Here is a 144,179-nt window from a genome sequence, read left to right as displayed (position 1 = left end):
GACAGTGTTGTGTTTCTTGTTTAACCCAGGAAATGCTACAGAACAGGTAAACTGCAGCATTTCTCAATTTATACGAGACCACACAGTCACTTATTTTAGAGGATGCTGCGCAAGCTATGATCTTAGAGACTCACCTAAGAGCTTTCCAAGTTCCAACACTATTGAAAGAAAAATGGTAGACAGAGAAGACTGGTGAGAACAAAATAGCTAAATTTCTGGGAGGCAGATATTGTTAAAAGGATAAAATACTGAGTCCACTGAAGTCAGTGTTAATAAAAGAGATGGTACAGCATCTAATCACATCTGTAATTAGGAGGTTACTTCTCCTACCTCTAAGAATCCTGGAATGGGTTGTTAACAAAGAACGTATTGGATCCAAATTAACTTTAAAACTCCACTAACTTTCCTGAGGCTAACCTCAGGCCTTTCTGTTTCTGTTATGTCACACAGCTTGCTTTGGCTAATCTCAGTTCTGTGGGATTAATCAGAAATAGGCATTTCCTGCCATGTTTTTGTTTGTTTTGCTTTTCCTGCAGGTGATTAGAGTATCTTTGTAACTGCTTGCATTATGGATTAAAACCCACCTGCGGGAGGGCTGAAGTAATCACTTTCTGCTGAATGTTTATTAAAGCAGTAATTGCTTTCATTTCCCCATATACACAGTGCACACGCTATCTACTGCATAAAGTTTGGTTAAAATAAGAAAGAAATAAAACCATAAACTTTTATAGGCACAGAAAGCCTCACTTAGTCTTGAGTTCAATTCTACATGGCAGCTGTACATGGAAAACTTGCTATTGAAGTGGCTTATATCACTGAATAAGTGTAAGTCCTTTCAATATCTTTTCCCAGTACTTTACTTCAGTGTCATTTGGGATGCCGAGGGAGCTGCATTTGCACCAATGTTGGATTCATCTGATTAAATATTGTCCTTAGGCAAGAACCTGTATTAAGCCGCAAACTTGCCATGTTTGGGAAAAATACCCTTTGGGAAAAAAAAAAAAAAGTGAGTGAAAGTCTCCCTTCTGTATGTTGATGCAAAACTTTCTGATTGATGAAACCTGTCCAGAGCTCCGTAGTGCCTGCACTTCATCTCCCTCTGTCCAAGTGATCCTGCATCTCAAATAGCCACTTTTACTGCAGCCTGCTGCCCTCCGTGTCAGAGATGTTATCTGGCTTTCAGAGGAATGCCAAATTCTTTGAGTGCGTGTAGATCTATACTCCCACAAAATCCTATGCTGATCAGAGCAAGTACATCACGTTGTGCAGTTTGTGCCACTAGAAGTTAGATGCATTACAACAGCCAAGTACTAAACAGCCTGCTCCATTCCCCTGGTCTGATTACGCCCCTCAATGCTGAATGTTTTTATGCACTGAGCTCCCTCATTCAATCAGTGGTAATATAACTGCCAATGCTCCTGGCTGGTTTTAACAATGTAACAGGTTTGTAGTCACACCATTAACTAAACTGTACTAGATTTACCTTGAAATAGATTTTAAATCACTGGAGCACTCACGAGTCAACATGAGAGGTAACGTAGAAATATCCTCCCCAGAAAATAGAGGGAGAACGAAAGAGACAGTTACTGAAAGCTAAGGATTTCTAATCTATCTTTAAACTAAAAAGTGCATTAGTCTCATTAGTCTCAAATAGAAATATGCACATTCTTGACTTACACAACAATATCCCCTCCAGAGAATTGCTCACACAGTGTGTGCGTGTCTGTATACGAGTAAATGTAGTAGCTCTACAACAGTAGCTACAAATTAAGGAAGTGATGATAAGCGATGACTACAGTAGTATTTAAGCTAAATGGCATATTTGGAAACCACTCAAACCAGGCATATTCATTAAATCCAACTTCATTGTCCATTAGAAATACTTAAGTCTCAATCGAGTGATTTTAAGTGGTTTAAAAAAAAATGATAGCTGTCAATGTCTGAAATAACTGGGTTTTTGTACAGTCCTCAATGGTATGGTTACAGGCAGTAAATACCTGCAAGTTAGATTACAAAACATCTGGTCCCAACTCAGGGAGAGCTGTCAAAAGGAAGTAAGTGCAGTAGACACTTGTTTCAGTAGACAAACAATCAAGTTATTGCCTGCCTTTGTTTCAGATGTTATTGCTTTTTCTGATCAGCTTCTTGCCCTTATATCCAGGTATCACTAAGGAGTTGTCTTATGTTTTTTACCATTGACTGGTCTTTCTCTAGAGAAAGACTTAGCCACCAACCACTAGAGAGGACTGGGGATTATGCTCTGGATCCTACTTACCATTCCACACAAGTTGGGGAAGAACCCCCCAAAAAAACCCTGCTTGTGATGCAGCCAGCTCCCCAGCCCATCTGGAGTTGCCATTCACAACACCCGTGGTTAACGCTGCCTTCCCAAGCATCTTGAAAATTACTCAAATTAAATTAAACTGTAAAGCTCAGATACAACATTTTGATTTGATTTGCCAAATTAGTCTTTCTAATGAGGCAATTAAATTTCTTGCTCATGCTTATTCTTGAAGAGCCAAGAACCACTGTTTCCCAAAATAGGTTTAGGAAAAATTGGAATTCATCTTGCTTTTTTGGAAATGAACGTGGCTGGCATGGCATTGGCATCATCATTCTAAAAATGCAGTCTGTACATAAGCAGCTAACCAAGACATTTTCTCCCACATGAAATACCAATGTTTGGTTTGGAATCAATTTCACAACATGCTTGTGAATGCAGACCATACATCGATGCCAACGCATAGCATGAATTCATCTCTGTGTGCTATTAGGAAAGCAGAGTATAATTTTACACAAAAGGTGTCTACATCTGGTACTGTTCATATGCATTTTCTCCCTTTCCCATTCAAAATAAGAATAGCAACACAAAGATTTGGGAAGCTTTCAAGAATTGCTTTGAATTACGCAAGAAGGAAAGTTTCAGCAAATCTGGAGATTTGCCATGGACATTTGCACACTGATTCCATCAAATTTATATTGGTTTCATAGCAATTTACCAACATGTTACATGCACCAATTGAAAGCCTGCTCTGTTTTTAGGAGCAGACCCATGGTCCCTGAACAAACCTGATGAGGACAAAACCTCCCAGGGACAACCTAGAGATGCCCTCTGAGAGGTGTCAAGGGCCCTCTGCTTCCCCAGATTCCTTACACAACAGGAACTGTTTTTGGCCATACACAGTAGAGAAGTGGCGGACCTTTTGCTAAAATCATCCTTTTCTTTCCCAGTGGAGGGCAACACTTCCCTAGTGATTTCGTCAGTACAACTGTAAGGAGCACAAAACTAACTTGAGGGAACTCCTTGAAGAGAGACACCATTCTAAGAAAGAAATGTTACTATCAGTTTCCTGGTAGTTTGCAATATAAATCGTCCTCTGTCTGGGGGAGTGTAAGGGGACGTAATTATGAAAAAGACAAAAATAAACAGTCACTCTGCCTAGTATACATTTGTGTGCACACATACCTGCAAAATATTAACTGTGTTTTAGCCAAACTATTCATTCAGACTTTCCCTTGCATTTACAAAAGGGTGACTCTTCCTTGCCTCTAAGCAACAAGTGTTGCTTCTGACTCTACTTCCTTCAAACTACTAGATTTTTTCTGAAGCCCAGTTATGTGAAAGCAGCATTCCAGAAGTGGACTCAGCAGTCACCAAAAAAAATAAAATAAATAAAAAAAATCTCTCTTGATCCCGTATTAAAACAAATGAAATGCATGTCAGTATTTTCCCCAGAATGCTATATTCTTCTGTTTGGTACTAACATTCTCATTTCTACAACTACTTTTTGTTCACGATGCCAAGCAGCTTAAATAATTTGGCTAAATTTTCAGCTAATATTTCCTGATGTCATAAATGTTTACCTCAAATGCAAATGCTCCTTACTCATTCCTTGGCACACTGATAGACTTCCCTGAGCACTTTTTCACTTAGGGAAATTTTATGGATTGTCCCACCGTGACATACTCAAAAATAAAATAAAATAAAATAAATCAGGTTCTAGTACTTCTTAATGGAAATAAATTTTATTTTTAAGTATGTGTTTTACACTAACAAAAAAAATACCACAAAAAACAAAATGTGAGGGACCCACTATTACAGCCCTATTTTCCTCAGTTGAGCTATTCCCAATTTACGGGGTACCATGAGACGAATACCAAAATTAGCCCCAACAATCCTGAAGAGCCTTTGAACTTTCTGTTTTCAAAATCGGCTTGAATAGATACTTCCTTAAAAATGTCTGGAAGCGCTACAGCACTTCGTGCTGGCTTGGCGCAAAGCCAAGCAGCAACCTTGCCTTCTATTTAGGTTGTATGCCTAAGAGCAATGTTATTTTTCACAACCAACAATTTCACAGGCGCCCATCACTGGAGAGCTGGAGCAAAGTGGCTCTCTAGAAAGAGGACTCACCCAGCCTGCGCGGGGTTTGTGGCCGTCGATTCGTCGGAGGCAAGGAGCTGAGTTTTGTGCGAGTCCAAGCTTAGCAGAAGCCTTCCATTTATTTAGTTTGCTGTTAGCAGGAAAAAGAAAAAAAAAAAAAAGGTGAGGAGGGAGTAAAAGCCAGGCAATGTTACTACTACCAGTACAATAATAGAAAAAAGAAATCGATAGCATTACAGCGTATACAATCTATATTTGTTCTATTGAATGGCAATATAAAAAATAAATATAAATAATATGTTTATTTATATAAACTTATATGAATAGAAATAGAAATAATAAATAGAAATAATAAACTAGTGACTGCAAAGCTTTTCAGAAAGCTGAATTTGACATTCCCAGTCATGCTGTTCATAAAGTGGCCTGTTGTCACCATTTTTAGTTGTATGCATGGACAGAATTGAGCTAAAATATAATGGTGTAACCTCACTGACTTCAAGAACCTATGCTTACATGTACTAAGAATGTGACCCAATGTTTATTTGTTTTTCAGACCACAAAAGCAGTACTTCGTGATCTACCAATGTATTTCAGTAAAACTAACCAGTGGAGGCTCCTTTTGCTCTAACACACATATTTTCATGTTTCCCATAGATCTGATGCTTTTTCAGGCTTTCACTAAACCAAAAACACATCTGAATTTCCAAACATCCCCTGACTTCGTTGAGTTTGTTCCCATTACTTCATTTTTTCTGTTGCACATACATCAGCTAATGTTAAACAATGAAGACAACCAAAGCAAAGTCTTGCTCTCAGGTTATTAAATGACCATTTATCTTTTCCTCTCATTTTGAAGTTCTTCACATAGCTACGGAGTTGGCTTAAATCTGGACATTACACAGTTCGAAATACAGATGTGAAAGCTGGAACAGAAAACATGGCCGAAATGGTAACCAAGATGGTGTAGCAAATGAAAAGACTTGTTTGCATAATATCATGGCAGCCTCTCTGAAAGGCAAGCCATGTAACTTGCCAGAGCAAACAGATGGTTACACAGCATGTGAAAATATATTTCTTTTGCACAAATTCAGCTGAAGGAACATAAAATAATGAGCTCAGAGTTAAAGAACAGATAATGAATGAAAGGTAAACAATGAACAGGAAAATAGGATTAGTCATCTTTAATTTATTTCACTTGCTCCAATATTTTTGTTACCTAAATTGATGACAAAAAATACTCTTAACTGTAGGCGAGAGACACTTGAATCCACTGTGTGTGCCTGCCTCTGTTGTGGTAAGCTTTTAGCTGCACCTCCCAACACATGCTTTTAAGCACTTGAGCAATTCTTACAGTGCTATCAGTTTTTCTGCAGTAAAACCATGGGTTTGAAGAAAGAGCACATGCAAAGACAGTGTGTTGTAATTTTAATGTCAAAATATGTTTTAATAATATTTTATACGGTCAAAAACAAAGTTTTATGGCCACCTATGATATTTGATACCCCATTCTGCATTTCTCTCCATTTGTTTATGTAACACGGCTGCAAGTTGCTGAACAGGAATAGCTGCATTTCAGTGATGGATGGAGTAAGCCTATAAGCACAGATTGGGGAATTTGGGGTGAGAGAGAAAGGGAGAGGGCATATGTGAAGGACAGAAAGAGCAAGAGGGCTTAAAGACCTTAAGTGAGGATGAATTCTTGTCTCCACTGAAGATTACAGGAGTTTAATCAATTATTTCAGGAGGACTGGTAAGGTAATTTTGGCTAAAGTGGACTTGGATCTTGTGTAATGAATCTCACATGAATGAATTCATATACACATATTACTTCACATACTGTTAATGAGCAGTATTTTCGTGAAATTTCCTTTGTACTTGGACGTCTTTATCAAATCGCACAGATTATTGAATTATACAGCCTATTCCCATAAAAAAGCAGGTAAATCATGATCTTAATCTCTTGCACAATTCACTAGTTATAGCACGCAAACGGTGGTAGACAACTGAAGGAAATAATGAGCTTTTGTGATAAAAGCAAAATAACTTACTCCTTCCTTCATTAAAAGTTTAGATGACCATTCCAGAAACAAATTGTTGTGATTGAATAGTTAGCTCTTCAAATGATTTCCACAATATCAATGAAATTACAATAAAATGGTTAATTCTTTTATATGTATGTCTGTATGGTTCAAGAATGAAAGATACACTAACACAGAGGGTCTGAGAATACGGAGCAAGACTCAGGTTAGTTAGTTATAAAGACTATGAAGCTCCTTTTAACTAAAAAACACCAAAATTCTCTATATTGTTTACAGGGAATAACTGTATACATGTAATGGTCATAGAAGGTCTGGGCATAATGCTAAGTTTAATCATGCAGAGTCACTGGTCACACAGTGAATGTCTTAACACCTTCCCCTTCAACTGCACAACACATATGGACAGTAAACTTCTTTAAATGGCTTCCTTATAATACTCAATTCACAAACCTATCCAAAGACAGTCATTCAGAAGCTATAAACTTGATCTCTGGGATAAAGAAGATATATTATTCTAGCTTTTCATGTAAAGGAAGAACAAATAAAATATTGAGGTTTTTCCTGAAGATAAATTTACCAGACAGAATACTTGTACATGTTCAAATCTTTTCTTTGGACTACTTTCCATTGAGCTCTTGCAGCACCTCCTGAAGTCTGCCTGAATCCCATTTCTGTACTCTGTGCCAAATATCTCCACAGCCTACACTTTACATTATGATAGGATTTCTGTGATGCAAACTGCATGTCGAGTGACTAAAATGTGACATGAAAGATGTGCTTCTTCCAGTGAACCCAGCCCCTGCAGCAGGAGTGAAATGAGGCACTGTGAAGGTATCATAACTGAGACTAACACAGATTAATGAGAAGCAGATCTAAAAAGAAAGAATTGGCTTAGTCTGACAAACTAGAGTTTATAGAGCTAGCCTAACAGAAAGTAAGTGCTGTAATCTATTTCCAGTAGCAAATCCAAAATTTCACCTAAATAATTTTTAACACCTCCCCTCCAGCCCCATTTCATTTTCCACGAGAAAGGCAATAGCCCCCAGCTCACTCCAAACGGCAAAGTTGTTCCCACTTGGAAATTCAGCTCGAGGGTTTCTCCAAGCACAGAAAGTGTCTGACATAAAGCTGTCAGCATCTGTTTGAGTTGATGAACTGAGCTGTCACAGTGTTTAGACAGAAAGCTGAAAAGGAACAAGGCAGGATGTGGTAGTGGTTATTCACTAGGTGGCACTTTGCTCTATGAGGTTCCAGTCTGGCAAGAAGCCCCAGATCAGTCAGACCCCAGACAATAGATATATTGTCCAAAGGTTCAAAAATGAAAAAGTGTTATTTTTCTGATGGCTCTTCACTTGCAGAACATAAACATATGGTTGAGTTCAGCTGGACAAAAATAGAGAAGCAAGTAGGCCATCTGCATAGAGCAGCCTGCACGACTGACCCAGTCGCTGCCAATGTGCTGCTGTCAAAGAAAAAGAGGCCCTGTGCCTCCCTTCACCCTAAGGTACAGGCTGGCGCTGGAATCCAGCAAACATCGTAGTGAGGCCTTGTGCTGAGTGTTTTGACCAATTCGGGTCTCGTCAACTTCCCTCTACTTAACCAAAATTATCTTCAGTGTTTAATTTGGATGAAGAACTCTTCGCTGCATGCTTCATGCACACCTCTTCTGTCAGCTGCTATTTCTGCGAGAGCAGACACTTTCCAGGAATGGAGAAATAGATTTCTGAATGCATTTAAAAGATGGAGAAAGAGAAAATCCAACTGAGTTACTGTTCATCTGACACTGTTGTTAGAAACAACAAAGAATACACGGTAGGAAACCATGGCCTCCTGAAAACAGTTTATCAGGAATTAGACAACACAATAGTTACCTTGCTTTAAAGGAAATTTCTCCAAAGGGTTAATTGTGGACCCAGAAAAAGACTAACAAAACAAAACAAACATGTGGAAGGCATCAAGCTTAAATTTTCAACATGAGCAACACTAATAGACCTTTTCTGTAGCCAGGCACAACCCCTGTAATTCTACAAATTAGACTGAGCCCCTGGGAACTATGTGCCTGCAGCTGCTACACAGATGTGCAGATAGAAAATGAAGCAGAATCTTCCAAATAAGTCTGAATGGTTCTGAAGCTAATAAAATTACCACTTGATCCAGTGTTAACTGATTACTTATAAAAAAGCCATACATTTCATCTTACAGCAAAATACATTCAGAGCTGAAAAGTATCCTCCCATGGATGGGTGGAAAAATTATTTCTCTCACTTTGGAGTGATTCCCATCTTGTAAATATTAATTTACTGTCAAACCTCTCTTTGGGCAGTAAGAGAAGTTGTTCTTGGTGCCTGTTTGGAAGTAAGAGTTCTCCCTCAAGATGCTGGTTAGTATTTGTGAAAAACAACGAATACACATATTCCCCTGAAAATATTTATCCAAAATTCAAACACAAACCTAGCTTCTTCTTGTGAAAGATGAAAAAATAGCCCCAGAAAACTTATATTGCTGGCTGACTGTCAAGATCATCTAAGAACCAAATGGCACACACTGACTTCCTGCTTTCCTTTCCTGATTCTTATCTGGTTTTCTTAGTTACTGGCCTCCCCATTAATGCATGATGAAGCTTGGATTCTGCAACATGTGCAGAAGCAGAGCTTTGAAAAGAAAAGCTAGCTGTCCAAACTCAACTGCACTGCAACAAGCACTGAGGGTCAACCCCCACTTCAGGGATGGTTAAATGACTAAATGAACTTTCAAAAATCTGGCCTTGAGCACTTGTTTTTTGGCACTTTTGATAACCACAGCTCTAAGATGTAAAGAATGTGAGTGTGGCAAGTTTGCTTGGCATGGAGCCCACATGGATCCAAGAAAACGCTCTAACAAAATGACTTCACAGTGTTATATGAACTTGACCGATTGAAAACCACACATAAGTCACAAATGTTCAGGCACAGATGTGACCTTCAACAATCTTTAAAAAAAAAAAAATAAAAAAACAATTAACAGGAATAGTAACAGCACACCCAACACTTCAGAACGCCACTTCTTCATGTGGGCATCCCCATTCATAGGTGGGTTCAAAACAGCCAAAGAGGACAGAATTCCCCTGCACTCAGGAAGAAGGAATCAAAAATGAACAAAGTGAGGATGAATACAGAGAGTGACATGAGAAAGGACAAGAAACAGAGGAGGGGGAAAAAAAAAAAAGGCTGAGAATGGTGGAAAACAGATGACAGTTGAGCATGGATGTCACTGATGTGACGAGTTCACAGGCAGGTGGCAGGGGGGGACGACAGAGATTTTTTACTCATTGGAAACCACAGGAAAATGGGCAGATCAAAAAGGTACCAGCGATAGCTGACAGAGAAATGACTTCACTAAGCATTTCCCCCACCTCTCACCTTACTGCAGAACTGAAACTCATTTTAATCAAAACGGCTTTTTATATGCTCTTCTTGGCACCTGATCAAAGTGTTGCCTCCTTAGTCAATATGTTTCTTAAAGTCCCCAAATGTGTCTGAAACATGTCCTTTTGCTATAACCCTAACGGCCTACAATCACTTCAAGCTGTGGTCTCTTCAACTAGGGTAAACAATGTTGTGCCAAAGTTTGGCTGATGAAAACCTCCAGAAACATACCAGGAGCTTAAAAGGGAGACATTGTAATTTTGTAGAGAGCGCTCCTCCCTGTGAATTACTGCTCTGCTTGTGTCCCACCATGCCATTAGGAGACACAAGTCTGATATCAGCGGTAGCTAACCTAGAGCTTGTTTATGACGTCCTGTATTTGCTAAGGCATCACCACACCAACATAACTACTCCCTTTCTACTCTTTAACTACTATAAATCTCTCAAAGATTTGCATAATGTACCACAAAGGTTTCAGAGACCACGGCAATCTTTCAGAGAAGTGAGCAGCTCATAGTGTCCTTGCCCAGCTCCCAGGACAGACATTGCTAACATCTTTTCTTAGGTTGAATTCTTCCTACATAGCTTCCTTGGAGTGCAGGGTATTTGCATTCACTTCCAGTCCAAAGTTGCTTATGTGGACTAGTGGGTCAGCTGCCATTTTCCACCCTCAAGGACAAGTGACTGAGAAGGCGTATCCAGAAAATGAAAAAAAAAAAAAAAAAAGAAGTCATTTTTAAGACTGTTTCTGGATAAATACGTGATGGTATTTTTAAGGCTGCTTTACCGAGGACTTCACATTACAGACTGACACCTACCTCATGGGACACGCACAGATGAAGCTCAAAGCAGCAATATCACAGGGAGACGATCCCTTTCCTAGCCCCAGCCTTGCAGACCACTCCCTGCAAGTAGCTGATGTGCACCCTCCACCAGAGACACAGGTCAGGATGGCCCTCCTGCCACATCTGTCAACACACACGGAAGGAAGAGACAGTCTGTGTCTGGGTGTCAGGCACGTTTGCTCTGTTTCCACCCTGCAGGGACCGTGCTCACTGGGGGAGTTCTGCATACACACGATACCAGAATGAGCAGAGTGGCTGCTACTTCTCTACATGCTACGTTAAAGAAGCGAAGGGAGGCAGCTACAGCTTTACTCGCCTTTTGGCACTGCCTGTTTTTTACATGAGAATAACTGGAAGGCTGGATGAACTAGGGAATTGGTAATAAGAGATAAAATACTTTTTAGACAGCCCATGTGCTTCTGATCAGACTGCCCTTGATAGCAATCCAGGGCTGTCACTGTTGCAGAACAAGACTGCCTGCTTTGCTTTTGTTTATTATTGGGAACAAGGAGGCAGCTAATGGCCCCAGCCAGAAGTCAGGACTGTACTGCGCTGTTGAGAATGGTTCAGTAAAACTCTAAGTAATAATGTCTGTTCTCGAATGCTTGCATGTGAGACAGGCAGTGGAAGAAAGGAAATGGTATCTTTGGTTTGCTATAGCAACTGATGCACTGGGATGTTTATGCAGGGTCACATAGGAAACCTGCAGCAAAGCCAGAATTTGAACCTACATCTTCTGCATGTAATTACAGCACTGGCCCAACAGGTCCTTCCTTCCTCTCAAACATTTGCTGTCTGACTTCTTGCTAAAGGCTTGAACCCAAGAAAATCAGCATGGAAAATAAGCTTTACACAGTTGCATGGAGAAAACAACTCCATCAACAGTCAGCAGACAAAAATTTCAACCAGGCCCACAGATCAGGACAGAGCAGTTGTTCCACTGGCAATTGCAGTCAAACACCACCTAGCTCTATTTATAAGGCTCCTCATTACATATTCTAGGTGGCAACTTTCTGAGCCAAGTTTGGAAGCCATCCATGGGACAAAATGGCAAAGCTTGTTTTCCTGCTGTGGAGGTGTGAACAGTGCCAGGAGATGCAAATCCAGACCTGCCGTACCAGCAGGAAGAGCTGGACATATCTTAGCATATTGTTCAGCACCTCTGCTGGTTCATTGCTTGCTGCTGATACCTCTGTTTTTGTCACGGAGCCCTAAATAAGGGCTTAGGACCCGAGTAATCAGAATGTGTTTCTTCTTTCCCAAATGCCATGACAATTGCATTCCTTTGGGGGAAGGTTTGCAGATGCAGCACTGTCAGAGCTCATGTCTTCAGGCTGATGTTGAGCCTGTACAGAGCAGATTGCACTTCACAGAACAAGCACAGTAACGGAAAAGACAAAGAGCAGAAGAGGAAAAGCAAGAAAAATGATAGCATCAGATACCGTGAAATCAATAGCCTTAATTCACTTCTCAGAAGTTATGGAAACAGAACACATCAATAAGAGTCCCTCTTACTTCATTTGTTCACAGATTTCAGTGAGGAGTAGTGTGCTGGCTGATTGATAGCACAAATCCTAGTACTAACCATGAAATAGCATAGCAAATTCTACTTCAGAAATTTAAGTGCATCGCACACTTTTTTCCCCTACTTAGTTATTGCTGTGTATCTCTAAAATTGAAGACTTTCAATTTACAAAAAAAAAAATCTATTTCAGAAAAAAATGACCTACTTCTGGATTGAGCCCAAAACATTTTTTCTTTTTTTCTTTCCTTTTCTTTGAAACTTCCCAGAAATCCGGTGAAGTACATGCATATTGTGAAGGAGCATTTATTTTCTGAAACAAAATCATTACTGTACATGCAGCTTTTTTGCCTGCAGGCCTAGAAAAATGGATGCTTTAATAAAATGGGATTTCAGAGCTGCTCAGTGACTTTTAGAGGTTCCCAAACCCCTTGTTCCTTTTCTGCTTCATCTCAAACCCTTGGCCCAGCCCAGGCCTTGGACTTTCACACTCTTGTCTTTCAGACAACCCTGGAGATACAGCTTCTACAGCTTGGAGAAGGGCACCCTTCAGAGTGACCTGGTACTGGAGAAGCCAGACATACAAAGGGAACCAAGCCAGAGTCCATTAGAAACCTGCCTGACAGGCAGAGTTTCACTGGAGTTGTGTAGCTGCTTTGACGTTAACTTGCCAAAGTCTTTTATTGTGGAAGAGCTGCTTTAAACGTAAGTATGGGTTCTAGGAGAAAACTAGGACTAGAAACAGAAGGATATACTTTAAGAGACTTTGAAAGAAACAATTTGTTCTAAGGAAATTAGCCTACTTCAAACAAACAAATAAACTTAATTTCCTCCAAAGCCTATCTTACTACAGAAAGTCACCAAACACACAGCAGTCCACACTCTTGTTTTCTCAACAGAGATTGTAAATAAGACAAATGATAAAAGGTGCTGTTGATCTGTTTTGGTGGCCTGCCCACTACCACAAATTTCAAAAGCTTTTACGTAAGGCCAAATCCCAAAAAAGATATGTGAGAAAGTCAGTGGATTCACTGGTTTTCTGAACAGTCTCCTGGAATTTTGTAAGGTGACTCAAGAAATCAAATGGTTAAAAGATGGCAGAAAGGTTTACTGGAAGAAAAAGCTGCGTTATACGACAAACTATGTAGACCTACCAGCTAGAAATTCATATAAAACAGGGGAATAATATAGTTAACCAAAATCAAAACTTATAAACGTAACGGTACTTGAGTTGGTGGACCCACCAGGTGTTATCAGGAAGGGAAAGCAGAGGGTGTTTGAGCACAGACAGATACATTCCTGTACTACTTGCAAAGTTTCACCTAAAATACTGAATCATTTAGGAGCTTTCAGATACCCTTTTAAAATGTCTTTTCTTCAGCTATTTTTGACTTACCATACTCATTAACTGAAGCTGGAAAAGCAGGCATATTAAAACAGACCCCTTAGGCTATAGTAAGGAATGTTCTCTTCACTTCCACCACTGGCTTAACTCCACCCACCACAAAAACTATAGTGGGAGAACTGGAGTAAAAAAAGCATCAATGATCTTGTGCATGTTAAAAGCACCTTAATCAAGGTATGTAGAGATCTGCTGCCTAAGGTTGGAGAGCCCAGTAGTGAAATGTTACTATTCAGAGAGTGATTTACCATTTACTCATGCAATAAGGCACCAATACTCAATGTGAGAAGGCAAAGCAAAACCTGTTGTTAAATTTCAGGGGTTAAAATGGGAGAAAAACTAAACAAGATTTTTCCATTACTACAAAACACTGATTTTATAACCTGTCCTCATAATTATAATGAGTTAGCTGATTGGCATAAAATCGTTATTAAGTCAAGTAAAGTTTGTAACTGTCCAAAACATTTGCCATAGTAATAATCAGAGTTTTATAGAACAGGCTGTATTACTACTCAGTAATTGTCCTCTTTATTGCAAATATAAAAGAAAAGTACCAGAACTACTATTAGAGCTGAGAAAAAGCCTGTTAAAACATGAACTTCTGGAACTACATGTTTCAAAGTCAAAAATACCAGCTGGGTGGCTATAAATATAGGACACAATCTAATTAAGTCTAATCCTTAGATCTAGTAAAAGTAGGCCCTAAAAAATCTGGAACCTCACCTGAATAATAAAGGAGATTAGGATTTGATCCCATGTCCCTGATGTTAATTTGTCAACCTATATTGCCTGGCAGTAAACAATTAAGGGCCAATCCTGAGAGGCTGCTAGAAGCTGAGGGAACTTAATGCCAGGCAAAGATAAAGAAAGAATATTGCCTCCTGTTTACACTGGGCATGAGCTTTATATAATTATCCTACCAGTTAGGATTAACTGGGCAATTATTCTAGCAAACAATAAGACATTGATGACAGTAAAACAAAAGCATCTCAGACCAGCTCCTTTGTTAGCACTGCTGCCAGCCGGAGCCCCACTGAATCGTGTCGGTCCTGGCTGCCGGCCCAGTGCTATCAGTCCACAAACAAGGGCTGCACAGTTATAGGGGCTGCAGCAAAGGAAACAGTTTTCCTAACCTGTCAGCATTTAAGAACTCAAATATTTTTCCTTACCACATAAGGAGCTGAAAATTTGGAGGGAAAAATGTCCACAGACTAATCATATCCAGCAGATGGGCTTGAGAGAACAGTTTTGCTTTCCACACTTTTGAAGTATTTTCCTTCAGATTTTGGACCTCCTTCCCGTGACTGAAAGCTGCATTTCAGCACTGAATTTGGGAAGGATAAAAAAAAAAAAAGAGAGAGAGAGGAGAGAGAGAGATAAAACATCAGGATGGGAATATCAAAGGGCTTTTTTTATTATTATTATTTTAAACCCCCAAAAAACTCTAAACAGGAGATTCAGCTAGCTCAATCTTTCTTGGCAACGATTCCAGTTCAGCAAAGAGACTCATTTAGTCAGAAGACTTCTGCCCAGCAGTAGTCAGTGGTACATAAAAGATAAAAGAATTCCCATAACTCTATTTCTAGTACAGAGGGCTCTGTTCAGGCCTGGAGTGGCAGGGACCATCCTCTGGTGTTATTTCCATGCTCCACGCCATAACAGGCCTAAACAAATTCCAAGACTCCAGAAGCTTAGACCTAATTGGTAATCTGGCCAATTATATCTAGCCATAATGTTTTCTCTCCCGTACAAAGCGAAAATTCTCTTCCCACTTCTGGGACACATCAGAAGATGATTGTGTCTGTGGAACACTTCAGCTCATGCTAAATCTTAAAAGAGCTACAATCTTAAATACTACAAAACCTGAATGTTTAGATGGATATTCAATACCTATGGCAAAACTGACCTTTAAAATCACTAGCATTCAAGTATTTCAACCATTCTGTCACTATAGCAATATTTAGCACCACCATCTTGAAGGAGACCACAGCTAAGAATATCCCTTAGTTATTCAAATTCCAGATTTTCCAAGATTTACCTTACCACTTTGTAAGAGCTGGTCCTCTGCACTTGTGACAGATTTATTTATTTATTTCATCCTGGATGCTCGCTACCTTACCAAGGCTTAGGTAAAAGCTCCAGACAAAATGCACCTCAACCATATTGAAAAAGGGACAAAGTCTGAGCCTAAGTAGTTCTTGGTCATGAACAAAGTCTAAAACTCTTAACTTCTTCTATGACTACTAGTAGCTTTTACTACTCATGTTTCATTATGGAGACCAATAGTCACAAAATCAGCTACAAATATGCACTAAATAAATAAAAGTTCCCTTCAGTTTAATCTATACATATAGACATTTTTCCAGAACTTGAAGGCTGTGGTATTTCTTTTCCCCTTTTGTCTTTTTTTTGTTCAAAGTTTGGTGGGGATTTATTAAGGTGAAAAAGAACCACGAGGAAAAATTATTTGCAAGCCAGGAAGCCATGCTGGTTAGCAAAAAACAGCAGGAAAAAAAAAAAAAAAAAAAGAGAGAGAGAGACGATCTCAATATTTTCATACTTTAAGCAGGAAAGAAGCAGGGGATAGATACTTTTTCATCAATGTGATGCTACATTTACATCCTTGTTCCCTCTGAAGACTTACACATGCTTTTTAGTTTTGACTGATAATAAATAATAGATTTCCTGCCATTAACTACAACGTTCCCCTCTCCCCTCCCAGGTTAACGGGTTCTGTCCAACAGATCTGGTCCTTCACAAACAATAGCTCCCTCACTGCTGAGGCCCTGCAGAGGCCTGTTGAAAGCACACAAAAATATTTCTTCTGCTCTCTTCCTGAACTTCTTAAACTCTAGGTGACCCAGAGTAAAATCCATTTTAATGGGGCCTCGGTTAAATTAGTCAACTGAGCCCTTGTTGAACTAGCCAACACTATTCAGAATTAAAAATAATTTTAAAAAATACATTCTAGTTTCTTTTTGGAGTCTTGGTTTTTACTTTACTTTCCTTAGAGGGAAAGAAATACTTATGTTCCCGGTCTTAATTCTCACTTCACTGTAGAATTAGCCAGCATTATTTAAACAGTACAGCCACAGTTCATTAAGTTGTGGTGCATTTAGTTTATGGAAGTTCTCCTTCAATGCCATAGCATATTAGGTCCTGTTAGCCTACTAAACTGTCTGACACAATTGTGCTTTTCACTGAATAATTTCTTCTGCTGGTGACACAAGTCCAGTGAGCTGTGAGTAGAACTGAGAGATTATGGAGGTCTCTTGTCATGCTCCTTGGACATGCATAATAAAACAGTGCCTTGGGACAACATTTTTCATTCAAAACGCACTTCAGACTGCTCAAGAGCCTGTTTCACAACATTAAAGAGTATCAGCAGAAGACGGAGAAAAACTTGTAATGCACATGATAAACATCAGAAGTTCATTTTCACTCAGAAATGGCTTAAAATCGAGCAACATCTTCCAGATTACAGGAACTTGCACACGTAGTGATGAGACACTGTCTATACTTGAAATGATTTACTTAAATAATTTTTTATACTGTGATAGCATACTGTAAATGGGTACTTGCACATATGTACCTTATGCTGATTTGACAATTAATACCAGGAAACTTCTAAGGATCTATATGATTTACAAATGCCTTTGTAGTTTATTCTCTCTACAATGATACAAGTAAAAGGGTAAACGTGTCCAAGATAGCAGGGCTGAGAAGTATCGTCTTAATCTGTAGCTCCTATCAAGGTTTTCTGGCATTTTATTGATCTCCTGTTAGGGCTACTGCCTCACATTTCCATTGACAGCGGATTGTTTGCAGAACCTGAAAAGATGAAATAAACCCTGCCACATTCACTAGTCTTTTAGAATTCCACATCCACAAGTTCCTTATAAAGTTATATGTTCTCTGGATTTACGTGTATATAATACTCTTCTTTATGATCGAAAAGACCTAAATACACATTCCTTCAGGTCTCCCTTGCCTTCTTGCATTTCTACACAAGCAGCTAGTCTCTACCAATCCACAGATACGCAAAATGCACTTCTTTCATGCTGGCATTGATTTATTTCATTCAACATTCAGAAGCATTCTTAGGAACGAATCTGAGGAAACATTTTCTAAAGTATTAAGCAGCTCCTGGGTTCAAAAATCTTACCACACCATTTAGATGGTGAGTCTATAAGTCCTGAGGCAAGTTTTCAGTATTGAGACAACAGAGGAGAGACACACTCCTTTTAATACTACTAGAATTTGGTCATTTCAACAGCCATGTACATTTTGAATCGTAGCCCTTGGAATTTTGACTCTACCCCCCAGGCACTCTTTAAACAAAGGGTGCCCACATTTGCTGTATGGGTCTTTACACAGAGGTTAAAAACAACATCTTACAGTAAAAACCACAGCAACAAGAAAAACACCAGTTTAAATGATGAGCCACAGCTGGAGATCAAAGGGTCAACATTTTGACCAGAAGGGAATCCCTTTTTGCCTCCTTGCATTATTTATCAAACTAATTATTCAACTGCAACAAACAGCACTGTTTCTCCACTTTTGCATCCATTTGCCTCTAAATTTAGAGAAATTAGCAATAATCGGTGTGAATTAGAAAGAAATTCACAGCTATTACAATACTAACTGCTTCTATTTTCTTTTTGCCTCTCCCCATCGCATAACCCTTAACAAATTTTGCTTTCTCCATTACCCATAACTTAGACTCGCTCTATTTAGGTTAAAAAGTCACAGTCCTTAAAATAAGATGCTTATCTTCTTTCAGCTGCTGAAGTCTAAAAGTGATCACAGTCCTCAGTCTTTGTGAACTTTACAACTTGTTGGATTTTTCTTGAAATGTGTCTATTCTTAAAAGCCAAACCCATGGAAAAATAACTGAAACCAAATGCCATGTGATCAGGGCCAACCATAACACATGAGAGCCCTAAAATAACAGGAGAGATACTGTGGTAATGCCTGACCTTCTGAACTGTGCATATGGGTTGAAGCAAAACAGCCCATATTCACGTCTTAAATGGTGCATACTAATAGTTTATTTGTAATGCAGAGGAACACAGTTTATAGAGCCATGATTTTAAAGCTTCAAGGACTTGCTTTAGATGCCAGAAATGACTTCACTTTTGGAATAAGCTTAAACAAGGTCACAGTTGAACTTTATTAGCTTATATGGTCAAAAACAGTTCAGCAGGCAGTTTCAATAACTGTGGACATTCCCTCTTTTTCTATCATGTTTCCACCTCAAAAAAGGCAGGTGCTCTACCACATTTTCTGCTCTAAATACAGGGTTATTCAGGGGGCCTGAATCTAGCATTTCTAAAATTTCAAATATAAGTTTACAGGCATACAACTGCAACAACAATTTTCTTATGAGGATGTTACCAGCCTGTTCAGACATGCAACTGGCCCTTAACTCCAGCGATACATCTATCAATTACACTTGGATCAGTCCCACAGAACCTGTGTGTGTGTGATCCCAGTCATCTAAAATGCAGATTGTGTTGCTGCTGAGAAAGATAACTGAGCCCTTTGTATGTATCTGAAGTGTTCAGACCGTAGTGCCATCAGGATACTTTCTGACAAGGAACAGTAACCTTGGCTAAGATAAAGAACCAATGATACTTCAGTGAACACTAACTTCAAACAACAAAACTATGACAGTGTCAGTATAATGGCCGCTCCTATCCAGTTTACACATATAATCAGTCAAGATGTTGAGTAAATGGTATTATTATGAGTTAAATATCCCTACAAACTATGAGTGGGAAATCTACCCTCTATCCAGCTTCAATGTGCAAGACAGACAGAAACTCAAAACCAAACCACAGACACGTCACTGACACACAAAGAAAGCATATACAGGCTTGCTCAGGAACAAACAAATGTTTCCTGGGTAATGTTCTGAAACAGAAGATGTGCAACTCTGACAGCAGGAAAAGAAAAAGTGAGGAGAAAAAGGACAAATGCATCAATGACTACATCTACACAGTTGCTGAAGCCTTGGCAGTGTAAATAAAAGGGAAAAAACTTTGAAAAAGTTGCAGGGTCTGGTGCTAGCTAAATGAGGCTTCCAGCTGAAAGCAAGGAAACTTTTTCTAATTATTCTTATATCCTGTTTTCAGGGAAAATGTTTATCCTGCTTTCTCTGTAGATGAACAGGATCAGTATTGAGGCTCCTCAGTCCACAGCCATGCTTTCCCTGCTGGAAAAACTTGTAGCGTTCATGGCCTTCCAGACAGCCATCCAGTCAGAAACGTAAACTGGTGCTACCCACAGCCCTTATGTTACACACATACAACGAAATCCTGATCCCACTCTAGTTGAAAGTCCTGCTTCTGCTCACAGGAACACAGATAAGACTTTCTTTTTATGCATATTTTTTCTTCATTAACAAACTTTCAAACAAATAAAGAGAAGAGTGCTAAAGAACCCTATAAGATAGTTTTAACTACCCTTCCTTCTAGGTCTTGAGTACACAAATATCTGCAAAACCATGCCTACAGATCTCTTGCAACAGAAGCTACCAAAAATCCTGGCAGAGGTGGGCGAGTCAATATGTAAAAGATAGTCAAACTATGCAAATTGCCATGCTCTAATTCGTAGGCAGCTGAATGAAAATTAGAAGCTCAGTTATCTGAACTGGTGAGATGTGACAGCCAGACCACAGAGGGAAAAAAGAGCAGTAAAATGTTTCTTAATGCACGAAGAACTGAAGAATAGAAATAGAATCATTCATCATACGCAAACAGATAGGGTAGCATGGCCAAAGGATGAACTGTTACAACAGTTGATTTTGGCACAGGATCATGCTTAGCTGTACTACTTCCTTCAGGTGAAGTCCTGCTGGACTGAAGTATTGCTGGACAGAAACCAACCTTTCGTCTGGCCAGAGACAAGCACCGAGACCTTACAAACTGAACTGCTAGAGACGGGGTAAAAAGTATAAACGACCACTTCCTATAGTCGTCAAAGAACAAGATCACCTTAGAGTTAAACCTTCATTAAAACGAACTTTTTAAACCTTATTTAAAATCCATGGAACTCAGTAAATTGGATGCTTCTAATCATTAACAGGGATACTTAGGCCCTTTTTTAGGGTTTTGGTATCTTCAGACAAGAACAATCATTTCTTTCTTCTCTGTTGGTTACAGCCTATAAGAGAAGATGAATACCCAGAGCTAATCGGGGCTCTGACAAGAAGGCCTAGGGCTTAAGGAGGCTGACTCTGGACAAGGACAGATAGTACTAACATATTTTTCCACCGTGATCTTGTACTGTATCATCTGCTGACAGCATTCATAACACCTTCAGGGTAACACCACAAATAGACACATGACTTTGCAGGGAGGGGAAAAAAAAAAAAAAAAAAAAAAAAAAAAAAGGAACAGTTAAAGGCTGCAATGTCTTTCTTCTAAAGTCAGTAATTATGATGAAAAGTCCAAATATTTAATATGATCAAGACAGAAATCCCTCAGCTCTGACATCTGCCCAGTCCTATGACATGGAGGATGATCCTGATCTTCAGAAAAACATCCCTTCATCTGCCTCCTCTCCCATTGCGCCAAACCACTGAGCTATTCTCAAACACTTGTACAAACAGGAAGAGGAAACTGAGCGGATACTAACATCCTAATCCTCAGAAATTAGGTAGCTCCCTTGTGTTGTATCATTTGCTCCTATTTGAATCCTAATGAGGTACAAAACATAACAACGTACAGAAACCCTACTTAATTCATAACAAGTTTAATTCTTAACATTAGGCCTTAATTTATAGCTTCATTCAAAGTAGCACAAGCCGAGGTCTTACTGCAGAACATTGAAACGTTATCTACGCAAGATTTGAAAAGTTTTGATTTCTGATTTCAGTGAAGTATCTCAGACCTTTTATATACTGTGCCCTCTTTTAAAAATAATCTTAGTTTCCTGTCTGATACATCTGTCTTTCTTCAGTCACAGAAAGCAGGATAGTTTTCAAACTTTTTTCTCAATTCATCTGATACTTTCACGAGTGCTAGAGGGCAACAACGAATATTGACACTTCATAATAATTTTGACTATATGTGTCCCATGAACAACAAAACCAACAACAAAAAACTAAGAATATTTTCAAAAGCTTCCATTATCCTGGGGTTTCTGGTCTTGAGCTTCACAACTGTGGAGCTCTTCTAGGTAGCTACAGTGTATAGCTACACTAGCAGAAAATGCTGCGGAGTGTTGGCTAACCCTAAAATGCTGAGTGGAGTAACAGTCTCCTGTCCTCCATTACCTTCACGTGCCAGAAGTTCAACACCTAACTCCACTGTCTGATGTTCATTGTGAGAGCCAGTGAGTATCCTTCCAAGTGATGCCATTGTGAGATGAGGATTTACATCTTTAAAAACAGGATGAACATATAAAGCCTGTGTTTACATCGTTGAGGTTTGACAAGCTGGAGCCAGAATATCTGTAATCTGACAGCAAATGTAAAAATTTAGACATGGAATTTGATATTTTATCTTCATCACATAGATCTAATACACACAATAACAAGTTCATATATTTCACATGTATACCCTATATGTGAGATACTCTTTGGCAGACCCAGCCAGCTCCCCTGCCAGATATTGAACTACCCTCAGCTGTTTTTAATTTTTGGAACCTCTTAAAAATGAAAAGACTCGCTGTTTTGTAAATACTTTAGCCAGTCACAAATATTCAGCAGTATAAAGAACGGCAATGTGAAACACTTGTTTTCCGTAAGTTCACTCTTTTTGCAATAATCAAGCATCTTACAATCAAATAACACCTCTTCGTCTGCTTTTTAGTATAACACTAAAATACTCAGACTGAGATTTATGCAAGCAATGAAAGGAAATTCATGCAATGTTGAACTGCTTCCTTAATCTGAAGAAATTTGGAAAAAGTTTTGTTGAAAGCACATAAACTGACACAAAACCTTGCATGTAACATCTCTGAGAAGCGAACTACCTTTCTGAATAAATGAAAATGAAATCCACGACTGTATTAGTTATGCAGGTAGTTAAGACCACAACAAACTAGTTTGTATCTCATGTTCAACTGTACATTATTGCTGTCCCCCTCCCTTATATTGGTCTAGAAGTTAAGTCTTTGTATCCCCTCACCTTCCTGTAACCTACTTGTGATACCACAACTAACTCAGAGGAGGAGAAGTTAGAGATAAAGAAAATGATTGGGGGTTAAGAAGTCAACTACACAAGAGAATGCCTGCAAGGCATGCAATGTGCTGCGTCCTGACGATGAAATATTTGTTCTTCAAAGCAATTGAGGATAAGCTTCCAACAACGGAAGAGAATCTAGAGATTCATTAGGACCTAGAATTCAACAAGATGAAAGAAAAGTCCCACTCATTTCTATCAACACTTCCATCTAAACAGAATATATTGAAAATTGCTTTAGAGGTGAACTCCTTGCCATTTGCCTACTGCACTGATTAAATCATACTTTCTTTGAATTATTTGCTTGCAATCTTTTTATTATTTAAATCAAGCTGAAAGATTCCATAGAAAAAACTAAAGCTCATGGGAACAGTAATATTGATTTTCATGTGGCTTAAAAACTGGACAAATGTTGCAAACCTCTCATGGATATGAGGATTGTTCGGTTTGATAGAAGTGTTTTCAGATTCAAAAAGTAACCATTCCTTCTTAAAAAGCAAAATTAGTTATGTCATATTGTGCAATCATTTTCTTACCACATAGCAGGCAATATAGAAATTACACTCTAGTTACTAAAATCCAGAAAAAGATTCTAAAATATGTAGGAGCATTTCTGTGCAAATAAATACAGCTCTGACAAATTCAAGAATCCAGTAAATAATGCCTTAGGTTCTTTTTGAAGACACAGTTTATTAAGAATCAAACCATATGTGGAAGCTTAGAGAGTACCAAAACTTCTAACGAGTGAAGCATATATTGCAAGTAAAACAACTTTTCATTATATAAATAAAACACTAATTTTTTAACTTTTTGGATATAAGAAGTGCATGGGCTCATTGGTAGGGGAGTTTGATTACTACACGATTTTTTCACAGTACACCTTACACTTCCTGCATTTCCCAGGAAAAGAAAACATGCATGCAAAGATACTCTATCAAAATACACCCATGTAAGATCTCTGACACCCAAGTGCATTCAAATTCTGAATTCCACTCTCAGTAACGAATGGAAAATCTCCAGTTCCACTAGGAAAGGCCTATCTCAGCTGGTATTTTTGCAACTGACTTTTCCCACTTTCCCTAAAATGGCTTTGACAAATCCCTTGATCTCTGTCTCTGGCTGACACTTAAAGTCTTTTAAACTCAGAGTAATAATGTTTAGTGTTTTTGTTGATAGTGCAAGTCTGGCATTAAGTCCTAAACATTAAACCAATACCTGGAATATTTATCACTACAGACCACATTTACTTAAAATTCAGAAATTGTGATGAAGCGTATCACACAAGACTTGAAGCCTCCTTTCTTTTCAAAGGAAACACAAGTTTTCCTCGACTGGATTATCATCAATAAGTATAACAAAACCTGCCATAACTTTGTTCCTCAATCAATGAAGAGATTCATCTAATTATTTGCCTTATGGGCCTACCAAATACACTTCAAACAATCTACGTTCATCAGCCTCAAATACATCAGAACTGCTTCTTGGGGCTCTTAAAATGATGAGCAAGCAAATCAGTTCAGAGAACAGAACCCCTGACATTCTGCCAGGAACCATGTGTGGAGAAGTACTTGAAAAAGATGTAATACTGAGAGACCTATCCTGCCAAGGTGAACTGTTCAATGGTGGTGTTGCAGCAGTCATTTTAATGATGGATAATGTATTTTCATTTCAGTCTCTTAGTTGCAAGATTACACACGAACCATATTCAAGAAAAAAGAAATGTACTCTTTCAAATTTAAGTTAAAATCTTCATACAACCACGTATACAACCAATTTTTAACAACCATAATCAAAAGCACGGGTTTAAAAATCAATATATTGCAACAGGTTCACTACAATTTGCAAGAGTTGATAATGATGAGAAACTTTCAGGTCCCTTGAAACTGGACGTTAGGTCATGTTCTCTTTACATAATAATAATTATTATTAAATATAAGCAAATTCCTATCCACTTTTATGATCAATAAATAGCACATGCTGGATAGACACTGCATCTATATTTGAATCTCTTTGTATCTCTCAGAGAGAAAAAAAAAAATCTTGGAAAAAGCAGCAGTATCACAGGATTTTTTTAGATTTTTTTCCCTCAAGGACTTGAAAAAAAAAATTCCAACCACACTACTACCATTCCTGTTATATTTGAGACTGGCTATGTTAGTAGGGCAGAAAAGACTTAACGGGAACTTCTTTTTGTCACAACTCCTTGAAATCAGACCCCCCAGTCTTTACACATATATATTACGCAGTGGTCTGCTGCGATGGAAATAGATAGGTCTTGTACTACCTACTGGCTATCCTTTTTGCTGGGTCAGATGTTGTTGGCCTACTAAACTGGGGGAACCAGTATCCTTTAGCACACAGGACAAGGACTTTTAATTGCTGAGGCTTGACCTAGTATTTTCAGATTTTTTGGTACACAAACTTTGCTTTTTGTGATGTTGTGAGGAAGTTATCTATGAGAGTTCCTTTTTCACAACTGATTATGATTCCATCATCAGTCATAGCTAGATATCAAATTACTTTTGGCATATATCTTGTATCACAATCTGGCCACAGAGTACTAAATCAGTGTCTCACAGAAATTTCTCATCATTTCACTAAATGCAGCATGGTTGTAATTTTAAGGGTTTCATTTCACCTCAAATGTAGTGTTCACACAGCTGCGGGAAAGCACTAGGAAATGGGTAGCGAGGCAAACTTGTGAATTACATTCCCAGTGATCATAAAGACATTATATACTGGATATTTTATTGCTCCTGTCAAATAAAATTTGTTAAAATGTAGGTTAATCAGGCTTGATAGAACCTCTTAGCTTTTTTTCCACACATCACAATTTTCAGTATCGTTACTAAATGGTATACTGAGTATCTAGGCATATCGTCAGCTAACTACCTCATCTTTGTAACCACTGTTCTCACCTGATATTTGGGAGGAATTGGAAGCCAAGCAAACAGAACTTTAATTTGGATTGACCGGCATGGTTGTGCACCCAAGAAGTGCAAAAAGCACGAGTCAATCCCCAGTAAGTTAACGGAACATTAGCTTACAAATCACAGCACTAAGATTCCTCTGTTTTCATAGTACTTGGAGGTGTTCTTTAATGAAAGTGAAATTATCATTCAAACTAGGATTACAATTAAAAAATATCCAAAATAAGTCTCAAAATAATGTTGTGATAGTAACAATAATGGTAGATCCAGTTTATATCAAGACACAGCAAATGCTGCAGAAGTTGTGAACACAAATAGCATATGGCAAACCCAACCTAACAGAGACCTGCACTCTAGATATCGTCATCACAGACAGTCAGTATATACAATGGAAAAAAGCTAGAAATTCTAGCATGCAAATTGTCTTTCTAAAAGATATGTAACTGCACCCTGAGCATGCCAAATTATGCTCATTGATATAAAGGAACATAGTGGGAATAGTTTTTAAGGTAGGTGTCTAAAGTTAGGTGAGATGAAACCCATGGCACTTGATTTTTGTTTTTCCTTTACCTCAAATTATTTGAGACAAATTTGAGGAAAGATTTTGATTTAAACAGATCAGCAGCTTCTCAAAATCCACCTTCTTTTGGGCACATCAAAAGTTGTTCACTTAAGAAAAAAAAGAAACACTTAAAACCAGTCTTGAAAGTATACAGTGACCAATTCTTCACATTGCAAATCATGTTGCATTTGAAATCCATGACACAGGCTCTCATCCCTCCACTCCCTTCTCCAGCAACTGGAAGAACTTGTCTTTCCAAAAAGCTGGATTCTGCACTATGCCTCAGGCTGCAGTGAGTCAAGCTTTCATATGGGATTGGCTGAATGGTTGTTTCTTGTTTGCCTTGTGGTTTTTGTTTTTTCTTCCCCTAAAAAACTACCAAGGGGACTTGGGGTGGACTTAGAGTGTAGAAAAGTTAACCTGTTTTTTAACTGCTAAGAGAGGAAAATGTTTACAAAGCAACAACTGCTCTGTACATGTATGAGAGCAGTATCGGATTTACAATTGGTTATTGTTTCCTCTATTGCCAAATTTTTTTTTATTTTTTTTTTTGGCAAGAACTTTTTGGTGTGCAATGTTAGTTCCAAACATTGTGTTTGGTTTATGCTCTACGGTAATCTTTTCTTATATTTTTTAGCTTTTTTAGCTGCCTGGCAGGGCATGCCTTTCAAACTCATAATCAAGAACAACAACGTGGCAGCAGAGATAGAAACAAAATTAAAACAAAGTGGTGGAAAACATAGTGATCTTGGTTCCAGATAATATTTAATTGCATGTGTGTGAGACACTGCCTCTTATAGCAGTGGATCATCAGTGCAGTAAAGGCAATACTGTCTATGCTAGCCATTACAAAAAAAGCCAGACAATGGCAGTCCTCCCTTATCACTCAGCTATTCAGTGTAACTGAGCCTGCTACGCCCTGTTTCATGTGTGTTTTTACATGGCAATCAAAAGTGCTTATTTATGAAAGCTACTAGCTCTCAGACATGCTCTAACATTGGCCAAGAGAACTTACTTAGCTTGTCCTAGATCTAACAAAGAGTCGGAGGCAGTTAGATATATAACTCAGGAGGTTTAAATCAAGTTCTTTGATTTCATCTCAAGACAGCATTCTTTACCCACTATACTGTCTCAGCGTTAATTACAGAGTATTCTTTGGAACTCCACAAGCTATACTGAGGTAGACAAGAATTATTTTTTGAGATCATGATTCAAAAGCTTATGATTATTCATTTTGCTTCCCTTTTGAGTTAAGAAACTGAAGTGACACTAAAACTTAGCCAAATGTTTTTCATAGATATAAAAATACACATATTATATATAATAAGACTCCGAAGAAGTGCATTTGAAATCCGTATGCAAATAAAAATATAATTTCATACATGTTTCTACTCTTAAAACAAGTCCCAAGATAAAACAGAACAAATGCTTCATAGCATTAGAAGAAAGAGGAAAACAAACCCCTGGATACGCTTTGTAGATCATATCATCAACTTGTGAGGCATGTCTTTTATTTACCAGTGATTTTGTCTAGAAAGTCTAGACTGCAAATCCTTTATATAGGACTTGGATATAACTTACCATTGAATATACACAAAATTAAAAGGAAAAAGTAGCACACTACTGCAATACCTGTATTACAAATAAAGTCAAAATGCTAAGTAAATCTATTTCTCTTCCCAGCTAGCCTCTTGGTTGATCACAATGGGAAATAAAATTTGTAGTGCACAACCATGAGTCGCCATCCATGCATATCTACTCTGCCAAAAAACTGTATGCAGCAAAACCTTACCTGTAACGTAGATGCTAAAGAACAGAATTGTAAGAATAATTAGGCTTTTAGCATCAGTTAAGGAACTACACTTTCCCTCTCCCCAAGGTATCATTCAAACTGTATCCAAACCCAAACTAAAACTGTCCTTACCAAGGTAAAAAGCCTAAAATATTGTTCGCTCAAAATCAAACTTGCGACATAAAACAGTTTGTGTCAGTTACTATAAACAGAATATAAGATAATTAAAAGATTTTTCACAAAACTTCTGAAAAAAAAAAATCAAAGCACATCATTTTCCAATAGTCAACACTTACCATGAGTATCAGTGATTTCTGTTCCTTTCTTTCCCATATATTCAGGTGAGTGACCTAGTGGAGCAAATGAGAATAGATTACCTGGAGACATTTAATTCCTTCTGTTGGAAGTATTTTGGTTTGCATATATAAGTGGAAGCTCGTGGATCGAAGACTTGAATCTCCTATATCTTATCTTCTAGGCCAGTGGCTCTAGAATCATTACTACTTGTAAGTTATCTTATAAAAACTAAAAATGAAAAATACAGATTTTGACAGCAAGGCCTGAGGGAGATCAAATACTGTAAATTTATTAGTAAGGAAAGTAAATTAACAATAAATCATCTTTCATATATAGAACTAGACATGAAATACATCAATATTTTAACTGACTAGATCAAATAACCATTATATGAGATTATGCTTTAAAAGTATCAGAGGTTTATGGGTAAGTTTAAAGGTATAAGTCCACTTTTCAAGAGTTTTAAAAGGCATAATGTTGAAGTTTAGTCACCTTACTCCCATCTAAACGGTTCAATCCTGAAACCTTATACCTCTGAAGCAGCCTTAGAAGAACCCTAACAATTCTATGATCAACACACCCAGGCCACCTGAAATAACAAAACAAAAAAAAAAGTAGGAAGGTATTTTTTCAAATGATTTGTTTGTTTTGGAATCTCTTGAAACACTACCAGCACATCCACTGCATTCAGGAGATCACATAAAAACTTACCAATTTTCAAAGCCATTCAACTTAACCAATACGGAAACAAGAGATCGTGGTCAGTGTTTAAGCATGGCCTTGATTAGTAGTTCAATAACAACTTCAGCCTAAAGAAAAACAAGGAAAGGAGAGGAAGAGTGGGGAGGGGAATCAGAGGCACCTGGATCCTAGACTTTCTCCAGACTCTGGTTCCTGTATCTTTTGCATTACTAGGAAATTAAACCAGTATGAGAATTCTTCCCTTGCTAAATTTGTCAGGGTTATATTGCTCACTTCCACTACACCAAGCATGTTAGTACTGTTAAACAGACTTACCCTACCATTTTCAGGCCTGAGGAGAGCAAGAAATATTGCTAAGATTTGAAGTTAAGTACACCCAAGAAAACTAGGAAGTTTTGTACAGTCTATGTCACCTGTGAAAGCCTGGAACATTATAGACAAGTGCTAGCCAAATACTTTCATGTTCAACCCTAGATCAATGCAGCAGCTTTGGCACCTCAGTTTAATACATATCCCACTGTTTAGATTCTACTGATGACCTTATCTAAACTGTTGTCATTCACACTTGGCTTGGAATAATTTTGATATAACCCTGACAAACCATATGTAGGGTGTTACAGAAACAATGCTGGACAAGCAGGGTAATTCCTGTGTTGCAGTTAGACACTAAGTATATGTCTATGCCATGTGAAACAAATAACGCAACATAGGCACCATATTCTGCCCATTCACAGCTGTAGCTGCAGCTGCTATCCATCTTCCATCTTTGTTTCCTGTATCCCTAGCAGTTACATCTAGTATGGAAACTGTTCTTGTGAACTTCATGTCCTCTTACACATTTGTCATGGCCTAACTCAACCTGCTGTGAGCTGTGCTTAACTGGAACAGACATCCTAACACTCAGAGAAATCCTTTCTGAACAATGGAAATAAAAGACCACAACACAGGAGTTTCCTGGGACCCAAAATCTGTAACTTGAACACAATTTTCTTAGTGAAGGCTGAAGCACGGATTTCTGTTGCTATCTTTGAAGGGCTCTTGGAACTCAGGAAGTACAGCCATCCTGCTTCCTTTCTGGGGACTGATCAATATGCTACATAGTTTTCAGTAACTTATTTAAAGATGGATGCACGTGGCAACATAAAGAGCAAACTGAAGAGGTTTCTTCATACCCTGACCAGCTTCTTAACTAAGGCATGAATTTCAGATCTGCACAACCATACAAGGTGGCACTGCATAATAGAAGTTCTGTTTTCATTTTTTTTTTTTTTTTAGCATGTTAATGTGCCATACTAATATTAGTACTGAATGCAGAGGTCAAGCAAAGCAGGAACAGCTATGAAAATAAAACCAACCCTGCTCAGCCAAAATCTCCTCTCAGCCAATTCTCCTGCCAACTTGCATATATAACCCACAGGTTAAGTCCAAATCTCACAGTCAAGTCCAAAACTAAGTACCTTCTCTACACCAGCCCACTCAAAACTCTGCAACTTAGTTCCACAAACTTACAGGAAAGGATGCCACACTAAGATCTCCTTATCTCCTTCCTGTTTTATTTTAAGGGAGCGCTGAGGGTTGGGAGCCTTTGCTAAGGTACAACAATATACCAAGAACATTGTGCCTCAGCAGCAGTACAGACAGAAAAGTGCAAAGGTGAGTCAGACTGAAGCGATGGAGAAAACATACTAGCAGCTTTTAACATTCTGACATTGCTGCTTTACTTATTTACAACTTGTTGCCTTAATCCCAAAACACATAACCCTGCATTGTTTAAGTAACACATGAAAGGCAAAGATGCATCTTCCACTGAACCTGTGCGCAAAAGCACCTATTAAAATATTCTTGTCTGTGTTAACCACTTACCATGTTTAGTACTAGCAATATTGAAACCACTGCACTTGTGACTTCAGTAAAAGAAATCAGTCTGAATTCTTTGTAACAATATCATTAACATAATCAAACCTACCAGCAAAGATAACCACCACATAGTTCAGTAGATTTTGACATCAAGAGCTACAAGTATCTCCATTTTTGAATCACCCATCCTGCCAATTTTCCATAAATGCAAATTCACCTTTGAATTATTTAGAATCCCTGCTTGATTCAGCAAGTTAGACCAAGCAAACAATTAAGTCCAGATACTAAGAAAAACTCCACTTTTGCAAAATTTTATGTACTTAACTACAGTTAGAAAAGACTGTCTAATAGGTCATTGTAAAATGAATTATTTGTGTAAAAACATGGGCATAACTTTATATACGAAATGGAGGCTATGCTAACTGAACAGGCCTTAAGCCCCTTGCCTCAAATCCAGGAAAGCATGACAGCTTTAGCCCTGCTTTATCAATGATCTCTCTAGCACATTACAAGCTAATCAAGTGTTTATAAGCTTTACTAGATCAGGGTGCTCAGATTTCCTTTTCATTACTGAGTTGAAACTTGGCTCATCATGTTTCCCAGAGGACAGCAGGCTGGAACACTTACCTTTTGACCACAACAATAACGGATGGAATCTTCCATAATTACTCACAAAAAATCTCACAGTGAAAACGACATCTGGACTACTGACAGCAAGTCAAGGAATTATTTTTACAATTTAACATTACACTGGCAAAGGTATTATTCAAATCTGATGCATTATTTGGTTCAGATGAAACTTTGGCTCCACACCAGAATTGGTAACAAAACAAAACTTCCATCAGTGAAGCTGTATTATGTTACATTAATAGGACTATTTCCTAAGAATGCAGTGCTGCCTACAATAATAGTGACCTCTTACCAACCATGTTTTCTTCTCTGATTTCTTTTGATCCACTTACTGCTTGTAGACTTCCATCTCTGAAATATCAGCGTGGATCTACTGACAATTATTGGAAAGTCGTGTTGTTTTATGGAGCAACTACACAGTAAAATTTTGAACAGCACAGGCTCATAGGAGATGCAATCCTTCACAGTAAGATTGAACGTGGCAGTGTATTTATGACTGACAGACAGAGAGGAGCAAAGGTTCTGCATACTAGAAGGATGCTGCAGCCAGGATTTGGAAATGGTCTGTGAATTCTTAGAACCAGAAGTCCCACAAAAACAAGGGGATGAAAATAAGCTGAGCTTCAGTCGTGTATTATTTTAGTAGCATAGGCATCAAGATGCAAGATCTTGGATTGTTTCTAAGGAGTAAGTCTAGATTCCACAACTTGATCTACTGTGAAATTTCATGAGCAGAGAAATCCAGGACAGAACTTGAGAGTACTGAATGCTGTTTAACCTTACAAAGCGTTAACATTTTATCTTTCTAACATCTGAGAAAGAATGGTGTAAATTAACTATCTGCCACAACAATATGAACTTATAGCTTTCCGTAGCATATAATCTTAAATTAGGCTATGATGCCAGGAAATTTTTATTTTGTGGTTGATATCCTGTTGGAAAAATTCCAAACATCTCTTCTCTTCTTTGCTCAGCAAAAACAGTGTGTTGATTGAATCAGAGCCAATATGTACACTCATGAGCTATCTTGACTTAACCGTATTTGTAAACTAGTTAGGACAGAACTATATGTATGATGCTATAGATAAGATACAGCAAGGGCCTCATTTCAGACTTCCTATTTAAGTCCACTTAAAGCTGTCTCTCCAAACAAAACGTTTTGATTCTGAAGACAAGATAAACCTTTCCACAGAAAATTTGGTGGAGGAAAAACAATACCATCTATGGTTGGAAGAGAAAAGGAAAAATAGCTTTAAACATTTATTACTATGTTCTAAAATCTCTAAATCAGAATTCCAGAGAGTACTCGGCCTAATTATTCTGGCTGGGGCATCTGAAAAAAATCTACTAGACTTCAACATTTACTGATATATCCCTATTCCTGAACCAGATATGCACTTAAGATTTATTTAGCCCTTCTGCCTGGGTACAGACATGAAATCATAAAGGATCACTCTATTTATTTCAGCGTAGGAACGTCTGTTAAGTTGCCATTTGTCACTATTCAAGCCAAGAGAAATCTTGTCAACTATGTGTTACAAAAGAATTGAGCCATGGATTCTTTCATACTCTGTTAATATAAATGCTGTCAATACCTATCTTTATGTGATAGGTCATTTTACCTCAAAATAAACACCGTAATGCTTATTTGTTAGAGCATTTACATTGTATAAATTCAAAGTCATAAATATGCACTCATGTAACTAAGTCAACACACCTTACTGGTGGCCACCTGCTATTGCAGAAAAACTATCCCAGAAAATATTAACGTAATAGCATAGGGCTCCTCTTCAATGACAGCAGAGTCCTAAAAAATCAATGTAGGTTAAGCCAAAATTCATCATTCATATTATGGTAAAATGCTGTGCCTTCATCTAAATTCTGATGAGCGTCTGGTAGCTTACACAATTGTCTAACTTCTTACTCACATAAGGTATCTCCACATGGGAACGTCAGCAGGAGAGATTGACAACTAATATGCTAATCCACTGGTTTCAAAGCCAATTCATCATGGACTCCTTACAACAGAAGGTGGACGCAGAGTTCTACGTTTTGATGATAATGTGCAGACTTCTTCTGTGAAGCCCATATACTCCTATTAAACAGAAACAGAGTTTGACACTCCACACAGTGGACTCCAAATTTCTTCTGCTTATAGTCAAATTAATAACAAATAAATACACAGAGTAGCGTACGAACAGTAAAACATGTTTTGTTTTGTTTTGTTTTAAAAAAAAGAAAAAAAGTAACTTGCAGTGAAACAAACGCTTTACATACTTCAGAACATCAAAATAACCTATAAACAACATTATGAGAACACTGTATTAAGTCATGGCAGTGACCTTGTTAGTTTTGTTATTGCTTTTCATGAGAACTGCATTAAGCATCTCTAATTCACTTACGTATTAGAATAAGTAGGTTAAGTTAGTAAGTAAGTACACTGTTGAGCACAGTGTACTTGTTGAGTACACTGTTGAGCACAGTGAGGACACTGTTGAGTGTAAGTATCTTACAAGACAGTAGAAGTGAAATGCATCAGATCAGCCTGCGCACTCCCAGTATGTGATAAACTGGTGTATATATTCATGTGTATGCATGTGTAAATACACAAAATAGTATTAAAAATATGTAGGTTCACATGGAAGCTGTTACACAGGTCTATTGAGCGTAGTCTGAGTTTTACTAGCAGTGAGTCAGACTTAGATCCCATTTCTGTACTACTGTCACTAAGAACTAGGACTGCTGGCAGGAAAACCTCCATCTCCTTCATGGTAAATAACATCTTGTTCTACGCAAGGAGAATTGCACTCTAAGCCACATCTCTGCTTGAAGCTTGCCTGCACCTTGATAAGCCATCTCTCAGAATTGCATCACTTAGTTATGCTACACGCTAACAGATTATTCTTCTTGGTCATACAGATGACTTAAGGCAGAGTCCAAGTTCAGAGACCCAGTAAGAAACACTTTTTAGAAGTACAGAGGCTCTCATTGCCTATTTAGATATGCTGTTATCAACACGGGTATGTCATGACCCATGTGCTTTTAAGTACATGCAACCTTTTCCAGGACAGTGACAGTTACACAGTTACTGAATGCTTAACCACTCAAGTAAAACTAGACAAGACCAAAAAAAAAAAAAAAAAAAAAGAAAGCACTCCTGTTTTATAAAAAAGATAAGGATAAAATGCTAATACTTAAGTACAAGAAGTTTGTTGTTCTTTTTTTTTTTTTTTTTTTTTTTTTTTCCCCTCAATGACAAGGAATGATAAGGGTAAAAACAACTTAATGGCTGAAACTGTAGTAGGTTCATCAGTCCCCATACTTCATTCTCTCCTTGTTGAATAGTAGTTTTCAGACCTTTAAGTCTAAGTACAATGCCATGTATCTATACCACATAAATAAATATCTCTACTAATGACCACATTTAAAAGTATATTTCTTCTGTTTCATATAAGGTTGCTCACAGGAGGCAGAAGACATCCTCTATATTACACACCATCAACAGTGACTTCAATGATATAGGATATCCTATCCCTATCCTTACCCCTATCATATATGGTCTGAAAGGTTTGCAAACCCCAAACAATGTTTTTCCTTTCTAAATTGATCTTTTACTTCCCTGCTAAATTTTACTAACCAGTTCTCCGAAGTGGATGCTATAAGTAAAAAACACGTAAGTTTTTGGTGCTTTTGGTGTTTCTTTCAGGTAGTCTGAAAAAATGCAATTAGTGCACAGATGTTCTGAGCTTACACATGAAAGCAACGAAGGGATTAAAAGACTTGATGCATCAATAGAACATGTTGACTCTGGACAGCTGTTGGCATAAATTCCTGTCACCTCTGACACAAAGCTAAATACATCAGAAAGATGGGGTTAAAAAACAATGAAGCATTCCAACCCTTGTGACATAGAGAAAAACCTATAGCATCAACACAAACCATAGAATCATAGAATATCCTGAGTTGGAAGGGACCCATAAAGATCATCGAGTCCAACTCCTGGCACCACACAGGTCTACCCAAAATTTCAGACCATGTGACGAAGTGCGAAGTCCAAACGGTTCTTAAACTCCAACAGGCTTGGTGCTGTGACTATGTTCCTGGGGAGCCTGTTCCAGTGTGCAACCACCCTCTCAGTGAAGAACCTCTTCCTGATGTCCAGCCTAAGCCTCCCCTGCCTCAGCTTGACACCATTCCCACAGGTCCTGTCACTGGTGACTAAAGAGAATAGATCGGCACCTGCCCCTCCACTCCCCCTTGCGAGGAAGTTGTAGGCCGCAACGAGGTCCCCCCTCAGCCTCCTCTTTTCCAGGCTGAGCAGGCCCCGTGCCCTCAGCTGCTCCTCATACGTCTTCCCCACCAGGCCCTTCACCACCTTTGTAGCCCTCCTCTGGACACTCTCCAGCAGTTTTACAACCTTTGTGTACTGTGGTGGCCAGAACTGCACACAGTACTTGAGGTGAAGTTGTACCAGCACAGACACTACAGTAATTCCTGCATTTTTGTCCTTCCCAATTGTTTCAGGTGTGGTAATTACAGATATGGGTAGTAACGTGAAGAACATTTAAAGAAACTGCATTTATTCAGCCTACATAAGAGAAGGCTCAGTGGGGAGTTAAACAGTCTTTGACCATCTAACAGTTAGCCATGGAGAAGACAGGTAGCCTCTTCATTACGATTCTTGCTGACAGAGACATGCATGGGCATGAGTTGCTCCAGAAGAAATTGCACCTGTATATAAGAAGAAAAATCACCATCATGAGAACACCTTCCTCACTAAAAACGTTCAAGATTCAGATTGACAGGACCCTTGATAATGCATTTGAAAGGTCTGGTTTTCTTTGCAACCTAGACTCTTCCAGAAGAGCCTCCGCTTGTCAGTTCCTCCATCAGCCGTGTCAGGAAGATCAAGAAGTTATCAATGCACTCCAGAAACTCCCTTGACTGCAGTACTCTGCTTTCTTGCCCTTCCAGCAGATTTCAGGGTCATTCAAGTCTTCCTGTGAGACAAGGGCCTGCAAGTATAAGGCTTCTTCCAATTGTCTTTGAGAAGTGTCACACTTAACTTCTTCCTGATCGAGTGGTCTGCAGGAGATGCCCATCGCAGCATCGCTCAGATTGGTCGCCCTTTAATACAAACTCTCATAAGGTCTCATCTGGCTAATCATCAGTCCTCAGGTAAAACTTCATGCATTGCTGCTGTGGTGTTCTCCCAGATTTTCGTTCCTAAAGGACCTGTATCCATCCACTGCAGTGTTCCAGCGATGTAAGCTATCCAGCTACATCTCTGTAATCCCAATGCCATCATAGTCCTGCAGCTGCACACAGGCCTCGAGTTTCTCCCCCATTAAGCCAAGAATTGTTTTAAAGTCTGTTACAACCACCATCTTTAAAATAATCCAATAATACTGGAACACAATCATATGCACAAAAGAACTCTTTCAACAACAAAAAAATGAAGAAAGCAACCAACAATACTGTAGATTTTATTTGTATTGAGGTACAATCCCATTATAATTAGCTAAAAACGACTTCTTAAAAAAAAATAATATATAAGAGCCACTAAATAATAAGGTTATTGGTCAGTTACCTATAAATACAAAACAGGTTCTCAAAAAAAAACCAAACACGTTTGTACATGTAACTTGACATTTATGCCCCAGTTTACTCAAGCTCGTAAGAATGATTTTGCTTTCCATACTACAACTGCTTTCTATGCAAGGAGCCAACACGAAGGTTGTTCTTGGGCTTACAAATTACTATAGATGAAGACTTATGGGATTGACAAGATACAGGTCTCTTACTATTCTTCATGGTAAGAACATTGTCTTCCTTTGGAGGAGGCACATACACTGGTTTCCAAGGAATGGGGTTGCAATATGCTGGAGCTGGATATGAATTTCCATCAGGGCGCCCTAAAACATTTAGAAAAAACACATAACTAAAAAGGAATATTTATGCTACAAGCTTTATAATGCCAGCAGTTATAAAAATTATTTGACTAACAAAGACACAACTGCATCTTAAAAGGTACATCACATAATTCAAATGATTCAGAGATAAATCTTCTACCTTTCTTTTACTGGCATATTTCTCATCTGTGTTAAAAAACAAACAAACAAACAAAAAAAAAAAACAGGTCGAATTCTATGCAACATTCAGAATGCTCAGTCTTCTGTAAACTTAAAAAACGTGAATGTAAAAAAACTGGCTACCTTGTATTATTTCAAAGCAGTTATAAATATGACTTCCTGTCACCACGTATGTAAAATTCACTTATTTTTCCATGTTTGCTGAACTACGACTTTTCATTTTACTGAGGAGAAAAATACGCTGGTTTTCCATAATTACATTAATAACCTGCAATTATTAACCTGGGGGCCCACAAAGCAGTATCAGAAAGCCTAAAATGTGACTGACAGAACATATTGCTCTATCAGTCACGCTTGTTTATAGTGAAATTCCAGTGCACTATCACGATGTTGGGTAAAACAAAGTCTATAACGTATTCTATTGTGTGAACACAACTGAGTATGGATTTTACTTTTTTTTTTTTTTTTTTAAATCAATTTAACAAATGATTGCAGCTGTCAGGAACTAATGAGGTTCCAAAACAAAACATGAAAGCAAAGTGTATCACAACCTATAAACAGATGTAAGCATAAGAACAACTGGTTGTTCATCTGCTACGTCCATTTCCTTAAGCATTCAAAGTCTGAATATTTTCTGTTATAAATTCAAGTAACAATGATTTTACTTCTAAGCAAAAAGAAAGATGAAAGCATAGATTTTTCTTGTGTTTGTTTGTTTTTAACGGAAATTTAATTAAGCACTCAAATGTAATGTGCAATACTATTTCTTACAGCACTTCACCTTTTGTACCATGTGGGATTGCAAAGAAGAGACAAAAATCAAGTGAGGCTCTCAAAACTCCATACCAACTATCAGCAGTAGTCTCTTTAACACTTCCCTTTAAAATAACAATAAAACAAGACCAAGACCACAGACCCAAGAAGGTGTGATACAATTGCAATGCTAAACGCAAAGTGTAGCTAAGAACAGAGGATGATTCTGTGTCTTCTTTTTCAGATAGGACTTCTGCCAGGCTTCTGTTAATTTTTGTATCTCAAAAATCTCCTCTTTTCAAACACAGATTGTGGTGCAATAAGAAGGCACACAGCTCCTCTAACACAAACATTGACTTTACAAGGATGCTAACATAGCTGATACGCTTTGCAGGAACCAGTAATTGGCTTTGGTGATTCTTATGCCTGATAAGGAACATAATGAGATCAAAATCAATTATAATTTGGTATGCAACATTATTGTCTTCTCAAGTAACATTCTTTTCCTCCAATAAATGGCTATGAAAAATGTACTAATGACTGACTGTAAAAGCTTCTCTAACTTATACCATATGGGATATTCATTCCTACATGTCAAAACTATGTATTAGATGAAATTCTTAAACAGGCTTCATTTTACATTGAAAGATTAGAGAGAAGGAACCACAAACCTAAGCCACTACATATGTGTAGCAGGAATACAAACCTGTAGATTTCCTATGTGGAAAGCCATAACCATTTAAAACAGGGCGTGGTTTATTTCTAGCATTATGTAGCCATTCCTGAAAGATCTTCTCTGATCTCTCTCTCTTCTCCTGCAGCTCTGCTTCCCTTTCTTTTTCTTTTTCCTGTAAGTACAAGAAATTAAAACAAAAAAACAAACAAAAAAAACCTAATATGTCTACTGACAAAGCCCTGTACAATATACAAAAACGGCAAACAAAATCTTTGCAGATTCCCAGGCTGCTGAATATATTTCAATTATGTTTTCATATATGAACACATTTTCCCAAAAATAGAAAAGTCACTTTTTTTTCTTTAAGTCTGAAAAAACACACAATCACATCCTCACCACCACCACCCCCTCTATATTAATTTGGGGGCAAGGGAGTGGGAAGCTTGTGGGAAGCATGTATTGGTCTTTTGGAAGACCAATACATGATACAGAGGAATTTTGGATGATTTCTGAAAATGCAGCTTTCTTATAATTTGTTGTAGGACCTCAAAGACGCTTACAACAAGTAAAAGGTCTTATGAAGCTCCTATAAAAATAAATAGCTGATTAATTATTAAATATGAAGTAACACTAAAATAAGGGCTCCTAGCATCAGATTGGTACAGACAGATAGAAGGGAAATTTTTTAGTTTGAAATACATGCAAGTATAATGACCAAGATAATAGCGGTACTGGGATAAAAATGCCCAGAATGCTGCTTATTTTCTGCCTCGGCTGAGTAATGAAGATATACTCTGTGGTTGGCATTTCTATTTCCCATATCACACATCATGACTGCAGTGGATTTGCTTGGCTTTGCAACAAAGACTACTAACAAACGTGTTTAATATGCATCATGCTTTGTTGGCCATACCACAACTACTTCACTGCACTAAAAAATATAACTTTTGAAACTATTCTTAACATACAACTCCAATTGATAAACTCCAATCAATTTAATCAACCAATATATTTAACATGTCAGGTAAACCTATCCAAATAAATAAATAATTAATACCTTCTCTCTCTTCTTCTTTTCTGACTCTTCAGCTCTCTTCTTCTTTAACCATTCCTTATACTTTACTTCAGCCTTTTCTTGTAGCTGCATTTTTTCTAGCTCCCTTGTGGCTTTTTCTGCCATTTCCTTGCTCTGCTTTCGCTCCCTTTCCCTTCTTTCCTACATGAAACAGATAAAAGAAACAGAATAAATTTTTTCAATATATTTCAATGGGCAATTATTTTGATGAATAGTTTATTATTAATTACAAATAAAAATATCATAAACCTTGAAAAAAATTTTATTGCAGTCTCTGAAGACAGAACCTATTCATCACTAGCTGCAGATAAAATAGTTTTAAACATATAAACTTGTCATAAAACATGATAAAAATTGACTTTCTGGACTCCCTATGCTGTTATGTTTTATTTCTTCAAACATCTTTTCAAAAACTTCAAACACTTCTCAGTATTTCTGGGAAAGAAATATATGTTGCAATTCTTGTCAAACATGTTTTCGTTTTAGATAAAGAAATCCACTTTTCAGTGAACCGAGAGCAAACTCCAGTACCAAGTGGAAGTCAAACTGCCCCCTTCTAAGAATAACAGATTATTAATGTGCAGATTTTCAGCACACTTAAGCATAAATGGATATGGAAAATAAGAAGTCCAAATGAGAATCCAGTTCATATATTATATTTTCTACATTTGTGATACTTTTTCATTTATTTGCGTATGAAATTCACCTGTTTGTCTACAGGATCCTCCTTTTTACCTGCTGAAATAGAAAATGAGAAAATACATTGGGTTGGTGAAAAATAACAGTGTGAAGTGAAATTGCTATCCTTATAATTTTTAAAATACAAAACACAGAAGTGTCATTACTTCTCTGTCTTTTCCAAGTGTGTGAATCTAATGGCATGCAATGTTTTGGGAACCATTCTCTAGGCTAACAAGCACATACTGAAGGGCTCTTCTTAATCTGGAGAGAAAGGCATTTTCAACTGAAGACTAACCATACCTCTCACTTCCCTTTCTGGCAACCTTTTTGAAATGCCTGGGATTCTGCTGGTTCAGTACTACTACTGCTGCTTAGCTTACCTAGCTCTGAAGAACCTGTGATACACACATAGGGGCAAAAATCTTTACTAGACAAGCTGTACACATGACTTGGAGGAGAGGCAGAAGACTCAATATGAAACATATTCCATTTTATAGAAAAGAACTGCCAAATAAAGATATTTTTCTCTAAGAAATCTTTTTCATGTAAGCTCCTTGCTAGTAAGAAGGAGAATCTGAACTATTTTGACATACTTCAACAATTTTTGACTATATAAAGGACATATGCAGCATAGTTGGAAATTACAACTTCTCGTAATTACTACAGTTGGCAGTATGGAAGTCTAATGCCTGGAAGTACAACTGCAAAGTAAAACAAACTGGATGTCTTCTTCAACGAAAAGAGGAAAAACATTTACCAAAATAAAAAACAAAAAAAGGGAAAGAAAAACATGCATATATACTTCCCTTCCTGTCTCACTTGTAAACACAAAAAGATCACAGAATCACAGAACTGTAGGGGTTGGAAGGGACCTCGAAAGATCATTGGGTCCAACCCCCCTGCCAAAGCAGGTTCCTTAAAGCAGGCTGTCCAGGTAGGTGTTCAGACAGGCCTTAAATATCTCCAGAGGAGACTCCACAACCTCCCTGAGCAGCCTGTCTTTCACACGTTGGTGCGGAACTTCCCATGCTCTATCTTGTGACCATTACTCCTCATCCTGTCCCCGAAAACCACTGAAAAGAGGTTGGCCAAATCCCTCTGTCTCGCACACCTCAGGTATTTATACACATCGATGAGATCCCCTCTCAGTCTTCTCTCCAGGCTGAACAGCCCCAGGTCTCTCAGCCTTTCCTCACAAAGAAGATGCTCCAGGCCCTGTAACATCTTTGTGGCCCTCCGCTGGACTCTTCCCAGGAGATCCCTGTCTTTTTTGTACCGGGGAGCCCAGAACTGGACACAGTACTCCAGGTGAGGCCTGCCCAGGGCAGAGTAGAGGGGGAGGATCACATCCCTTGACCTGCTGGCCACGCTCCTTTTAATGCATGCCAGGATCCCCATTGGCCTTCTTGGCCACCAGGGCATGCTGCTGGCTCATAGCCAACCTGTTGTCCACCAGGACCCCCAGGCCCTTAAAGATAGAAAGCTAGATCTCCCCTCTTCCCCTGCTTTTCTTCCAGAAAATTCTGTTTTCTTCTGGAAAATGCAGTTATGCATAGAGAAACAATAGACATAAAACTGGAGCTGGGGACCAGCACAATTCTCTTGGTCTGGTCTAAAGTGGGTATTTACTGGGTCAATCCTTGTCCTGAGCAACAAAACGTGTCAGTACTCCACTAAAGCAGCATTATACAAAAGAAAAGTTCAGCTTATATTGCCCTGCAGAACACTAACTCATTTCTGCCACTTACTGGATGAGGTGCAAACCCAAGGCCAATAACAATACATTTTCTCTCGAAAGTGTTTGCTATTTTTATTGTAAGAATATACTGGACAATAATATTTTCATATTTGAAGCTTCATCCACACTACATGAACTTGTCTTGATAAAGAAGTCCTTTCAAGCATAACCTTAGCTTACTCTCACCATTCATTTCCTTGTAAAGTGCCATGATGTTAAACTGCACTCTTCTTATCTAAATGAGCCAGATTACAGAATTACTTGCATTAGCATGCCCCTATCTGTGTTGGGCACTACTAGAAGCAATAGTACAATGTTAACAGCAGCAGCTAAAGTATGCATCAACTGGTTTTTTTTTTTCCTTTTACAAGATATGCCTTACTGACTATATTTGCCATAACCTCTGGGGTACATTTCTTCACTACAATGGTACATACAAGAGCCCTGTATGGGGTACTCTTGTTGTATGTTCTCATCTGACAAGAAACTGTTATTTGTGCATGCACTGCACTCAATTTCAAAATACGACTGGCTACAAAACTACATTTTCTCCTTGTATATTCTTTTTTTCCATTTCACTTCTAATAAATTCTGGTGAACATCAGCTGAATCTGTTCTGCAACACAAGGAAAACAGTCAGATCTGCATACACGCCGATTTCAATGCATATTCTGCAACATAAAACTCCACAGAACTACTAAATAATCAAAGTCTTAATAACATGACTTCACAGCAGGGTTTGTAGAAAAGGCCTGTACACGTGATAAAATTACTGATTACAACTAAGACCAATAAAAGAAGAACTTTGTTTGGGGGAAAAAAAAAGAAAAAAGAAAAAATTTTAAAAAAGCTGAGATTTTGAAACATTTCCGTACTAGTAAAGAATAGAAATGATTTTTCCTAATATGAAGAAAACTCTTTTTTGTTTAAATAGGTAAAAAAAAAAAAATCACCTGGTTTTGGTAAGTTATGTAGATCCTAAGTAACATCTACATGAAAAGCAAATAACCAAGATTTTCCTCCTTCTATAATGCATCTTATTCTCTTTTATTGAGAGCTGCTCCTCTGTCCCTTCATTACCAAATATTCCCCACTTGCATCTCTCAACAACTCCTATTTTGAGACAACGACAGTCTGAGACACACAGCAAGCATTATGCAGATAAGAGACACATGCTAAGACAGTGAGTTAAAGTCATTTGCAAAAAAAAAAAAAAAAAGGCTTACAAGGATTTCAAGTCTTTTGTTGTTTGCTAGCTTTTATTTATCAGCACTCTACATGAAATTTGAGCGCTTACTGTAACATTAGATTATAAAAGTAAGGATCTTTCAAAGCAGCAGCTTTTAGCTAAGGGCTATACAACAAGCAAAAAATAAATATAGGAGAAAATTTAAAAATGGGGCCCTTCCATACATAAGGGCTTTATACACTATCGACAATATCTAAGCAGAAAATAGGCTAAAAATCTTTCTGAAGGTTGTAATTAAAGGGGGGGGGGGGGAGCTTCTTAGATAACAAATCTTTAATCACAATACTTCAAATGAGTCCAGCAGTTTAGCAACAATCTAGGCTGTCCCAAAGTTAAATAAAGCCCTATGTAAACAATGATGTGCCATGCATACTTGCATATTACCATGAAAGCCACAGCTATTGCTAAGTTTTTCTTCCGATGAGACACCCTGAAGATTGGGAGACTCCCTATAGGATTGCAGACGTTGCAGCTGCCTAGAAATTATTCTGCAGGCAAACCAGAAGCGCTTCCTTTTTCTCTCTAGGACAGAACAGCTTCTCCTTCATACAGTCAGTGTACACCACATTCTCAGCTGCTTTAATAACCTGCTTCATGTCAAGCTCCTGTCACCCCAGCCTTGCCAGCTTCCCTCCAGCCTCATTACTTTCCCTTATGCAGGCTATCAAAAATGCCAGGAATGTGCATATTAATGTCTATGTTCTTCAATCCTCTCCCTTCACTCCCCTTCCACAGTTGGGGGGGTGTGAGGGGGATTTAATTTGTTTACGCTTGGTATTGTCAGATTGGATTTTAAAAATTCTCTTTGATCCTTTGTTCCAAACAGACATGATCTGTTCAGCAAACCACTAGGAAATTTACATGCACTTTAAAATATGATTACACATATTACATAAATTAAGGTATCGATTGTAAAACATCCAATTACTCACTGCAAGAAAGGCTTGTTCTCCCACCACCCCACCCAGGCACATTATTAAGGAGAAAGGATACAAATCTGGCCTGCAGGTTCACTGCTCTGGGCTGAGATCCTATTGAGCCTATGAACATAATAAAGACTGGGCTAGGTCACTACCTGGAAATGCGCCACCCAAAACAAACCCAGCCGTCACACAGAGCAGGACGGGTGACTCAGTGGGCAGCATGTGTCTCACCACGTCAGTACCAAACCAATGTCTCAGCGGCACAACTATCAAGCTCCTAAGAAAAATCACATCTGTGTATATGCTGAGAATTGTCAGAGGAATTTAAAATCTGAAGAAGCATCACACTTTATTTAGTATATCTGCCTTCTATCAGGAAGAATTTCCCAGGCAGAAAATAGCTCAATTAGCGCTGCAACAGAGACAACACATCCAGCTGGAAGACAATCAATAAAACATACAGTCCTGTACTTTTGTATTAACAATTAAATGAGAGGTTGAAGAGAGGGACAAGTGCAGAGCTGCTATGTGTTCTGCATTTTCCATGCAGTGTCACGACAGAAGAGTTGGAACTAGATGATCTTTCTAGGTCCCTTCCAACCCAAACCATTCTGTGATTCTACGAACAGAAATATTTCCAGAAATTAGTGTTTTGTTCTGTACGTCTAAGATACTTCTCACAGCAATCGTTTCCTGTTTCCCACTCTGAAGAATGTAACAGCATTTTTCTTTTTGGACATTTTTATTTTCTATTTCACAGCTGTTTGCTCTGACATCTTAGCTTCCATATTCTACCATAATTTTATGCTGACAGTGAAATATAGGAACCAACATCAGAACATACACCCAAATTCCCTCATTTATCCTCACAGCAATCCAGAACATCAGGCACATTTAACAATCTCGGAAACATCGTCATTCAGCCAACTGTTGTTATCTTTGTCATTTAGCACAGCTGAATTTTCCACAGCTCAGTTACCAACCCCGGCTCATAAAAATGCCTCTATAGCCTCTCTATAATCTGGTGGCCTTCTGTGATGGGGTTACAGCATGGTGGTGATAGGGAAGAACAACTGACGTAATCTACCTGGACACGTGCAAAGCATTTGACACTGTCCCAAACGATATCCTTGTCTCTGAATTGGAGAGGCATGAATTTGACGAAAGGGCCACTCCGTGGGTAAGAGATTGCCTGGATGGTTGCACTCAAAGAGTTCCACGAGTTCTACAGCTCAGTGTCCAGGTAGACACCAGTGATGAGTGGTGTTCCACAGGGTTGGTGTGGCCTGCCTCTTACTTAACAACTTTGTTGGCAACACGGACAGCAGGACTGAGTACACCCTCAGCAAGACTGCCGAAGACACCACGCTGTGTGCCACGGCAACACGCTGAAGGGAAGGGTTGCCATTCAGAGGGGCAGAACCTCATGTGAACCTCATGAAGTTCAACAAGACCAAGTGTAAGGTCCTGCAGCTGGACTGGGGCTATCCCAAGCACAAATACAGGCTGGGCAGACAATGGACTGAGAGCAGCTCTGACAAAAAGGACTCGGGAGTGTTGGTTGATGAGAAGCTCAACATGACTCGGCAACATGCACCTGCACCCCAGAAAGCCAACCGTAGCCTGGGCTCCATCAAAAGAAGCACGACGAGCAGGTTGAGGGAGGTGGTTCTCCACCAGGAGTACTGTGTTCAGCTCTGGAGACCCCAGTACAAGGACGTGGACCTATTATAGCAAGTCCAGAGGAAGACCATGAGGATGATCAAAGGGATGGAGCACATCTCCTCTGAAGACAGACACAGGGAGTTGGGCTTTTTCAGCCTGCAGAAGAAACAGCACTGAGGAAACCAAACAGAAGTCTTCCAGTACCAAAATGGGGGGAGACAAAGCCAGGACAGCTCACCCAAGCTGACCACAGGGTCATAACATATGATGTTATGTTCAGCAACAAAAGCTGAGGGAAACAAAGAGGAGGGGAAGAACATTTGGAGTTAGAGCATTTGTCTTCCAAAATACCTATTAGGCATGATGAAGCCATGCATTTCATGGCTAACTGTTTGCCTGACTGTGGGAATTAGTGAATCAACTCCTTATTTTGTTTTGCTTTATATGCGTCTTTTGCTTTACCTGTTAAATTGTCTTTACCTCAGTTCACAAGTTTTCTCAGTTTCACCCTCTTGGCAGGATGGTGACTCTTCCACATCCTGCCATTAGGAGGGTGGGTGAGTGGGTGGAGGGAAGAATTAAGTGAGAGAACAGCTGCGTGGTGCTTAGCCACTTACCAGAGCTAACCAACAACAATGTATCATGTATTTATATGTTCACTACGTATATACATTAATCAAATTCTCTAGATATTTCTAGGTTTAGATTCTATTGGTATTCCAAGAGTGAAGTCATGTAGTTAGTAAAGGTGGATATAACAGGACATGAAAATATTAAATAGAATGTAGAGGGTGAAGAGCACTGCATCGATGTTAATTTTTTAAATGTTTAATCAAAAAAATGTTGTCATCATCCCTTACTTTTAATCCTGATATTTTAATCAGCATTAATTCATTAGAGGTTCATCTATGAGAATGTTATAAAGAATTAAATGGTTATATCATTTCATAAACATTTCACAGTTTATGCATCCATAATGTATTTCTCAAAGCCTCTGGTACTTTGAGTTGATAGCAATTAATCAGTAAATCAGAAATCAAATGTAGCTAATTATGTAGCTAATTTAAGTGTTCAATCCCACAGTTGTTGAGAAGAACCATCAAACCACATCTGTGGATCACAAGTTATGTAAAACAGAAAAAAGAAATTAAAAGAAAAAAAAATTTCTACTGTCAACAACAAGCTTTCTATTCTGTGGCAAAACAATAGAGAGTAGCTCGTGTATAAAACTGGGGTTCTTCTGACAGTCTTGTTAAAACAGCACCCTTGACAAGTGGGCAAGTCTTAAACCCGGATTATCAAAAAACAAAGAGGTAGGGGCTGTGTCACTGTTTACATGAAGATAACATAATATCACATTGTGTGAGACATCTATAATTAAAACCATCCTCAGGTCTTTCCAGAAATACCAGGAAGAGGACATGGAGTAAGGAAGAAAGGGAGTCTGGAAGACAACGGGTTTTTAAACTCAAGAGTTCTGTGTACTGCTCCTCATTCATGGGAGATGAGGTTGGGGGAAAAAGGCTACGTACGTCTTGAATTCAGAAACTCCAGGGCAGATGAGGGAAAAGACAAAACAAAACAACAACAAAAAAGAACAAAACACTAAACTGGCATCAGACAGCAGCTTACGTATTTTCCAAAATAGAAGAGAAGCTTTTCACTAGCATCTCCAAACTTCCACTGAGTAGAATACAGGGAGTAATGAGGCAGTAGAACCAGTGTCTGGTCACACTGTGAAGGAACTTGGAATTGAACCATTTTGGACAAATTCTGAATAGTGGTGATCTTCAAAGGAAACACTACAAAAGAAAGCATGAATGAGTGATCAGCTCTGAACACCTATGACCCCACTCATGACATTATTGTTGCTCATTTTATACTCAGCCAGTTTTGTAATCACATGTTCATCCATCAAAATATAGATAAGAAAGCAAAACCCTTGGAAGGATCACAGATGGAAATCCCAAATATTTTGAAGACATTAAAGCAGTACTTTTTATCTCCCTCCTTCAACTGTTATTTACCCAAGTCTGCAAATCATTTGAGCATCACCTACAGTCACAAAACTATAGCTCTTGTTTGTCAAGCAAGAACGCATTTGACAAGATAGAAGTTACAAAGATGCTGTTATGGAGAGGAGATTTTCCAAACGTATCACACATGGAGGTCTCCCAGTCCCAACCCAGTCCCAATGATTCAGAGATACAGGCTTGCATTTTTAATCTTACTCAGTGGTAAACAATGATTGAAGTTAACTGATCTGTTCATCATCTACTGGGAGTCAGTCAGCATATAACCATGAACTGACAGACTTCAAGGGTCTCCATTTTTATTTTTTTAATTATAAGTTCTAGCAATTCTTTACCTCTTTCTTAATAATAATAACAATAAAATAATAAAAAAAAAGCCTTTAGCTTCATTCCACTAGGAAAGGGTCCTTTCTCGGCCCTCCAAAAACTTTTATCTTTCTGTTTGTCACTAGTACGGGAAACAGAGAGCTGAGTATTAGCTCAGAATGCTTCCACAAGCTGCTTGGATTTAGTGCTTACACATCGTATCAGCATGTTAAATGACATAGTATCAAGAAATATACCCAGCTTTTGCAAAAACGTTTAGCTACAAAAAGCAACGTAGACAACACAGACAAGGAAAACCTACATATAAATGGATTTTCAAAATTAGTCCAGTACTGAGTCTGCTGTTTCTAAGATTTTCAAAGGTTTACTTTTATATATTTTAAAAGTACTACTTCAGACCTCATTACTTCCACTTTTAAAATTCTTCAATTTGAACAGAAGAATCGCACATTTTCAAAGAATTTGGAAGAATGTGATCAACCAGTGAAATCAGGTAATTTTTCCCTCAAGGACTGAGAGATAATAAAGAACTATGAGAAGGACATTTACAGGGTTTCAAGATTGTACTGATAAAGTTGAAAATGACAGAGGAAAAACAGCTTTTCTATTAATGTAAAAAGTGGGCGAGTGAAATTCTCTACAGTTCTAGACTTATACACCTCTAGGAGTATACACAAAAGCAGTGACTGACTTTAAAATAGGACCATAAGCAAGTTGTTGGTACAGTCATCACAGATTTGAACTGCTTTAGTAGCTAATACAATTACATAAATATATACCTACCACATCGCAGCTTAAAATGAGCTGAAGTTTTAAATTACTTCACAAAAATACATCTTTGTACTCAAAACCTAATAAAATTTATGTATGGCACAAGGAATTACAAGCTTTGTAAGCGTGGCTGCACTGTTTCAATCCAAAATAAACTATGCATATATAGGTCAATTTTACCTCTTAACAACTTTATTCCACATAATGTTAACAGATTTACCCATCTGTGGTTATCAAAATGTAGAACAAAAATAGCAATAAAAAAATACAACAAAAAGTACCAGAACAAACACACATGGAGAAAATAAGCTTTCACGAGCGCTAATTCTAACCCGAAGAAATGAGACAGTAGGCAGTTTTCAATACCTATTCAAGATTTAGATCAGTGATGAGATGGGGGAAATCAAGGATGTAGATTTCTTTCTTTTTAAGCTACACAGTTCAACTATGAGTTGCCTACACAAAGCTCCTTACAAACTAGAGCCTAACTACAGCAATTAGCAATCAAGCAATCATTTTAACATGCCAAAAACATTAAGACAGACTCTAACGGCTTTGCTGATCTAAGTTCAGTTCCAAATACCACTCGAATTCCTGTCAAAATAAGGCTTCTTTAATAATGAAAACATGACATTGAACAACTTCACTTCATTTATAACCACGCATACCTCATTTTTATCCATAAATTTAACAGTAACGGAGAAAGAAGTTTCAGTAATACGTACAAAATCCTGTTGGTTTCATTCAAATTTTCTTCTGGATTCAGAAATATGTCTGTAGATACTTTTAGAGTTAAAATTTTTTGACCAGTATTCCTCTGACTTGTTAAAAGATAGAGCTCTATTACAGCTAAAACAGAACAAGTCAGACAGACAATTTACTGTCTGCCCACAAATGACTCAACCTTAGGAGACAGAGAATGTAAGACTATTTTTGTCCACCAGAGATCTAGTATCTTAATGAAAATTGAAAAGGCATTAGTAGAACCAGGATAACACCCGACAGCTTATTTTATTAAGCCTTTACTTCCTGGTAAACTGCAAAATTTTGTTATATTTGCATACGTATTTCACAGCTTAAGATGTTCTTTGATAGTTCATATTTCAAAATATCAGTTCTAGTTCACTTTCAACCTTTAAAATCACAACAGCTATTTACATAGAAGTTTATTAAATGCTGATGACACCTTTATTTTCAAAAATAATTTATGCAAAATGACTGGAAGCGTATGAAAACTTCACATCACATGTTTTTAAATAGATATTAAACAAACAAAACAAAACAAAAAACAGTGACTACCAGTAGATGAAATTGATCCTCAAGTGTTGCTTCCTAACCTGACATGACCTGAAAAGTCTGTCAGATCACAACTTACTTCGCCACATAACAAAGTGCAAGAAATCTGACTTGACAGACAGAAAAAGAGCAGAATGCTTCTATGCAATTCTAATTCTGGCATAAACATCCCTCACATTCACAGTACAAAGATTTTTCCAGCAGTATCCTGCAGCTCCCCCAAGATTTTGTGCTCAACATGAAGGAAAAAGTTTCATGTACGTTCAAACATCCCTTACTTCCTTCCTCAGTACAGTATTCAGCGATGGGGAAGGATGATAGATTTGCAGAGATCATAAAGGTAACATCCCTGAAAGGACTGCCTCCTGTAGAGTAAAGCATTTTCTGCAATTTACACAGAAGGGTAAGAGTCAGGGAGGTATGAAAAGGATGAGTGCTTAATGCCTATCTCAGTGAAGAATACCGTGAATTTTGCCCTCAAGAAGGAGCAGCTTTTCGTGCCTGTAGAAGGAAATAAAGAGAGCTTTCCCAAATAAAACATGCACACACATTCCTCAAGAAAATCATAGCAAGTATTCATGAATCCAACCTTAAACTTCACATGAAATCTTCATGCAATTTTAAATGCATTCTTAGCCACTGAATTGACATGCTTATCCTTCAGTCTGTGTTCAGATCCACAGGTAATTTTGCAGAAACCTGAAGTGGTGAGGACTATGTAACACACATGTTAATATTCTAAAGACAGCTAAGCCTTTAAGTTCAGTTTGTTCTTGATTTGAGTGCAGTTTACAGAAAAACTACCCAATGAATCATCTGATTTAAATGAAAATCAGATTACTTTTGGTAAGTGCTTGGGACATGGCCTAAGGATGACCTTATTCTTCCAAAACATAACATGTACAAGTCCAGACACAAATATGTTTGTTTGTTTTTTTCCACTGTCCCTTGGGCTGATGTACCATCAAAAAGATCTCCTACTCTCATGGACAACAGAAAAGAAGTTGTTCATCAGTAAACCCGAAGTTTCAAGGAGGACCCAAATATTTAGAGATTTACAGAAGTTGACTGAGATAGGCAGACTCAGAGAGAATTTTGACTGTTTTGAACTCTGAAGTGAAAAATTTTAAACGGGCAACCCAAGCTTGTTTAAGCCAATGAATAGTTACAGACAGCTGTAATTTGTGTTTTAGAAGAGGAAAATTGCATTGTTCTTGCTGAATAATACGTCCTTTACTTTTTGCTGTGTACTTCAACAAGGACGGATCCTTTCTACATCATATTGAACCATCTGAAGCAGAATTGTTCTGGTGCAGATTTATGCTAGTCAGCCAGTCAGCAAGGAGGCTAAAAGAAAATAGGTTTGATCCAAACACAGGTTATTTTAGTGGTTCTAGATTGAACCTGAAGGTCGAGAGACAAATGTATTAGGCCTGGATATCTAGCCCACGTAGTGCTATTGTGTTATTTTTGATCAATTTTCATCTGATTTTATTGAGAAACAGAAGTACCAAACAGTAAGTAACAGGTATTGCTACAGACCATAAGACAGTGAACAAGTATGTCCATGAATTACCAGGGGCTGAACAAGACCAAATCTCTCAAGCTTTTCCATTGTTGCCACTCAGAGCACACCCTGTTTGTGGCACACAGAGCTGTATATTGCCCTGTAGAGATCGGGATTCTGTCTGCTTCTGACACTGGACATGGACATCCTCTCTGGAGAACTGAAAAAGATTTCTTGATCCCACTCAGAAATGACTTTTTGCATGAAGGAACTCCCAATTGCTAGCTGTGGTCTACTGAGAATTTCCTGAATCTGGCCTCACACCTCAATTATCCCTCTAAACTCTACCATACTATTTGCCTGTCCACAACGGTACTTAACTAAACCCCTTTTCTGGCTCTACTTGGTGTACAAAACATTGCAGTTAAGTTGTACACTTCACCCAATGTGCTTGGACATTGAACCTAGGAAGTCAGAAAGACTAGGGTATACCCTAGACCAGAATCCCAGCTATCATTAGCAGAAGTCTACTGCACAAGATGTAAGCCAATTGTCAGTTATCTGGCTACTCAGAAAACAGATCTCTTTATACCTCATGGGAAAAAAAAAAAAAAAAAAAAAAAAGAAATCAGTCTTGGGAGAATGTTTAACTATGTTGGTGTGGTTTTGCAATTTTCAATTAAACAGTCATTCTTTCAGCAAATTAAAAACATGGCTGTCCAAACAGTCTAAGTAAATTTTACATAGGTTTACTTAAACATGGCATATGCTGGAACTCTTGCAAGCAAAGAGTATTTTACCTCTTCTCTTTTTTTTTGCATCCACTCCTTGTGCTTCTCTTCAGCTAGCCTTTTCCTTCTTTCACATTCTTCTTTTTGCTTCATCTTCTCAAGCTGTATGTTCATTTGCTAATTAAAGAAAAAGCAGACAACTTTAATATGTCACGGCCACCTATACAAATGCGCTCAGTATTGTCAATGGTGCTGCAGTTAAAACAATACAAGCATTAGATTTAGAAAATTTTCCTTCATTAAGATTTTGGAAAAGATGGATGACAGCCAACACTGAAACATTGAAACAACCAATGGAAATGTATAAGATTTTAGAAGATGAACCGGAAATATACTTTTTAGCTGGGCTTTGGAAATAATTCAACATAGTAAATCACCCCTCCTTCTAAATGTCCTTTCAGTTAATGGGATCTCAATATGTAGTACTACAAAGAGAGACAACTACTGAACTGGATTCTAAAGGGGAGAACATTAAACGTGTGGTGATCACTAACAGATCAGAAAATACTCCTCAAGATTAACAGATTATTTTGGTGTTATGCTGACCTCTAAAACAATGTTCTATAACCTTCCAGTGGTAGGTGTTTAATAACAGCACAAGGTAACCCACATAAAAAATATACGTTACTTTCACTTTACAGATAAAGGGAATCATAGAAAGGTTAGGACACTGCTCAAGGTCAAACGACAAATCAGTAACTAAAGTGAGAAATGATCTAACTTTGATGTAATTATTCTAAGCACTACCCAATATTTCCAACTTGATTGTAAACAATAGTATCGTTTAATCAACTGCAACTACCCATATATTAATCAAGAAAAGATATAGTGCGTTCACTTAATTCTGCCTCATCCCCAGTATTCAGGAACTGTTTGTATGCAAGGGGGCAAAAAATGGAAGGAAGGAAGAAAAACAGAGAGGCACAGCCTGGAAAATGACTCCAAACAGTTGTGTAATTACACACTAAGCAGGTAATAACACTGTGCCTCATATCTAACCAAGCAGTTTGGCATGCTTACGCCCAGCACACACCCTGTTGTGTTTTACTGCCTACATGCATTCGTATGTACCCATGATGAAAATGAAGGTACCAATTACAGAAATGTTTTATTCTTTTAAACTTGAACCATTACCTGACAGTAGAATAAGAAAAACATTATAGAGCACTACCAGTGATGTGCAATGTTTAGCAAAAGAGAATATGCAGAGCATGAATCACATAAGCATTGCCAAACATTATGGAGAGATAATGACCCTAAAATAATGGACAAAACTACTTGTTTTTTCACAACCAAAAGTAAAAGAACTCCTCTATTGGTTGATTGCTATTTTCTATTAGACTTGATATCAAGCTAATCAGATGTATTCACCTCTGCAGCTCTTGCCTGTAAGCGGGCACGTAGTTCCTTTTCTTTTTCAATGAACCATTCTTCCCACGGTGAAAGACTGTCTTTCAAAGGAGACTGTTCTTTTCCTTCTGTTATTTCTGAGTCTTCAGCAGCCTTCCTGATTTAAAAATGAGAAATGTAAAAGAATATTATCTGTAGTATGTTTAATTGGAAAGTTAACCAGTGCTGCTGCCCCCCAAAATGACATTTCTTTGTATTGTGATAACAAAATTATTTTTCTATTTGTTCAGTAATCTCCAGAATGGATAAACAGCATTTATTTTGTATTTCTGACCATCCTACTTACATTCTACTTATTAAATTATAGCTCGCTATTGATTTTTTTAGTTCCTGTTCCAAACTGTGAAACAGATTCAAACATTACCGTTTATAAACTAAAGAAAAACTAACACCAGAAACATCAAAGTGTCACCTTCCTTCTCACATACGGAGACCAGAGGAAATCAGAGGTTTTACATTAACATCCTATCCTTGGTCACTGAGATGCTCAAAGTATCAAGGGGCTTTTAGCACAAGCCAAGGATAATCAAGATTATTTTTCTTCTTTCAAGTCCTATGGAATTGGATTAATGATATCAAGCAACCTCTGCACTGAGAATCCATTCATTCCAACAGTTACAATTTTCCTTCTTAAAACACATTCATAGGGAAGATACACAAGAACTATGGCTTGCACACAATACTTGATATTATACAAGGTTAGACTTTTAGTAGGACACCTTGCATAACTCACTCGTAACTTCTTTACTCATGAATAATGCAGCCATCCTTGCCTTGGGCCAGAAATATCTTTTATAATATTCTGTGTGCTCCCTCCTAACAAAGAAATTATTATATTGGGCTCTAAGTCAACAAAAACTGATAACATGCCAGTAGATTTCTTTATAAACTTTCCTCTAACCTATAGATTTTTTTTTTTCATAACAACAAAACAATGAAATTAGACTTCACATTAGTATTTTATAGGAACGCATGTACTCTGGAAACACCTGCCTACACACTTTACTGCAGTGAGTAATTCTGCTTGGTTAATTCAAGCTATGAAAGAGCCATCCAAACAAGCGTATTATGTTAATGCTCCTGAAATGAACCTTTTAAGCATAACATATTTTTATAAACATGGAAATAACGCATATTCACAAGGTGCAGCAACAATCCATTGCAAAATATTTTGTCCCAGTAATCCTTAGAATATATTTCTATAATAGCAAGCACTTGGGGGCAATGCGAAGGAGTTTTGTCCTACCGTTCTCCGCTGCTGTTACCTACATGCGTGTGCCTACATAACCGTTCACTGGTCATGTTGTGGAATTCCAGGGAAACTGCTTCTTGTTGAAACTAACCCGAAAAAGGGTCACGTTCCCTGCCCAGAATCAGCCCGCAAACCCTCTTTATACTGTTTTGCCACTGAGACATGGTAGCACAATGGAAACGACAGGCCACACGCACACAACAAGAGGAGAAAAGCAGCGCAGGCCAAGCACCCCCAAGCACGGCGTTGTCCAACATCTGCTGCACCCTAGGTCTTGGATGTGAAAGCGGGAAGACCAAAAATTTAACAGAGGCAGTTTTGAAACAGGAAGATATAAGGGATACAACTTAGGAATGCATAATAATGCATTTTGTTGGAAAATAACTCTCTGAGAGTTTATTAAAGATAAGGATAAAGGTATTATGCATTCAAATTCAGCAAACCGATGCAACTCTGTCCAGACTTGACGTTTTGGGCAGGGATACTTCCTTAACACATTCCTTTGCTCGGCACAATTTGCATTAGGGTACTTTGTACCAAAATAACACTGACATACTAGGCTAACCTGGGAAAAAGCACTGACAGAAGGAATCCACTCAGAAAAACACTATTCGCTAAGTGTTTGCTTACGTCAATAGCTAAAAAGTCCAGGCTGTTAACTTTTCAAAAAAAAATATACATGTATATTCAGAGTAATGAACAAGACCCATGTTAAATGCAAGTAAGAAATAACAGAAAATTGAATTTTCCAGAGGACAACACACGCCGAATATGCAGAACTGGTAGGAGAAACGTGTTCCCTCTCCTGCGGTTCTCTGCCCAAAGCTCCCGGGTTGCACCAGAGCAAGGACTGGACCCCCAACCTTCCCCATGCACATCCTGGCCACTCTGTGGCACGCTGGTTGTGTTTTGAGCCACATAAAACTTAAATTTCATGGGACCCCTTTCCGAAATGCTAGCATAATCACAGCTATAACCTTCATCGGAGTAATTAGTACAAGACTTCTGAAAGTACCACAGTCTCAAGTGTGCATATGTATTTAAATAAGTATCTTATATCAAATCAGGTGTGTTTGGTGTTAAAGCTGAAGTCCGACTAACAAAACACTGTGCTTATTATTTACCACACATTCACTGACGTCCCACCATCAGACACAATGCCGATCTATGCTGAAAGCCTAGAAAATGCCTAACATCCTTTCACCAGGCCTTGTTTTCAGCCTCTACAAATATTACATTTCCCACGTTAAACCTCTGCCTCTGGCGAATTAAGAAGACAACAACAGCAAGAAGACTCTGAGAAAGTGCGTTCGGGGAGGGGGGTAAAGTCAGTGTAAGAGGTGTTTTTTATTATTATACCTTTGAGATCTTGGCAGTTACACACGGAAGCTGCTGCGTGAGCGTTTGGTAGACACTTATTACAATAGAGCAGCAGCATTATTCAGGTGCAGGGTATGTATGAGGGAAATTCATATTGTGCCCACAGAATTTAATGAGGCTGTTCCAGCTCAAGCCCTGACAGCGGTCTTCTTCAGTTGCATTTCACGGCTGCCAGCGAACACTGCAGCAACAGGCCCCAAAATCGAGAGCTGTTTCAAGCAGCGCCCCGAGAGGTACCTCAAAGGGAGCTCACATCCCTGAAGGACCCGGGCACGGCCAGCTCCCCCCGCTTCTTTTAAGGGCAGGACGTGCCTCTGTGCCTGGTCGTGGCCCTGCGGAGCACAGCGGGGCGCCTGCAGGAGGTGAAATAAAGCCCGGGGAACCCCAGCCCGCACCACGCAGCCTCCTCCCCGCCGCGCCGTTACCTACGGCCCGCCCGGCCGCGGGGGGACGGGGACGGGGACGAGAATGGGGACGCCCCTGCCCCTTCCTCCTCCTCCTCCTCGCCGCCGCTGCTCATGCCGCCGGCGAGCCCCTGAGGCAGGGGGCGGCGGTTACCGGCCATTAACGGCCACTAACGGCCACTAACGGCCAGCACCTTCCCCCCGCCCAGCTCCCGGCGGCCCCCGCGGCGCCGCCATGGCGACCGCGACGCGGCGCAGCGGGCCCGGCCCCGCCCCGCCTTCTCCTCAGCCTGTCGCGACATGCCCGCGATATCGCCCCCCCCCCCCCCCCCCCCCCAAGCCCAGAGTGAGGGGTCTGCCCTTCCCCGTGGCAGCTCTGGGGGAGATGCTGTGATGGCTCCCGCAGGGAGAGCCCCGGCGTTGGTCTGAAACCGCCCTCGGCCGGGCTCAGAAACACACACAAAAAAAAAAAAAAAAAAAAAAAAAGCCGGGCTCAGAAACACAAACCCGGCCCGAGTCAGAAACACAAAACCAGCCCAAATCCCAACTCACAACGCTGACTGCCTCACCGTGCAGCAGCTGATGCTCGTGGTGTTAGCACAACCCCACAGGAGGCTGCCGAGCTCGTCATCCACAGACTGGAGCAGTACGAGCTGCAGTCTGTAACAGACAGCAAATTACAGCAATTAAAATAACCTAAACTGATCAGTCCAGCACTGGAAGCAGCAGGATAGCACTAGAAACTACGCTTTTTTAATCAATGATTTGTGAAGCAGCACGAGCAAAGCTTCACATCACGGGTGGGCATGAAAATGTCAGGAATTTCAACAAGCTGCAGCCCCACATAATTGTAGATATCCTCTGAAGGCCTGGAAACCTCCCATGACCTTAAAGCCCACTTCATAGTGAACACAGGCAACAGTCTTAAATAAGAGGGGGGAAAAAATAACCAGAATTCACGCCTCCAGATTGCTTATGCAGAGGGCAGCAAAAGCCTGCTCACCTTCTGAGGAATTAAAACATCGTTACTGGTATAACGTAACATCGTTGATGCCCCTTTTCTTTTTGTTCTGTCCAGTCACTCTGCCCAAATTAATACTGGCAAGATCCCAGACAATGAGATTCTGTAAAATAATAAGGACTGAAAGAGGAATCCTGCAGGTCCATATACAGCTTCTATGGCCACAGGACTGGCAAATAGAAAAGTGGCACATTGCAAGGACATACTTCATGGCAAAACTTTAACTCTGTCAACTTTTCCTAGGAAAGACTGCCTCTGAAAAGCATCTGCTATGGCAGGAATCAAGCACTGATACTACTGAAGCTCACGAGCAAAACCAAGCTGACCTAACGAGGCACAAAATTTGCCACAAACAACTGGATGTGGTGAATGAATATGCGTGTGTAATATATACGTGCGTGGGTGGGCGTGTGTGTAGGGGTAACAACCCCTACAGTTGATACCGTTGTGAAAAAACAGCCAACGTTCCCACCATAGAAGTGACAAAGCCTACATTCAGCCTTTCAGTGCTAAGTGAACTCACACCATCACAGACTACAGAGGAAGCACTTTAAGCTTTCTAGCAACAGGAGTTAAATTTGGAGTAAAACCACAGGTGTATATTCACAGACCTATACTTTATGTCAGTTCAAAGTCAATCAACATGTCTGAACTTCTAAATGATTCTGACAGATTGCTGACACGTAATCCCTAATTGTCATCCACTGTACTTGAAAAAAAGATTTTACATAGAAAATGGTGCTGAGAAAGCAATTTTACAATTAACTGAAATGTAGAAATGAATTCAATCCTAGGCATAAATCAACTACCCTCAGTTATTAACAACCCTGTTTTGACAACTCTATGCAATAAGTGAATTTGCCAATTCTTCCTTATAAAATCTTCAAATTTTAGAAATTCAACTGTATTCTGATCAGCTCAGCCTCAGAGAACATAATGGCCATCAGGAGGAAACCTCTCAGTTAAGCTTAATACCAGTCAGTTTTAATGAAAAGAATCAAATTACGTTGCTCTCAAATGTATTGTCTAGTTCCATACCTACATTTAGGAACACAGAAAAAGCATAAAATAATCCTACTGAAAATAAAAAGACTAGACTGAGGCACAAACATGCCTTAAGCTTCTTGGCATCAACAAAGCACACATTTTGAGATCATTTTGTCTATGTTTTACTCAAACAGAAAAAAAAATACAAAATTTAAGCCATATGCATGTACATGAATTTGAGTCTTCAGATTTTTCTGGTGTGGGCAAAAGTAAGTGGTACAGCAGGTGCATCTGCAAGGAAGAAAGCTACTTGGATCCATGCTCACCATTGGAGTTGACCAATCAATGTCTATGCTAGTCTATGAGCTATTTTTGCGCCTTCATTTGTAATTCTGCTTCATTAGATGCTAGGCATCCTGAGGGGTCTTGGATAACTTCAGTTTTCTTTCACTTTCTGGTGGGTTCCCATCCTTGCAATAAGCCATACCCACTACTGGTCCCAGTCCAGATTTTCTGTAGGTTGCACAAACGGAGCCAGCTATTTTCAAGGACCACAGCCTTGAGAAGACGCATTTCTCTTTTTAGGGGAACGTGCAACAATTCTATGAAACAAACTTAGTAAAATCTCATCTTTTCAAATCAATAGTATGATTCGTGCTCAACTCAATGGGCTGGATTTCACCTTATATTCAACCAAAATGCACCCATTTTTTGTGTTAGTTGGAGATCACAGCCTGCTGCTGAACAACCTTCACTTGCTTGGCTACTTCATACAAAGTCTTTACCTCAGTCCTTATACTCTTTTAAAGCATCAGTTATTAACAGATTTATTCACTCGCTTTTGGGCTACAGTTTTCAAAAGACACTTGTAGGTTATGCTTTTGTTACTGGAAACCATTGATATACCTCACAAATTGTTGCTGTCAAATTTGAACGAATCTCCTTATAATAAAGGCCACAACATTAACAAATTAACAAATTCCCATTAACAAATACTTCTTAGGTAAGACCTAAATGATGGTATTTTATACTAGTGTAGTGCCACGGATGCAACAACAGGGAATGTGTCCATTCATCCTCCAAGTTCCTACACTATACAGCAGTAAACAAAACACAGTAATTTGTGATGCTTTATCCTGCTCCACCTTTCATTCATTTCCTTATTTTGGGAATCACACTCAACTGAACTCTAGCTCCAGAGTAAATTGCTCAGATTGTACTGTATATGAAAGGCAATATTAAAAATCTCTACCTAAAAATAAACTTATTATGCTAGCAGTAAAAGATCAAAAGCATCTATGTAATTAAAAGTTATTAAATTGAGAGTACATATGAAACAAACTGTGCATTGTGCTTTTAATTAAAAATATTACCCTATAAATTAAAACCAAAGGATTAAAAATTGTAATCGAAGTCAAAAGTATCCTTGTGCAACTTGGAATTTTCTGAGTAAACGTGTGATTAAACTCAGGAAGTTCCACTGGAGAGAAATGAAACAAGTCAAAAGGGATTCACACCAAACAGTTGCTGAGTAGGTGCATCATTTCTGTAAGAGTAATGAGGCTCCCTTCCAGATTAAGAGATCTCACCAGAATGCTTCCATAGAGCAGGTTAACAGCTGTCCGTAAACTTAATGGGGGCAGGTGTCGAACATCTTAGCAACAACTTTTGGCACTTTCTATTTTTCTCCTCTGCCCCATTTGCAGAAAGCTGCTTCCTCACTACAGCAGAAATCCCTGTCTTGCTCAAGTTTTCATTTGTTTACAGTGAACAGCAAATTTCTTGTGTCTGCTAAGTTTGGTACTGAATTCCTGTGGACACCCAAGAAGGATGTAACTTAGGAGGTTTCACTTGCCTGGATATCAAAATGGAGATTAGGAAGCTTTGCCTAGCAAGGGAGGAGAGCGCTCTGGACATCAACTCGTACAGAGCTAAGCAATTCCCCCCCACGTGTTACCAACACGGCGCAGCTTCGAGGCAAGCTGTCCCCACATACCTGACACCACTTCTGGAGCCAGGAAGAGAGGGAGCGAATTCTCAGCAGATCTTTTCTGTTGCAGCTGTGAACATCTGAACATTAGGCACAGCTACAGAGATCAGCTTGCCCAGCAAGGATGTGACAAGGGATTTATCTGGTACCTGGTAGCTGTGCTTCTCTGCGCTCTTACGTGGTCATGTTGGGCACGCAGCAATGCTGAGCCAGGCAAGTTTTGCAGCACTACTTCTCAACAGGTTGATTTTACTAGCTACTGCCTGCGTTCCTTCACCTCTATCAATAAAACCTGCACGTGTTGGAAGACACTGGACTGACTGCATTAGAAGTTAACTGGAAAAAAAAAAAAAAAAAAACATTTTGAATATTAGAGTTCTAAATGAACTACATTTGGCCACTTTCATAGCATTTCAGTGATGACTCATTTGTTAAACAGCGGGCGACATATATCCATGCTCAAGAATATTGTTGGAATATGCACTTGGCACCTTGATAGTTGGATTTCCCTCCTGCTAATTATAAAACTCCATCTGAAATTGGTTTTCCTTTTTGAGGAGTACTCTTCTTAGAAGTATTGTTGTTACCTGTGACTAGTTGGCCAACAGAGGGAGCATGGAACAAACCGTGACTCTTACAAAACTACAGCTTAAGAAAAGTACCGATTAGCAGGGAAATGCTATCAAAAACATAAAATCATCCTCTGTATGACTTTCCAATATGTATCACATTTGAGGTTAAATACGGTACATAATGTCTTTTTTTTTAAGCGTTTGCTTTGTAAGAGGGCAAGCGCTTCTCTGAATGTTTTAATCATTTGCAGGCCCTGAGGCAGCATTAGTCAGAGATCACAGATACACATGTAAACTGGCAGCTTACTTATTTTGCTGGCTATTCCTTCCCAAAGCTCTAACCACATTAATTATGCTCATTGTTGTCTACAATTTCATGCAAGTGCACCATTTTTAGCCTAAACTTCTGAAAAACAGAGATAAATAACAATCAATATTCATGTACCCTTTATTTGTTTTCAGTGTAACATTCCATGCTAATTGCAGATGGCTCTAATATTCATGAGTGTAAATATAAGAATTAACAACTCTGGGTGGTGGGTTTTCTCCTTTGTTTTTACATGTGAATATTTTGGCTTACAAAATTAACAGCATTACAGTAAATAATCCTCCCGTATTTTATACAAACTACATGTTTTCGATATACAAGGATTCTGTTTTTATTACAGTGACAATATACAACCATGTCTATTTACAATGCAAAAAGTATATAAACCATGTTTTAAACATTCTGCTACTGGCAGCCACTATTGTTTAGGAGGTAGCTTTAATTAACAAAATGAACTGAAGCCACATTTCCCATCATGTGTTCTATCAAATAATTTACAATACAAAGATAAAAATTCATTGTATGAACAGTATATACAGGTTAATTCTCAAAACAGCAATCTAGCTTTAAATCTTAAGAAGAATGTCTCCAGAGTAACTGGGATGGCAGTGAATTTGCTCTTGATTTATCATAGTTGAGGAACATAATTACCTAATCGAGCATTCATAACTCTGATATAATATAAATTGATCAGATTTCAAACTAAATCAACGAATCACTGATTGTACTTAAATCATTTGGGCCTCAAGACTTAAATGGTTTTAAAATAAAACACTGACTTACATGAAAATCAGTGACTTTGCACGGTGTACATCACACTCTATAAAATAATTGGCAACAATACGGTGTTTGTTTTTTTTTTAATTGTAAAATTCTTTTGTTTTCTCTCCATTTGCTAAAATCTCAGTCTATTCATAGATATTATTGGGGTGCACCAACATTCAACGGGCTGCGCAGTATTAGGCAGTCTTTTTCTGCAAGCACACGAGCTGTATACATTGACAGCACTGCTAATACGCCACCCGATGCATCGATATTCCTCCTAACAGCGTGACCCTACTGCGTAATACTGAAGAAAGTTGCTGTGTTTCACCTGAAGTAATGCATCGTCGCTGAAAAATGCATTCAGCCCTATTGTGCCTGACAGCTGTTAATATTGATGTTTCATAGTCTGCAGATATTGTGGATTACAACTGCTTTTGCTATAGCAATCTTTTCTTTGTCTAAAAAAGATCGAACATTGGCTTGAAATACAAAAGAAACACGGTATTACTATATTGCTCTCACAGTTATTATGGGAGAATTAATCCCTTTTTTTGGCCCTGCAGTAAAATTCATCCTGAGATTCAATGCTGAATACACTATACAAAGCTAGCAAGAGAGTTGTTTGCTTAATTATAGAAAAGTCACATTTAAAAATAATTTCTTTAATATTAACAGCTGTCCTTTATATTGTGCTTTGGCAGGAAAAAAATCATCAGAACTTACCTCACCACCAGCAGAAGTAAATACAACTGGAGCACAACACGGAAACAGACCACTAGGCATGTAAAAACCGTATAAAAGGAACCACTATTGCTTGGAAAGAGTAAAAATATTGGGTAACAAATTTGGTTTACCAATTATTTACAGTCAGGGCAATTTATTTATTCATTTCATTATTTTTAAACGTATGGCTCAAGAAATTACTGCCCACTTCCCTTCTTTACAAACGACGCTAAACAACGATTACAAAAGTGCTTCCTGCTTGAGAAGGTCAAAACAGGTAACGGCCTACGAAGCGTTATACCTCTTCGTCAGAAGAGCTGACGGCAAAGCCTTTCAGTCTTTAATTCTGGGTATGTTGTAGGCATAGCGAACCAAAGGGAATCCTCGGCTTTGGTAGAAGCACGCGCGGCCGCAGGCCTGCACTTGGTCTGAGCTGTCCGACACGAAGGAGTCGTCCTCGTCCGCGTAGTCGGAGTGGGCAGACTGGGTGCCACAGTCCGACCAGTAGCCATCCGGCCTTTGGCAAGGCACCACTGCCAGCGTGGGGCAGCTGTGTGATTTGATTAAGTGTTTACATGGCACGGGCTTGGACAAGAGGAGCGATTCGCAGCACTCGCACACGGCAATGTTCCCCTGCAGATGGGTGTACATGCCACAGTCATAGTAAAAGTCCTGCGCCACGCAGCCCCCTTGGGTGTTGACGGAAATTGCTACCGCTCCGTTCTTCCTGGTCAAGTGGCGTCTGAGCAACTTCCAGTCTTCCTTGAACTTTGGATTGAAGAATACGTACAGAACTGGGTTCAGGCAAGCGGGTAACGGGAAGAATATCAGAGTAACAGACTTCATTATTTCAGGGCTGATAGAAATTGCAGTGATCAACGGTGCAAACGAGAAAAATGCAACAGGGCAGAAAAAGATGCAGTTCGTGAAGATTAGCCAAGCGACATGCTTAATCATGCTGGACTGTGAGTTTTCGGAGAGGTCCTCTTTTTCCAAGTTGCAGTAAAGTTTAGTGTAGATAATAGCCATTAGCAAAAACGCTAACGAATTCAGGAGCACTAAAGTTACTGTGAAGCCTAGTGAAGGCGTCTCTCCAGTGGGGAAGGGCAAGCAAAGGGGTGATGCCGAATACTCCACTTTATGGAAAAGTGGTAAGCATCCTGCTACCATAGCACACAGGAAAGCGAGGACTGCCGCTATCTGAAACTGTTTTTGCCGATTGCTTTTCCCCTTTTTAATGATCTCCTTCGCAGAGAAGCTCCGTTCAACGGCTGCCAGCATCAGGAAAAAAATGGCACTTTCTGATGAAAATACTGCAAGAAACCCAGCAACTCTGCAACCACTGCCAGTCTCCCACCATATGCCAAATTCAGCAAATCTTCCCCAAGAGACAGCATCCAAGAAAGTTAAAATACCGGTATAGACTCCCATGAATAAGTTAGAGACAGAAATCAGGCCTATAAACAGTTTGGAAGATGGCAATGGAGTACAAGATGCAAATATTGTTAACATGACAAGCAGGTTGAAGAACAAAGCAACCAAAAAAATAAACCAGACAGTCAGTCGAATCATCCAGCTTCCCAGTAAATATTCACAAGGCTTAAAAGCACCTAGAAGAAAAAAAAACAGAAGGACAACCAATTTAGGGAGAAAACTCGTGCCTTAATAAGCAAGATTTTCAAAGGTATTACAAGAGCCCTCCTCATTCATTAATTCATGAATAGAGTACCCAGCTGAACTGCTAAATAGGTCAGTTGAAAGTAAACTGCTCTGCTGAAGCTATTTACTAATTAATTATGCCTGAAATAATAATTACTGCAATGAATGGTCACTTGGGAATACTTTCTATAAACAAACTAGATAAACAAACCTAATTACCTCTCAGCTACTCAAAATAGCTTTTATTAGTGCCCCCTAAATACTTTTTAAAAAATATTTCATATTTCATAAAAAGGTTGATAACTAAATAAAACCAAAAGTTCAAAACTGACTTGTAAAAAAAAAAATTCCTTTTCCCTTATAAGTAAAATTTCTCTCAAAAAATGATTCACAAACATGCCTTCCGGAGTAGCTTTTGGTCACAAGGAAACATCTGTAAAACAGCCAACAAATTCAATTTATCAGCTTTAATAGGGACAGGAATTCACCACAGACCCTCTCTCCCACCCCCATCACTGGAAGGCATTGAGAGTTTGCAGAGTCATAGGAAAAATTGGATTTTCTTCTTCTTTTGCCACTGAGGTGAAGAACTAAGTGATAAAAAACAGATAAATGAAATGTCTAATGATATAAAGCAAGATAAGGGGAAAAAAAGGTCACTGTTTCTGCTTACCCTTCTAATCCTTCTAATTGCTATTTATTCCATGGGGAAATCCCACTGATTTTATGTAACAATTAGAAGAGTTTAACCTCTCCTTCATCTCCATTAAGCGCTGCTAATTGTCCCAAACACAATACCGAGGGATCTCTTGTGCAGTCTGGCCCCCTGCGAGCTGAAGGCGAAGCAGAGGAACGCCAAACCACACTGCCGGAGCAGCTTCTGAGCCGCGGCCAGGCAGCCCTCAGCCCCACACGCCTCGTCCCCTCCTTCTAGGCAGGCGAAAGGTAAGCACAACCCATTCCTAACGCTGACTGCACAGAGAGATTAAACGTCAGGATGAGAAACTCCCAAGGCCTAAAGCAACTTCCAGAAATAACTCAACTGACAAGTCCGGAAAGAATCTTTTTGTTTGTTTAAACGAGCAAGCTTCATTTCTGAGCAAGAAATAATGCTGTTAATTGGATTATCAGACCAGCAAAAACAGTAGTACAATCCCTTTTTTTGCAGGTATACTCTAACGAGCATCTCTTACTCAGGAAATTATTTCTGAAGTACATTCACCATGGACGTTCACCCTGGTCTAGTGGGAGGTGTCCCTGCATGTCGCAAGGGGTTGCAGATGATGGTCTTTCTTTTCTTCCCATCCAGACCATTCTATCGAGCAAAATCTGCTAACCTCAATATACTTAAAAATAAAAACAACTTCCTCCTTAGGAAATTTAAAAATGCAAATTGTGTGTTTTGAAAATCACACTGGTTTCTTTTCTATCTAGTAGCTGTATCATGGGTCATCTTTACACAACCAAAAATCTCCACCGCACCTTCCTGTCATTCTCCCAACTCCCATTCTCGCTAACTATCATAGTACGAAGTTAGCCTCCTCTCCCACTAATATTCCCAACCCAGCAGGGACATTCATGCTATGAGTTTTGCTGCTTTCAGCGCTATGCTACTTAAGTGCCACTGTTCAGCAATCCATTCCTGCCATTAGGCAAGGTGGAAAGTGCTCTATGGGATGAACAATGATTCAGAACTTCAGGTGGTGGGTGGAGTGTCCTACTTATTTTCCCTGCTGTGCTGTCGTCTGGTCATAAGTTGTTAGTATGGGAGGGACTGGTGAAAAACAAGTTAAATTGTGAACTTGTAAAACAAGCTCTTCATTCCCTTTAGAGTTACAGCATCTCTGGCATGGGCAAAAAGAGAGCTAAAGGCTTTAAAGATTTAACCCATATAACATAGCATCTGAACTCTCATTCTGTGAGCAGATCAAAAGCAAATAAGCAGCATTGGTTCAATTCACTCTCAGATCATACAGTTACATTAGTACCACCACAAAGTGACCTAGAAATCCTTGCAGTATTCTGTAGACTACAGACAGAGCTATCCCAAAAGATGAATAGCAAACAGATGAAGTTTCATAACAGACATAAAATACCAGTAAAGGCAGAAAAAATGAAAACAGGCTTGAAAAACCCATGTTCATCCAGAATCAGCTTTCCTCAAAGCATACTCTCCCCCTTATCTACGTATTCCTGTTTACGCAAACAGAAGGATACAAGATGTATAAAAGCTTCTCTCTTCTTGAGAGCCCATGGCAAAGGTGAGGAAGTAAGAGGCAGCACAGCCTGCGCTTTAGGGGCTGAGTGGAACCTTGTGTGGAAATGTGCAGAAGAAGGAAGATAAGCAGAAGGGGAGCAATGAAACTGCCTAGAATGAAAATATTCATCCGCGAGATCAAAGGCTTTCAACACTCCTGGACTGCTCAAGCCCAAATTGGAATAGTTCTGGTATGCCAATAAGAGTACTCATAGCACAGATATCTGTAGCAGTTTAAGATGCTACTCCAGCTACCTGTAACAGCCCTCTGCTGTCAATTAATGCTGCTAAGGCAGGACTGAGAGAACAGATCCCATGAGAATTCCTCATCCTCTCTCCTGCAAAAACATCAGGCTTAGCTTAAACCACAAATGACAGCAGTTTGATAGAAGCTTTTAAAAGCGCAGGCTAACTTCTCACTGGAGCAGATGAGCATTCATACAGTCTGCTCCACAGATACTTCCTTGGCAAGAGTAATGCAGAATTAGGGGGCAGTGCATCAAACACAGAAAGGTCCAAATATATGTATCACAATCTAGCATGCTCTGTGTACGGAAACCAACTTGTTTTTTTTGTAACATATTTCTCCCATACAATACTATGTCTAAAGCTGAGCCAATTCTTTGTGACTGCTTGTCCAAAACAATGGCATCAAATGAAGTTTCAGCCAAGCACTGCAGTTTAACCTTCTCTGTACAGAGGAAGAGAGGAATACAACACAATTCTGTTGACAGCTATTTGCATAACACCTTGCCTGAAGTTTGCCATGAGGCTAAAGCACTTTAAGAGATTTACCTGTTGCTGGTGTACAGTGAATAATAGTCTGTCCCAGTTCTGCATTTTCATCATTTCTCAGAACATCTGCATCAGCTGTACTCAAATAAAATGAAAACCAGGTTAGTTGCAGAAGGAAAAATAAAGAGGGAAATGCAACAAAGCTGCCTAGGATGGAAGAACAGCTTTGAAAGATCAAAGACCTAACACTTTACCAGCTTTCTAGCCTATAACAAGCGGAGCTGTTCCAGTTTGCCACAAGTGGTCCAATGCTCAGCGCAGAAACTGCTGCAGCAGTGTAAGTTACTGCTGCCCAGGGTAGCTACTCACAGTGTTTTGCAACACAACAGCAACATTTTTAAGCAACAGGGAAAAGATCTACAAGGCCTTGAACTAGATAGAGTAAGGACAAGCTCTCTGTACAGGAAGGCTGAAATACTGAGGTCAATAAAACATCTTCTGCTCTGGCAGAAAATAATGGAAACAATCTGGCAGTGGGAAATAGTTTTAAACAACAGGCAGTTCTCACACATTTAGAAAGAACTTGGCATTGCCCACCCCACCTGGCCAGGAACTGCTAATCACTTTCACAGACGGTTTCAGTACCCCTATGAAGATGACATTTTCATTATTTTCTTACTCAAAGACAATAGACGTTTTATTTGGTCTAGTCTGGCCCAAAAAAACTATTGCTGTCCTAACACATATTCCTCACTAGGATAAGTACCCTTACCCTTCTCACGATCCACCAAGGTACCTTGATCTTGGTGACTGGAATCTTCAGCATCTGAGTTTAAGTAGGAGTCGCAACCCCAAAACGCACAGCACTGGTAAGCGTATGGCACCGAGAGCGACCTGAAATACAGGCAGAACAATGAAATACAGGCAGAACAATGAACAATAGCGTTACCACCTTGGTTAAAAAACATTAAGCGGCTAAGTGCTAAAACATAAGTATTTTGTCTGGTCACTAAGAAAAAAAATAAATTTTAAATTGCATCAGTTGTAACCACTTCTGATTAACTTTTTCACTGAGATAAAGGATAGGTGATGCATCCAAGTGTCGTCTACACCAAGGAGTACCAAAATATTTTGTGACGTTTATCTCTTTGCTTTATTTTTCCTCCTTATACAAAGCAAATTCTGATCAATATTTTTGGTGTTACTGTACAAATAAAATCAAAAATTCATCAAGCAAGTTAATTAAAGCATAACTGTTTTGTAAGAAAGTTAAGTTTCCAAATGACCACAGCATTAAAAACGTATATTTCCTTTTCAGTTCGTTTTGTTGACCAGAAAAAAAATATGTTTTGCTATTGTCTTTCTGTGTGTTTTCCAGAAATGGAACATGCTATTAATCTGGGTGGAAAAGAAATATAGGTGCACACAGAGTTTTTAAAAGTGCATATGAACAACTCAGTTATAGCAGACCAAAAGCTATTTTCTTCTGACTCAAGGCTACAATATCAACTATCTGCGGTATTGTTCCTGAATTATGTTCTTGTAAGTATTTAGAAGGAACATTGGTCTGGAGGATCCCACAGTGCATTAGTTCTCAAGCACAGATCAAAAACAGCAACAATATAAAAACATGTTGTTTCCACGGGATTGCCAAAGCTTGTCTTTAAGTCTGACACAGAACCGTCTATTAGCCTTACACAAATTAACAGTATCTTCATGCCCATTTTTCCACTGGACAGTATAGAAAACAATTTTAAACTACTTCTTCAGGATCAAAATATCAATGTGTACAAAGATCTTGCAAATGCAAACCAGTTCATCACTGTCTGATCCACCGCATATTGAAATCAGTAACAGGTTCCAATTTAAATGATTACTGTTACTCTTATATAATTTGCCTCCATGAATAAACAGCATATGTATGAAGTGTGGTGATTATGGAATCAGGCACCTGTGAGTCTGTTCCCGTTTTCCACGCACTGAAAGACAGATGTGCTCAGTTCAATAACAAATGGAATCCATCCAAACCACTAATCTAAAGTCAGCTGATTATATCTGCCTGAAAAGCGGTGGAGGAAAAATGTAACAGGTTCCAAGAAAATTGTCTACAAATGTTTTTTTTCCATCAGAATAGTCAGGATACACCTTAATATACACCAATGTCGAGGCACTGCAGGACTCAGTGAAGGGCATGATCGTTTGTCATCAGTACTATCTAATAAACTGGCTTCATTTATTGTCACATTGCTTGTTACAGGCAAAGGAAAAGTGAGGCGCTCTGTAGTGTTGTTTACCAACGTACCGGAGCTTCGCAAAGTTCTTCGCTGCCAAAGCTTCTTTCAACTCAGAATTGCCTGCAAGTTTAAGCTGGTTCAGTCCACTTAATCCTTCAGTTGGAACTGAAGTGAGTTCATTGAAACTTAGGTCTCTGAAATATGAATATTAAGATAGCGTTACAACAAAGCAATTTTGAAGATCCTATAAGCGTACTTTGTAGGAGTAGGAAGTCTTTAAAGTCCCGCACCAAGGCTGTGGTCTGGAAAACGACTGTTGCTGCAGCAGGCACTTTTAAGAAGCATGCCTCATTTTACTGTGTCCTGCATGCATCCAGTTCACGAGAGGTTTCGTGATCCACATAGATGAAACAAATGATGGAGATGTACCAGTTTTAAGCTGAAAGCGTTTACTATCTCAGCGATTTAATGGTAGAAAAAGAAGAATAGCCTACTTACAGGTTAACAATAGCTCCAAGGGTGATGAAAGCTTCCTTGTGGATCTTATGGATCCGATTTCTACTGAGGTCACTGCAATGAATGCCAAGTAACATTATTTTAGCAGTTTCATCAAAACATTGCAAAAGTCATTATTCTGAGAAAAAAGCTAAGGTGACACACCCATTATATCTTTGTCAGAAAAACTGAATGACCCTCCCACCTCCCTTCTCTCCCCAGCTGGACAAGTGCAGTAGCAGCCTGATCTGTTGGCCAGTCCGACGTATTTGGCTTCATCCCATTACCAAGGTAGCAGCTGTATCCCATTAATGCTCCTGTTCCCTTCCTTCCTTGGCCCTGGCAACTCAGCAAGGCAGAGGCAGGCTCTGGCATCACCCATTCCCAGGGTGAAGGTGCCAGCTAGATCACTTTGGTGACAACCACACTTGCAGCAGGGCAAGTCAGAAGGGGCGGAGGAAGAGAACAGAAGAATAAGGAGAAAGGCATCTGCTTGGTTGGATTTCTAATTCCAGATTCAGCTCCTGCTGGACCACTATGACTTATAATTAAGACATTCCATTTAAATGACCTGTCAAATTCTTTTTTTTTGTTTGTTTGTTTGTTTTTTGTTGTTGTTTGTTTTTTTTACTTATAATTGGAGTGTTTCTATATGATCTTCATACAGCTGATGTGAAGGTGTGAAGGTAGGGGTTAATTTTGTTTAGTGGTTTACTTCTCTTGAGGGAAACAGATAGAATGCTCCAATACAAAGCATATAATGCTGAACAGTAGATTAGCCAAGAAAAATCTCTTTAGATATGCATACAAAAGCAAAACAAAGAATAAAGAACGGGACTGAAACTGGCTGCTGCTTGTATTTCTTGCACATTGTTTGCTTCACCTTAGGATCCAGCATACCTGGCCACCGGATGTAAACCAGATTCGTAACACCAAGCCCTGCTATCATTTTAGGAAGGAATCAAAAACATTATATTGTTTTACTCTGTATGCAGCTGTGTACACTTACAGAATACGAAGGGAGGACAGTCCTTGAAAGGTATCATCTGTGATTTCATGGATTTGATTATGCTGTAAGGAACTGCAAAGAAACACAACTTTGTTGGCAAACCGGGCTGACTTCAAACCATGGAATAGCTTGGTGGCTGCTACTAAGTAGGTTTAGCCTTACCAATGGCAAGATTTAGTTTCCCCTTGAAGGGGAACCATGTAGGTATCTGCTCTGCATTTCACGTTAGCTATGTTAGTACAATTATGAAGCTCTTTTATTAACACCTTTGCCCAATCCCAATTCACATCTCTTAGTATTTAGAAGAGAACGTCAAGGGTGGGCTGTATTACTTCTAATTTACTTTATGAATTTTATTTTATTCATTACTTTATGAATTTTCAGGAGTCATAGAGATTTAATGCAATCCTACCTAATTCTGCAAGGAATCTTTAGGAGATTCAGGTGTGCTTTCTTCTTCTCAAAATACAGATTTTTGAAAGGAAAATGCAGATAAATGCTTCAAGAGCTAATGGCCAAATTAAATTATACTCCAATACATTTGCTCCCCACGTCCCTTCCAAACTCCCTTAAGCTCCCCTGTGTATACAGTAACAGCATGTTCTAACAAACACCACATTAGTGGTGCCTTTGTTGGAGACTAACAGGCTTCCTTCACACACAACAAGCTCTGAAGATGCTTTGCTCGATGTTCTACAGAAAAAGCATGTACAATGAGCCCGAAGATGTCAGTGTAACAGCAAAGATCTGTGAGAAGTCTATTATCTCCCATCTCATTAAAAGTCAAGAAGATTAGGAACAGAGAGGTTTAAGAAGTAGGAACATAAGCACATGGAAAAATTGCATAGGACCTAGAAATAAAACTTAGGAAGTTTTAAAGCAATGGAAAAACACAGATGGGTTTTGAGAACGGATGTGTCTTACAGGGACTACAAAAAAAAAAAAAAAAACACAAGTATTTTATCCAAGCACAGGCTGATAGTTGAACGCAACTGAAGAAGAGTGGAAGAAATAAGAGGCATGAAAGAAAACACTTAAGTGCTCGTTCCATTTATGCATATAGTAATACTTTATGAAATGTAGGATTCATGCATCCTTTTTTTTTTTTTTTTTTTTTTTTGGTGATAAATGAACAATTAAACCTTAGCTGATTGAGGAAAACACAATTGGTTGAATTGTCTGTCCATCATGACAGGGTCATATTACTTCACTCTGGCCTTAATCTTCAAATTGTACTTATGCTCAAATATGAAGCAAAAACAACTCTGGAGAGCAGGACTCGATGTACTAGCTAAAGAAGTAATAAAATAACCAACATGTATTTCTACTTACATTTCTTCCAAGGAGTGGCAGCCCTTAAAACTTGGGAGGTCCTTTATATTGTTATAAGACAAGTCCCTTCAAAACAGAAAATGGGAGGAGGATGCTTAGTTTAACTCTGTTCTACCTGAAACATCTCATTGCTAGCAACCAAGTGGATTGGCAGGGAAAAAAACTTTTTAAAGAGGGAATTAAAAGCATCATCTGTGGAGACAGCTGCCCTGACTAGTCCTGTTGTGCACTTCAGCTATACGTGTTACATACATACATCAACAAGTAACAGAAATAAGGCAATTTTAAACTCTGTAAAACATTGATTTATTGCCTTACACTTCATTCTTGTAACCTTGTTAAAAGCTACTTTTCTATCTCCCCCATCAACTCTCTGAATTAGGTGAACAAAATTATCATTGACTTCCCTGAAATATTCAACAAGTAATGTAAAGTGAGCAAGCATAGAAAAAACAATCAACTGAAAACTCTATTTGGCAAACATTAACAACTGAAATTAGTGTTCTGCAATTGAAATGTAAGGGAGAAATAGGCTATACCTCTGTAGTGGCTTCAACAGCTCATGTGATCCCTCCCAAACAACAGTTCTGATCCTATAGGCACTGCTTTTAGCTCTATGTCTGGATACACGCATACCCAAAAATCATACTGTACAAATTTCCTGAATTCTGAGAACTGTAATCTAAAAAGGTTTATTGATAAGCTGGCTTTTTAGGATGAACTGGATGGAGGGTATGTGATGCAGGAATTTGTTGCAAATTTTGATTTAGGGTACTGGTACCTTCCAGAATTTTCTGTGAAACTATGCAGCAAAAAAGGGAGACTAGAAACTTGCAAACAACCCTTCAAGTTCTGTTCAAAAGATAAGCGGGAATTTCAAAATAAATCATGCATCATCATCCTCCTTCATCCCAGTTTTTCTCCTGTAAAATGAAAGGTATTTTACTCCTCCATTTCTCACAAAGTGCTGTTGTTCCATTTTTTCATGTGCATCCTTTGTAAACATGGCTTTGGCCCCCTAATGATTTCGTTTTCCAGTTTGTTCTTTTGCATTTATTTTCAGCACACCTTGCTTCTTCTGTTTTGCCTTTGCATTACTAGCTGAGCAAAACCTTTTCTTTAATTTAGCTCTACATCAAAACATTTTGATCAAGATGAGAATAGGAGCACAATGTGTACACTTACAGAGTTCGTAGCATCTTTTGCTCTTGGCACAAATTAACAGGAATACTGTTTATCTTGGTCCCTGTTAGAGTTCTAGGAAAAAAAAAAATATATATATATATGTATAAAAATATTTGTATTGTTGATGATATAAGAAAACTAGCATACATAGGAATGGAAGATGGTGTCTTAGCTGTCAGGTGCTAGATTCACCAACAAAGACATTTAGTGAGAGGAAGAGAACATATGTCCAAGATGCTCTCCAGACCCACTAAATCGCATTTCAATCATTTCACATGGGACAAACCCAAGAAATCATTGGAAATTATTTCTGCAGAATATACTTACAGGCTCTCCAGATTAATGGTTCCTGTCAAATTAGGAAACCACTGCACCATACTGGCACCCCGAATGACCCTAAAAAAAATCCCCACAAAAATTAGCTGTAAATTATTATGCAAATGAACTGTGACATGCAGTCTTGCTATCAGGTATATATTTTCACTAAGCAGACATTCTAACATCCTTATTATTTCTGCTTTATTGAAATTTTACACATGAAGATATTCTTCTAAGTGCTTCTTACACTAACAATTTGTTTAATAAATTACTTATGTTAACAATTAACTGGAACTAATCACATTGGAAAGCATCATATCAAAACACATAGTAAAAGGGCCTAAACTCTCTGGTAGTTTGTAGCTCAAAGCTTGAACTCCATTTTGCTTACTCCTCACCCCCAGAACTGGTATTGTTTGAGAGCATGCACGCACTAACCTGCAAAATATTCTCACAATGTACACCCCTGTTCAAAAAACACCCAGGACATACTGGAGTTTGTTTAGGTAAGAACCTGAGCATTCGGCCTGAGGTTATGTCTTACGCAAGGTGATGAAGATTAAAAAAAAAAAAAAAACACAACAATGTTGTAAAGCATATTTAGCAGAGCTTCTTATGAAACTGGATGTTCCCAACCAAAACAATGCTTGTTAAAGCTAACTGCTGAAAAAAATTACACATTAAGAGGTAGAGGCAGTTGGGAAATGCAGTTATTTTGAGCTCTTAGCCACAACATTTCATATCAAATTATTGTACTATTTAGTTGAGGTGATACTTACAGGGAATGCAAATCTGACAGATTCTGAAATGCCGAGTTTCCCACAAAAGACAAAGGATTATCATACAAATGTCTGGGAAATGAAAAACATGTTTCAATCACTGTTCTTACAGTCACAGTCTGCTACAGACTAAAAATAGAAGCATGAAAATTACTTACATCGTTCTTAGAAGGGGGTTTCCTGCAAATGCACCATCAGGAATTATGGAAATGTAGTTACTGTGAAATGCCCTAAAGATATTAGCAAAGAAAACCCACATTTAGAAATATACCGCCAGTAGATTCAACCAACAGTCATCTTCTTTGTGCGGATACACTACACCTATTCAACTCCTAATCCTGCCAAAAGTTGGGTTGTAGTTAAATTGGAGTATGTAGGAGCAAGTTTGAAGGCGTAATTTTTGTCTACTCCATTTCAGCTATACTGAAAATATTTAAGTAGGAAGAAAATATTCTGTGTAAAACATGACCTTATGCTTTCTCTCTTCTCTTCCCTTTTTAAGGAGGGAACAAGGAAAATATGCACAATCAGTGAATATATAATTCTGCTATGGGAGGCCAAAACCAGCTCATGATTAAGATCTATGCTAATGGTACTCCTGAATAAATTCCTTGGTTATATAACTCCAAAATCATTTTCAATAGGTTCCCTCTGTAGCTGTTGATTATATTTTCCTTTAATTACAGCATCGCTTAGCATAACTTGATCTGATCTAGCCTGCTGCATAATCAGATGAGCATTCTTAAATCTGGGAATTTCTTTTCTCTTTTTATTTACAGAAAGGATAAAGAAAACAGTTTAAAAGGGATAATAGTTAATACTCACAACTCTTTTAGACTTGGGAGCGCTTTTATGGCTTCAGGGAACTCTACCATGTTGTTATAATTTAAATCCCTAGAAGAAACAAAGCCGAAAAGTTAGAAAATACTTATCATGGTTATGAACCAAAATCTTTTTTATTTTAGACAATTCAGTGAAAGTAAGAACTTTCAGAACATCTTTAACTAGACTACAGAATAACTTGATTTTAAACTTAGATTCAGTATTCTGATGTTTTACGTACTTTATAACCAGCTAATAACTTATGACATTTTTTTACAGCAAATCTCAGTATTTTTCAGTACCTCATGGATTTCTCTTCAAATGAATTTACAGGACAATGAACTAAAATTTCAAAGAAACAATAACAAAAAAAAATGTAGGCATACGATTACTCTTTATTAGCTTACTCTGACAACTTTTCTCTCTGATTTTATAAAATAAACAGCAAATAAGCCATTAGGCAATAGCAGACCTTGTAGCAAAACCAATTCTAAATATTAAAGAGAAGCATAGGTAAAGCCCATCACATCACGCTGACTCAGTGCATGTCAATGATACAGGCATGGACAGTTGACCTGTCACCATTCTAGCATTCTAGTTATGTCAGGACCTGCTATACACTTCTGCAGAAAGGATTGCTTATGAGAAACAAAACCATTTTTAGAGTCTCACATCAGCTGCATGCATTTACATAGTACCTGGTTATTATTACTTAATTTAATAACTGAAGGCTCCAGGAGAATAACAAGGTACTTGGAGTAAGCAACGTTCCTGGACTCCTCCAAACTCCTGATGTTAACAAAGGTTGTCAGTGGCTTTAGCATGTCCTTGCCCTCCTTCATTAATTTTAATTATTAAGCATTCTCTTAAGCATAACTAAAGGCACCGCTGAAGGAAACACTGCTTACTAGACATTCATTGAGCGAGCTGAAGGGAAACAGGGAATGCAACTCAAGCAGCTGAAGGCCGTTCCTCTCCTAGGAGGTTGAAAAGAGCCCAGACCCTGTCTTGACAGGCCACTATAGAAAAGTGGTGCTCGGGTACGTATAAATTGTCAGCAAGGACAACAGACCCGAGGCAAGGGGAAAGTGGTGCGGGTGCACCTGCATCTCCTATTTCTGTCACAAGGAATGCAACGCTCAATGTTTCAGATAAAGCAGTCTATCAGTTTAACATTTGCCAGTATTTGAAGTGAACTCATGTCAGTCTCGAGAGGCTGGGAACCCAGGAGCTGAGAATCAGTTTAGGAGCTGCTAGGACACTTGAGATAGAGAGTTTCTTTGGCAGGCAGTGGTGCCCATCCGGTAAGAGAGGAGGAGCGATGGAGAAACAGCCCACTGGGGCCCTCTGAGAAACCTCCTATTGACACACAACAGTTTTGACAGCGTATTTTAAATATGCTTAATCCTACGGTAAATCTGAGAAACAAATATTTGTCCCTTATCACATACAGGGCCACTCAAACACTTCTGATATATCCAGCTGACTCAGTGGAGTGCTATGCAAAGATACACCAGCTAGATCAGGACCAAGAACGTTAGAGCCACATCATCCTGCACGACATTTCACCCAGGCTAATATTTACCCGCTTCTCAACATAGTTAATTAGTTTTGGTGGAGCACTGCACTGATATTAGCCTTCACTTCCGAAATCTGAGCTGGACGTTAAGTGTTAGAGGTATGTGTTGTGCTGCACACATGCCTTGTTTGCAAAGTCTTCACCATAAAGTAAGCTCAATTAAGCTGTGAATGAGACAAATGACACTGAACAAAGAATTACTTTAAGAAGCATACTTACAAGGTTTCAAGGTTGTCTAATCCATCAAAACAGTGTTTTCCTATAGTTTTTATTTTATTATTATGAAGATGTCTAAAAAAGAACAAAACAAGAATGGGGATGAGTGAATAATTTCACATAAATTAACAAATTAGTAGATTACTCTATGAAATCAAGACAGTTAAATGGTTTAGAAAAAACATTTCATGGGATGGGTAATGCAGCAAAACGTCTTACACTTCAAGACAGAAATATCTCATCCTCATATGGGAACAGAATAGATTGCCTGCAGTCAAAACAACTTATTTTAAACCTTTACTCACTATACAGAAGTGCAATTAAACATGATTTAAACATATAAATCAAAATATGATATCAGGATATCTGGTAACCTCACTACCCATAGCACTTTTGACTTTCTGTGTAGGAGAAGGTCTTTAGCAAACCTTCAGCAGACTGTCGAGTATCCATGATAACAACTTGCACTGGTGGTATAGGCTGCGACTAGACAATTGAGCTAAAACACAGCCAAATACCATTTTCAGGCCCTCCTAGATAAATCGAAGCTCTAAGCGGGGACAATCCAAGTGACCCGTGAAGCAAAGTAAGAAATACTCACAGAACAACAAGACTTGACAGGTTTGTAAATGCATAGTCAGGAATGTGCGTTATTTTGTTAAGGGCCAGCGTCAACGCCTGCAGAGAGGGGAGGTTGCTGAGCGGATGAATGGGGACTTCTGTCAGACTGTTGTCATCCAGCCAGAGGTGACGCAACTGCACCAGGCCCTCAAAACTGTCCTTTGGTACGGCTGTGATGTGGTTCGCATCTAAACGCCTAGATTGAAACAGAAAGAGTTTGCACGGTAAAGCCACAAACTGCAAAGCAGCAAAAAGGCAGATTCAAGCCCTATTATTCCTCAACATTTTTTAAACACGTTGTACTGAAATATTTTAATACTGCTAAGTTTGAAAGTTTACTGAAGTGACGCGTGAACACTCTTTCAAGTCACGTGAAGAACCCATAAAAGAAAGCTTCATAAAAATGTCTTCTTGGACGTTTTTAATAAAACATTTTAACAAATTCATATGCCTACAATGAGCTTACCCAAGACAATTGGTAACTACAGAAGTCTCCTCCCCACAAACCCTCCAGCTCCTGTAGGTACCTCACTGGAACAAGATGTTGAAAGGTGGCTTGATATCGTACCACAGATTGCAGAGAGTTACTCCTTTGAACGATTATCCCTGTACCTCCCTTGTCATAGCGCTGTACCCTGTCATACGTATTGTCTCAGGGGACTGCTACACACCTTCAGTGACTAAAGGAAAGCAATTATCAAATGCAGTTCTTGAACAAAGTCAGTTATGAACCATGTTGGCAAATGAAACATTACACCATCAGCCAAAACAGAGAAATATCTTTCAGTTTGAGAGCTGATCCCTTCTGTCACGCTCCACAAAAAATGCAAACCAGAACACTAGCACGGGTAAGTGTTGGACATTATTGCCTTCACATTTTTTCCCTAAATTAACTCTGATTGCAAATATTAGTGGAAGCAACAGATGTAGAAAATGGCTTTGCTGCCTTTCAAAAAGAGCTGCAGCACATGTATGACAATTAGCCCCGTTACAACTACTCGCTCACGTATGCTCTTGTGTTTCATAGCTTCTTCAGGTTTCAAAGCATCAAAAAAACAACAACAAAAAGAACTCCACACCTGGAAGAACTCCACACTCCTCCACCTTGGAGGGCAAAGGCAGGTCCTCAGCCTGGGCTCCAGCTGTGAACCCTCACGATAGAGGTGCAGGTGCTACTCACAGCCCCACCACGAATCCTCATCCACGCAGTACTCTGCGCTCCCTGTCCGATGCCTGGCTTTGGCATTGACAACAGAAACTCTTATGCAAAATACATGTGCTTTTCCCTCGTGCAACATGCTCTGAATCAACTCGCTTTTTCATCTTGCTATTTCAGCAGTGCGGTGATTTGGATAGCATCACTGGCAGCCACAGCAGGCTGAAGGTACAGACAGGGCCTGGTTTGGGTTTGCCCATGCTTTGCTACATAACCAGCTGTGTCAGGGACAAAAATGGAAAAACATCCAGAATAAAAGCTTACATTTGGGTGTACACGGACAGAAGCCCCACAAATGGGCAGCTGCGAGGGATGACCCAGGAAGAAGCAAAAAACATTAATAAAGCACTATTCTTCCTAAGTGGAGGAGATGAAAGGCAAGCAATGATAACCCACAAGATGGAAAAAGAAGACAAAACAAAACAAAAAAGATAACAAAAATAATTATATAAAAAAAAAAAAAAAACAGAAAGAAAACTAACAAATTGAGTCTGCGTAGGGCTAAGAGTGACTGGCATTCTGTCTTTTACAGGTCAACACAGAGCTGAAACCTGGTGACTTCACTGCAAACGTGGAAGAAAACACCTTGCATAACTACCTTGAGACGACTGGCGTACCAGTTGTGTTATGTATGCTGCTGTCTGGGGAGACAAAACTCGTATGCACTCCATTAACGCTGATGCTTATTATGATACAAACCAGCACAGCACGGGTTGGGAGTTATATTAAGCACGCACTGCGTTTCTGAAGCCATGATCAGACATGCTCTTGAAAATCTAGCCGGATCAGTTTAAGAAGTCATTGCCTGCAGCCATTCATCCTGGCCCTCTCGGCAGGCGCAGGATGGCCCAGGTGACTGCTCCACGTTTGTCCCTGTGCACGGTCACCACGGCTCCAGTAATCACGAGGGGGCTTCTGGGCTCTCTCCTCTTTCACCGTGTACCAGAGCAGATGAAGAGCAGCCAGCCCAGCTCACTGTACTCTACTGGGAAGGCAGAAAGGGCCAAGAGAAGGGGAGGTGTTTCTGCACATTGCTCCACCTGCAGTCAGCTGGAAACATCTCATTTCAGCCTAGCTTACAGCACTGTGCATACCTGTAAGGATACATTTTATCGCATCTAAATCCACCTTGAACAATTAAGATGTTAAAGTTTTGGGTTTACCAAAGTGGTCAGCATTAGCCTAATTATTTTCTCTCCAAAATGTAAAATACATGGTGAATTCAAAGAAAGAAGAAAAGCTTGATCATACAGTCTTAAGAAATCTCCACATAATATCCATAAGGCATTAATGCCCTTCGTCTACTTCTGTGAAAGAGGGTCTTGCTGTTGTGCTGTACACGGTTTGAATATTCCCAGTTATTTGGAGAAACATGTCAGCACCTCAAGTTCCATATAATAACAAGTCAAGAAATGCAAAAAAATTAAGCAACAAATACACTGATATAAGCAGGAATTTACAAAACTGCAGCCAAAGGGCTCTTTCCTAAGACGAGGGAGGTGCCATTAACTCTAAAGCTATATATCAAAGAGCTAACTCCTATGGTTCATATATTGGCATCCCCTTATCAGTTGCCCCATGGTCTGACAGGTGTGTACACAATTCTGTTTGAATGCTTTTAGCGTGCTTCAAGACTGGAACATTTCAGAGAAATTAAATGTCTGGTGATAATTAAAAAAAAAAAGGGGGGGGAGCAGGTAGAGAAAAAAAGCCTGGGGCTCTGCTGCAGAAAAAAAAAAAAAAAAAAAAAGAAATTACCTGTCTTTCTTCTCCCTCCTGAATTCACACACCTCCCTGAAGATCAAAAGAGTTGTTTTCCAGTGGAATAAATATATCCGAGTCTTCTCTTCAACTGATTTTTCTATTATTATTTTTGTAAGAGAAGCAACACACCCCGAGAGGCAGGCGGCGCTTAGTCCCTGTCACTACCTGTCTCTGCCTATGCTTGTACTTCCACTGTGCTCCTTACTAAATTCCACTTATCCAAGATTTGGGCAAAAACACACAAAACAACCACACAAGCAGACAACAACAACAAAACCCAGAGAAATCCCAGGCCTGGGTCTGTCCCTCCGGCCGCCCACCAGAGGCGGGTGGCAGAAGGATGGACACACAGGGCCAGGGAGGTCACCGAGGTGCTCCCCTGGTCAGGACCTTGGCCCTGCTCTTAGCCCCATCCAGACCCCACGTAACTCCACATCGGGGTCGTACGCTGATGGCTCTCCATAGCCCTTCATTCTCTAATTTTCATCTTCTGCTCCCAGCAGTAAAACCGAGGGGGGAGAGGCAAAACAGGCACCGTTCCCATGGAGCAGGAGAGCGGGTGGAAGACAGAAAGGGCATTTTTCTTGCTCTCTGTGGCTTCTTGGCATAGTCTAACCAAGAGCAATGTCTGAACCGAGCTGGAAGTAATTACTGATGCCAAATCATAAAGCCCTAGTTAAGCAGGCAGACGGGACAGCATGCTGTGATGGGTTGTGTCCCCCCATACGTAGCAGCTGCCCGCTCTGCGAGTCTGAAGAGCACTGTGCCGGCCCCAGCTTCTCCCAAAAGCCATCGGACATCTCAACAAAATAGCTGAAAATGGAAGTTTTGCATAGCGCTTTTGTTGAGCTGCATTTACAGCTTTAAAGGGAAAACCTGGGATTCATAAAGGTAACAGGACCAAGTATAACATCAAAAGAACAAATTGGTATTACTAGGGGTACACAAAACATAATTTATTGGAGCTCGATTTCTGTTATTAGTTCTCAGACCTCGAGATTTATTTTTAATTCAGCCATTTTTGTTGCATTCACAGTTTGTGTTCCTTCATTCCTCTTGGTGTACACCTGATATGCCACAGTTATTCTAACTTTCCCCCCAGTAAAATTCAAGCTTATCTATGTTAATTCCACTGCGGAAATCACAGCTGTGATGCTTCTGTATTACGTGGCATGCACACAACGGTGTACTTCATGAAACAATTGGAAAGCAAAACCAGAATATTTGACAGCTTCCATAAAATCGTACAATTCAGCACCTCACCTTTTCTTTCCGATGGGATGAGAGTATTCACTGGCACTAATAGCTAACAAAGTACAAGAACTCTTCTTTGCTGTTTAGACTGACCTTTAACAAAGTCTGTCCTTTTCCATTGTTTTTAAGGATGTTCTATGGTCTTGAAATTAGCTTGCAGCATATACTTGAATTCCTTCACCTTTCAAAAGCTGCTCCAGTTCCAGCAGCCCTATAAGCACTGACTTGTGAGAGGCCTTCAAATTTTAGTCTCTATGTTCAGAGTTGACCTTCTGAGCCGTCATCTTCATTTTTATTCCGTCGGGTTTGTGTCCTCACACAAATTCCAACAAGTGCACAAGAAGAAAGAGCAGGAGCACGACAAAAGCCTATACATTCAGCGTGCCTATACATCTCACGCGAGTTTTTAACATATTGTTAGAACAGGTAAAGAACAAAGCAAATGAAATATCTACAAACAATTAACTTCACATTAAGGAAACCGTAAAACTAATAAGAACTCCTACCTTAATTCAAATGAATACGAGTTCCAAAGTCTAACTAACACCTAAGCGAGTGTGTGTACGTGAATTATATGAGCACACGTAACATTACCATTCTGAGTCCAGTACATATATCTTAAATTTTCTTAAAAACTCTGTGCTGAAAGCCTCAGGCCAGGCCTGCCAGGAGCATGCTGGTGTGTGGCATGCCAATGGCATGCCATCCAGCTTTCTGAATACGTTACAGTGGAAGAGAGACGCCTCCTACATGCAGTCTTAGCAATACTTGTTAGAAATGTACTTGCACTGCATCCCGTGACCCCTCATGCCTTTTATCGATATTTGCCTGGGAAGAGGAGACTGTCAGATTTATTTCTGGTTTCTGTCACAGCCTCGCCGTTTGCCACGCTAGCACTCACCTGCAACCACACGCAGCAGTCTGGGTTTCAGTGACAGAGAAACTGTAACAGCCTCGTACTAATAGCAAGAGTTGAACATTCACGTTAATAAAAGGAAAATCACTCCTGACTCTTGTGTAAAACCACTTCTGCTCAATGGCAATCATTAAAGAACTTTGCTCTTTAAAGTGCTCCTTCAAAAACCACAAAGAAATCACTCAAATAACACTGGAGTTGATTTTTAGGTTTTGAAGTTGAGTACTGATAAGCCTAATACATCGGAAACTCCGCTACAATGTAAGGCAGTAAACCTGCCGTGTTAACAGAGGTACTTTAACATACTTAGTTCGTTTGCTCACTGTATCAAACAGCTGCTCTCTGCACCTTGCGTATTGTGAACATCAGTACAAGGATTTGCTCTATTTGAAGACAAATTTACAGCAGCTCTCAGAAACAAATGCTACATGCCAAAGGTATTTCAATCACCAGTATTGATTTGCCAGCACGTATAGTTCTCCCACTGAAATGCTTCACATGGTACCGATCAGAGATTGCACCGAGTTTGCTGCCAATTGCCCATAGAAGATTCAGCTGATCTTTACCTATATGCTGTGTAAAGGAGAAGAAAAACATGCAATAAGCAGAAGAGTGATAACTTCCACCACTCCAGGTAAGTTTCTGATGCGTTCTGTTTCTAAATCATTCATTGATTGTTACTTAACCATTAGCAGTGCCTTAAAAAAGCCTGGACAGAGAAAAAATAAGATACAAAATGCCCAGAGGTTCCTGAGGTTCACAGGAAATACCCATGCCTTACATACAAGAAAATCAGAGGAGCTCCCAAAAGGTGTACAGAGCACAGAAAAATGTTTTGTTTTTGTCCTACAGCAAGTATGCAAAGTTTCCAAAGCAGTATATTTTAACTTCTGCATATTAAAAGATCTTTCAGCACAACCAAACATGCTGAGGAGAGCTCTTGAAGTTCCCTCACTCAAAAAAAAAAAAAAAAAAAAAAAAGCAAGGGAGAAAAGCACATTCAGCACGTTTGTTTTTAACCTGCAAAAACAATGTAAAGTGTGCGCAGATTTCTCCCTTTCCCATTCTGGTGTTGGGAGTTTAACTCTTCAGCTGACAACAGACACACCTGAAGGCTGGTTTCTTTTATCACTTTAGTAACAACAAAGAAGGAAAATGAAAAACCGCCAGAGAAAACCCATTCAAAGTCGATTCATTCAAAAAAAAAATATCTGCAACTGTTGAAGGAGCTTGCATCATCTGAGACAGGATGCTAGCTAACTTCATCTAGTTATTGCTGTTAATCAACATCTTCTACAGTCTCCCACTGAAGATTATCCTTACAGATATCCCTGGTCCTTCAAAATTTGGTAATCCAGTAACAAAAAATTATCAACAGCCTTTTTTTTTTTTTTTTTTTTTTCAGAAATAAGCTGAACGTTGCATTTTATTTTTAATATAAAGCAGGATTTGTGTGGTCCTCTCCAAATTCACGGATATTCCCTTGTGACACCTGTCAACGTGCTTTGGTTTGTATGTGTTACATTACTAAAAATCGTTGTCACCATTGCGAACTACCACTTGAAGCTGTGTGTTTTAATTACGGTACTAGCAGAATGTTTCTAGAAGTGATTTGTGGGTTTTGCTGTTGTTTGTTGTCTATACAGGAAGATAAGGGATCCTTCCATGAGAGCCAGACAGCCACAGACGGACTGGATGCTAGAGATACGAGGTTACAGCAGCCATGTGCTACAGCGCATTTAAAACGTGGTCAAAATACGCCTTCATCCTCTGTTCCCACCCTCTTACTGTACACCTTCGCCCTGCGAAGCAAGGTGCCACTCTCATTTCCTTCCGTCCCGCAGCAGGACCCCAGCCCTCAGCTCTCAGCTCCTCCCCAGCAGGGCCACGCCACTCGGAGCTGGCTGGGTACCGCGGATGCTCACGGCTGGCCCGGCGCACGCGGACGCGGACCTGCAGCTCGGGTGAACGCCCACACACGGAGCAAGGCAGGAGCTACCGCAGCCGAGTGCGGCACTGGCACCGTCCCAGCACCACCGTTTGGGAATCTGGAACAGCAGCGAGGCTGCGGTGCTTTGAACCGGTCCTGGAGAGCGCTCCAACATTCCCCGCGCGCAGGCGTGTGCGCACATGTGCAGGGCCAACAGCTCCGCGCTTCCCCCGCTGCGATTACAAGACGTGGTCTCTGACGGGTTGGTGGCCATTGACGAGCTTTCAGAAATGACTCACGGGTTTGACGGCAAGTACCTGACAACAGCAGCAGCAATCCGTTTTCTGAGTTCAGATGGGATGCAGTTCCTTTTTCCAAAGCACCTGATTTTTTTCATTGCCTTTTTTTTTTTTTTTTTTAAATGCAGTAATTTCAGTATTCATCACACTCAGGTTTGTACAAGAAAATCCTGTGTTATGACAAAAAATTCAGTTTATCTGTGTTTCTGGGGGTGAATTAGAGGAATCGTGGAAATTGCTGTAGCTTAAGGAACCATTTCTGGGTTAAATCCTAGGATAAGCAGTATTACCAAAAAAAAGTTATGGCAGTCCAACACACACCTTACACTAAAGCACTGAAACAAGTGACCCTCTGAAGTTATTTCCCAGTCCTTTCAGTATCTGCACACACCATCACAGCAGCACACCACCTTGCTGCCCCTCTCCGTGTGACCCTCGGACTGCCGATAAATCTCTCCAACACCATTCCCAGACTTAAACAGTGCAGGATGCCACGTTGTTACCTTGTAGTAACAAAAATACACCGTCAGTGCTTGGCAGTATTGCTTCCGCGTGTAGCTCCTTACTCGTCAGCTTTCTCTGCTCCCCAAAGCTGCAGACACAAGCAGCTGGCGGCTCCCATCCCAGCAGTGCAGTCCCACGGTCCCAGTTTCTGCCCACAGGTATCGCTGCATCGCGCAATGTAAGAGCTTATCTTGCCAGATAAGCTATTCTGAGGTGCTAAGAAGTGAGTTTCCACTCACCAGAACTCTTCCTTTCGGTAAAATTTCACTTTCATAAATAATAACTCTTTTCTAACTCTCTTTAGGAGGTCAGAGCTGGGAAAATATCCAATATAAACAGAAAATAAAGAGCTGTCATTTAGTACTCTGAACCACACTGGCTACTCTCCAGCTATAGTATAAACACTAGGAATCATGAAGCTCCTGTAACCATCTCATTTATTTCAACCCAGGTATGTTTACTGGGCTCATTAACGCACACAATGTGGCAACTGCCTTCCTACGCAGCCGGGACTTGGAGCACACTGAGACTGAAACGAGACGGGGTTCTCTGGGAGCTGCAAACCAAGCTCAGATTATCAATACACTCTGAAGTTTCATGAACAGGCAAATTGTGTCTTCACCAAGAAAAAATCCCCCTAAAGCCACCTTTAGAGCAAACTGGGCAACTGCCAAAAGACAGTCAGTTAAGCGATGTTTAAACTTGCAGTTTTTGGATGGAGATTATATATAAAAGAGGTAGAAGCACATATTCTGCAACAAGTTATTTGTTTTAGAAGGTCAGAGCAGCTCAGGAGCTTTAAATCCATTTTTGACACATTCTTTCCAAAAGTTTTTGTTTGTTTGTTTGCTTTTGGGTTTATTTATTTTTTTTTTTTTACTAAATAAAGCAGCATGCTGGCATTCAGGTTTCCATGCTCACCCAAAATTCGGAGGACCAGTCCAATATTCTTTTGCCAGAAGGTGCTGTCTACATTAGCAGGGGATCTGCCTAACTATTTTGCAATTTTTACAAATGATAGAAGAAATTGAAAGTTTTCCTCAAACACGACAATGACAGAAATGCATTCTGGTGAAGTATACTGAGCACACAGGAAAAGTGCTTCACATTTCCCACTATGCTTTTCTCAAAAGAGGAGAAAACTCTTTGACTTTGACACTGATAGTCAGTGACTTCCAGACTGGATTGTTCCACTGTATTTCTCACAGTAATTCTTGAAAACACAATCTGTTTTTCCTCAGAAAAAGAAACAAACAAACATCTAGCTACTTATTAATCCTATTTCCTCCTTTTGGACCTTCCTAAAATTGATAGTTTATCATTTGTCAACGAACACCGAAGCTCCCAGAACAGCAAACATCACCACACTTGGAGTTGTGGCTTCATGTTTCACTATCAATGACACTGTATCACATGATTATATCATTTCTATTATTTGGTATTGCATAATCGGTGATTTAAAAAAAAAATTCTGCTTTTTTGAACAACTTGTTTCTAATCATATCCAAGTATAATAATTTCAGAAGAGAGAGAGAAATGATGGCTTTATCATTTTCCTCTTAACTTTGACCTTTTTCTCTTGCCCATAAAATTACCAAACCAACAACTGGAGATTAAATATTTTGAACTTCAAATACAGAACAAACGTTACTGCAAATAAGCAGAGACAAAAGCATATTCATCAAAAATTAAATGGATTATTTTTAGAAAACAAGTATTTACTGAAGCAGCAGTTTCTTCTTTGGCACCTCAGAAGCGCTGGAAGTAAGGAGGGAGGCATTTTGCTTCTTTAGAAATCTTACTACAGGGTTATTCATATCATGTCATCTAGAGGGGTTACGTTACGATGCACAACCTCTGCACCAAGCAGACTGCAACCCTAAGATGAGCAGCAGCAGCCCCCATGGCATGCATTACACATTGTCCCGCTCCTGCTCCGCCATGGGATAACCTGCAGCCAGTCTCACAGTGCCCTGTGCAGCTTCTTGGGGTTTCTCGAGATGGAAAAGGCGGGAATACAGAAGCAACCATGAGAACGTGGTGGCCACGATCCAAGCTCAGGGAATGCAGAAAGCACCTTTGCAAGAGTTGCACAACTACTCCGTAATCTGATGCAACACAAAGAAACAGGATCTTCGCCAGAAACCTGAGTTTTGGCACAGAGGGAATAGATAATCTGCCCTCTCTCTGTAGGTAAGCAGAAAGGAGGAAAAATTTTGAAACCCTTCCCCCCTCCGCCTCCTCATCAGTGATAAGTATCTACCACCTAGAGAGCTGTAGCTAGCTATTAAGGTCTGATTAAAATGCTTTATAAAACATAATAAGCCATGAGATAGCATAAGCACATACGAAATACCTTATGAGCAACTAGCAATAATGGCTGAGGCGTTTGTAACTGTCTATGTGATTTCAACACCTTCCAGTAAAACCAATACTATGCATGTCTCAAGCAATGCTCCTTCCCAGAAACCCCTTTTCCTCCTCCAGATACAAAAGACTCGGGCATGATTCATTTTTGCACAACGTTTTAAAATTGCTTAAACACCTTAGGACATGCATAAGAATGATAAATACTTAACTGCACCACTTCTACATTTATACAGCAATCATGTACCCGGGTTTGGGTTTTGAAAGAGTTTGGGTCCGGATCACCCCAAGGACAATGAATACAATACCTTGTGAACTTGGAAATCTTTGCCTTGGCTGAAACAGCAATATCAGAAAGTCCGGGTACGTTATTACATAAATGATTATACCTCGGGAGTTTACAGAATGAAGCAAATTTGTACAACGTGACCAAAAGTGGAACTTGAAGAACAATGCAAGAAGAAAAGCAAAGTAAGAAAACTTACAAGGACTGTAAACCACTTAATCCTCTGATGGCCTCATTAGGTACGGTCTTCAGCTGATTGTTCTGTAGGGTTCTGTAAAAATTTCCAGTGTGTTAGTGTAGTAGACTTTGACAATCATCTTTATACAAACAGCAGAGCCCATGGCTCATGGTGCACATAAAAGCACGTGCGATTATCAAGACAACATACCAAAAGACAACGATGAAACAAGAAAATGGTCTACTTGAGCTGCATTTGCAACTCGTTAATGGTACTAAATTGCAGAGAAGAAGCTTCTGACATAACACACTGAAATTCCCAAGAACTCACTGAAGAGGCCAAACAGTTTAATGCTAGTACAAATTTGCTAAAATGAATGACATTTCATTATTTTCTTGCGAAATCATCCTATACATGCTACAAAATACACAAACCTCTAATTTTTCTTAAAGCCGCATCAATACACAATGCGTTAGCGATCTAATTTACAAAGTTTATTCACAACAAAGCACCTCTGGGCACAACATTAAAAAGATACAAAACAAAGCTAGAGCCAAGCGGACTTAAAGTTATGCTGTAGTTTTAGAATTTCTTTTATGGACACCATAGCAAGGCATGATGAGTACTTTCATATGAAGAGAATTTAAATAATTAAGATTCTCACACATTATGTAATATTATTAGGTTTTGGTGCATATTAGGGTAACTGTAATTGGACATGTAAGGTTGCCTGTTAATTAATATCTAAACACCAATTTTTTCAGGAACTGCGAGAATTTCAGGCTTCTCCAGAGTTGAGTATCCCAACGGAGATACCTCCAAGGGCCTTCATATTGTGCGTTCAATTCACAAAACATCTTTGCAGATCAGCAGTTCCCTAATCTGCATCCTGCTTAAGCTGTCTGTTTACGCTACTTTCTTTAAAACCTCAAAGTCCTTTGTCATTAGGTTATTTAAATGCCTGTTTAATTAACTATCTATTACCCTACCAGCAATTGGAAATATTTACATCTGCATAAATGCTACAATTTCTGGGTAGAGGTTTCTAAAACCCCAAAGAGCATAAAGCTCTTTTTATCCTTAGCTATGGAAAAGTAGTTGAACTTTTTTTTACAACAGTAAGTCATTTTCACCTAAAGCAGCATGAAACTCTCAGAATGACTCCTATCTCCGGTAGGGTACGGTGCAAAGTTCAACCGGTATCATAAATCTTTGTAAGCACTAGCACTACCTGATGCAATAAGATGTGGGGGTGGAGAACAACAAAAACCCTTATATGCCCTTTTTAGGATTTTTCCTTCTTAGGATTCCTCTGCTACAAGCTATACATCTGGAAAAAAAAATTCAGTGTTCTAACTGGATGTAGTAATTTCTGTTTAGGCTTTATATAAAATGTAGGAGCTCTGTAATTTTTTTTTTTGTGGGGATGGGGACGGGACACAATACAGGAAAAGAAATCTCAAGGCAGCCCATCAGTAAATAGGCTGACTATGCAATAAGAAAGCATACAGCTAGCTATGAAGCTCTAAAAACCGATTACTTACAGAACTTTGAGTTCTTTCAACCCAGACAAGGCCTTCGGATGGATAAAAGAAAGGTCATTGCCAGCCAGTCGCCTGGAAAAAAATTGTAATAATAATTTTAGTCATAAAATACAGTTCTTCTACAATCATCTACCAAGACAAATCACCAACACAAGAAATCTTGCACACAACGAGGTATTTTGCATCCACTTATGCTATATTTATGATCTCCCAAGTTTGTATCAGTTGCTTCAGTCATTATACGCTTCTCACAACCGGGATACACTCAGACTCATGGATAAACATGCTAGAAAGAAAAAAAAAAAAAAAAAAAAAAAGAGCACTACAGAACAATAAAAAATCTCTTTATGGTACTAGGTTTGAGAAAAGTTCATTTCCCACTATCAGTGCAATTCCTCAGGCTTTCAGCATTGCTTCAGTGAAACACATGCTCTGATATACATGTGGTTTTAATCTATGCAGCAGTTTCTGAAGAAACTGCAGTGAAGTAAAAATAGCTAGATGCTAAGGAGAGGGAGGGAAAAGTTTGTACTGGAGTCTCAAATGTGAACGGTACTCCCAGGCAGGCCATACATCTACAGTGTTGACAGCTGACAGAAAGCCTGCCAACATCACCAAGACAATTGTCTTGGTCATCTTTCACTTTGTTGTCAGCTCTTTGGATATTTCTTTCAGAAAGAAAACTGCTTTGGGAAGCGAGGAAGAAGGAAGGGAACAGCATCCTCGGCAGTAATCCCACTGCCTCCAACCAAGGCTGCTTTCAGCCTTGGACTGCGGGATGCTAACACAACCCAACTGGGAAAATAACCAGGAGACAGGCAGCAATCCATACAGGAGGCACCGCAGAAGACAAAGCAGGAACATCAGCCCCAACAGCTGCTTTCCAGCAGCTCCTCCCATCCCCCTTTCCGTTTTTTGACGACCTTTTTGCCCGCATCCCGACCAGCAGACCCCGTGTGGTCCAAGCTTTGCTGGGCAGCGGATAGCTGTGACACGAGGTGTATGTTTTAGGGGTAAGGACAATGCAGAACACCTGGTGATCAGTAGCTGCCAAAAGGTGCCATCACTTCAGGCCAAGTCTTTGCTTTTGGACTCGGTTTCATATCCAAGCTAAGCAAAATCCGTGTTGGAAGAGGCTGTGTAAAGAAATCATCTGGTGGGATACCACGTACAACGCAGCGTTCAGAACTGAGAAGCAGGATGGGTGCTTCAAAGGGCATCACGACACGCCACTGCTACCGGGAACTGAGGTGTGACCGCCACACTAGGAGAAAATATCATTTCTACCAGGAAAATAAGGAAATCAAGTAGCATCATCTGAAGTATCAGCTTAACAAAACAACGCGATTACATTTTATCTTGCTCTCTAACTACATAGCAGCGATCACCCAGAGCATTTGATCCCGATCACAATCTGCTCATAGCAGAATTAATGGCTTAATCGAATGCTGCCTAATAGAGAGCATTACAGCTATGTTTATCAAACCCATTCGTCAAAGGCAGACAATTTCATTTGTGAGCAAAGGGAGAAGAGGATTGCTCACGGTGAACAGGATGGTAGCTGAAGATCCTACTCTCTTTTAGAGAACTTGCTTTTAGTTTCCAGCATTCCCATGCACACCCCAATCGCCATAGCTTTAGCTCCAACATCATCACAAGCATGCTTAAAGCTCATCACCTGCTGTTTACAAATCATCATCATAATAAAAAAAATAGAGAGCTGACTGCTGGGAAAAGCTCGTGTGGCTTGTATATAACTGGGCAGCCCTGAACCAGAAGAAAAGGAGAACCAACACACACTTATTCTTGAAATGCCCCGTCTGCAAAGATCCTCGGGACTCGGGAGTTGTGATATGATTTTCCAAATACTTTGAATTTTTAATAGGAATGAAAAATTCCACATGGCAACTAAATATCTGCCTCCCCAAACTCATGTTGTTGCCAGTAGGTACCCCAAATCAATTTTTTTACACCTCAAAGGAGGGGTGGGGAGAAAAATGCTCCAGGATTCATGGCTTTTGTTTTAACATTTTCCTGAGAAGATCACTGTAAACTAAAAGAAATAGATTAAACATGCTGGGTCTCTCCACCAGTAATTTTGGCAGCGATCTGCAGAACACATGTTTGTTTTAAAAAGCATTCGAAACATCAAAATAGAAATCCTGAAATCAAGAGAAATTTAACTGAGGCTTCAGCACTGACTTATTTTGGCACTGAAACAACAGTGGATGCTGATTACCTAACACGCGCTTCAAAACGCAGCAGTCCTGATGAATGTTTGTCAAGCAGCTCTGGTTCCAGCTCTGCTGAGGTTTCCAGTTAAATGGGTTGGTGTGTGACATATCAGGCATCTGCTGTAATTTCTTCCTCCCAGAGAGGCTCAGGATTATGATTTGTTTTAGAAAGCTAAACTAAAGCCAGTTGAACAACCTTCCCCCAAGTGTCACTCACTGAGTGTCCCTAACACAATTTACAGAGCACTGGAAACAAAATACAACTGAGCCAAAGCAAGGCTTGCGTGACTTCAAATAGCAAGACTCAGCCTACCTCAAGGCAACTCCTGTTTATTCAGCCTTTTGCAACCAACCAGCAGAAAAAAAAAACTGCAATCCAATACATTTCCGTTTCTCCTCCATCTGGCAGCCTTCCAGGAAACAGGATACAACTAGCCAAGTGTGCAAAGGCTTTACTAATCAGTTTGCCAAATATACATTTATCATTCGTGTCCTAGCCTTGGGGAGCGGAGCTGCTCGTTAGGAGGCTGGAGCTGCAGCTCTCCACGAGGCAAGGACGAATGTGTTGGACGCCACCCTCAGCACGCAGCAGCTGGGTGGGTGGAGGGATTTCTCTTTGCATGATCAGCTTCATTTTAAGGGGAGAAAAGAGCAAATAATGGCACGTAACGTAGCGCATATACAGCACGTGCATTGAAATGATGTCACTGAAATAGCACGGTTGGGTTTTCCACGTACCTCCTTACAGCATGTCTGAAAAATAGACACATTCGGAGTTTAAAGTATAATTTTTTTTATATATTCAGACACACATCGAAATAAAGCACCTCTGTTTCTCTCTCACAAAAACATGGGGTAAGCGGGCTGAGGAAGATCCCAGCATTACCAAGGCTCAAAAGCCCAGCAAGACAGAAGCAAGCGGAACCTCTTCCCAGCAGCCTGCCCGGTCTGCTCGGGCCCAGTCCCGGACACTTCCTCACCACGGTGGGACACCTCCGAGCTGCTCCGAGGTGACACCTGAAGGCAGCCCTACATCTACACTGTCAGGAACTGAGAACCCATCCTTTTCTTCCTTTTGAATGCAAGCAGACTGAGAGAGTGAGGCTGGAAGTCAGCCGGCCTGACTACAGACTAAGTCACATCAACGTTAGAGAGATCTTTCTCCAAAAGGCCTAGGACTATAAAATAGGTCTGCCTACAGAGACAGACAGTAAAAATGTAATTTAATAGACTACTGTTGGGATAAAATTCTTGCCATTTTAGACACAACCAAAAGGACAAAACTGATTTCAGTGTATTCGCATAACAGAGTAAGTAGGACATATGGAAGGCAAAATCCCTCTGCTATCCTGTCATTACTGGTAGGAGACCAATACACTCTAATCATTATTTTAAGTGGCACAGTAAATGATCTCCAGATGTAGAGGACACCTTGTTGTTACTACAGAAATTGGGATACAATCTGGTTGGGGAATAGTCTTCCACGGTATCTGGTTCCCAGAGTACACAGCAAGCATCACTTCTTGCAATCAAACTGTTCTGAAGGCAGCAAAGACTTTTTTTTTTCCTCTGTTTTGGGAAATTAAGAGTTCTGCAATGAACTCTGGCAACCCTGCTGCATGGTAACTGAGCCAAGTCAATCACTCATGTCACTCCAGAATCAGGGAGGATGTCCCACGGATGCATCTTTGGCCACGACAATTAAAACCACCACTCTCATCATGACAGGATGCAACACAAACATCTTGGAAATCTCTCTGTTTGTCTTTCATCCCAGATGGTGCTGAACCTGAGTTACTTGAGCAAAGAATACGTCTCCTCCTGTCCTTCTGAAAACCTCCCTATCTCATACACACACACAGGGAGAGAGAGAGGTTTTGCCTTTTTTTTTTTTTTAATATAGTTCAGGTTGTTGTTTTTTTTTTCCACCTTTGTGTGCTCCTAACTACCTGGCAGTCTTTGTCTGCCATAATAATACATAGGCTACTTTTTCCATGCATCAACTGTAATCTGGCTTTCTCAACTGAAAATGCCTATGTTGACAAGCTTTACATGTCATAAGAAATCACAGGCTTTATTATTTTTCTTAGCTGCTTTCTAGTGAGACCCAAGACTCCTGTTCAAGGTCCAGTCAACCTTTCCGACCGTCTGCCACTGGTTCTCTGCCCGCTCCCTGTCTCCTTTTAATTCTCCAACTTTTAGCTACATCCTTTCATCCTACAGGAAAACATTTGGTTGCTTCCCCACTCACACTTTGGCAATTTCTTTACATTTTTGCTGTCTTCCACCGGACTATTCTGTCATCCTTATATAAGTGCCTGTACCCCTGCCATCAGTTTTTTCAGGGTTCTTTGTGCTTCACTCACAAATTTGAATTTTGCTTCAAGTTCTCCCGCTACAGGAGTAACCTCTGAAAATGTCTTACAGATACACCTAATGGAGAATACGGATTAAATTCTCAGACCTAGGAAAAGAGTTTCATGTTCCACTTATTCCTGCAAAGTAGCCACTTTGGAATGGAATTCAGTTTTTTCTTAAGTGCAAAGAATCGATAAAATGTATGATTATCTGCTTTTTTAAAGCCACACAGAAAAGGCAGAGGATGATGATTTTACACTCACCTTCTAACTTCAACAAGCAAAAAGCGCTGGAGATCCATAGTTACATGCTGCAATTTATTCCTAAAGGCTTGAGTTTTACAAAAGAGGTACAGACATTTGTAGGAAAATATCAAAGGCTCCCTGCTTCTCCCGTGCAGCAATCCCCTGAGAGGGCACACGCCTGTGCAGACAGCTCCTGCCTGTCCTCGGCAGCTGCAGAAGGGGGCATGCCTTTAAGTGGAAGCAGTATTGCTGGACTAAACTTCACTCTGCCTATCTGTGAGAAGCAAACGGCCCCTTTGGGACTTCTGTCAGCTGCAGCCTGCTGCACTGCTGTGAAGCAAATCAATAACCTACAGATTACTCCAATTCTTCCGTGCCAGTTTAGCATAACTTAATGGATACTTTATTCTGCTTCTGGTAATGGAAAATGCATTCATCCTCATCTCCTTTTCTTGCACTGGTTTCTTTATTCTACAGCCTCAACCGTTACTTATAGAACTCTGATTACATATGCCAAGACTCATCAGGAACCAAAAAAGGAGGTCTACAACTACAACCAGCACTGAAACTGCACCCGCTCCATCAGGCTGAGTAGGCACTTCCCATCCTGAGACTTGTTCACGTCTCCAGTTGTCTATAAACTATAGTGAACTCCAAGGTAAGAGTTTGTTTTCCAAATGTATTCCTGACCTGAAATTTAAAACAACAAAGTAAACTAAACCGATCAAAAGAAAGTCTACAGCCTCTCCATAATTTCTAACGCTACATATTCGGCAAGAGTCACTAGCACCTATACTGCAAGACAAAATGTGGTTGTGTGATGCTCCTTTTCAAGGACTATCACAGAATATTTATAGTGATATTCTTTTCTTGTTAATGGGAAAATTATTGATATTGAAAAAAGCGAGCACTTTCCTCGATGCAAAATGAGGTGTCATTAATTTGCGAGATACTGCCTACAAATTGAATGATGCCTAGTATTTGGGCAAGGCCTCCTTGAAGTGGTGACCATCAGGGGCCGTGCACTTAAGGAAATACATATAACCTAAAATAATTATTATACAATATGAGCAGTTGAAGCAAGTTGCCACGATACTCCCAATTGGCATTCACCAGAAAAAAAAAAAAAAAAAAAAAAAAAAAACAGAAATAAAAATCAGTAAAAACATGCTGCATTGAAAATTGGTAACAACTATTCTGCAGTCATAATGACAAGTTGTTACAGTAAACAACTTTAATTTCTCCCACCTTGAAAGCAGAAAGCAGAATTTATTTTATAAAATATATCTTCTCCCTAATTATCTTTGCATGTCTTGCATTGTGTCATGATAACTAACCTTCCTTTGCTGTACTATAGGCCAGCTAAACCTTTCCTTGGACAGCTACCCCAAAGCACTAGGGTGGGTCTGTACATGCTATCTGTGTTCTGCCACTCTGGATTTCTATGTTTCTTTGAGCCCAAACTGGCACTGTTACAGATGCCATCATGGTTACAGAAGGAGCTACCTGAGACAAACATCCCACATTCCTCACAACGATAGCCAAACTTAAATAAGCCAGCGCTGGAGAGGAGAGAGATGACTTTTTGGGGAGATTTTCTTATTTCTTCTTGTTGGTTCCTAAAGCCATGTCTGAGCACTAACTTCTTTTTCCTGTGGATGCTGAGAGATCAGGAGCACCTGGCTGTGCTACGGGAATGGCTTCCACAGCGGTGGGCCAGCTGCTGAGCAGGGTCTCTGATGTTCTCAGAGGACTTGTGGTTGACAGCTCCAATTCAGAGGACTCGGACTCTCCAAGCTGGATGTGTGCATTTGAAACCAACCTCATCACAGGCCATGCGACGTACACAGGCCCTATGCTGCCTGCGTGGATCGGCATGTGGTCTACTACACTGAGCACCAACACACTCCTTCCTAGCTATAAATACACGTCACTTACCAAGTCTGTAAAGCAGAAACACGGATATCAAGGCAACCAAGACATGTTTTCACCAGCTAGGATGCAGCTCTTGAAACAACTACAGCTTTGCACTTCTGGCAGGTACTGCTATTTGGATGCTCGGGTTTCCAAGATCATGAAATTCTTTGACAATTAGACATGAGAAGGTGAAAACAAGAGGTCAGTTGAGACAGTAAATCCTCAAAGCTGCTTTATTCTGTCCATACAGCCTGTATCTCGCCCTGACGTTTATTGATTTTCCAGGCATGGGATCATTTGAACGACCACGCATCTAGCAAGTGACACTGCAAAGTGTGGAAGTGGATTCAATCAACATATATTTGGCAACTAAATCTGTTACCGTTTTTCTAACCACTTCAGATGCATACTGGGTAAACACAATACCTAGGTTTTGTAGACACCCCTGCAACCGGGGAGGCCTGGCCTGAGAGGTTCTGAGGCTGCTACTCGGCCTCCAGAAGTTTCTTACCTGGTTTTTACTTTCAGGCAGCCCCAGCCTGGCAGCTGAGGCAGCATAATCAATTCTGGCTTGGGAGATGGGTCTCAAAGCCTGACGCTGTAAGGTTCAGCCCTCAGACAGAAAACAATAGGCGACTGTGAAGCACAGTGAGAACTTTCTAAGCCACCAAAGCATGGCTCTTGTATCAGCAGGTCTGAAACTCATCCCGAATCAAACTGATTTAGGACTCACACAGATAAGAAAACATTAATTAAACGCAGGTTGGCCAACGTGTTTTTAAACATCATTTAGCATCTAGCGCAGACCAAGTAGGTGATGTTTAAAAATATCTTAGCTGACTGTGGTTAATTCTACTTGGGAGTCTTCGCCTAGAGGTTTGTCTTGACGAGAATGCGAAGGTGCAAGTTGCGACACGCCACGCGCTGTCTGAGGCTCCAGCACACACAAGGCTGCAAACGTTCCTAATGTATGCTAGCTGGTCAAGTTGAAGCTTAGGCTTTTAACTTGCTAACACACGTGAAACCTACACCTCACATTTTCTTCATTAGAACCTCACCTCTCGGAATTCAAGCTGGAGGGAGCGAGCTGAGAAATGGCCTCCTCCAGCTGTTCAAATATTCAGGGCTGGCAGACGGACCAAGGGCACGCGTCGGCTTCCAGCCCACCGTCAGCTGGCTCTTTCTGAAACACCCACCCAGGACGGCTCAACGGGCTGCCCTGACAATAAAGCAGCTGACAAGAGCTCTCTGTGTGCTCCACCATCTCTGTTTCACAAGAGGATGCTCAACCACAGCCTCCGTTAGCACACGTCAGCTAACCCAAGTCAGCAGGACGACTCTTCTCATGGAGACTCATCCTTCTTTTTCTACTCAAAATGAGCCCTTTGTCCCCAGCTTCCCATTACCAGCCCCGGGGCTAGCTGTGTTTATGGAAGGGAGAGGAATGACACCACCTTATCAACATCCCTACACTACACTGCGAGCACTGAAGGACGAAAACCTCCTTCTACCAAATGCTTCCGCAGCCAGGTGAGGAAAGCTGCTGCGTGCCGAGCTACCAGCTCAGCCTCGGTGGCCTTGGCACAACTCCACGACGTGCCTTATTCATACAACCCGAGTAATAAAACAGACCGACGCTCCCCCTCCCTCCTGAAGGATAACACGGCTTGGTACCGAAGCAGAAATTAGAAGGAAGGGACCGTCTCAATTACACGCTGGAGCAGATACTACAAAAGCAGGCAGCTGGGCCATGTCAGCCAGGTGGTCATCTTCAGCTGCAGTCAAGAGGAAAAAGAACTCGAGACATTTCCCTTGCAGATACTTCCTGATTACAACCTCATGGCCCAAACACCTCATTTCCCACCGCCTGTACGCATTTTAATTAATCCTTACGTCCTCCAAATGTATTTTGCCAATTAGAAGCCACGATCAGAGACTCTGGCTTGGGGGGAGGGGTGTGTGAGATGTTTCAGTAAGACCTTTTAGTGCTGTAATCAGCACAGATATAATTAAATAGTCAAGCCATTCTCAGTCCTACTATTTCTTTTCCTGAAGAACTACAGTTGCACGCCCTCTCGCTTGCTGTTTATTCACTTCTGAAAAAGCAGACATGCATTGTCTTTCAGAAAAGAGAAACGTTTTCTAGATCAAATTTTTCTTTGTGTCACTTTCATTCCCTATTCCCTAACCACTTTCACCAGCTATTAAACAGAAATCTCAATCGAATTTGCCCACGACCAATAAAAACTATTCAAGGACAGTGTCACAGAGGAGAGGCTGTTTCACATCACATACAAACAAAAACCAGAAACAAAACAGCCCTTGGCATCAGCACACATCCGCAAGGTAACCAGGCACTGCTGTCTCTTGGTGCCTTCAGGAGTGGTGATTTTCCTCACAACAACACTGGGCACGATACACTCTTTGAAACTTGCAGTCGGAGAGCAGTGAGCATCCTCCCCGACCTCTGTGGAAGTGCAAAGCCCTGCCCAAGGCTGGCTGGCTTGGGGTGAGCGATGCTCCTGTTCTGCCAGCCACATGATTGTGCCACCAGCAGCCTGAAGATGAGCAGCACACTTTGCTCTGCCTCCCCACCACCTCACGCTGAGCAGAAGGCAGCGAGTCAAAACCTTATTCAACAGCGCAGGGCAGATAAGAAGACAATGCTTTAAAAGGTTAAGAGCAGAAATCAAACCGTGGTAAAAAGGTCATGAAGCCAAGGAGACATTTGCGTTGTTTGAGTGGTGCATGTTTCTGAAATCAAACTGGAAAACTTGCCAAGAATAAAAATCATTTCAATTTGCCTTCCCTGATGAGAGAGTGCCTTTTAATTAATCCAGCAGATCTTCCACCGATGCAGTGAATAGAACTTGTGTAGTCAAAACCCTTCAGACTCCCCTTCAGATAACTTTAAATATTAGAATGAACTAAAACAGTTCAGAAAAGCATCAAAACATGGCACAGCCTTGCTCTTCTAGTTAAGAATTCACACTGGAAAATGGGTCCTGCTTTCTAAAAACACTGCATTATCTAGCTATATTTTCCCCTTCTAGCTTTCTATAAATACTTTAAGGTGTGGTTAGAAAACTGTGGCCAAATTCTTCAAGGATTTTTAGTTTCCATATCAAGTTCAGGGCTGTAGCATATTTATGTTAACATTTTCTGGAGAATACACTTCTTTAACTGCTGTGGCAAAACCCTTGGTGGTCTGCTCCTCGCTGACTCTGACCATTGCTGTTTCAATCATTTGCAAATTACTTCCAGATGGGTATCAGTTACACAGAAATGGAGAATTTTTATAACATTTATAAATAGTGCAAGAATCCTACAGACACATGGTAAGCAAGCACACTGTGCAGCAACATGCACGAGCTTGTGAGCAGGGGCACGCGGAGCACATAACCCACCGGGCGGATTTGGCTTGCAGACAGCTGGAATGCTTTGCTTTGTACCTCCTAGGAAGACTCAGGTACAACAGTACCTTTGCGGCACAAAACCTCAGATTATACCTGCAAATATGATATTTCACCATGCAGTCGGCTCCCTAAACATGGCCGTTTAGTGTCACATTAGATGTCCTCTTCCAGCCAGCCTCCAGTGGCCATTCCAGGAGGCCACCGGTCTCCCACCTGCATCTAGGTCAGAAAACCCAACACACCTTGAAACAGCACTGGATGAAGATGTTCAGGCAGCCAAATCAACCACCTTCTAACAATGTGGAACACACTTTTTAATGGAGCAGCCAGCTTTTACAAACCTGGTATGCTACTTCTTTCACTTTTATTTGCTAGCATTCCTTTTAGGATTTGGAAAACGATCCTCTGAAATCTCTCGAGACTACCAAATTGCATTAAGGGGATGACAAGCTCCATATTAAAGAACTCCTAATGCATTTTTTAATCCCATCCTCTCCACATGTGTACTGTGTAAGACTCAGTTGCCTACATAATACATTTAATTGCCTCCCATTTACATTCAATTAAATTCCGTGATACTATTTTGCAATATTAACTAACTCTTTCAAGGGGCTAATCTCCTGGAGGATTTGACAAACAGCAGGGTTAAAGTCATGCTTTAGAGAGCCATGTTCTCCCATGGTATAAAGAAAAAGGTGTGTGGGGCTCATCTCCTGGATGAAGACAGTTACTGGTATCCATGGCGCTGTGGTACTTACTGCATTCCCATTAGTTTGTGGGATTCTCATTTGCTTTAGGCATGTAATTCTTGGGAAAAGGTCTAGATGGAAAAGTTGCTTCCAGCACAGATTTCAACACCACTTTGCTTTAACTCCGTCTCTCTTTATTTGGCGTGGAGACTCACACCCAGGTTTGTGTGCTGAAAAAGCAAATTTGCTAGTGCCTGGCAGTCAGAACTTGGATCTGTTCAACTGTAAACAAAATCCAGGAAGAAAGTTTGAAAATCATCTTTGAGTGGAGAGGGAAAATCGTGGTTGTACACTGGGAAGTACGACCGTTTGTTCTAGTAACAACCAGGAAAAGTCAAGACTAGACACTTTCTCTACCCTGTTCCCATAGAGAAAAGGGAATCAGCAGAATGAAGCCAAAACGTGCCACATCTGGTACTAGTTACTTCTGACAGGGAGGTAAACTGCCCTGTGTCTACCTTATAGTGCCTGTTATAGTCTCTCTAGGAAGAGCACGAAATGAAGCGAGGGAACCTGGAGCTGACTTGTGCACAGATGACCATAACCAGATCTTCATGCAACAAGAAGAAACCTTCCCACTGCCAGTGGAGAGGTCCAGAGGCTCCGCAAGCAGGCTTCCAGCTGTAAGCAGGCTGCTGCTGCGAAACATTAACAACTCACAAGTCTCACTTCATGGTTTTCAAGTAAGAAAATTTGAAGAGAAGAGTATGTAGATATAGCCTATTTATCTTCTGCTCTCTTGGTCAACTTCCTATCTTCCTACACATGACAGATTGTCAATTAGAGAATTTTTTTTAAACAAACAAACAAACAAACAAAAAAACTTCTCTTTCTAGAGATTCTCCTACCTCTCTACAGCATAATTGTGCTGGCTGGTCTTTCCAAGAGGAGAAGAAACTACGGGTAAAACAACAGATTGATTCACCTACTCTGATACACGATTTCCTTCCCACATCTTCATGTGGAACATCAGCTTCAAACAACTACCTTTTGTAAGAGGTAACTCAAGCATAACATAAAACCTTTTTTTTTTGTTTTGTACTAAGGATCTATGATCGCTTCAAGTACATCTGAACCTTTGGCAAGTCTAATTTTTACTGTAAAGTTGTTGTTGTTTTCAGAAGTTGATTTAACCCTGAAGTCAGCACGATAGGAATGATTTAAAGCTTTTGGGTGTTCACATCTAATTCTTAATGCTGGTCTATTTTTTTGCAAAATGAAATGCTGGAATTTAAGGGGACAATGAGGTGCATGTAGCAAACGACTCTTGGGCAATAAGCACAATAGATGGTGGCTGAAGGCTCTGCCTTTTCTCTTTACCTCCTGACACGCCCCTGGGTTTATGGAAGTTACACAATATGCACACCCACCAGTTAGGTTTTATTGCTTAATTACTTATAGTGAAAAAATAAAGGCTCCCACAGTCATCTGAAGTTGGGGGTGGAGTTCAGAAAACAGAATTGTTTCTTTCTACTTTTGGTGTGAAATACAGCTAAAGAATTTGGAAAACAAATGGCCTACAAATATAGACTAACAAAAGATACAGCCACACAGTAGCACGTATTATAAAGCACATAGGGAGTGCTGGCCAATACAAATTCTGAGCCAAGCAAGTTTCCCCTGGGCCTCTCTTTTTTTTTTCCTTTCATTTTTTAAAATTGGTTACTCATGCCATACCACAGCCTTTCTTAAATTGTGTCAATTGTGCATATGCACCATCGGAAATTCTGGTAAATCTGTTTTCTGCCAGGTTTTCTAGACTATATTGTAAAAGTAAGCAATACTTAAAGTAATGTGCAAGGAAACAGAACCTGTTGAGCATGAAATGAGGAATCTCACACACAGTTCATCTGACATTCATCTACACTTCACAACTGCAATGACCTGAACCAGAGTCTCTTAAAGCACGGTGGAATCAGACATGTGAGTGTATCAGGAATGGTAGCTGCTACATTATCAGGACGTAGAAGAGACCAAAATTCTAAGTAGAGGCAGAACACCTGATTAGACCCATCAGTGTAGCTGCGGCACAAGGGACAGACACAGAGAAGCTTTCAGATACATAAGCCTTTCTTCAAGAGCAAGTGAGCCATCTCTATCAGCTTCTCAGTACCTTTGTTCCAAGGAGGTGCAGTTATAGCAGATAACTAGAGTTAAAAGGTTCCAGGTTTTATCTGTAGTTTTGCTGTAGGGTTAATTTATCAGGTTGCCCTCTACAAATGGTTTCCCTTTTTTGCTTCAGTTTCCTTTTATTTAACAGTTGGAACAATGCTTCCCTACTTCATAGGGACCCATCTCTTTTTGGAAACTGAACTCTTCTTTCCCCAACGTGCTTTTATTGAAAAAAATCTCTTAACACAGAATTCATATTTTCAGGCTATATGAAGTCACAAATAGGGACAGCCTTACTTTGTATTTTAAATGTTCTTTGCTATGAGAAATGCTACTTTGACACTGTGAAAATGCAAAAGAAAAGAAAATTGCAGTGCTTTTTGCTTCTCTTGCTTACTACTGGAAGTTGTGGGGGTTGTGTTTAATAGCAATTTGAATATGAGCCAGCAGTGTGCCCTGGCAGCCAGGAGGGCCAACCATATCCTGGGGTGCATCAAGCACGGCATCGCTTGTCGGTTGAGGGAGGTGATTGTCCTGCTCTGCTCTGCGCTGGTGCGGCCTCACCTCAAGCACTGTGTGCAGTTCTGGGCACCACAGTACAAGAAGGATGTGAAACTGTTGGAGAGTGTCCAGAGGAGGGCTGCAAAGATGGTGAAGGGCTTAGAGTGGAAGACGTACGAGGAGCGGCTGAGGGCACTGGGCCTGTTCAGCCTGGAAAAGAGGAGGCTGAGGGGGGACCTCATCAGTGTCTACAGCTTCCTTGCGAGGGGGAGTGGAGAGGCAGGCATCGACCTATTCTCCTTAATCACCAGTGATAGGACCTGTGGCAACGGTGTCAGGCTGAGGCAGGGGAGGTTTAGGCTGGACATCAGGAAGAGGTTCTTCACCAAGAGGGTGGCTGCACACTGGAACAGGCTCCCCAGGGATGGAGTCACTGCACCAAGCCTGTCTGAATTTAAGAAGCATTTGGACTGTGCACTTTGTCACATGGTCTGAAATTTTGGGTAGACCTGTGTGGTAGCAGGAGTTGGACTCCATGATCCTCATGGGTCCTTCCAACTCAGGATATTCTGTGGTTCTATGATCCTAAGTTCTCAGCATTCTCAGGGAAAGGTTGAACCACTGCCCTCTTTTAAAGATAAGGAAACTAAGGCACACAGAAGTTACTTGTCACATAATCGTACTTATAAAAGTAGTAATTCAAAGTCAAAGCCTCCTCCCTGTTTATTGACTCTGAAAACAGACAGCTCTCAAACCCAATCTCATTTAGCACTGGGCTGTTCAGGATTTTGCCTTTGCAAAGGCATCCCAGTGAAGACTTGGGTTCAGCAAAATACTGGGCACACGAATCAAGCACAAGCTAGGGACTAGAGTTCAGAAGTGCAAGTACCACCTAAGTTAAACTTAAAGCTAAAAAGCAAGTGGGACAGGAGGTAAGTGGGAGCTGGAGAGAGAGCTTCTGCCAGAGAAACTAAGAACAGTAAGTCCTGTACCATGTAACTTCAGGTTCTGAAACAGGTCAGGCTGGGCTTGTGAACACTCTCTGCAGCCTACAAGGGCAAAGAGAGCGAGCTGCTCAGTAACTGAAACAACATATTTTATGGAAGTTATGCAACAGCTACACTGCAGCTCCATCGGAAACAATGGTAATTACACACCTCTCGTGTTATCTTTGGATAACGCTGTAATTAAGATGTGTCATCACTCTAGTCATGATTAAAATAATTACTGTAAAAAGTCCCTTGTAGGTAGCATTTACTGTTCCGGTTTCCAAACATGTAGAGGACTTTTTTTTTTTTTTAACGTATAATTGCTTTCTCTGTTCACAGCTCAACTCAGTATTATTTCCCCACCCACCCTCCACTTTACACAGCCATCTGATGTTGTAGCAAAACTAACTTGTGTGCAACACTTACAGCTCTTCCAAGTAGGGGAAGTTCTTGAACGCATCCTCTGGTAGCCTTGTAATGTTGTTCATGCTCACATCTCTGTGGAAGAAGAAAACACAGATCTGTCAATAAACAGTAAGGGATTTTTCCACTCTAGAAAAAGGAGGAGAAAAAAGTAAGCCTGATGAGACTGTAGGAGACCAGAAAAAAAAATAGAATATTTATTATCAAACAGTAATATCTGTTTCTAGAAATTTGCACACTAAACTTTCAAAGCACAGTAATTTGAGACTCCGGTCGCAGCAAAGGCCTGTGTAATGCAATGTTGATAAAAATGTTTTCTGATAACTACAAGCAAAACAATGACTGTAAACTGCACAGTACACGTGTACAGAACAGTCTCTATGGTACTGTTATTCCCAGCACTAGTTTTTACCAACTTGCACGTGTATACAATTTGAACACACAATTAAGGCTGCTCGAAAACCACAGCATATGAAAAAATTACAGGAAAAAAAAAAAAAAAAGCTTGTGCTTGTGACCACCCACCATGCAAATTTTCACCCCACAATGTCTTTAAAAAAAAAAAAAAAAAAAAAAGACACACCATCAACAAAAAACCATATATTGGGACTTAATAAAAAGCTTCTGGCAAACAGCTTCTGGAGCAACTGACAAGAAGAGCAGAAACATGTCCCAGCTCTACCACAGTCATTTTTTCTACAAAACCTATAGACGTCCTCGAGGTAATAGTTTTAAGCAGATTTCATTTTCAGTCCATGAGCAGAGACAGGCCGGCAGCAAGTGCTTACATGATAGGTATGCAGACCTGTTCAGCTTTTTTCTTTCCACATAAGCAGTAAGTGGCAAACTTGGTGCCATCACCTCAGTTCACACATCTACGTAACCACCAGGGATAATCTCGTCCTAAAGCAAGCCATTACTCAATAGAAGTAACAGTAGCACAAAAACAATCCAGTTTGATAATTAAACTAATAACCGCCTAACAATTCATGACATAACCCACGTTCTTACTTTCTACTTTATTACTTTTTTTTTTTTAATGTAGTTTAAAGACAGATCCAGTGATGCTCATTAGCACAGCCTTCCCAGCCTCCTGTTTTTTGTCCTCCAAACGAACACTACTGTCGTCCTCTAGCATCTGTGTGTCACCTCCCCAAGTATTTTGGGTAAAACACAACCAAAGAAAACCAAACCACCCCTTCCTTCTCACCCATATTCAGCAAGTACCCTGAAGCTCTCACATCAAGAGTCACAGGCCTAAGGACTGCATGCGAGCCAGCAGACTGATTGCCACCTCAAAGGCTCAGCCTCAGAATTAAGTGCCAGCCCTAAAATACTACAAGGTATGGATGATCCTAGCCTGGCCATAGCCTCCACCGCGTTTCAAACATCTGCTTCTTCTGGTGAGGCAGAGGAAGGTCAGTTTGGACTCTCCCTGCTGCGCACTAAGTGCACAGATCCATGAAGAACCATTTTGTATCAGCCAAAACAACCCCCTCATGAAACTGGACAGGTTCATCATTAGGATATACTCTTCATCATTAGGATATACTCTTCCATGGCTCCAGCCCCGGAGAGGACTTGGTGCTGGACGGGGCAGAATTGGCTTGAGAGGAGAGCAAGGAGCATGCAAAGGGCTTGGTGTTGCTTGTAAGGAAATGGTATCTCAGGGTATCTGTGCCTCCTTTCATGCTGTGACGAACTAAAAGCCATGTCAGCACCATATAACCGACCATCAAAGTCATTGCAGTAGCTAATTAAACCGCTTTTCGAGAAGAATGCCCACATTATTCCTCCAATTGCCAGACCATAATGTCTAACCTAGCTCATTAAAAAAGTTTCCGTGTTTATACTGACAACAGAAAGTACCATATAAAGAAAAAAAAAGCACAGTTACTGGAAAAAAAATTATTTTTTCTCTACAGCAGTTGACAAAGTCAACTGATGCCAATGAATTTATGTTGAAATCGGTAAGTAAGTGGCATCACTATGGTTTGCTGCCCCCACTCTCCCTCTGGAGCAGCACTGAGCCTTAGCTGCCGCTGGCACTAACATTACCCTGCTACCTGAAATGTGGATGCAGTGTTTCCTTCAACTACCCGTTCGTTACATACACCAAATCTCCATTTACACATACCCCAATGTAAGCCAAGAGACTTACTCCTCAGCAGCCAGTAAACTGATGTAAACCAAGCACAACGGAGATCAAAATAAGGTTCAGCACACTGAAAGCAAATGCAGTTGTGAGAGATGACCAAAATAAAATTCACTGCAGCACAATAGAGGTGCCTTCGCCCCACTCGAGGAGGAGCTGAATCAGAGATGATTTATTTCTGAGTTCTGCCGTCTGCCTGTTGTAAAAGGTGCTTTGTATCTCACCAGCAGCTTGGGTACCACGAGATGCCGCAGTTGCTGTGGGGGGACATTTTTCTTCTTGTGCAGAAAAGCAAATAAAAGTATCAGATGCATGAACCGTCAGCTGTCTGCTCCACAGGAGACTGCGGCATTCATTCTCTCTGCCCCCCTGCCCCGACACACACGTACATTTTTCAAATTGTCACCAACACACGCGTTTCTCACAACCAGGCTAGTCTTTTCCCTTCCAGACGACCACACAGGCCTTTCCACTGTCCATTTGGAAGCATTTATGAGTAGGGCAAGAGCCTGAGAAGAGAGCAAAGACCCCAAGTGAATCATAAGAAATAGTAAGGAGTGCATGGAAACCACAACTCTTTTTTCCTGTAAAGCCTCTCAGAAGCCCGTCCAGGTGGTATAAAATCCTCATTGTCGTATACCGTATGAAATGGTGGCAGTGAAAACAGGGCAGCAGGACACATCCCCAGAAAGCACTTCCCAAACGAATACATATCACCTCGTCAAGGATTTTGTGTGCAACCACATTTGTTGCTCTTCAGGACAGCCGTATGGTATCCCGCCCATCTGAAAGCAATAGCCTTGAAGTTTCTAGAGCCAGAAATGCCTGATCCTCAGAAACTTCACATGCAATTGTCCACGCAGCCAGTGGAAATCATGTACACATCTCGCATGGCTGACATCCAAACTCGACGTAATTTCAGCTTTCTCTGGGATCTGAAATTAGCAAAGAATGTTTTGCCTGTAGCTCTGAGCGTTAGCATCTCTAATTTTAATACGGGGAGTAGACTCTTTGGATGTAAGCACTAATCAGAGCACCTTAAAAGTGAAGATTTGAGAAGCATCAACGCTATCCATGAGCTGTACTGAAACAGACACCCTCTATTTTCTGTACCTGGGGAGAGTGTGTCCTAATGCTTTGCCACAAAGCTGGAAGAGCAGCAAGCAAGGGAAGGCACAGTCCCTTCTGGGACCCACATCCGCATGTGACAGCAAGGCAACACTTTACGAACGTGGCCACCATTAGGAAAAAAACCTTGCCCTACATTTTCCCGGTACGCTGAAGTTCAGGCTAAATATCTGAAAGGCTTAAACGGCTTGTTCTCAGTGAGCCCAGCGCCCCGTCCCGCAGGCACGGCGCAGGGCAGAGCTGCGCCTTTCAGCAGTTAGCCATTAACTCGGCTTATCTGTGCCGGGGAGCCGCAGCGCGCCGCGGCTCCCTCACCGCCTCCAAGCGAGACAGGCTGGGGCGTGAGCAGGCACGGAGCTGGCACCGAAACCGCGGGGATGAGCAGCCCAAGGTGGCAACCGCCTCAGCGAGAGGAAGCCGCACCGAGGGGATAAGGTGAATCACGGCCCTATCGCCGCCGTGAGTTTCGCCACTTGAGGCGGAGGAGCCGTGGAGGCGGCACGGTGCTCGCTCCGACAGCGGTGCTGCTGCCCGGGCCAGACACCCACAGGGCCACCGAGGCTCACAGACCGAGGAGCCACAGCAGCAGCCGCCCACCCCAGTAACACACGGGTTTTGTCCTTCTTCCAGGAACGCACCAAAGGAAGAAAGCAAACAAATGAACGAGTCAAACAGGCAGCTCGCAGAAACTGCTGGAAATGTTATCTCGCTCTCCCGGGTACGGCAGCCTAACTTTTCCTGGCCAAAGGTGAAAGAAAGCCAAGCAGCAGCACCCCAGCCCCTATTTGCTGTCCTCAGCCTGCAGCCCACTCCAGCAGCCCCCCGTGGCTGGTTCTGGTCGCTGCTTGATGGATTGCTGGGCCAACTCCCCCAGGCTCTGAGACGAGCAGAAACACCACACCTGAGCGTGGCGGACAGCTGGAAGCACTCGATCCCACCCAGTCCCCCAACAGCTCCCGTTCCTCTCAGGACCCAGCGCTCCCGGCTTGCTGCGGCCTGCCAGCCCCACAGCCGCCCGCCCTCACGCACCCCGTGCCTCTCCGGAGTCCCTGAAACCCCCCCCATCTGGCCACCTCTGCTGCCCCAAACTCTGCACCACTTCTCATATCTTGAACTCTCTCGCATTACATTACTTGAATTCTCTCGCATTACAGATAAAAACACCGCATTTATCTATCTTAGAGCGTGCCTTAAGTCACGGCTTCCATCGGTGAGATCACACGAAGAGGAATTAGATAAAAACGCACACCCAGCATTTTCACAGTCTCAGGCAGGGCACAGAGAGCCTCCTCTCATTTTCAATTACTGCCTGTACCGTGAAACAGCCTGACCCTTGTGAGATGACTTGTCCTAAACGTCCTCTCCTTGCTGATGGCTACAGCGGGATTCTGGCTAGGCAGGACGGCTGAGTGAAGGTGACTGAACAGAGGAGGGGGAACAACAAATCATTCCTGCGTGGTGAGAGAAGCTGTAACAGGGGGAACACAACACAGGAAGCACAGGCTTCCAGCAGGGTGCTACAGAAAGGACACAGAAAAGTGATCCAAAAATTGGCCCAAGACAGAAGCAGAGAATGAAAGCTGGAGAGCCACACTAATTAACGGGCAGAGAAAAAGAAAACAATGCCAGTCTGTCTGAACTGAGGGCCATCTACCTGCAACAACTTTTTTTTTTTTTCTTTTCTTTCTTTCTGGCTAAATGTACCATTCTTCACTGCATCTTTCCAGCTGAAAGGTGCTGCTATGTTGGATAGAGCAACCTTCCTTCCCCCCAGCCCTGCTGTGCAGGTTTGTCTCCTCAAACTCCCAGGAGATGCTGGTGCTGGTTCCTGCCCTGCACCGTAGGCTAGGCTGTCACCCCTTGAGCCTGCACACACTGCGTCCCATCACGCTTGTGCGCTGCATCTGAGCACATGCTGATGGCCTGAAACACTCTGCTTGGTTAGGGAAAAAAAGAAAAAAAAGACCTTAATTCTGAAAAGACGTTGAAAAGCTAGCTACAGAAAAATCTTGGTCAAAGCCAATCAAGACGGGTTGCTTAAAAAATGAAGTTAAAATACTCCTGCGTTCCCCCTCCACTTCATTAACAGCCAACTTTTTGTCCCTCCGCCTCACCTCTGTCTTTTGTGAAGCTAAGAAGGGACGGGAGAGAGGGAAGCAGAGAGAGAGGAGTGTTTGTTGAAGGAAAGAAGATCATGTTTCAACAAGGCACCTTTAAAATCCTATAAAATACTCCCTCTGAGCAAGCTTAACCTGTTTGCTGATAGATAATAGCATGTAATACTGTAGGCTCCATTCAGTCTTTTCCAAGGTCTGGGCCCTCTGCCACTGAACAATTTAATTATAACACTTACAAAATGATTTAGGCAGAGTTATCTATATTTGAATAAAGCCCTCCCACCTACTTGTACAAAAACAATTAGGTAAAAGGTCTTCGTCTTATGTAAAATTCCCCAGGTAGTAACCCTGACCCAGTTCAGCAGTACTAGGCAAAGCTGGAGTTGTTAATATTTCTGAAAAGCCCATTAAACAACCCAGATTATTGAAAATACAAGTCAACATGATGCTGGGAAGCTCTCGACAACAAGGAGCTGTCTGTTATGACTGGGACCATTAATACCTGCGTAATGGTCCAGTTATGTTAACTTAGGTGAAGATCACCAACACAAAGCAACAATTTTTTTCTGTCCCCTCTCCTCCCCCCCCCCCTTTTTTTTTTTTGGTAATCAGACACAGAATTGTTCATATACTGGTCTACTAAGAAAAATACACAGCTGTACTGCAGTGGTCATTGCTTGGACTAGAGTCCAGGCTAAACCCACATTAGCTAGCAGAACTGCTAAAAATGGCACTGCCTTTCTGAGGACGTAAGTCAGTGCAAGTCCAAAGGATACTTCAGGTTTTGTTACTGCTAGTCATTTATGTCCTACACAGAATGGCAATTAAATAATAGCAACATGCAAAAATAATACAACGAAAAATCCACTCCTGCCTACTAAAGGTTTCCCAGGAGCTCTGTACACACTTCATACTGGGTTCCTTCCTCTCTGCTGCTGTGGCGGCATCGGTGCTTGTTCAACCCACGGTGAACGGGCTCAGAAAGCTGCATGGAGAGGCAGAGGAGCTGGAACAGAGAGGGAGATTGGCAGAAACTCGACCTTTGGCTGTTCGAAGCTGCACTGCAGTGCTACGGTCCTGAAGAAGCACATGCAGCGTTGAATGCCTTGTAGGAACATGCTCACAGGATAAAAAACCAATGTCATTTTCAACCACATCACATCCCAGCAGACAGTCTCAGGGGAGACCGAGAGCTCAACTCCATCCCCATTTCAGAACTGTTTTCCCCCTTAAGCCAGCTCCTTCAGGATGAAAATAAAAACTCTCAAGGGACAGAGCAAATGAGCTCGCATTAACACTGTCCCACATCTTAGTCGTATGTGGTGTGTAATAAAAGTGCAGAAAACCTCAAGAATCAAGGATATTCTGATTAAATTTATTCAAATAAAAAGAAAAAAGTAGGGGGTTTTGTTTGTTTTATTGCATCTTCCTGATAACAAGAAGCAAACAATTATCTCCCAGAAGCATCACTTCACAACTACTACTTTGAACAGTAATTGCCTGGACTGTGAATCTAATTAATGCAGCTGCAACTCAATATATTACATGCAGACATGCCAAGCCCATCAGCTAAAAATTACAAACATGAGGAAAACAAGTATCAGGCAAAGGAAAGATGCTGCTTGCAGAGGAGCCTATGCTTGAAAAGTGAGCTTGCAACAGTGCCTGAATTTCAAAAATGGTAAAGTAATAGGCCGACTAATTAATTTCTTACCTTTTACATACTATGTACTTTCACTACTGCAAGGTTTGGCTACCTCAGCCTATGCTATTAGTTAACATTTATAAAGTAATAGCACACTGATGCCCCAATACATTTGACTGGCATTGCATTTACAACTTAAGTTCTCCATGTTCTGACACGGTCTGCACAATAATCAGCAGGAGGGGCCCATCCCAAGGGCACCCTTGGGTGCTCCAGTGTTAGCTGTCCCATATCCTCAAGTCCTCACCGCCATGCCCCAACATTTCTCTCCTTGCAGATTTCATTTACTGCTCCTTTTAACACTGACAAGTTTATTAACGATAAAATGAAGCAGAAGATTTGAAACCATTTTTGCATTATTACAAATGTTTCTGCTTGTGATTCCGCCCCTCCTCATTAATCTTAAATACGGTCCCAATGCCTCTGAAACGATCAGAGGCCTTCAGCACTTAAAAAGTGCAGAAACCTTTCTTGATGCACGGCCCATTTTGCATTCACAATAAGCACATCAGTCATGCCACTTATGCGTATGTTTCCTTTTCCACTTCTTTTAAGAAATGTTCTTGTAAGAAAGGAAATATCCAAATCCTCAAAGCCTTAGTCAACTTCTGCTGCGATTGGCTCAACAAGCCACAGGTATTAACGCACTGCTGCCCTCCCACCCAGCAAATGCCCTGGCTGTCTCCCAAGCAGCCACGCTATCTCCCTAATGAGCACAACGCCTTATCACCACTGTTTGTACTGCAACAAGAAGCTAAGAGCCCTGGCTCAACGTGTCAGCGTGACTGGCACTGGACAAATACTCAGCTGGAGAAACTCCTCGCCTGGAAGGGTTTGCTGCCTAAGTGGACAAGACAAACAGCACAGGACGGAAGCCAGGAGCACCGGGGCGAAGCAACCTGCCAAAGCCAGGAGGAGCCTGGATGCCCCTCCAGCTCCCACGATGTGCTTCTCATCCACTGGGCCCAGCTACTGCCTTTTCAAAACACCTGCAGAAGTAAACATATCCAAATCATAAAACAAAAAAGAGAGCGGACACAAAGACTGAATTCCTTTTCTTCTCTTTCTTTTTGAAGCAAGGAACCAGGACGGGAGGCTGCTCTGACGGTTTCTCGTTTGCTCAATGTGTAGGTTCCTTCCATTTGGTAGATATGGAAATTAACGACACGTTCAGCCATTTGGGCATGGTTTCCATCCACTTCTCTGTGGATCTAACTGGAACATTTGTGTGACAGTTGTGGACGAAGCACTTAACATGCTTTTTCAGGGAGCAATCACCCTTCAAAACAGCCACAAATCCTGGCTACCAGAGGCGCCTTAGACATTCAGAAGCTTTAAGAAACTGGGTACACAGAGCTCCTTTCAGTGAAAATACCAAAAATGCATACACATTCTGTTGATGCCAGTGAGCCTTGAGCGTTTTGCTGAAGCAGGACCTACAACATTTTCACTGACAGCCACAGAAAGGCTAAAAAATGCCAGACAGGTCTGTTCCTGCAACAGAAGCAACGTCCCCCTCTTCCCCCACCATATTTGTAAGTTATTTCTCCTTCCTTCTCCTTCCCATGTCACATCAACCTGTTTTTTTCCTCCAACATGATGTCTTAGCTTTCTTTCAGACACAGTAACTAGCTCTAATGTACCCTATTCATGTGCCAATCAAGCCATCATCAAGATCCTGGAGAGAACAATGCTTGTATGCAAAGACCTATTTTGGACTGGTATTTGAGTCACTGCGGGCCGGCCATTAAGCAATCACACGTACGGTTAATGGTCTCTGTTGACACATGGTGGGGAATTAACCACGAAAAAATTCCACTGCATTATTAGGAAAGGGATGGTGGCCTGGAATAGAAATACAGCACGAGTTCCTGCGCCCCTCTGTTCACTTCAGAAGAGCCACACGTCTGGTGCAGATTACGGGCTGGTGGGTACGAGGATTTCGCTCACATAGGTGGCGGTTATTTACAGCAGGGAGTAAAATGCTGTGTTCCTCGGGTGTCTGTAACCCTGTATGCTCTGACCTGGGGACTGAGCAGGGAGGCCTCAGCTGTGCAGGGCAAGCGGCCCGCGGCGCTCCTTGTACACCCACTGGGATCTGTCACCAAGCGGGAACAACTGGGCCGTGGTGACTGCGGAGAAGTCTGTGGATGGATGGAAGAGAGCAGGACCTGGGGTTGTGTCTGTGAGGACCAGCATCTTCCCAAGCACCTTCACCAGGCAGGCTCCCTGCATCCTGCCACCACCCAGGCTGCTCGAGAGGGGGGTCAAATCTAAGCCATGCAATTGTTCGACGCCCGCTGTGCATCTTCTGTGCTTCATCCACTTGGTTTCCTTCTGGCTAGGGTCCTGCCTCCAGGCACCACAGCTCAGTCTAAGCACAGAACTAAGACAAGTTGTAAACCTTACGATGGAATTTGGGGGTACAAACATTCAAAATGCTATTCTCGTGCTACCGACACTTTCATGTTTTACTAAGGTGTCTTCTAGATATGAGGATCTACAAGGAACATTTTATTGCCTTCATCTCAGCTAACAATGCCATCAAACTGGCTGGATCAGCAACTCTCCACACATCAGGGGCTGGCACCTGGGATCCCCTTAGCCGACACGTGTCCAAACCATTCATGACAACCAGCGTTTGCTGACAAGACTTGAGATTATTTGTAAAAGCCCGTAAAGCCAATTGGAAGGCATTGTTAATCCGTAGGTCTCCACACACAAACACGACGCCAGTCTTGTCACAAGGGGAAAGGGAACAGCAACAGGTTACAGGCTTAAGGCTTCAGTACACACTCAACCAAAAGAAAACACAACACATAGCAGCTACATCTCCAGTGAAATGAACACCAACTCCCCTAAAGGAGTTTGACAGAAAGATATTTGTCATGTTTTAAATAAATTAGGTTTAATGCTATGTTTGCAACCACCTTCAAACAGGACGGTACAGGCAGTAGGGACAACTGTCCTTGCCACCTCTCAGTCGCATCATACCATCAGCCAGCAAGGTGACCACGCAACCACTCCAGAACTTGAAATTTCCATTAATGAGTTACATAAGCCCCAGGTTAGAGACATATTGGAGTTTTAACTTAAAACACATATTGCTAACCCAGACACTTCATATGTGAAAAAGTCAATGTTTTGCACATTATTGTTGAGCAAATTCGTATTTTTTCTTTACCAAAAGCTTCTATTAACAACTATTGCTGAAATATTAAGAACATCTCCAAATTATGCATCTAACTGCCTTAGTAAAGTCTTTTTTTTTTTCCCCTTCCCACCTATTTCACAGCCATAAACACATCCAACGCATGTTCCATTCCATCTTACAGATCCAAGGGCAATTCCATAAAATTTAAACCGCCCAACAGGAGCGTACGGAGCCACGTTCACCCTTTGGACTCCAAGTACACCACGTCTCGCTCCACCTAGCAACAGTGCACGCACTTACTACAACAAACACTTCCAGCTGAACGCTCCTCCGAGAGCACAGCAGCCTCCTGAGCTACAGGCAGGCATCCATGGAGGTTCAGCGCCTTGCCCCCACCCAGACTTGCTCTGTGGGGCTGGGCAGGTTGCTTCCCATCTGCAAGCCCCTGCTACCCTACTCAAAGGAGTAAAATCTTTTCCGCATCTCAGAAGCAAGGGGGGCATAAAGCTACTGATGTTTTTGAGCTGTCCAGGCAGAGCCCGGCACTTAAATCTGTTTACGCCAACAGAAAAGCAGTACTGTTGTTATACGTTTATATTCCTATAAAAGTCTTCTGTCGCATTTTTGCTTGGTATTTTTGTTCTGTTGAGAAAAAAAAAAAAAAAAGAGAACACGAAAGCTACAAATCCAATTTCATAAAAAAAGCCAGCTTGAGTAACTCCGAGTATTTTGAATTTTATTCATTTTCTTCTAGTTTATTTTGGTCTGCTAGTCTGTCCCACCCAATGTTTAGAAAGCAACCTGAGCCTCAAAAGTCTGGGTAAGCCCTACATTTTTAGAAGACTAAAGCAAAAAAGCAAAACAAAATTAGTGTATGAACACGGTCACTGATAGGATTAAGCAAGAACACAAAATATAAGCATTCCAATCAGGCCAAACCTGTACACAACGGTGCCAACATTTACCATTTTTTTTCACTTGCATGTAACACATAACTAGGATGTAACTAAAAATTATTTCTGGCAAAAAAAGCCTTTTCTGCACTCCAGCACTATAATTATCTATATACTGTGGGAAAACGAAAAGCACACAGTACCGCTTTCTAGTGTCAAAATAGATTTCATGGCAGCACCTGGAATTGCCTTTATAGCACTAAATGTGCTTTTATATAGCAATTTGCAAGGCATCTTAAACTAGCTGATGAAGCATGAGCTAGCCAGTTTTGATAAGATGTAAAACTTAGGTTTGGGTAATTCTTAGTCATCAGTTACCACACTTAAACTGAAAATTAACTTGTCTGTTGAGGGGAAAAGGCTTCCTATCCCTTTCGAGCTATACTGGTTTCAGCCACATTCCTCTTTTGTATTTGAGATGTATTGCCTAGTCCCTAACACACATGAAAATGCAGGCTGAACATCCACTCTTACCTCCCAATGAACCTTAGATACTAATCAAAATGAAAGCTGCACAAAGCGCCTGCCAGGACACTCTTAGGAACAAGTTACAGGTTCAGCTTCTACTTTGTCATTACTTTAGTAACCAAGGGTCGTCAAACAAGTATTTCAATTCAGCTTTATTTTTTCCTGTATAATGAAAGTGTCAAGAATTATCTCGTTCCTATCAGACTAAACACAGAACTCACATTTCAAGAAATAAAACCTCAGGTATGCTTTGCCTTCTGAAAAGCATAACTCCTTGGTGGTGAAAGCTGCATAGCTTTTAAACTTTTTTTTTTTCTTCTCCCAGACTCCACTTGAATATGACATGCACCAAAGTCCAGGCCCTACAGTGACAGCAGTACTTGCGTCCGTGTACTTTGTATGCATAATGGTGGGTTCCCTCCCATAAAACCTGCAATAAAAAAACTAGCTAGCGTTACAAACACTTGGAAAAAACGGCAAGTCATTAGTGCTTTCCAAATTTGGCCACAAACTGTTCTTCCTTTCCAAATGACGGGCAGACTAGTTCTACTTCTCCTGTGAGTAAGGCCTGGACTCGAAGAGCACAGCCTGGGGGCGGTCAGCACCGGCTCTTGCCCCCCATCAGGCGGCCCCCACCTGGGGACCTCCATTTGCTGGCACCTCAGGCTAAGAAAGAAGCTGCCTCACAGGACACAGTGCTGTTTCCTCGCCCCCTCGGAAGGGCTAGCCAGGCCTCTGGGCTGGTCACCCTTGTTTCTGCCAGAGCATCTGTGCGTTCAGCCATCGCTGCCAAGGCTGCGCAAATGACTTCAGGGCACTGCTCACATACACGTCTCGTGTGTTTTCAGGAACTTGGCACAATTCAGGCTGTACACTGGCGCCGGCCAGCAGATGACAAATGGCCGGCAAGCTGCATCCTCAGACAGGCTGGAGGCCTGAGAGGAGGTTGCCTGCGCCCTGCCAAGGGGACACGGCTAATTGCCATCGGCCTGTGCTGGCCATCACAGCTACAGTCACAGCAACAGGTAACCAGCCAGCTGGTGACAAGGGCTGTAACAGACAGTGACCATCCAGGCTGAAGACAAAACCACCGAAAGCACAAAACCTCTGCTTTATGCACCCCAGGATGAACCACCAGTCACCTCACACAACTGCCACCTCCCACAGCCAGAGGACAACAGGCAGACTTCTCTCACCACCAGCAGAAAGCCACAGAAGATCACCATGGGCTTTTTTTTTTTTTAATATTTTTTTATTTTTGTATGCTGTCATTCTAAGCCATAAGGCAGATTTGGGTGGCTATGCAAAGAGGCCACAAGCAACCTACCATAATCACCAACAGGTCTTCTGAGCAGCTAAGGTGCTGAGACGGTGTTCAGCACAATAAACTAAGATAAACTCTGAAGGCAACAAGGGTCCTTTATCAAAATTTGCTCCCAACTGGAAAAGACTTTTCCAGAAGCAACATAGTTAGTGAACCTCATTTGTTCTCAACTGAGCCTTTTCACACATGTAAACTATGACCATAGGTTTGAACAGAGAGATCTGGGGGAAAGGAATAAGCTTTTATAAAAACAAGGGTTGCAGGAAAAGATATGACAATATTTTGGATCAAATGATAGAGATGAGGGAACAGGGGTGGCAAGTTTCTGGCATGCAGACACTTTCTGAGGTCCCTAATTGCATTCACAAAGTTATTTCGCAGCCCTAGGACTTCCACCTAACCTGCAAATGTCCTTCTGCAGCTTCTGAGCTAGCAGCCGTAAGAGGGTTAATGCACACTGCACAGCAATTAAAAGAGGAAAAAAAAAAAAAAAAAAAAAAAAGGAAAGGAAAAAAACTACAGTTAAAATTAAAAAAGAAAAAAGAAAAGCACAAAAAATCCCACTCTCTCACACACAGAGAGAAAAAGTTGAGTGTACTGTTAGCAGAGGGAACCCATCCATTTACACAATCCCACTCCAAGCCAGCATATTCACAGTAGTTTTCAATAAACATCTACACAAGTCACTGGAGGGGAAAAAAAATCTGTTTTCTTTCATACAATTCCACAAAACTAACTGTCATCACAACCATCCTTGTGGCAGAAAAGTCCATATTTGCCTGCAGTTAAATCCGTCTGCAGCTGCCCTGTGGAAAAGACAGCCAATAATTGGCTTCTTTCACCTCTGTTAACCACGAACAAAAGTGTCATTCAGCTCCCAAATGGACAGAAGGCACCAATGGATGGGCAGCTAGCTGAGCCAATGGGCTGGAATAACAATAACCCTGTAGCATTTTCTTTTTCCTTTTGTTTAGTCTTTCAAAGCCCTTAATTAAGACCCTCACAAAGCACCCCTACAGGCTCCTTTCAATGAGGCATTACACGCCTGTTTTCTTGTATTTAAGGAAGAAAAGTAACAGGGATTTCTGAAACACATTAAGCAGTATACACAATTTCCACGTATTCACAACCGAAATACTGTTACATTTCAGCTTTTAAATATTATCGGCAATAAAAAGAAGTTCAAGTTTACTGCGTCCCCTCTTGGCGCTGCGTTCCTCGCTATTTTAAGGGGGGAAAAAAAATAAAATACAGCCGGTCATAAACGTGACATAGCTGCAGCAGCTCGCCCACATCCACCGCAAGGCAGCAGCTCCCAGAAGGCAGGCAACCGGCGGGGATGGGGCTGAGGTATCCCTGGGCCCAGGGAGATGAGGAAGCTGCTGCGATATGGATGCAGACTTGGGACCGCAACGCCAAGCGCTGGCACTGCCCAAAAACCAGCGCTTGTCCACACTCGGGTAGGCCCTGCTGGTTTTGGTGGCCTCGCAGGCGACTCAGTGCGGGCTTGTATATGATATTGTATATGATCTAGATGAAGGTCATCTGGATTCCATTAGGTACAACCGAACCGATGGAGTATCAGCGTTTCTGTGTGGAGCAGCACGTCACAGCTGCTTTGCAGCAGTGGAGGCAGTCTCTGCTAAGCAGCCCCTTTAACTCTTTACAGCCACAGAAACTTAGTATATGTTAGACCAAACAGCAGCTCCTTTCCTAAAGGACTTCTCCCCCAAACAGCAAACATAAAAGCTGTAAGAAAACCCCTATCCTCCTCATGGGCATAGGCTGCACAGGACATCCAGCCCTTTTCCACCCAAAACCAGCCTGAGTGACAAGTCAACATAGGAGCTTGCTTGGCAGGTCACCAAGTGGCGAGGTGATGAGGGGAAGGGACAGCAGGCGCAGAAGGTAGACCCAACAGCTAACAAAGCTCATCCCACAAGCTGCTCAGGCCTTAAATGACATCTAAATCAGCCTTAGATGGCTGATTTAAGGCCCAACAAATAATACACAACTATCACCTGTTCCCCACAGCGTTCTTGCTCTCTTCTACTGCAAGAAAAAATGGCATAGCTCTTCCAAAAAATAAGAGAGAAAAAGAAAAAAATATATATATGCATGATTTGGTTTAAGGCCTAACTTCAAGCATACATCTTTAGGAAGCCTGCCCACAAACCTTTATCACAACTTGTTATAGCACTGGCCTTGATGGTATTTCAACATCGGTCAAGCAGGAGTTTGCTCTCACGTTGTTGTGTTATTGGCAAATCCAGTCATTATTTACCAGAGCAGTTCAAGAGCCAGAAAGAACAGCAATTTCAATTCCAGCAAGGCACATCAAGTGTCATCCCAAGTGCATCCAATGCATCCGCTACAACAAATATCTCAACGAGAGCCTCTGATATAACACATTTCAAAACCAACCCCCTACGTGTTATACAGCATAGTGAGGCACACAGATTCTCACTGGAGGTAACACATGCCACTGCAATATAGTGTAAAAAAGCCAACCAAGACTTGGTTGGCAGAGGACTGTCCCTTTCCTCACACTGGCAAAGCTGCCCTTGTACCAGGACAGGATCCCTCTGTCCCCACTCGGTGCCCCGCCACCCCAAGCAGAACGAGCTGTATCAGCACGGGCAGGGTTTGCTGCTACAGCTGCCCACACATCAGGGGAAACTGCCAGCAAGACTTGGTTGGTCAGGAATCGCAGCCCAAACTGATTAGCTGTGCTAACCCAATTCAGTAGTAGAGCTCTGCACTTCTGGATTCTCCCCTAATATCAGTAAGATAGTAACGCTTACTACTGCTGACCCAAGAACCTAAAGAAGTAAGAACTGTTAGTGTATTTTCTATTTCTTTAAAAGAAAATCATAAAAGCAAATGAAATCTTTCTCAGAAACTCTCAGACAAAAACTGATAGCCACTGCCTGCCATCGTCACAAACAAACAAGGTCAAAGAAGCACTTACTGCTAGTTATTTTCTTTAAAAGGTCAATCTCTCTCTTCAGTTTAACACTGCTCTTAGTACTTATATGACTACACTTATATTTAAAACAGTAGATTTTTATCACTAAACTGTCAAGAGAAAAACAGCATACTTAATGCAAATATAACATCACAAGTATTTACATGAGAAACAAAGACCTACCACATGAACTATCTAGCCCACACTCTTTGCAACAGAGATTAAGGCTTGTCAAGTTTAATCATGTACATAGGATCAATTTTTATTTTTATTTTTTAATAATGTAAACACATCTAATGCACGTGTGATGGAAAAGCGAGAGACCCACAAAAGGCAACCAACTCATCCGTCTGTATTTCCAGCCTGCCTGTAGCCAGAAGTTGCATGTGCATCTTCCTGGCAGCAAGCATTCGGCAGATGAATCCAAACGAGAAAATTGGACTTGCAAACCTTTGTCTCCTCAGCTCTCTCTGCACAAAGAACACGGCCGTGTTCCTGCTCCATGATAACTATCACATGGGCAGGGAAACACACCCCAGTTCTTACCTCAAGGCCACTGATGAACATAAATTATGTTTTGATAGAAAAACAATGTTATTGTTAAGACAGAACTCTAAAGGATGATGCGAGGTGGACAAAGCACATATCCCAATCTCCATTAATAAAGACATCTGGTTTTCCTTGCTCTCACTTACATGTATTTCAATCCAGTCTGGCTTCTTCTCCCTTTAAAGACTGGGTTTTACTGAATCAGTAAGCTGGGACCAGCAAAACTTGTCGTGCAGCTCAAAACCTGCCCTAGGTAGGGACACCTAAGGGCTAGCAACGCACCGTCTCCCTCATTACCAAGTTCATCCCTTACTACCATCAACACATCAGCTTTTCCAATCTACAGCCAGCAAAACTGTGAAAAGACACTACTAAAAAATTAACCCCCCCAGAAGTTAAGAGGGTGAAAGGGTTTTATTGGGACTGGTGAACACGGTTGTCTTTTAATTTGTTAAGTGTTGTAAAAGCTGGAAAGCAGATCTGAACTAGCACTCTGCACTTATGGTGTCAGATCCTACAACAAACACCAACACGTCTCAGAGTCACTACCAAATCTGAAAGGTATTTCTGCTGCTTTTTACTCTATTTACCACAAAACAGTTACGTATGGACTACAACAGTGACCATGGCAGAGAAGGCAGCATCCACAGCCCTTGGACGGATCAGGCAGTATCTTGTATAGTGTATAGACTAATACAAGCTGCAGAGGACAAAGCTCTTCGAACCAATTCTGTACCACCCACTCCAAGAAACAATCAAGAAGTCATGCCTCCTCCAACTACCACTGACTTAAGATAAAAAGATTTTAACAAAGAACTTCTCTGCTTTACTTTTGCCCATCTTTACCACTTGTATTTTTTTTTCCCTCCATACTACGTATCAGGAAGGGCAGTATGCAGAGCAATCAGAAAGATATAAACCTGAGAATTTCCACCAGATTAAATATGTATTTCTTTGCTATCACAGGAGCAATCAGTCTGGCAACACTGCATCACATCCAGCTCATAAGGAGTCATTCTCTTTTGACATTTAAATAGCATATGACTAAACAGCAGTTGCTAGTAAAAAGAAATGGCTGAATTAATAGACGTTAGTCGCTAATTTATATTTCCCTTCCTTTTTACCTGAATCACCCCACCACAGTATAAAAGGGAGGTACAAACTAGTGTTTTTCTGGTGAACACGTACTGCCTTCAGAGAAGAGAGAAACGTTTAAAACTCACTAATTCTCTCCACCTAGTAGTTGTGCTTCGGTGAAATGAAGCTTAACACCCAATGTAAAAGGTATAAATTATGTTTCCAAGACAGCTTCAGGCACTGCCGTGTTTGGAATTGCTTACCGAGCAACTACAGCTCTCCAAACAAACTCCTGTGCAGAAGGGTAAAGGGCAGTGAAGGTAATTATTGGAAGGAAATCTCTCCCTAGGCCAGAAAAGAATAATTAAGCTCATGCATGTTAAATCACACAGGGGAAGTTAACTCTGAAGTAATCAAGTGTAAGCGATAGCAAGACCTATCTACAATTTTCTTGAAAGGAAATTAAGGCAGTGGTAATCTAAAGTGTGATTGTTTAGGCAACACAAGCACAGTATCCCCAAAGTTAATTCGTGTTCTTTGTATAAATGTATACACTTCCCCTGCACACACACATATATACGTCCCTCCACCCCCCAGAGAAAACATGCAGTAACCCAGCAATTAAACGAGTGTGCTGAAACCTAAAGCAGTTAAACTGCATTCTGCAAGCCCGGATCCAACATAGTTTACTTATTGCTCATTAATCTCTCCCCAGATAGCATCTTCTCAACAGTTAAAAATACTTAAAATGTGACCGAGATTTTCAACGTTTAAGATGCTGGTTGTGCTTCAACCACCACTGTGTTTTGGAAACTGCCTTCTTCAAATGACTGCAACATATGGGAACAAGTGTGACGAGCTTCCAGCCTAGCAGTTCCTCAAAAGCCTTGGGCTATTGTGCAAAAACTTAATGAAAGTCATTTGAACAACCCAAAAAGATTGTGAAGGAAAGCTGCAACAGAATCTCCTCCTTCTATGTGAGTTGCGTTATCTGGGGCAAAGAGCCTTTCCAAGGCATTAGCAATGCCTTATTGCTGGCAAGACAGCATCGGAGTAGGCTTTGCTTGCGTTTTTAATTACACAAACACTTGATTATTATTCACTGAAGCTTCTTGGATGATCTGCATATATTCTCTGAAAATAAACTATGCCCTACCTGCTTTTAAAAATATAAAGCACATACAGAGTATGCGTTCATACATAGTTCAGGGAAATCTAAAAGAGACTATTTAGAACTGAAAGGTTAACAAGAAAATCCCATATAAACCCGTGCTTGCGAGTCCGAGCTTCAAAAGAGAAGCAAAGTGTTCACAGTAGACAAACCTTAAGGCTTTCCCAACATTTTTGGAGATATGCGTTGTTAAGAGATCTCCTATCGGCCTCAAAAGAATTGTCTGCTAATGCTGTTGTGCTGCAAGAACTGTTCTGCTTCCTTTACAAAACTTAACAACTTCATAATTGCTTGCCTCTTAACCCCTTCAGCAAATCCCTTGGATTAATTTTCCAAACCGTATCTCTACATGCCAATACATTTCTGTGGAGGTACAGAGCTGACCCAAACAGCGCCTGCACAGCAATCCCCACCACCACACATACACCTTGCTCTGTACTGCCAACATACAGGAAGGACTCCAACCCTGGAGCAACATGCTGCTGCTCCAGGGTTTCTTTAAATCAGAGGTGCAGGGACTGTTGTAATATTGAAAATGGTCACATACAAAATACTCTGCGTCTTTGCTGGTGATTTGTGCTGTGATTCACCTGTTATCTTAAAATCAGAAGCCACTTTTCAACCTGGCATAGTAGTTCAAGAAGGGCACCCACAATTAAAAGTGTACTTAATTAAAATGAGATGAGCAATTGTAGGCACTACAGATTTGTTGTCCTTTTTCTCCATAAGAGCACAATGAATTCCGATTTATCATCTTTGGAATGTTTTTGTTTCTGTTTTTGTTTGTTTTTATGTGTATGGGCATCATAAATACCATGGAGAATCCTTGGTTTCGCCAGTACCTCAAAAGTGTGAGAAGCCAGCAGAGACTGACTGTGCAAAAGCTATGGGGGGAAGTCATGTTCAACTAGCACCTGTTGAAAAGAAGTAGGCTGGAGAGCAGGGATAACCCAGCAATGCCAGCAGTCCTCAATGCTGCAACACACAAACAGGACAGTGAAAAAAGGAATTTTAAAAAGCCATCTAGTTTAGTAAAGTACATGTTGAGTACTTAGCCACTCAACAGGTCCAGCTCCATGCAGGCAAAAGCATAATTATTTTTGTCATGACTAATATTTACTGCTCTAAGGTGGTAGAAAAAAGCTCAGACTTCTTTGAGTTGTTCTCTCAACAAGTGGGGGGGACTCCACCCCCGGCAGAGAAAGGTGGCTTTAGAGGACATAGCAAAATTTATATATCCACAGATGTTTGCCAATTAACATGGTGTTCTGTAAAACTACCCCAAACCAGAAAAGCAATGGGAGCGTATGGCAGTACGTGTGCTTTGGATACCACTGTCAGACAGGATGGGTACGATGCTCAAGTCTCAGGCGTTCAAGTACACGTCTTGTGGTCATCAGAGAGCAAAAGCAAGGGAGCTAAACATTTTCTTTTGGTAGCATGAGGCACATATGACCACCTATTCTGCGCTAGCACAAGTGAAGCTCATGGAGGAAGATGATTTCATACTGCCCTGCTAAGGCAGAATTTCTTGACTTTGTGATTACTAAGCTACATGCACATTGCATGCCTCATGGTTGGAAGCATTTGTTTCTGTTGCGTTTATTACACTAACTGACCTTACATGGACAAAAAGCTACAAGGACAAGAGACAATGGCCAAGGACAAGCTGATGTGCACAGCAGCGTGGCCTATGGAAACCAACTGGTCCTCTTCTAGCAAGACAGGAAACCCATTACTGAACTCAACTTGATAAAAAAAGGGCTTTGGGAAGGATATTTTTGATGTTCATTATTTTTATTTCCCTATTTTCTCTTCATGACGGCACTGAATGAACTGAGACCCAGTGGGGACCCGCTTTACCTGAAGGAACTGTGGAATGTGCTTGGTTAGACAAGTTCAACAAATAGCCAGGGTATTTGGATATACATGTCAACCCCACGTGGGATGGAATCTCTCCCAACGATGGTATCAGGACACAAAAATTTGTCTTATGTGAAGGAAGAGACAACACTACATGCAGTCCTACTGTCAAGCAGGATTTTTGATGTGTTATTTAAATGACAGCCTTCTCTTTTGAAGAGATTTTCTTTTCTTACTGAGTAATTGTACCAGTAAAAATTAGCCCTGCAGTACAACTGCAGAGGTTTCTGCTGAAGCAGTGAGCAACTGTTATTTATTATCCTCACAAGAGATCAAAAACCTGCATAAAAATACTGAATATCAGGATACTGCACATTTTCTGACCTGGAAACCAGAGAGCTGTTTTTGTGGGAAACGTGGTAAAAAACAGGAACAAAAAACACGTAAACAAATTAGTTGAAGATTTTTAAAGTGAGATTTCAAGGAAGAGCACGTCAATTCTAAATAAATAATTGACCTAGATATTCAAGAGATGTAATGTCTCCACTAAACACTCACAGTGCTAGCACATTTGCCCTTGGAAGAGACCCAGATTTTCTACACCTAACAAGACTCACACTAGTTCTGTAAAATATTAACAGTTTGGTCAATATTAGCACATGCATTTTCTTTTTTTTTTCCCTTCCCAAATCCAAGTGTTAAAACCACCAGCAGGAACAACTACCAGAAGGCAGGAGCCTGTCCAGGTCCAAACCAGCAGCAGCTACATTGTCAGAGCAAGGCCCCATAACATGTGAAGTTGTTCGGGATCGTGTCCTTTCCTTCCCCTCCCCACCACAACCTCCATGGTCCAACATCTGGGCCTACACACACGGATCTTTTGAACAACGCAAGGCTTCCTTCAGTAGGTTCAAGGGCTCGTAGTTTGTGCAGCTCCGAGACCTGCAGGCACAATTCCTGGTCCAAAGGAGGTCTCCTCTGGTTCAAAACCAACACGTTCCTCTCGCCTCCAACCGTGCCTCCTGAAAAAGAAGATGGCTCTCTCAAAGCGTGTGCATGCTGGAGCTGAGCCAAGCTGGATCCACTGGCCCTGCCAAGCCGAGAAGCACAGGCAGGTCTGCATGCAGATACATCAGCTGCTTCTGAGACCTGGCCTCTGCTTTCAGAGACACGGTCACCTTACTGATGTTGGCTGCCGAGATGGTTCGTTGTCCACCTGGGATTCCCCTCCCTCAGCCACACGAGGCACAAGGGCCTTGGCAGGAGCATTTTGCGAGCTCCCCGCAAAGCTCAGGGCCAGCTTACCAGGCCAAAGCCTCCAGCCCTGTGCCCTCACAGCCCCACTGCTGCTTGCAGAGACGGGAACGAAACATCCCATATGTTTCCTTTGTCAGCAACATGCCTATTGAAAGCACAGCCACGCGGGTCTCCCCGCTGAGACGCCGGGTCAAGCTATTCATGGGCAGCTATGCGGATGTCAGAAGGTAATGGGAGAACTCCCAAACAACAACACATTTTCACAGGACAAGGTTATAAAATGCACAACTGTGCTTGCAGCATCATTAAGCTAAATTAAACAGGTTTAGGCCTCCCCTGCATACCTCAGAAATTGCACATCCATTTATGATTCATTGCTAATTGTGCACCACTCGAAAGCCCAAACACACTTTCTCAAAGATTTCAGGGTGAAGAAAAGCCCTCGTGAGACCCAGCGTTCCCCCAGCACTGGCTGGGGGAGAGGAAAGAAGGAAGTACAGCACTTAAATACTCATACTTAAATAATAAAGCATTCATCTGAGAGCTGCAGAGACAGCTGTTTACTCTCCAGAGGCCTGATTTCTCAGGGCACTCCTCACAACACTCTCAACAAGTTCACCTCCCTTGGGATTTCTCTCAATTTCTTCCTCAAGATAAAGAAATAGCACTTGATCTTGTGGTGAAAGTCTTTAGTCCTTCCCCGAACACAGCACCGTCTGTATCACTCCTGTTCACCTCCCTCCCGACCACAGGGATGGTCTGAGGCTCCTCCTGCACTGTTGATGTAAGGCTCACAGGAATTGATTTCTGGATTTTAAAGTTCCTTCATTTTCATTACAGCTTTCTTACTCCTGAACATAATTATCTTCAATATTTCCTCAACTTCAGGTGACAAAAAGAAGTCGGACTCAAAAACTCCTTAATACTCATCTTCCCCATGTCAAAACCTTGAGGCAGAGCTGTCAAAATCACAGATCGTTGTCTCAGGGACTTACAGGCACCAAAGTTATAGAGCAAAGCTTTTAATTAAATGTGGAGCTATCGACAACAGAGTTGAACAACAACAAGATCTGTCATACCGTGCATCACATTTCAGCAACAGACCTTACAAGTTTCAGGAGTTACCTTGCGTTATAGTACCAAAGATCTAGCTAGGCTTACAAGTGGCATCACTTGAGAAATGAGAGAAATGTTTTGCAATGGTGCAAAATACACTGCCCATATGTTCCACATGCTCATCACTTCTCAGGTGTCCTCAGCCAATTGTACTCATTACACAGGAAGGCAAAACACAAACAAGGAAAGCCTGGAAGGAAGTCATTTTATTTCTGCCATGCAGCGAAGACCATTTTTCCTCTGACAAGATACCAAATGAAACCACCAAGACATGCTTTTTAACAGGTTGACAAAAAATTATAGCTGAAATTCTCTTACCTAAGAGAATTTTACTAATTTCTAGGCACGCCGTATGAGCGAACGGCCCACCTAAGAAAAATATGACTCCCCTGTAACTCGGGGAGTATGCAAAGTAAATACAGAAAGCACCTGGAAAACGAGGCTGGCAACAGCTCATTGGGTGATGTTCTTCATTTCCAAAGCCAAACATCTTTCACAGCTGTCAGACCCTGCTCCACCAGGGCACACACACAGATATCACCTGCTCAAGAGCAGCTATCTGCTTTTTTCTCCCCCAAAACATGTTATCACATTGATTGACATGCACAAAGCCATCAGTTATCTGTTGTGCATTGTAATTCAACTTTTTTTTTTTTTTTTTTTTTTTTAAAGGACACCCGAACTCAAGTGCTCTGTTGTTCTCTGCAGAATGTATATCAGTAACAATGTCAGTTTATTGACTATGCAGAATGTGCTGTCGAATTCAGGATAAAGCTGAAACCCAGTTCAGTTCCCCCCCCCCATCTCTCAGCCAGTATAGTACATTTCTGCCAGTTCTGGCCTTGCTGCAGTCCTGGAACAGTTAAATTATTCAGCAGTAAAATTGAAATGCAGTCAACAATTTCAGTTATGTATTTTAAAATACATGACATAAGATTTGAAAATATTGGAAACTTTCTACTTCAGTGAAACGCGCTGACAGCTGCAGTAACTCAGCACTTTTAAAAATAAAGTCCACTCTTCTGCCAGGTAGATCACATGCCGTTTCTGCATCATTTAATTACACTTCCCAAGCACCAACACATACAACGCTAGGTGCTCTCCGTTTGGACTTGACAGCATTATTTAGCTCCCAAACTCAAATGAATCTGGACCTGATTCTGATAAAGGCTTTCACACAATTTCCTAGCAAGGACGAAATTTATATAGTGATGTTGAGGCCCTCCTCTCCTCCGTCCAAGCCACCATCCCATACCCCCTGAGCTGTTTGCTTCTGTGTGAGCAGAGGAAGTGTTCACAGCTGCGCCCGTGTTCCCAGAAGGGCTCTGTAGGGCACCTGCGCGGTGGGAAATAATTAAGAACCAATATCACATGAGCAGAAATCTCTTTTCTGACCACAGTTTGAGAATATCTTATCAGAAAACTGCAGCAGTACTTGAAAGGCAGGTATGAAAAACTACGGAAGAGAATTTCCCTGTAGCAAACCCCTGGGTCACCACTGCAGCAGTCTTCCAGGTAGGGAGGGTGGTCGGGGACCACTAACATTTGGAAATGCCCTCGAAACCTCTGCTAACACAGGCTTCCTAACATTGAAATCCTCAGCCTCTGTTTCCAGGTTTCTTTTGATCATTTTCATCACGTCGGGATGGCTTCTTCTCCTGTCTTATCCTCTTGTGTGTGTCTTCTCCGACCTTTGTCTCCTGTTTCTAGGATCATGCAGATTCTTCACCCAGGCTGCATTCGACTTTGTACTTCCTCCTTGAAGAGCCCCAAGGCCAGGCCCCCAAGCAAAAGGGCACAGCCTAAACCCCACTGGGACCCCGGTGGGATAGCTGCTGGCCACGGAGCCCCACACACAGCACCGAAGCCAACGAGCCCCGTCCATTTCACTCCCTTGCTTGTTTGCAAAACACTAAGCAGGCAAACACGGGTTGTTTGCAGATTCCCCAGCCCATAAACACATCAGCTCGTACCCATTCCCAACAGGAGGGAGATCTTTAGGAACAAGCACAGGGGTGGCAGAGAAGAGGGAAGGGAAAAGCACGACCGACGCTCAGAGACCCTCCCCGAGCCCAGCAGCTCCCACCCTCTCTAAAACGAGATATGGGTGCTCAGCCCTTCCGAAATCTAGGCCAGTAATTTTCTCTGGGTAAATAAGCGCTTGTGTTCTGCAAAAATTGCTGCCTTAGATGTAGAATACAAAACAAATAAAGATCCTTGCGGAGGAGGTTTCTTTGGGTTTTGTTTTGTTTTTGAGTCCTTATATTACAGCTTCCATATTTTCCATCTCAAGCAGATAGTTACTAGTAAATTCCTCTCAAGAACTAGCTAATTATTTACTAGCATAAACCTGCTTACACTAAAGTCCAACCTTTTTTTTTTTTTTTTTTTCCACACTTAGTATTTGCTCCCCCAAGTCACATTTATGAGTCTCTGCCAGTAAGCACCAAACAAGAAGTGACATATTGCTGATATAAATGAGCTCAACATATCAAACACACGCCAAATACCTGACAAATTATGTGTTACGGTGGGGCACTGGCGTTTTTTTTTCAGGGAGGAAGAAAAGGAAAAGAGGGGTAGCGGCCAAACATCAAGTTTGCTGCCAACAGAGAACATGAAAAGGGCAAAAATATGCAACGGGCTTTGAAACAACCACCTCACTTCTCTGTGCACCGCTTCTCCCGCCTGCAGCAGCCCAACGTCACGCAGATGGAGCCGGTCCCCTCGTGCCAGCTGCGTGTCACCACGCCATGGTGGCAGCACAGGGACCGGAGAGGTGCCATAGCTGAAAGGTGCACACAGCCACCTTTAGCGCCTCCAAAATGAGGGACAGGCAAAGCCCCTGCCAGCTTTAGGGCTGGGATCTGTCCCTTTGCACCAGCCAGGGAGGTGGGGCTGCACCAGCACCGAGGGTTAGTAAAGCAGGGTAACAAGGTTTCTGATGGTTAACAGAAACAAACACATTAAAATGACCTTTCCTGAAGAGTTATGGAAATCACATTTCTCAAAAGACAGAATGAGTGTTTTGTTCCTTGCCATCCTAACACCAGGATACAGCGAATGCAGAGACCTAGACAGTGCAACTGCGAAAGCTAATTCGATAAGGCTTCTCTATCTCAGGAGGGCAGCAATTATGCTACATTTTCCAGACTCAAGGCTGTGTCTGGACATCCTTCCTCTTCTCCATAACCACTCTGCGAGACAGCATTCGCAGAACCCCAGCCAGGTCTTGACCGTGCTTATCTGACAACAGGGGGATGCTCAATGTCCACACGTTGGTGCCTGGTGTATTAGGAGGCCACGTCTCACATCCACCCGCTGTGCTGCACTGCTGCTCTACAAAAAATACAAGTGCCAGAAGGAAAGACACCAAAACACTCCAGCTTTGCTGATTCCAAACAGAACCATATAATTTTGCCATTTATACATAAACACAGCAGGAAATTAACACAAACGTGAGACAGCGGGGGTATTTCTGCATAGTCTGTAAACTGAAAAGGCGATCAGCTCTCTGCAGTTGCTGAACCAGCCTATGTTACAAAATGACTAAAACAGGATCCTTCTGAACTTGGACACCTTGATCGTACACAGCTCTTGCACAACACAGCACGCAGAAAGGCTGCCAGCAGTAGGCTAGATGGGTTAGGAAAAACAAAAGACGAGAGGACTGTTTCGTCCTGCAGAGGTCTATCCTTCATGGGAGAAGTGGATAAAGGAGATTTGAGGGTTTTGAGAGGCAATGGACTTGGAAGGAGGTGACACTAGAACACGGCCAGCAAAACTGGAGAGCTTTTAAAACAAAAGCAAGCAGCGATTGTGGGCTTGCTTCACAAAGGGAGGGTGGCAGAGAGCATAAACAAGTGTGCCACTTCCAGCATTTGTGCCCAGCATCGTGTAGAAGCGTTGAGACTTCAGAGCGACCAGGGGCTTGAAAGCACTCCCTTCACAACTCGAGGGAAGAAAAACGAAAGCCATGGACCCTGCCACTGGGAAAACTTAAGGGAGTGGCAATGGGGGGAGGGAAATCCTGGACAAGTTCATCAGAGGCACTAGAAATAAAGTTATCTGCAATGTTTTCATATTTATAGTGCCCCAAATATAATAGCAGGCCCTGCGAAGCGACTGCACCACCAACGGCTGTCAGGCAAGCCTCTGAAACAGCCAGGCCCATTTAAGACGTCCCTGAAGCCATTATCTGGGATTATCTGCTTTTTGTCTCCTGCCGAGCACTCCCATAAGCATCAGCCTCCCAAAACTGGGATTTCAGTTCGAGGACAGGCATCCTTGGGAAGCAGAAGCACCCTCAGCACGCCCTGCCGTAACTTCCTGCCATGACCGCGGAGGTTTTCAGGCACACAGGACACGAAGCCTCACAGCTGAGATGGGGAACGTACAGCAGTGATCAGCGAAGCCAACAAAACACTTGGACGTTCTTGCGTATCGACTTGTCAGACAGTTATTTTGCAACAAAATAAAATCACAGCCTTCGTAAACAGAGAGCCAGGCAGCTGGTAATTAAGCGTTACATAAACACCCACCTAAATTACACAGAGCCAATGGCCACCTCCAGCACAAGCACCAGGCAATTACCCCGGCGGTGTCCTCCCCGTTCCTCCCCTCCCACCACCACCAGCCCCCTGCCACCCCCCTGAGGGACCTCCCAGCACCACCACCAGGCGAGGTGCTGGCTAGGGGCACACCTTGGCCTTCCTTTCCTCGGGCCTCCCTGCTCAGCACACGTCCCCCCAGAGGTCTGCTGGACCTTCCACCAGCCACCAAAGGGCAGGAACATGCAGGAAACACAGAGCGAGGCCGGGAGTCCCAAGGGACACGCTCCCGAGGCCCCGCTGGAGTCGCCGCCTGCCTTAATGCGAGTGGAGGTTATGTTAAGCTATTAAAATGAATGCAGGGAAATTAAAACACGAGTAGTGAAACAGAAATACCAGCTCCCTTCCACGCTTCTCTGCTGCCTTGGAAGCCCTTGGCTGCCAGCTCGGGTTAATTGTCAGCAACAGCTCCCAGTCGCTCTCCTGGCCAAAGCCAAAAAACGTAGGCACGACTTGGCCCTTGGTATCGCAGCCCATTCCCTGCTGCCCTCCTGCAGCCATCTCCACGCCATGGACTCTCTGCTGCCATGGCTATAATCAAAAAAAGCCCCACAGCAACGCGAAGGGGATTTCCTGGCATAGCTGTGCTGCCAGGCACGGAGCACGGAGCAGCTTTCTTCTCTTCATGTCGCTGAGACACTTGGCCGTGACACCAACGTGTCAGCTAGGGGGTGCGATCCATTTATTTATTTATTTGCTCCACGCAAGCTAATTCAGCTTCCCTGGCAAAGCTGCACAGCCCGAGCAGGTTCAGAGGTGAGTTTTCTAGGGCCTACAAAGCTGTTTTGTGCCTACCCTACATTTCCAGCAGCCGTGCCGCAACAGAGGCGTATTCAGGCGCAGAAGTGCCACGAAGGCACCCAGTTTTTCATGTTGCAAGCGAGGAAACAAGAACCAAGACGCAAATGGGGATCCTCCAAGGCCACAGCAGTAGATGGCCACAGAGCTGCTTGTTTCCAAACTGGGCCACCCACGGCGGACACAAACACCCCTCCACGTGTACGTGTGCATGTGTGTCCCCTCTCGCTTTGGCCCTAAGCCAGAGCAGGAGCCTTCTGGGCACCTACCTGCTGGGAAAGTAGGAAGCTACACCTGAAACTCTTTGGCAACCTTATCTGCCGTGGGTGTTGGCTGTGCCATTACCCAGCAAATGCCATCTTGCAGGCAGGCAGGGACAGCCCGATCCCTTTCCACAGGGCAGCCAGACGGCGCGGGAGCCATAAACCCAGCACCCAAACACGGTGTATGGCAAATACTCCCCAAATAGCTCCTGCCATGGGGCAGCAGCCTGGGGGGGACCACAGGAGGCTCGTGGTAAGGCCTCCCAGCCCCGGACACACCGGGGGGCGGCTCGCAGGAGGGCTCCCGGAGCGTGGCCGGGCAGGGGGCGCAAACCCGGACCCGCTCAGCCTCCGGAGCCCCCGGGGGCTTCAGGCACCGCCGAACAAAGGCAGCGAGGCTCCGGCCCGAGGGCAGCCGCGCTCACACGGCGACCACCGGGGGTCCCCGTGTCCCCGTCCCCGTCCCCCTCCACCTGCCCGGGGTTCAAGGCGGAGCCCCCCGCCCCTCGCCCCCCGTCCCCACTCACAGGGCGTGCGTGAAGGCGCTGAGTCCCGGGGGCACGGCGGCCAGCCCCCTGCCGGAGCAGTCCACTCCTCGGTCCCCGTCGCAGCTGCAGGCGGCCGGGCAGGGCGGGGGGGAGGCCCCGCCGCCGGGCCCTCCGGCCGAGCTCCCCGGGCCCCATGCGACGAGGCCGAGCAGAGCGAGGAGGCACCGCATCGCCGGCCCCCCCTCGCCCGCCCGCCCCGGCACGGCACGGCACGGCTCGGCACGCCGCAAAAACGCGAGAATAACGAAAACAATAGCTAAAAAAAAAAATAAAATAAAAATGAAAAAAAAAAAATTAAAAGCACGGAAACGACCAGAAATAAATATTTTTTTTTTTAAAAAAAAAAAAAAAAAAGCTCTCTCCTCCGGCCGCCAGCCCGCTGCTGGCCGGCGCGGCGCGGCCCTGGGGCTGTCTCAGCGGCGCGCCCGCCCCATGCAGCGCCGTGCCCTGCCCTGCCCTGCCCTGCCCTGCCCGGCCCGGCCCGGCTCAGCCCCGCAGGTAGGGCGCGGGGGCGGCCATCGCCGGGTGCCGCGGGGCGGTCCCCAGGGAGCGCGGCCGCCGAGCGGCGCGGGGCTGCGGCGGGGCTGCGGGGCGCGCCCGCCCCTCCCGGCCCTGGGTGGCTGCGAGCCGCGGCGGCGGCGGCTGCTGCTGCTGTGCGCCCTGCGCCGAGGTGCGTATGCTAATGAGGCGGCCGCCCCGCCGCCCCCATTGGCCGGCGGGTCGTGAATATGCAAAGCGCAGGCGAAGTGTGGCCAATAGGCGGCGAGGGGCGGGGCGGAAGGGGGCGGGAGCTGGCTCCGCGCCGCGCCCCCGCGGCCTGGAGGCGACCGCGCAGCGCCGCGGAGCGACCCCGGCCCGGGTATAGTGCCTGGGGCTGGGGGGGGCTGAGCCCTAAGGAAGGTGGCGAACCCCAGCCTTGACACGGCTCGGAAACGCGGGGACGATTTTGGGGGAGAACGGTTACACTGCAGGAAGAAATAAATAAACAAACAAACAAACAAATAATAATCAAATAAATAAATAATCAAATAAATAAATGAGATTTGCTTTGATAAAGCCAAAGACTTGCCCAGAAAACGACTTTAACGTTAAGCACCTTCGCCTATCTCACAAGAGACGCAAGGCCGCCGAGGTTCACGGCTTAAAAACAGCACACGGAGAGCAAAATGAAAGAGATACACGACTCCCACATCGAATAAAAGGAGAGAAATCTTAATTAAATAATAAAAAAAAAAATGTTGCTAATTAGATTTTACCTCTACGCGTAAATGATACGTCAGCTTCCGAAGGCACCGGGCCTGTGGCACCCCCTGCAGCAAGGGCTGCCCGCATGGCGTGCAGGCACCTCGCAGCCTGGCTCTGGTTCGTGTTGGGGTGTCCCCGGAGCTGCCCTCGGGCCTTTTGCAGCCAGAGCCCCCCCTACCAAAACGGGCCATCGGTGAAAAGACCACGGGTGGAAAACTTCTGCTCACCAAGCATGCGTTTAGTCGCCTCCCATCACCACTGGTTTGGTTTTTTTGGCTCATTTTATGCCTTCATTGGGTGTCCCACTGCTCAGACACAAGCCAGAGACAGCGCCGTACCTGCTGGCAGCTGGTACCTGACCATCACTTGCCTGGCCCTCCGTCCCTGTCCCTTCAGCAGCAACTCCTCATTTGCCCTCATCTGGGCACAGCTTTGAAGTCCTCAGGCCCTACGGGCTTTCCCAGGGGGCTGCAAAACAAGTACATGCGACCTGGTGAGGGCAGAGCCGTCCTTATTAAGGGCCGATGGGTTTCACGATATTTAAGGCAAGATTACTAGGAATTAAACCAAACCAGAACAGCGTTTGGATGGTGAAATCTGGCTTTGCAGAGGGCCAGCTTAAGGACTGTGTAGCATTAAATCCCGCTTTAGCCCTATCTTGAAGAATTATAATGTGGCCTAAGTAACGAGAAAGAGTAAACCTAACTTCAGCGACAAAGCCTTCGCACCAAAGTTAGTCTCAGAACATGCATGTGGATCCTAAGCTGTTTAGCAAAACATTATTACAGCTCCCACGTTAAAGGAATAAAATCCTTTTGTTTAAGCTCTGTATTAAACAAACCTCCCTTGATAAACTTCCTATCATCATCACAGGATAACCCTAATGCTCTGGGAATTAAAAATAAAAATCACATATTGAAACTTGTAAGGGAGCAATTGCATGCTCTGCTCTTTTCATTACCAAAACATTTGGCTGCACTAGCAAGGACAATTATTTCTTTCCAAGCCATAGGTATCAGCACATGCCCGGTGAAGTCGCAGGGGATACGCACTCCATAGAGTTTGAGTTGGATTTTCTATTGGTATAAATTAACCTGATAACATGCCCAGATGCACTTTATTTATCCAAGTCAGCTTCTGTACATGCCAAATACCTTATTTTGGCAAGTATTTTATTTTGGCGTGTTCTCAGAAATGACGAGGTAACTGCCATAAGCCTGATTTCTTCCTGTACCTGGAGCCTTGAAGATCCACACAAGTGTTATTTCTGTTTTGTTACAGCAAGTAATTCCTCCTCGTTACCTAACACGGCAGGGTCCGTGCTGCTTCCCCTCCCTCAAACGCTGCAGTGAAACAACAGACCTGAGCTGATTCATATTTTGAAGCAGTACAAAGAATTTATTCACCTGGAGGTGTTTTAGTTTCTCTAGGACTAACTTTAAGTTGCTATCCTGAAAAGCGCTTGAGAAGGTGCCCAACCCAACAGGCTTCGGATTTCCCATAACCAGGGGTAAGGGCTGAATGAGAGCCTTATTTCAAGTAGTTTGTGTTTTCATACAGAGGAAGGGAAAGTAAATGTTCAGTAATTAAATTTTATGATCAAATTGAGTTATCAGCTATTAAAATATCTTCAAAAATTTGGGCATAAGCGTACGCTAGTTATTTTGGGACTATTTTCTTCTCTCTGCTAATTTTCTATTCTTCTCTTTTTTTTTTTTTTTTTTTTTTTTTTTTCCCCCACTAACAATTTACTTCCTATAATTTCCTTCTGGCTTGCAATGCAGGGAAATTCAAGCTGTGCTCTGTAGCACAAGCTTAATGCAAAAACGACTGCACCTGCAAAACAAACCAGAAAGCTGAAAACGTCACGGAGCTATTGTTCCTCAAGAGAGCACCCTGGCTTTTCGGTCACAGCAGACAGGCTCTGACATTTCTCCTGCCAACCCTAGCCCCGCAGAGCTTTATCCAAGGCCTCCCTTCAGCATTTGTAGGGCAAGATCCAGGCAACTAAGTACCTTAGGGGCCACGAGCATTTCTCCACCTCGGAGATCAGCTTTGTTTGCCAACATTTTTGGAAACATTTTTTATGATGTCACATCTGTTGTTAAATAGTGAGGAGGTCATATAAAAACTGAATAAACATCTTTAAGTTTTAAAATCACCACCAGGCCTAAAAGTCAGAGGATACTTGCACTGGAGAGGGTCTGGTGCAGATTTGGGATCTGACACTCATTAATGCTGATGCTTTCCAAGGGGTCTGGACACACTGCAAATAGAGTTTTGGTGGAGGAGAGCAAATGGACCCGTCACTGATGAATTGCTGCTCAGAATATATATCCACTGGCCATCATTGCAAGAATGACCCAAAAGCATGGCTTTTATACCAAAAATGCCAGATGGGACACAGAAATTAATGTGCAAATTTTGGGGGACACTCAGCACAAAGTGATGTTATTTGTCAGTGCTTCATGGATCACAGCCTTCAGAGACAAGTATCACTTCCCAGAAGTAATTGTCACTTTATCCTGATCTTCCTTTTATCTTTTTTCTTTTTAAATCACTTAACTAGCAGCATTCTCCTTGTCTAATCAGAGTTACTTTGGACTTTTCTTTTGAATATACCTTCACATTCACCTAAAGCTGTTCCTGCACACAGTTACCAAACTGCAGTGTCACACACTTAATGCTGCTCAGACACATTGTGCACATCTCACACTTTCCCAAAGCATCAGGAATACCACATTAACTGTGGAGCATGCCTGGGACCACAAAAAAAAAAACAAACAAAAGGCTACCACTGGTGACATGGGTATTTGCATCTCAAGCTGTCTGTGCTGATAGCCAGACTCACTTTTGTATCCTTTGGAGATATTAATAAATAAATAAAAGCTCAAAATTAAATTACAGAAGAAACTGAGGAAAAGAAAAAAACATTTTTGTAATTGCTGTGTTTTTACTTCGTTTCTCTTCAGCCACTAAACCCATGATTTCTTAGCAATAGATTGAGGCTCTCTGGAGCCATGCTATTTGTACCGTGTTTGCATTGCGAAGTACAATAGGATCCTGATTCAAACCCGGGACGCCAAGGCACTACCGAAATGCAAGTAATACAATAAATCACTAACCTTTGCCTTTTACTTACTGCCGCTTGGAGTAGGTGAGAGCTGTGAGGACTGCTCTGCTGCTAGCCAGCCTGTCTCCAACACAGATTAGATTTTATTCAGACAATACTACTGCGCTGCTCGGGCAGGGAAGCCGAGCCATGATTAGATAAGAACCACATGCAGGTGATTTTACTTACCTTTGAAGTACACAGGACAAAACCCAACACTGCTCAGGAAGACAACATTTTATTTATTTATTTATTATTTTATTTTTATTATTCTTTTTCCCTTCCATTCCACAGATCTATTTTCTAGATAGCAAAGGAGAAATCAGAAAGAAACTTGGAAGAACTTAGGATCTGTTTTAGATCATCAGACATATGACGGACAAAAGTCCAGTAACTTCACACAAATTGGCTAACTTGGATATTCATATTTGCCTTCTGTGCTGTCAAATCACATTAACAAGCCAGGAAAATAAAATACTATTAAAATAATGGAAGAAGGGGAGGGAACTTAATTGTAAGAGGGAGGAAATTACTGTTTAAACATCACAATTTCTTACCAAGACACATTTCGAAGCAGTATTTTCTAAAACCGAAGATGATCCCCCAACAATATCAGAATGTATTGATTTTACTCTGGATTTTGTATTAACAGAAACGCTTCTACATATGAAACATTTCTCAATACATCAAGTGGCAGAGCCAAAGAAATACCAAGATCCTAAGAGGTATCTGAGGACAGCTCATTTTGAAATAAGTAGAGGAAGTTTCCCCAGGTCTTGCAACGTTCAACAATATGCCTTTCTTCTTCAAAGAGTGGGAAGAAATGCTTAGCACGTGTCTAATCTGAAGGCTTTTTTTGGCAAGCATATATTAGAATACAACTCAGTTTTGTAGAATTTTCTCCTTCATTTTTAAAGGGGAAAAGCAGAAGAGTTTTTCAAGAAGAGGCAAACTATGGACTATGGACAATTATCACGCCCAAAGCAGGTTATAGTATTTTTGCTTGGTCATTAACACAGCATTGCTAATAACCAACAGCCCTATAGTCAGAAAACGGTACAGAAATGCCTTTTAAAAATATATTTATATACATAGATGGCTGGGGAAAACCATTTTTTGCTAACCCTATTAAAACAACCTTGTCTCCTGATACCTACGTTCATCAGGCCACACAATTGGTTCGAAGCAACTCTCACACACCTTGCATAGGAACATAGCTCTTAAATTAGCTTCCAATCAGGATTGATCTTTGATTGATTGATCAGAAACCCATCTGACTCCAACTCTTGGGCTTCCATGTCACTTCACCTCATTTGTCTATCCGCTGTGGTCACACCTACCCTTGCACCAACGAAGTTCCCTCGACCTTACGCTGCGCTTTTTGAGTTCACTGAAGGCAACAGCAAAACTCAGAGCACCAAGACACAGTCCACCGGCCTCTGCAAGCTTACTGAACTCAACTGGTGCAGTATGTGGGCAGAAAATGGCAAGTGCCAGGACAAGAAGCAAACCGAGGATGAAAAGGTGTTAGGAGCGCAGCAGGCAGGGTTCATCGGGTTATGTTAATATGTAGCCAGTCTCAGCCGCATACAAGTTTCGCCTTTTCCAATTAGCATTGTTTTAAACTTGGATGAAAATACACAGCAGCACCAAACCCAGCACGAACCTCCATGAGAAATTATCGGGAGGGGCAAATAACTTCAGTGGTACAGTTGCTCTGTCTGTGAAGTGTAGATGTTTGGTTCTGCTCAGTGGGTGCACTTTTAAGAAGGAATATGTACTTCGACAAAGTACTTTTCCAGCTTGTTTGGATGCTGACTGCTAGTTCATGGTTGACATCAGAAGTCAGGCAAAAATAGGTGTTTTAACATTTTTTTTCCCCAGTTGTTTGGAAGTCAAAGTAGTTATGCCTGTAATTACAATAAAAAACACGAGGTAGCTAAGCTCCTGTTTTTTAAGATACGAAACATCATTACCTTTATTCAGTCTTTGATTCACTTTTAGTCTTAAAATGCAATTCAGAGCTTTTCTCTATGAATCTGGACTATATTTAAAAGAACACAGCCAGATCATGGAAATTACTTGTTTTTTAAAAATTAAACTGAAAATTCATACTCCCAATTCAAGTGATACCAGTCTTCTGTATCAAATAAAAAAAACTATAAAAACATTTTTGCATGTATTTTCAATTCCCACTCCAGCCTACCTATATGAAAAAAAAAAAAAACACCTTTTTGCATTCAGAACTGAAGCATTTCTCCTGCCTTTATCTCAGTTCATAACTTTAGGCACATTTTTCTTAAAAGACCTTACAAGGTCTTTAAGCTAGGAATTACAGATATTTAACATCTCATTACTGGAGATGCTTGCTTCAAACAATTAAAAGATAATATCTGACTCAGAATAATACACATCATGTAAGTTCATGCAGCTGAAACTAAGGAGGTCTCTAAAACGCAGGAGGTCCACGATATTACATGCCCTTTATAGCATTCTAATTTTCTCCTCGTCTCTCCAACACATCACAAAACATAGGGCAGAAAAGGCAAGATTCATGAGCAACCAAGAAAACAAACTAAAACCCAGGATTTAAAGTTTTCTTTGCACGCCCACACACATGCACTGTTTATGTTATGCCCCAGAGATTATAAACACCCAACTACAGCTGCCTGAAAACAGCACCAAAAATGGAAAGTCAGAAAAAAACACACAAACACAATGCACGTGAAATTCACCTTTTATTTTTCTGTTGATAAAACCCCGAGATCCCTCACAGCAGCAATAGATGCAGAAGATACCTGCAGAACTGTTATCTCTTCTTAATCTGTTTGCACACCCAAGTGTGTCAAGTGTGTAGGGACTGCATATTAACACAGTACAGGCACTGCTCAGTAGTAAAAGAAATCAAGTTTCTCAGCATATTTTAATCCACCCTTTCCTCAACATAATAGGGTTTTCGTAGTAATAAAAGATGACCGTTAACGAGTTATTTGCTAATTGGATATTTTTTTGCTGTTACAATTAAAAAACACTTGGTATTAAATTCTACATGTACAATTTATATGCCCGGGTACACTTCCCCACATTTTGTAGTGGATGACAAACTGTAGCCAAATGCTTCCACTCAGAGTGACAACCCTACTGCATTCAGCAGCTCTAGCTACACCAAAGTATTTCCTTAGAGTAACAAAAACCACTGCTTTGTTCAGTAACACCAAGGGATACACGTTTTAAAATGCACATTTCTATCTTGTATCCATACCTTTCTTTAATATATATATTTATATATAGCTCTAAAGCAAATATCTACTATTTTACAATTAAATTAAAACACATCCACGATTGATCTAACTAGTGATTTTGGTCTCAATACTTTAAACATTAGTTGTTCCATAAAAATATACAATTCAACAACATGGTCCTATCAGTGACATGAGGCCTTTAGATAGAGACCCATGACAGATAATCAACCACGCATTTCAGTGCTCAATGTCATCTAACTGATAAATATTTATACTGCATTTTCAAACTATCAGTATCTTTAAAATCTCAATTTCTCTTTGCAGGCTTACCATGCTTGCATACACGCAGAAAGCAATCACATTTCTCACTGGCCTGTAGCAATCACATTTTTTTCTTTTCCCATAGATGAGCTGAAGAAGTACAAACTTCATGCTGTCATTTTTAGATCTTTAACCTTTTACTTTCTTTCACATACTGAATTATTTCACAATCGATCGTACTGTTCCATGTGGAAAAGCTAGGGAGTAGCCACATGGTCAGAACTGCACTTTTAAGTCTCTAAGAACTTTATTACTAAGAGTCAATTAGGATGCACTCATAGCTGCCATACAAGTTAACAGACACCCAGTAGACAATCAAGTTAATTATAGATATATACCAAAATGTGAAGCTTTTAAAATAAACTAAGCTACACAAGTACAGCCTCAAACCTGGTAGGTTCACAGAAGTGTACTTTTGTCCAGAAAAAGGTTGTTTAAAATGGCACACAAAAAATGAGCCACCATCAACCACACTTGGAAAAAGACATGGTTTATACCTGGAGATTTCCTTATTGCCACCACAGCACCATTCCATATCAAGTTTTACAGCGATGTTGACGCTGCTCCTTCTGCAGTACAAAGGTGAACCCTCCAAATCAGAAGTAGTCAGCAATTAACCCCAGACAAGT

General features: G+C 41.2%; 3 protein-coding genes across 3 annotated transcripts in view; all 3 read right to left on the bottom strand.

Annotated features, from left to right (window-relative positions):
* Positions 1–37,221: 37,221 nt before the first annotated feature.
* CCDC34 (coiled-coil domain containing 34) lies at positions 37,222–57,751 on the bottom strand. The gene is made up of 6 exons (XM_084288045.1): positions 57,599–57,751; positions 54,503–54,638; positions 53,141–53,248; positions 40,133–40,291; positions 39,106–39,247; positions 37,222–37,469 (listed from the first exon to the last, which is right to left on the bottom strand). The coding sequence occupies exons 1-6, from the start codon at positions 57,736–57,738 to the stop codon at positions 37,255–37,257; spliced, it is 900 nt and encodes a 299-aa protein (XP_084144171.1). The 5' UTR covers positions 57,739–57,751; the 3' UTR covers positions 37,222–37,254.
* A 4,860-nt stretch (positions 57,752–62,611) lies between these two features.
* LGR4 (leucine rich repeat containing G protein-coupled receptor 4) lies at positions 62,612–136,072 on the bottom strand. Its single transcript, XM_084286923.1, has 18 exons — positions 135,610–136,072; positions 106,410–106,481; positions 91,463–91,534; positions 89,940–90,011; positions 79,185–79,400; positions 78,587–78,658; positions 76,792–76,860; positions 76,125–76,196; positions 75,967–76,038; positions 75,197–75,265; positions 74,870–74,941; positions 73,685–73,750; positions 72,353–72,424; positions 71,347–71,418; positions 70,917–71,042; positions 69,387–69,508; positions 68,675–68,749; positions 62,612–65,573 (listed from the first exon to the last, which is right to left on the bottom strand). Exons 1-18 carry the CDS (start codon positions 135,798–135,800, stop codon positions 64,297–64,299), a joined length of 2,859 nt encoding a protein of 952 aa, XP_084143049.1. The 5' UTR covers positions 135,801–136,072; the 3' UTR covers positions 62,612–64,296.
* A 6,645-nt stretch (positions 136,073–142,717) lies between these two features.
* The window catches only part of LIN7C (lin-7 homolog C, crumbs cell polarity complex component), a 12,075-nt gene continuing 10,613 nt past the window's right edge, over positions 142,718–144,179 (bottom strand). Inside the window, exon 5 of the mRNA XM_084286985.1 lies at positions 142,718–144,179. This exon is cut by the window's right edge and continues 2,090 nt beyond it. The gene's annotated coding sequence lies outside the window, so the exon portion shown is untranslated.

The sequence above is a fragment of the Netta rufina genome (genome assembly GCF_964035555.1).
Source record: "Netta rufina genome assembly, chromosome: 5".
In the NCBI taxonomy this organism is placed as follows: domain Eukaryota; kingdom Metazoa; phylum Chordata; class Aves; order Anseriformes; family Anatidae; genus Netta; species Netta rufina.
This window is presented reverse-complemented; position numbering and strand designations above follow the sequence as displayed.

Excerpts from the sequence above, each read along its gene's own strand:
- CCDC34 (XM_084288045.1), bottom strand. The coding sequence starts at position 57,738 with ATGGCCGGTAACCGCCGCCCCCTGCCTCAGGGGCTCGCCGGCGGCATG. Across the intron at positions 53,249-54,502 it reads TACAGGCAAGAGCTGCAGAG|CAAATGAACATACAGCTTGA; the intron begins GTGAATACATCT and ends TTCTTTAATTAG. Across the intron at positions 40,292-53,140 it reads TGCAAAAAAAAAGAGAAGAG|GAAAGAAGGGAAAGGGAGCG; the intron begins GTAAAATACTCT and ends TGTTTCATGTAG.
- LGR4 (XM_084286923.1), bottom strand. The coding sequence starts at position 135,800 with ATGCGGTGCCTCCTCGCTCTGCTCGGCCTCGTCGCATGGGGCCCGGGG. Across the intron at positions 91,535-106,409 it reads TTCCCCTACTTGGAAGAGCT|GCGACTGGCTGGCAATGACC; the intron begins GTAAGTGTTGCA and ends ATTTTTTTCCAG. Across the intron at positions 76,197-76,791 it reads CTCCCAAGTCTAAAAGAGTT|GGCATTTCACAGTAACTACA; the intron begins GTGAGTATTAAC and ends TAATATCTTTAG.